The following is a 144,179-nucleotide window of genomic DNA, read 5'->3' on the forward strand; positions in this document are numbered from 1 at the left end:
TGTTCGGCTGGTCTGTTCTTGAACTCTTTTATTGCAGGGGGTGTGGACGTTTTCCAGTGCTTGGCTACAATTGTTTTTGCCATCATTAGAGAGTGACCTATCAAGTATCTGTGCGACGGTGGACATCTATCTAGGCCTATCAAAAGCATAGCCATTTTGGGATCTTTAGGAATATATATAGATGTAACATACGGTTAAGCAGAACATATATTTTGTTCCAAAAACTTTTTATCTTTGAACAGGACCAAAATATGTGCAGTAAAGACCCCTTCTGACCACACTCTCTCCAGCATTTACCATTTCCACTTCTCATTCTGTTAGCGATAAGTTGGGGAGAATAATACCATCTCATTTGTATTTTTAATTGCAATTCTAGAATAGTCATGCCTTGAGTGGACTGCACTGCTAATTTAAATGATTTTTCTCATTCCTCTATAGAGAACTCCTCTCCCAGTTCCCTTTCCCAGTTTAACATATGAGATTTTTTTGACAGCTAGTGATTTCTTGTTAATATATCATAAAGGGTCTGGTAGCAGACTGCTCCAAAATTGGCTGTGTTGTGATCTTGTTAATAATTCTGAGAGACAATTTTATTTTATGAATTGGAAAATTTTGTAAGAAAGACTAGAGATGAGCGAGCGTACTCGTTAAGGTAAATTACTCGAGCGAGTATCGCCATTTTCGAGTACATGCCTGCTTGCCCGAAATGATTCGGGGGGCAGCAGGGGGTAGTGGGGGAGAGCGGGGGGTAAGCAGGCATGTACTCGAAAATGGTGAGACTCGCTCGAGTAATTTGCTTTAACGAGTACGCTCGCTCATCTCTAAGAAAGACCTGATCCTGAAGTGGTTAAAGCTTTTGCTTTGTAGAAGTTTAAACTTTGCCTGTAATGTGTCAAAGGATTTGACTCCTGTAGTGGACACAAGATCATCCACTGAAGTCAGGCCTCCCTCCTTCCATTTAGATATATCCAAATCTGGAATGAGAAGACACAAGGTCTCAATAGGTAATGAGGGTTTCCACATGGTGTTGTCAATTGCCATTTTTTTTGTGAGCTCTTTCCACATTTCTATTGAGACTAGCATGGGAGGCGATAACCCTTGAGTTTGCACTTTCATTACAGGAGTTTCTACGATAGAGATGTCGCGTACAGTAGTGCTTTGCATGAGTCCCCTGGTATGGAACTCTTTTCCATACCTGCCCATTCCATGCTATTTCCTCTATGTACCCATACTCTTGATTGATTTGTGAGGGTATATATATATTGCCATATGTTCTTTATACTTTTATACCTATATGCAAGTTTTATTCAATTCCAAATGAGAAAAAACTTAAATGTCACCTTACATCAGATATCCCAAGGCTTTGCAAGAAGATGTTCTAGAAATTCAGAGAAGATACCGAACCAGACGCAAGGACGCATGTACTTGGCTGTTTTCCCAGAAGCCCATATCAAGATGTTCAACCACGTACATAATTTTCACTGTCTCAGGCCAGAAAACCGGACTGCCCATATATGGTTATAAGCCCATCACCCCTTGGTGGTGAGGGGGGGCAGAATGTATAAGATCTCATGTAATCTGTAATAAAGTGCGCAGTTTTTTCTCCCGTGTGAGGAGCTAGACCAGACTCCTGTGTGTGGTGTCTCTTCTTACGGCCGGCAACGGGGCAAGTGGGGTGGGCCGGATTGGTGCTGCACTTAGAATTTTAACCCTCATAAATGGCGCGACCAACTGGGGCGGTAAAATCGGAGCTTACAGCGCAATTCACCCGGATCCACGCTACTGAGAAACCGTCCTGCTGCAAACCGAGCCTGATCAACTCACAAGAACTCCAGGTAAGACAAACATATATTTATGTTGTGTTTTACACTGCGAGTCTTGCAGCAGGACTGACTATCTGTGGTTTGTGACCGGACGGGTTGGGTTAAGAGTTCTACACGGTAACTCGTGTGGGCTCCGGGTTTGCCGTCATGGACCACTGACCGTGATATGCGCACCAATGGCTCACCCAGAAACTAGTCTGTAGTCTATTTGTTGTTGAAGTCCGTAGCGTTTTAGCGATAGTGGAGATTGTTTGATTGTTTGGTGTATCTGCAGAAGTTTTTTTTCTCTTACTTTTCATTTAATCTCACAAGAGAAGGGACCCTCAGGTTAGTTTAGTTAGTTGTTAATGGTTTAGCAGAGAGAGATGCATTTTGTGAGATAAGGCCTCATAAAAAAGGGACTCTCGGTCGGTTTGCCTTATATATGGGGCTAGCGATTTGATTTCAGAGAGATGCATTTTATGGGGGCTGGTTCCATAAGGAGAAGGGACCCTCGGTTGTTCTGCCGGTATATAAGGGGCTGACAATTTGAAAATTAAGAGGGATGCATGGAGCGTGTTATTTTTATTGTTTTTTTTGTTGTAATATGCGTAAGACCTTATTAAAGAAGACAGAGCCCCTCAAGGGCTGCCGCCGTGTGGATGAATTTGTAAAATGTAAGAAAAATCTAATGAAAATGTGTGACACCGACCCGCACGGTAGATTACAAAATGGTGTCTGGGAGGAGGTCTTTAGGACCGAGAGGTGCCTTGGAAGACCAAGGTTTGCTAGGAGGAGAGAGAGAGACAGTCAGAGAAAGTTACGTATATACACATTATTTGTTTAAGAAAGTATCCGTAAGTGAAATGTTGAAAAGTACAGTAAGTGATCAAGAGGGCGTCAGGAGAGTGTCTATTGAAGGTTATATTGGCAGTTAGGTAGGGGAGAAAAGTGATGAAGTAACAAGAAAGTCGATAAGTAAGTTACAATGCATATGATTTTTTTGGCAAAGAGATGGAAATGTGTATAATACAAGATAGATAATAGATAATATGTATAATCCATACTAGGTGGGTATATGTGTGTATATATATATATATATACTGTAGTGCAAATAGTTAGCTGAGATTGCTTTTAGGGGAGAAGAGTTTTGTTGACATATAGCTGCGAGTCTCTGTGTAGCCTTCCAAGGTCAGGAAGATAACAGCGAGAGAGAAAATACAATAACATCCTTGGTTAATATCTTGGCTTGCTTGCAATGAATTGAAATGAATTTAATTAGTTATACTGTCTTAGTAGGCAGGGAAATATAGTAATTTCTAATGTATATTCTTACTTATACAGGGGTTGAAAATGAATGTTGCAAGGTCCCAGCATATGTGTTAATTATGATTTCAAATGTTTTTTCAATAGTTTAAGCTAAAACTTATTTCAGTATGTGTTTCATAGTCGCGGAGAGATAAGAGATTTGTTTTAAAAAAGTGGGGGCTTTCAGATTCACTCTGAGCTCAGGGTCACAAGGGGGGTTGAAAAATACCCAGAGATTCTAAAACACTTCAGTGTTTAATACAGCATATAATAGCTTCAGTAGATAAGAAATATAGAATATTTCAGTCACTCAGCTAACTTTTTCACATAATTTGTCATAATTTTTTTTTTTTTTTTTTTTTCTGGTCTCAGATTTGATAAGACTGCAGGCAGGAACAGACTAATAATGAATTCACTTAAAGGGATATCACATTTCAAATATTAGTAGAGGTTTTGTAGATTATTCTTCCCCGGTGTAACTCATGTTTCTGTTATTGGTGCTAACATCTTACAGGCCTTATCTGCATCCATCAAATCTTTTTACAATGTTATAATAACTTAAACCCGGCTACTATTGTTCCAATTGCGTACCCTGGTTTAAAGGGGGGGAGGAGAAGGCATAGGTGATCTAGGTATTGCAAGTCAGCCATTTTAGGTATTGCAAGTCAGCCATTTTAGGTATTGCAAGTAAGCCATTTTAGGTATTGCAAATCAGCCATTTTTAATTTTTTTTGCAAGTCATTTTTAAATTTTTAAATTTTTTGCAACAAGATTCTGATCTTTTTGAAATAGAATACCAGCCTGATTGTCTAGCAGTAATGCAACAAGAAAATTTAAGTTTTGAAAAGTTACTGAAAGCCCTTGTTAATAATGCATATTTTGAGTTGTTTTTTATAGATGGTACCCAGGGTGATTGACGACTCCACACTGGATATACGGTGGTTACACAACAAGATGTCCTAAAAAGCAGAATGTCTCCGCATGTCGCAGTACAAGAAGCGAAATTAAAAGCACTCACGGAGGCGTGTGGAATGGCAACAGGTAAGACGGCAAACATTTACACTGACTCCCGGTATGCATTTGGCATAGCTCATGATTACGGCCCAACATGGAAGGCCAGACAGTTTTTTTACCTCAGCAGGACAGCCAATTAAAAATGTTGCAGCGGTGCAGTCTCATGGAGACCCTATTTCTACCTGACAAAGTGGAAAGCTCACACCAATTCCTACACCAAAGAAGCAAGAGGCAACGCCATCACAGGCCACACAGCAAAAGCAGCAGCCCTTAAGCCGTGGAAGAAAGAAGAAAAGAAGAATTTAACAATAATTTTTGACTTTTACTACACTTGGACTTTGATAAAAATCTTGGACTTTGATTATAACTTTGGACTTTGACTAAAACTACAAATGGACTAAAAAGGGACGGCGTATGGTGAACAGTCAACAGAACTTGCTTACCATAGTCCCTGTGCCCAATGATGGCCCAGCTGACGCACGAAAAGACGCACCTCTCAAAGCAGCAATGATGTCGATGCTTGAACAAGGACGGGTGGCTCCTTGGTTTTCTGAAGCTGCTGCATCATTTGTCCAGTTTTGCATGATCTTTGCCGTAAAGCAACAGGGCAGAAGTAAATTTGCCACATCACACTTGCCTAGATCACTCTACCCATTTCAGGGATTGCAAATTGGCTACACTCAGCTCCTACTTGTTGGGAAGCATGAATATGTGCTTGTTGTTGTTAATGTTTTTCAGGTTGGAGACCTACTCTGTTACCAAAGTAAATAAGCAGGTAACCGCACAGAAGCTCATGAATGAGGTAATCCGCAGATATGGGGTACCGGAAGTGATTGAGTCAAACAAAGGTACACACTTCACAGGTGAAATAATGCAACACATCATGTCTGCTTTGGGTATTTTCCAGGCTTTTCACACACCCTACCATCCGCGGAGTAGGGGGAAAGTAGATACAAAAGACGATGGAGGAAATGGACAAATTTTGAATTGAGTGTCTTTTATTAGTTTTTCTTTTTTCCAGGAGGATACATACCACAGTAGCAGAGTTTGGGGAATGATTTTCTTGTTAATTTTGTCATAGGCCTCTCCAAGGAATTGTTAGTAATGTATTCTGTAGTCTCTGCTTTTCTCCCAGGTCCTACAGATGAGTGTCACAATCTGAAACCAGGTGACAGGGTCTATGTAAAAAAGGTTTGAGAGAGAAACTCGGTTTGAATGTCCTTACCAGATGTTGTTCACCATCCCAACTGCAGTCAAGCTCGAAGGAAAACCCACTTGGATCCACACTTCGCACTGAAAGAACTAATGATCCTGCATATCCTTTAAATGCTATAATGTGGTACAATTCCTCTAACACACACCTTTGACTACTGTACACTAGCCCCCTGTTTCAGAACAAATTAATACAATGAAATGTGCAATATGAAGAGTACACTGAGGGTGAGAATCCAACACCGCATTGTGCTAGGAGAGACATTGACACTCCAGGTGGTAACTTTGATCCACATGTACACATAGATACAATAGGAGTGCCAAGGGGGGTGCGAGATGAATTTAATTCTAGAGATCAGGTTAAAGCAGGTTTTGAGTCCTTATTTGCTATTGTCACTGTTAATAATAATGTAGATTGGATGAATTATATCTATTACAATCAGCAGAGGTTTGCAAACTACACCAGAGATGCTTTACAAGGGTTAGCTGACCAGTTAGGGCCCACTGCATCCATGGCGTTCCAAAATAGAGTAGCCCTGGATATGATTTTAGCAGAAAGAGGTTGGGTATGTAATTTCCTGTATGTGTATTTTCCCTTTGATCAAAAAGAGTATGAGTATGAGTAATGTGACACCAATGTTTCCCTTGTTTGAAAAAAGATGAAGAGCCAGTTCCGATAATGCCAACCACGTATGTTACCAGAAGAATGGAGAGATGGACTAGTACTGTGTCTGCCTCAGTCTCATAAGATGGACTGTCAGTGGACTTCCCATTTGCCTAGGGAAAGTGCAGAAGACCTTAGGTTCCGGCGAGGGCACACCCTGTGGGGTGTTAACTTGTACAGATAGAGGGTATGGAGGCCCGGAAATAAGCCCAGGGAATCCATGGCCTCCTTCTGAGGTGAGGTAGGGATCCCCTCCCTTTTAGGAGTAGGGACTTACGGGCAGTGGAGAAACCCTGACGCAAGGGAGAGACGACCGAGGAAGAGTGCAAAGTCTGATGCTTGATCTCCATATTAAGTTTTTTAGGGGGGTTTGTGAGGGTATATATATATATTGCCATATGTTCTTTATACTTTTATACCTATATGCAAGTTTTATTCAATTCCAAATGAGAAAAAACTTAAATGTCACCTTACATCAGATATCCCAAGGCTTTGCAAGAAGATGTTCTAGAAATTCAGAGAAGATACCGAACCAGACGCAAGGACGCATGTACTTGGCTGTTTTCCCAGAAGCCCATATCAAGATGTTCAACCATGTACATAATTTTCACTGTCTCAGGCCAGAAAACCGGACTGCCCATATATGGTTATAAGCCCATCACCCCTTGGTGGTGAGGGGGGCAGAATGTATAAGATCTCATGTAATCTGTAATAAAGTGCGCAGTTTTTTCTCCCGTGTGAGGAGCTAGACCAGACTCCTGTGTGTGGTGTCTCTTCTTACGGCCGGCAACGGGGCAAGTGGGGTGGGCCGGATTGGTGCTGCACTTAGAATTTTAACCCTCATAGATTAAGTATAATGGCTTTGAAATATGCCTCTATATTAGGGATATCAGCCCCTCCGAGTTTGCGATGCATAGCTAAAATTGAAATTTAGCTAGGGTATATCTAGATGTTGGTATTGGAAGGACTCCAAATACATATAATAATTTAGGTAGAATTTTCATTTTATATGACATAATTCTGCCAAACCAAGATAAATTCAGTTTGGATAGGTGGTCAAGATCTTCCTGGATAGATTTTAACAGTGTCGGGTAATTTTCTTTTTCTAAATCAGTTGATAAGGAAGTCAATGTTACTCCCAAGCCCCTTTTTGCCAAATAAAAGGAAATTCTGTTTGAATAGCTATTTTTAGGCTTTTAGATATATTTATTGCCAAAATTTGTGTTTTAGCTACGTTAAGTTTGTAATACGAGATTTTACTATATTGCACTAAAATCAGTTGGACCGCTCTCAAGGATTCCAAGGGAGTGACAATGTCATAATTATGTCATCGGCAAACAATCCGATTTTATGTTATCTTGAATTTAACGGGATATCCCCTATGTATAATGTAGTGCGTATAATTTTTGCCAATGCTTCTACGATGAGGACAAATAGTAGAGGGGAAAATGGGCATCCCTGTCTAGGACCATTGGTTATCACCAGGGCATCAGACAAAGTGCCATCTACCAGCACCTTGCTGTAGGAGATGAATACAGGGCTCGGGTGGCACGAATCACTCCCTCTCCAAATCCAAATGTCTTCAGGGTCCTAAAGGCATACCCCCAATGGACCCTGTCAAAAGCTTGTTCTGCGTCTAGAGCCAACATTATTGTTGACAATTTAGAGGATTACACCAAATGAAGGAGGTTTAAAATCCTTCTCATGCCATCCGAGGCCTGCCTGCCCTTCACAAAGCCCATTTGATCCAAGTGGATTATATCAGGGAGAATTTTTAACAGTCTACCCGCTACGGTTTTTGCATAAATTTTTATGTCTATGTTGAGCAGTGATATCGGTCAGAAATTCGCAGATGTATTAGGTTCCTTTCCTGGTTTAGGAAACACTACTATCGTGGCTTGTAACTAGAGATGAGCGAGCACCAAAATGCTCGGGTGCTCGTTACTCGGGACGAAATTATCGCGATGCTCGAGGGTTCGTTTCGAGTAACGAACCCCATTGAAGTCAATGGGCGACCTGAGCATTTCTGTATATCGCCGATGCTCGCTAAGGTTTTCATTTGTGAAAATCTGGGCAATTCAAGAAAGTGATGGGAACGACACAGCAACGGATAGGGCAGGCGAGGGGCTACATGTTGGGCTGCATCTCAAGTTCCCAGGTACCACTATTAAGCCACAATAGCGGCAAGAGTGGGCCCCCCCCCCTCCCAACAACTTTTACTTCTGAAAAGCCCTCATTATCAATGCATACCTTAGCTAAGCACCACATTACCTCCAACAAAGCACAATCACTGCCTGCATGACACTCCGCTGCCACTTCTCCTGGGTTACATGCTGCCCCCCCCCCCGCAGTGTCCACAGCGCACACCAAAGTGTCCCTGCGCAGCCTTCAGCTGCACTCATGCCACACCACCCTCATGTCTGTTTATAAGTGCGTCTGCCATGAGGAGGAACCGCAGGCACACACTGCAGAGGGTTGGCATGGCTAGGCAGCGACCCTCTTTAAAAGGGGCGGGGCGATAGCCCACAATGCTGTACAGAAGCAATGAGAAATCCAATCCTGTGCCACCTCCATCAGGAGCTGCACACGTGGGCATAGCAATGGGGAACCTATGTGCCACACACTATTCATTCTGTCAAGGTGTCTGCATGCCCCAGTCAGACCGCGGTTTTTTATAAATAGTCACAGGCAGGTACAACCTTTCCTCTTCGGGTATGAGGGTGGAAAGGTTCTCCTTATACCGTGGGTCGAGCAGTGTGTACACCCAGTAATCCGTAGTGACCAGAATGCGTGTAACGCGAAGGTCACGAGAAAGGCATCCTAACATGAAGTCAGCCATGTGTGCCAGGGTACCTGTACGCAACACATGGCTGTCCTCACTAGGAAGATCACTTTCAGGATCCTCCTCCTCCTCCTCAGGCCATACACGCTGAAAGAATGACAGGCAAGCAGCATGGGTACCCTCAGCAGTGGGCCAAGCTGTCTCTTCCCCCTCCTCCTTATCCTCCTCATGCTCCTCCTCCTGAACGCGCTGAGATATAGACAGGAGGGTGCTCTGACTATCCAGCGACATACTGTCTTCCCCCGCCTCTGTTTCCGAGCGCAGAACATCTGCCTTTATGCTTTGCAGGGAACTTCTCAAGAGGCATAGCAGAGGAATGGTGACGCTAATGATTGCAGCATCCCCGCTCACCATCTGGGTAGACTCCTCAAAGTTTCCAAGGACCTGGCAGAAGTCTGCCAACCAGGCCCACTCTTCTGTAAAGAATTGAGGAGGCTGACTCCCACTGCGCCGCCTATGTTGGAGTTGGTGTTCCACTATAGCTCTACGCTGCTCATAGAGCCTGGCCAACATGTGGAGCGTAGAGTTCCACCGTGTGGGCACGTCGCACAGCAGTCGGTGCACTGGCAGATGAAACCGATGTTGCAGGGTGCGCAGGGTGGCAGCGTCCGTGTGGGACTTGCGGAAATGTGCGCAGAGCCGGCGCACCTTTCCGAGCAGCTCTGACAAGCGTGGGTAGCTTTTCAGAAAGCGCTGAACCACCAAATTAAAGACGTGGGTCAGGCATGGCACGTGCGTGAGGCTGCCGAGCTGCAGAGCCGCCACCAGGTTACGGCCATTGTCACACACGACCATGCCCGGTTGGAGGCTCAGCGGCGCAAGCCAGCGGTCGGTCTGCTCTGTCAGACCCTGCAGCAGTTCGTGGGCCGTGTGCCTCTTCTCTCCTAAGCTGAGTAGTTTCAGCACGGCCTGCTGACGCTTGCCCACCGCTGTGCTGCCACGCCGCGCGACACCGACTGCTGGCAACGTGCTGCTGCTGACACATCTTGATTGCGAGACAGAGCTTGCGTTGGAGGAGGAGGAGGAGGGTGGTTTAGTGGAGGAAGCATACACCGCCGCAGATACCACCACCGAGCTGGGACCCGCAATTCTGGGGGTGGGTAGGACGTGAGCGGTCCCAGGCTCTGACTCTGTCCCAGCCTACACTAAATTCACCCAATGTGCCGTCAGGGAGATATAGTGGCCCTGCCCGCCTGTGCTTGTCCACATGTCCGTTGTTAAGTGGACCTTGGCAGTAACCGCGTTGGTGAGGGCGCGTACAATGTTGCGGGAGACATGGTCGTGCAGGGCTGGGACGGCACATCGGGAAAAGTAGTGGCGACTGGGAACTGAGTAGCACGGGGCCGCCGCTGCCATCATACCTTTGAAAGCCTCCGTTTCCACAACCCTATATGGCAGCATCTCAAGGCTGATCAATTTGGCTATGTGCACGTTTAACGCTTGAGCGTGCAGGTGTGTGGCGGCGTACTTGCGCTTGCGCTCCAACACTTGCGCTAGCGACGGCTGAACTGTGCGCTGAGAGACATTAGTGGATGGGGCCGAGCACAGCGGAGGTGAGGGTGTGGGTGCAGGCCAGGAGACGGTAGTGCCTGTGTCCTGAGAGGGGGGTTGGATCTCAGTGGCAGGTTGGGGCACAGGGGGAGAGGCAGCGGTGCAAACCGGAGGCGGTGAACGGCCTTCGTCCCACCTTGTGGGGTGCTTGGCCATCATATGTCTGCGCATGCTGGTGGTGGTGAGGCTGGTGGTGGTGGCTCCCTGGCTGATCTTGGCGCGACAGAGGTTGCACACCACTGTTCGTCGGTCGTCTGCACTCTCAGTGAAAAACTGCCAGACATTTGAGCACCTCGGCCTCTGCAGGGTGGCATGGCGCGAGGGCGCGCTTTGGGAAACAGTTGGTGGATTATTCGGTCTGGCCCTGCCTCTACCCCTGGCCACCGCACTGCCTCTTCCAACCTGCCCTGCTGCTGCACTTGCCTCCCCCTCTGAAGACCTGTCCTCAGTAGGCGTAGCAAACCAGGTGGGGTCAGTCACCTCATCGTCCTGCTGCTCTTCCTCCGAATCCTCTGTGCGCTCCTCCCTCGGACTTACTCCAATTACTACTACCTGAGTGATAGACAACTGTGTCTCATCGTCATCGTCCTCCTCACCCACTGAAAGCTCTTGAGACAGTTGCCTGAAGTCCCCAGCCTCATCCCCCTGACCCCGGGAACTTTCCAAAGGTTGGGCATCGGTCACGACAAACGCCTCCGGTGGGAGAGGAACCATTGCTGGCCATTCTGGGCAGGGGCCCGGGAACAGTTCCTGGGAGTCTGCCTGCTCCTCAGAATGTGTCATTGTAATGGAGTGAGGAGGCTGGGAGGAAGGAGGAGCAGCAGCCAGAGGATTCAGAGTTGCAGCAGTGGACGGCGCAGAACTCTGGGTGGTCGATAGATTGCTGGATGCACTTTCTGCCATCCACGACAGGACCTGCTCACACTGCTCATTTTCTAATAAAGGTCTACCGCGTGGACCCATTAATTGTGATGAATATGGGGACGCCAGAAACGTGCCTCTCTCCTAATCCCGCAGCAGTCGGCTGCGATACACCTGGATCAGGAGCTCGGCCTGTGCCCACACCCTGACTTGGGCCTCCGCGTCCTCAGCCGCGTCCACGTCCTCTAGGCCTACCCCTACCCCTCAGAATGGTGTATTACCAGTAGTGCAGAAACAGAACGCTGGAATTAAATGTGCCGCTTATTGGCCTGTGGTTGGAGGCTGACTTCGCTTACGGAACCCACAGCAGAGGCAGGAAAGAATTTTGCGCAAGCCTGCTGTAACACTTAGCTGGCTGCGTATGAATTAGGACAACTACCCCCAGCAGAGACCCAGTACACTCGTGGACAGGAATACAGCGGTGATGTAAGAGGCAACGCAGAGGCAGGAAAGAATTTTTCGCAAGCCTGCTGTAACACTTAGCTGGCTGCGTATGAATTAGGACAACTACCCCCAGCAGAGACCCAGTACACTTGTGGACAGGAATACAGCGGTGAAGTAAGAGGCAACACAGAGGCAGGAAAGAATTTTGCGCAAGCCTGCTGTAACACTTAGCTGGCTGCGTATGAATTAGGACAACTACCCCCAGCAGAGACCCAGTACACTTGTGGACAAGAATACAGCGGTGATGTAAGAGGCAACACAGAGGCAGGAAAGAATTTTGCGCAAGCCTGCTGTAACACTTAGCTGGCTGCGTATGAATTAGGACAACTACCCCCAGCAGAGACGCAGTACACTGAGGATGGTCACAGGCAGTCCAAATAGATTTTTTTCCCAAATGTTTTTGGAAAGGCCCACTGCCCATATACACTAAATATGTCTTCTGTCCCTGCCTCACCACTACTGGCCCTGGACAATGTAAAATTACTGCAGGACGCAATGCTCTGCACGGCCGATATACAAAAAAAAAAAAAAAGTGCAACACTGCAAAAAGCAGCCTCCACACTACTGCACACGGTTAGATGTGGCCCTAAGAAGGACCGTTGGGGTTCTTGAAGCCTAAAATAACTCCTAACGCTCTCCCTATAGCAGCTCCGGCACCAGCAGCACTGTCCCTGAACTATGTCAAAATGCATCTGTGGCGAGCCGCGGGAGGGGCCGATTTATATACTCGGGTGACACCTGATCTCACCAGCCACTCACTGCAGGGGGGTGGTATAGGGCTTGAACGTCGCAGGGGGAAGTTGTAATGCCTTCCCTGTCTTTCTATTAGCCAGAAAAGCGCGCTAACGTCTCAGAGATGAAAGTGAAAGTAACTCGAACATCGCGTGGTGCTCGTCTCGAGTAACGAGCATCTCGAACATGCTAATACTCGAACGAGTATCAAGCTCGGACGAGTACGTTCGCTCATCTCTACTTGTAACATTTCTGCAGGGAAACTACAGCATGACTGTATTAAAAATATTAACCATGTGAGTGGACAATGTTATTAAGAAAGTCTTGTAGTATTCAGCGGAAAAACCGTCTGGGCCCGGGTCCCTGTGATTTTTTAAGGATGTCACTGTTTCTGACATCTCCGAATATGATAATTGTTGATCTAGTGAGTTGGGTTGAAGTTTTGAAATAGTCGGGAGGTTAGCTTTTTGCAAGAAATTTGCTAAGTCAATCGACTTTATTCATTACTTTATTCAGGAAGTTTAATTGTCTGGAATTGGGGACATAAACATTAACCAATGTAACCTGTGTATTTTTTAGGGAGCGTACTAAGATTATGAAGCGTCTCTTAGGGTCACAAATTTGTGTTTCTATAGAAAAGGTTGCACTATCTCTAAGAGACACAGTGGATCTACAGGATCGATTCAGTAGATCCGAAAGGCCTGAACGAAATGCTTTCCTTCAGTTGTTTTCTATAATATCGCACGTTCAGGATGGCTTTTCATCTCAGTCCCTGTATCTATCCTGACTATCTCGACTTTGCATTTTGTTCGTTTTGTACTAAACATCCAATGGTGTATTATTCCTACTTCTAAACAGTGATCCCAACGATACATTTATCCTTGGATATTGATATTGTTCCACTTTGTACAATTGGAGGTACCAGATGTGTCTACCATGATAACAGTCTCATATTGTTACAGTGTGGTTTCATATACCGCAGTAGTTTCTACTTCAACACACATTATGGCTCTGCATATTCATTACCTTTGTGGCAGTGATCATCCTGGGCGATATACAAGCAACCTGGGTGGCACCACACAAATAACTTTTATCTAAGAGAACGTGGGCTGCGCATTAATACGCCAGGTATTAATTCCAACATGTACTATGTTCCTGTATATACACTACCTTTTCGTGGCAGGGATACCCTGAGTTTCATACATTAGCCTGGGAGACATCACACATGTAATTTATATAAAGAACTTAGGCTGCGCATCATTACGCTAGTAATCAGTACCACTACATCCAAGAATTCATCACCGTTGCAATAGTACCATTACTATACCGGTGGAGTACTATTTCCAATACAATGATTATCTTTTGGGTAGTACTTTTATTTATTTAGCCCTATCTGTCATTTATCCTGCCATTGGTCAAGGTGCCCTTTATGCCATACATAGTATGTATTGAATCTACTTCGTATACCTGGGACCACCTCATTGTTAATTTGCATACTTGTGGGAGGGGGTCTCCAGCCACCTAGCACATTTGTACTATTATCATGATGTGTCTAACGGATTCATGTATTGACGGAGCATCGCCTTCACCGGCACCTCCATTTCCATGACAACCTGTCAGAATGTCCGGACACGGCATACAGCGTTACCCACTCTAGCGGTACCTTCATTTCCATGACAACCAGTTACGTCATTACGCCCGGACACGGCACATCACAATAGCCGGGGTTCCCTGTATCCCAGCAACGAAGGCGGCGTGGTGCCTCAACGCCGACTACAAGGTGCTTTACCACGTCATCATGTCTATCGACTGCACAGGACTACGGCTGGCATCCCTTGTCTCCCAGCAACTAGGGCGGCATTGCGTCACTATGATCGCTACGTGATGACGGCACCAACACAGATGCGACTACGGGACGGTGCAGTAAGCGATTGCGGCCCTGTACACCGTCCGCCTCGATATGACTAGGTAAAGTATTATCCTGGCATTCACCTCATGTATGCTAAAAACGAGTAATTAGTGGATCACTGTACTAGTGGGTCTCACATTGGGTTCCCACCCACTTTTGGGTGGAGCTACATGCCCTGAGGAACGAGGGTTGGTTGCTATACAGCACACCCATTAGGGGCATTGCCAAATTGGCCCCATTTAAGACAGGCACTTCCTATGTATCTTCATTGCTCTCCAGTCTACCATCCGGACTGGAGAGGCTACCACGCTCTCTATCCTCTCTAACCATTATAGGCAGTAATTATTATCTACGCAGGGTCATTATTTCACTTAGGCTTGATCCTACCTAAGTTGCACGCCATGGTCTACCATCCTGGTTGATGGTTAGGGATAGTAAGGAAGATTAGGACCATTGATTCAGTAGTCCAGGTTATTATACCTTAGGGTTATTTATGTCCAGGTCTTCAGAGTATCTGACTACTGTAGGTGTCACAGTATTTGGTGGGACAAGTAGCCTTATCATTAGTGGTTCATCGTTTCTGTACCTAAGGGCAACTCCTAGCGTGGTTTAAGCTACACGGGCTTCTGGTACCTTATTGCTCCAACCCTAAAAGTAGCAATTGGTGTGGTGAATGAAGCATACCGATCACACATTACATACCTACCGCTCTTGGGTGTAATTGTTCTACTATTAATTAACTTGAGCGTTAGATACTTGATTCACAATATTCCGAGTATTTAACAAATAACGTTCCTGATGAGTCGTTCACACGACGGAAACGCGTTTAACGTGCTAAAATAAGTACATTAAACTTCTTATTTCCATTCGAATCAAGTTTCCAAAGGGGGTATATGTAACTCCCGATTTTCGTTATTCGGATCGAGATTTTCTACCTCGTACCCATTCTATTGTGAACCCAGTTGCTTTCATTCTCGTGCAACATTTTAAATATTTTTCACTTCTGATCTATGCTAAATAAGCACACTGAATAAGCTTGATTAGACCATTTATGCCTCAATAAATTTAAATCTTATTGGGGACACTAACCAACCCGTTGAAGCCAGTATATTTAAACAGATTACGAATCATCTTCTAAACAGTCACCTGTTGGCTTGTTTTGGTTTCTTGAGACATATCAAATGTAACTCAACTGGGCACCAGTCTTCTGGTTATCTTTCCCAGGTCTTCTATTAACACATACATCACAAGGACCTGTTTTACGCACCTATACATATTTTTCGCACTGGTGCCCGTACTGGCCCCCATAAATCTCTTGAGCATAATAGTTGTTCATGATATCAGTGGAGTCGATCATTAGTGGTTTGTTATGTTATGTTTTGTTTCTTTGTTAGTGGGGTTTTGGTATATTTTATAAATATCTAATAAAGGTTATATTTTAAGGGGATCTTCTCAGTGATTACACTATCTCTGATTGCCAGCAATACTCCTGCATGTTTCTTGTGTGCACAACCGAATATAACCTGCGAGTAACATTTGTGTGACATTCTCAAACAATCAGTCTCTAACAAATGTGTCTCTTAAATACATACGATGTCAGCTCCACAAGCGGTCGCTTCTTTACATACCGATTGCCTCATATAAGGAGAGTGCAACCTATTAGTGTTCATAGAAAGGATTTTCATAGCCATAACCATTTTAACACAGATCGATTCCAGAGATATGGATGGTGATGAGGTACAAAGATGCCTGCAAAATCAAAATAGTTATAGAAACAAACATAGTTCTCCTCCAACAACGAGTACCAAAATGTAGATTGTTGGAAGCGGGAGCTAAGTCATAGAGGAAAAAGTCAGCAAACAATAAAAGAAAAATGTGAGAAGCTATTTTTGCTTGCATATCTTGTGAGGGTGAAACGTTCAACTGGACTGGACGGGCACTCCTTTTGTAAATTTTTTTGTTATACTAAAGGTGACTTGATGATCCTCATCTTACTTCACGACATTTGTTCTACTAGCTTCGCGGTGGTGTTGGAGTTTAGGCCTGGTGCTTGCCTAGAGCGGGGTGGCTGGTTGGATGTGTATGCCCCATGATTTCAACATTTCTTCTGTCACCTCTGGTTTCTGAAAGATATGATTTATGCTGTCCTTGGTTGCTATTATTTTTGTGAGGAACCCCCATCTATACGGAATACCCGCTTTCCTCAGAGCTGATGTTGCTCATGCAAATCCTCCTCTTGCCTCCATCGTAGCCTGTGAGAGGTCAATAAAGAGGCGTATGTCTGTGTAGGGAATTGGAAGTGCTTGCATCTTCCTTGCTGCATTCATAATAGCTTCTTTAGTGTGAAAATAGTGGATACCTGCAATTATGTCCCTAGGGCTATTTTTACTTAGGATACTTGGCCGAGGCAGCCCGTGGGCTCTGTCAATTTTCAGGTCTTGCTCGGGTATATATGTAAGGATTTTCCGCATCATGCGCGTTATATAATCAGGAATTTCCGCGGTCGACATTTTTTCTGGAACACCGCGAATTTTAATATTGTTACGTCTGTTCCTGTCTTCCAAATCTGTTCATTTGCTTTGTAGTTTAGCTACAACCCCCTCCAGGTCATAGTGAGCATCTATTAACTCATTATGTGATTTTACTATTTCCTCCATTTTATTTTCAGTGTGCTCCATCCTGCTATTAACTTCTGGCACAGATGTATTTACTTTTGAGGATAGTTCCTTGAAATCTGCCTGAATTGTGTCTCCGAGAGCCATAATAGCCTCTTTGATGAAAGACTCAGAAGGTCTGATGAGGAGAGGTTATTCATGCAGCCCCCCCTCTCACATATACAATAGTGTCTTGTGCATTGTTTACACTTGTTAGCCTTGGCCTCTGCTTCTCTGGGCTGTTAGTGGGGTAGCTGCTATCCTGTGACAGTGTGGCTGGGGCTTTGGAAGTGTCATACCTTGCTGAGGCAGCCTCCTGCACCTCCCTCATCTCTCCTGCTGCTGCTGTGCCTAGCCGAGTGCTGGTACTTGCTTTTTCAGGGTTGCCAGGATCTTCTTTTCCCCTCCCTGCTTTAGGCATTGTTTCCGTGCCTCCATGCTGCTTTTTTATCAAGCAACAGGAAGTGGGAGTGTCCTTAGCAGCCATTACTGGAGAGGACCCACTTACTGCAAAGAATTCCTTCAACCTTCTTATATTAGCTTTGGAGGTCCTTCTTTTTTTTTATCCCCGACATCCTGGATGCTTGCTAGAGCCTCTGAACTGTCACTGTCACCTGCAGATCACTGTGAGTAGCTAATGGAGTGCCTGTGCTGAGCAGAGGTCACACTGCTGCTGCCGTCCTGGAGTCACTCCAAGCCACGCTCCGGGTCACTACATTTTTAAACAACTTGAGCTTATATAATAGCCAGTGTGACAATTAGCAAAAATGCTATGTTTTTTTGTTTACCTAAAATTACATTTTTGTGCTGAAGAATCCCTGCTAAAGTGCTTTTGCCCTTCCTTATCTTTGCTGTTCACTGACTGCTAGCTCTTAATTGACAAGGGAATTCTAGAATGTCAGAGCTGGGGGATGAGCCATCCTGCTCCTTGAACTGTATGAAAAAAACAGAGAGGAGAGTGAGAGAAAAACACTCCCAAATGGAGAACTGCAAGTAAAGCTAATGGCGAGATCTTCTGCTCTTTATACACATGTGAATCACTATATCTTTCTGCACACTCTGACATGATGGGGTTATGTCTGTATGTTTATGAGACAGATATAAAGCAAGATATCTGCAGCTCTCTGTGTACAGTCTGTAGAACACAGCACTCTAGCAGAAGCTACTCCCAGTCCTCAGAGGATGTTGAATCAAATATAATATCTGCTATGGGGAAAACTTATTCGTAAATTTTATCTGAATAATCTGGTGCACTTCAAGTAGACGCTTTACAAAGTTTCAAATGTTAATACCTAATTGCCAACCAAGTTTTTATACTTTACAAATGCAACTTTAAGGCCGGCTGCACACGGCTGTGACGGGCTCCGCCGCGAAATTCCGTGGCGGAGCCCGTCACGGCGCCCCACAGGAGACCCCATACTTACCTGCGGATCCGGCGTCCTCGCTCCCGCATGATGCTTCCCCGCCCACCTCCGCCGCGTCATGTGACACGCCCACCGCGTCACATGACGCGGCCGGCCGTGTCATATGACGCGACGGCGGTGGGCGGGGCAGCATTTTCACGCTATCTTCCGCTGTGCTACAGCGGAAGATAGCGTGAACGGATGGCTTCCATTGACTGCAATAGAAGCCATCTGCGCGTACACCCGCGGCAAATAGAGCATGCCACGGGTGAATTCACGGTGCGGAATTCCGCGGTGGAATTCTGCACCATGAGCACTGAGCTATTAGGTTCAATAGAACCTAATAGCTGTGGGCAACACAGCGGATTTCCGCCGCGAATTACGCGGTGGAAATCCATTCGTGGGAAGGAGGCCTAAGGCTGGGTTCACACTGGGCGGATTTGCCGAGGAAATTCGGTCCTGAAATTTAACCGTGGCAAATCCGCCTGCGCCCGCTAATCCCGGGATTAGCCAGCCATGTGAACGAGATTTCACAGAAGCCGGTGCTGAGGTGCGGATTCGCTGGCCGTAGCATGTCCATTTTTTTTCCCCGCTGTGGATGCGCTCTCCTCTATGGGAGCACCATCCGCAAAACAGAAAAGCGTGCGGCCAGGCTGCTTGAAAACCTGCAACTAAGTGCCGCGGGTTTTGAAGCAGTGCTTTCCCAGCGGAAATCTCGCGTTTTTTCGCTGCGGCCAAACCGCAAGATTTCCGCTCGAAATACACCCAGTGGGAACTTAGCCTAAAAACTCACCATTTCCTGTGTTAATTATAGATTCATAATTTCCATTCTATTTATACATTATTTAGAATTTAAAAAAAGTTCTAGAAAATGAACATAACCTACATTTGTTTAAGAGCCCTTCTTGTGAGAAACACACACACACATTCTAGCTCAGTTAGCATGACAAATAGTGGAATATTAAAAAAACTAAATTTATTTCAGGAGAAAAAAAAATTGTCAATTTGATTTCATATCCATTTTTTGTAGATGCACTTTATTTTAACAAAACATTCTTTTAGAGTTATTCTACTGATGCCTTACTGTGTAATAATATTCCATTCTCTGAAGAAATGTGTTTTTAAAGGTCATAACATATCGGTATAATTTATCTCACTAGTTTTCTACAACATTAAAGAACAATGTCTAATACTGTTAACAAAAACATATGTCATTCCAGTTTGGGTGATTCTGTTGCAAAACAGAAAGATCGGCTAATGTCCATGTTTGCCATCAATGGTTTTACTGTAGTTAAGTGATATTGGCTACTAAGTACCTGAACAAGCCTTTAGTAAGACTCCCTCTCATTAAAAGTCACTTATCGATACTTTTTCAGTGGTAATGGTTACTAGCCCGGGAGGAGTGTCAGAGCTTTAGGAAATGGCACATTAAACCTAATTTATACAGCTTCACACAGCAGCAGACACAATGTGTAATGTTATGCACTAGAGCTTGGAAGCACATTTGAAGTTGCATTAGAAAAATGACATTCCACAGAGAACTATAAAGCATCTTCAAATGTAACAGTTCTGCTATGGACAATTTATCATCCTCTGATACAGCAGCTTGCACGACTCTACAATCTTGCCATAGCCAATTATTAATTATAATTACTGGAGCACCTGAAATAATTTTTTATTATGAAGCAGCAGAAAAATGGCACTAAAGAAGTTAATTGAATAAATTAGAAATCAGCAAGTTACTGTACTTACTGTTACTGGTTTATTGTGCACTCCATTTATGCTATTTTGCCATCAGTTTGAGAAATATTTCAGAAAATAGCTTATATGTTACACTTTACTAGAGTTGAGCGAACATACTCTGCCGAGCTTGATGCTCATTCGAATATTAGCATACTCGATGGTGCTCATTACTCGAACGAGCATCAAGCTGTGTTCGACCCCCCCCAGTTTTTGGCTCCTCCCTGCTGTGATGTGCCTATTTTGGCCCCTCCCCGCCGTGACGCAGCGCGCGTCATTGGCAAATTTTTTGTCTGCCAGGCAGGGGAGAGGGAGAGAGAGAGGGGGAGGGAGAGAGGGAGAGGGAGAGAGAGAGAAACAGACACCTAGGGGAAAAAAAAGAAAAAGCTCGTCACCCGACGTCCCACATACAAAATGCTCGAGTCTCCCATTGTAGTCAATGGGGTTCGTTACTCGAGTAGAGCTCTGAAATTTTACAAAAAGCTTGATTCGAATAATGCGGACTCGAGCATTTGGGTGCTCGCTCATCTCTACACTTTACATAATGTTTTTAACAAAAAGTGAAAGGCTTAAAACTATGTAGTCAAAGCTTCCATATGTTTTAAACTGAAAACTAGAGGGCTTTTTAAATGGGATAACTGTCAGGCACGAAGTCCCCTGAAAGAGCAGTCCTAGTGATAATCGCTCCTGTGCTTTCACACAGGAGTGATCCTTATTCAGTGAATGGAGGTGAAGCAGGCCAGAGATCACTTCCACCTGCTCACCTCTATTCACAGTAAACAGGCTATGCTCCAGGTATATTTTGGTGTTTCAAATTATATAAAGCATGAGATGAAGTACTTCAAAGAACTAAGACATGTCACACTCAGCTTGGTGTAATCAAGATAGTTCCTTTTATTAGCCCTGCGTCTCAATTTATAGTGTTAGGTAAACAATCATATTTCTACCATGCACAGTGAGTTTCTTTATCATATATTTAAAAACATGTTCTTGGAAAACTGATGCTGATAATGTCAAGCTCACCAGGCTGAATTTCTTGTCACAAGTTGCTTAATAACCAAGGTTGTTTTCCACCACTTCTGCAAAGCTTAGATAGTATATCTGGGAATGCTCTAGTTATGGAAAATTAGTAAAGTTTTTGGTATGGCAGACTGAAGCATATTAGATGGATACAAGATACAAAATGGATAAATATTTGCTGCCCCAACAAGGACATCGTTCATAGAATAATAACATTTCATATTTCTGCAAATATGTCAATTTAAAGGCAGGGTTTTTTTCTATAGTGCACTTGAAAACGAGGATTTACACCCCCAAATGTATACCCCTATTTGTCATATGTTCAGAAACATACCCATTGTGGCCTTGATCTGTATACACAATGGGGCCCAAACCGAAAGGAGCAACAGATGGCTTTTAGAACACACATTTAGCTTGAAGGTGTTTTAGGCCCCATAGCACACTTGTAGATCCCTTGAGTGTCCAAAACTCTAGAGAACGCCCACAAATGATCCCATTTTGAAAACTAGACCCTTTAGCAAATTCATCTAGGTATGTACTGCATATTTTGACGCCACAGTTTTTGAATAAATCTAAGCAAAGCAGAAGGAAAAAATTACGTTTTTCATTTTTTTGGCTATTCTGTCAATTTAAAAACTGTTTTTTTTTTGTACAGCACACATATGAATCAGGACTTGCACCCCAAAATGGATACCTTTGTTTGTGCTGTGTTCAGAAACATACCCATTGTGGCCCCAATCTACTTACTGGACACATGGCTAGGCTTGTAATGGAGGGAACACCCACTGGATTTCAGGGCACAACTAAATGAGGATTCATGGGGGAGGATTCATAGATCAAACATGACAGTCAAGGTGGTCCCAGAGATGCTGTAAAGTTAAAGTTTGGGGAATTAGGGGGGCAGGGAAGTACTTGGAAGTCTTGGTTATGCACTTCCAACCACTGTTGGACATTTCTAGTCGTGTGACATGTTGCATTGTGTTGCTGAAAAGATCCTATCTACTGCAGGGAAGAAAAACAGTATTCATGAGTGCATGTGATCCACAAAGAGGAATTCATAACCAAAATGGTTCATGGTGCCTTCCACATGGATGAGATGACCACATGGGTGAGTTGGCCACACAAAAACTTCCAAGAACATAATGTTGCCACCATCAGCTTGTGTTCTTCCAACAATAGTTGCAGGGTGTCTGTTCTCTGATGTTTCTCGCCTCACACGCCAACGTCTATTCGTTTGATGAAGTAGAAACAGAGAAGGCAACTCTTTGCCAATCAGTGGTGGTCAATTCTGATATTGTCATGCAATTTGACATTTTTTTTTATGTACTTTGTAAGCATGTGTGCAGTGATCATGTGTCTGCTCTGGAGCCCCATACATAGTAGAGTTTGCTGAACTGTTATTTAGATACATATCTAGTATCCCCATGGTTCATTTATATTGCGAGTCACTCCGCTGTAGCATGTCATTATTCTCAATAGTGCAATTTATTCACTTTCACCACAGCAGCACATGAACAGTTCACAAACTGTGATGTTTGAGAAATACTGTCACCCCTGGCCTGCCCCCCATTTTGATGTACAAAAATGATATATTCTTTGTATGGACAAGATGACTTTAAATAAGCATTACATTCAGGTAATTTTCCATTGTATGTACATTTTGTATGTTTTTTGAGAAAAATGGAGGGTATTCTGTATTTTAAAAAGTTGATGTGATAGAGAAAAACTGGGGTAATTGTTGGATTCAGAAGCCAAAAGTTAATAAAAAAAAGTGTAAGATCTAAATCAATGAAAATTGTGTTACCCAGTGTAATAATCCTTTATTGCAATTCTACAGGCATCCTATCGCACACCTATATACTCACTAAGCTAGCTCACATCACATGATTTGCTTCATGGGCTATATACTGTCAACATCAAAAGTAGGAGGTGGTCATGATAATGTGACTCAACTGTGTAGCAATGTGTAGGCCATTCAGATGAATGGCAGTACAATGAGTGCTTGCATGGGCCAGGCATATCAGAGTGAGAATCTATCTATAGCATTGGCTTTTCATTCTGGAACATAAGCAACCCAGCATGGAGGTTGCCCTTCTGCAACATCAATATGAAGATGGATGTTCAGCGGAAATTATTGCTTTAACACAATCTAACATGATTTCTGTTACTTTATGTTTTATTTTACGCTGTAGGATTTGAAAAAAGCAGAAGATGATGTATTATGAAACTAATTAATACATTTCTAGAAATGAATAGGCTGTTCCATACCATGGCCAGAATCAACGAATGGAAAGACTTACCAATATTAAAAGTTTTCCAGGATTTAATAAAAATTACCAGTCAGCTAGTATGTGTCAAAATAACAAAGATTTACTCACTTTTCAAATCCTGCACCACCCGAACAGTGACCCTACTGTGGTCCCCTTGTTTAAAATGCTGCAGTTATGTGTCATCCCAGCACTTTAGTGTGGCAGCCACATTTGATTTAATTTCTTGTGCATATGTCCATACTAAGAATTTATCCAAACAAAGGAAAGGAGAAGGATTTCCCCATAGCAACTAACCACTAGTCACAGCGTGACATGAGTAAGGTTGAAAAGGTACTACTATGGCTGGTTATTAGTTGCTAATGAGAAGCTTCTCCGTTCTACATTTGCCCTAGTTTTGATAAATCAACACTGTACTTGCAAATCTGCCTGAAAAATTAAATTTAATAGGAATAAATTTTATTACATACTACTGTGACAAAATAGAGTATATAAATGTACCATATATCTTGGGGAAAGGTCCTAAAACTATAAGAATTACTATCAAAGATGGGCTTAGGAGGATTTTTAGATCTTTGGTTCCATAAGCTCCTGCAGCAATCACCTTTCGTTCATCAATCACGTGACCACTGCAGCCAATCAATAACCTCAGCTATGCCGTAAATTGCAGCATCACTGCTGAATTCAGTGATTGGCTGAAATAATTACATGATTGATGAATGGCTCATGACTGCTGCTGAAGATTGCAGGACCAGAGTGGCAGGGACCAGACTGGCTGCACTGGAACTGAACAGGTAGGTACGGGATCTATATAATTTTGTTGCATTCCCTGCTCTCAGGCAGTTTTTATAAAGCTCAAAAAAAAACCCTTAACAGAGATTGACTCATGCAGACAACACCGTTTTCAAAAGAAGCTATCCACTGCAGGGAATATACCAGGGACGTAACTATAGGGGATGCAGAGGATGCGATTGCATCCGGGCCCATGAGCCCTAGGGGGCCATAAGGCTTCTCTTTCTATATAGGGAGCCCAATTCTATGACTAAATTCTTATTATATTTGGGGGCTCCGTTACAGATTTTGCATTGGGGCTCAGAAGCTTCAAGTTACACCCGTGTGTGTGGCTGCCCATCATGTTCCCTGGCTATAACAGCTGATCACTGAAAGCGTAGGCACTAGAGAAGAGCTATTCAGGTTATTTCAAGAGACAAAGGATAAGTGTGATGCGCATCAATGACTGTATTTGCTTTGAAGATGTCAAACTATTTATAAGTGAGGCGTTACATCAACATAGCTTTAGATACTTCATAACACAAAATATGTAAACTATTGAAATCTCTTCCCATACTTCCCTATTTGACACTCAGGAGATATAGATATCCTCCACAGATATGTGAAAATAAACACAGAGAACCATGCTTTTTGGTCAAACTATATACATACAGGAAATAACCATTAATAAATCTCAAGGGGTTAAAATATTCAGGATTATATCAGGAGTTTTTCCTTTTTTTTATACCCTACATCTAATGTCAACCGCATTACATTATAACAGGAAGATAAATATATCTCCAGAATAGCCATGTAGACACAAATCATATTCATGCTAGAGAAATCAATGCAAAACATCTAAATTATGGTTAATAAAATATTCATGGAACCATACTTCTACTCATACAGCTGAATACACATATATGCATGCCAGTATTCCTGTAAGTGCTAACTATCTCTGATATGATACATTATGCAACTAAGTGCAATTACACTTAGCTATAATTAAGAACAATTATAGCTTTTATTTCTCTACTTGTCCTCTTAAAGCACATTTGTAATAAAACTTTTTAAAGGTGAAAAATATAATTACATAGCCACACAATATTATAAATAATTACTTGGGCTTAAGTTTTTCTGACTAGTTTGCATTTCTGCTGTAAGTCTTGTCATTTATAATCAGCAGAATAGCAATATGAATATTCTGTCATTAACCTTTTTGCCCTGATAAATGTGCATTGAAATTAACAAAAAAAACTTATCTTCTTCAGCTTTCTTGCATGTTAACATCACATGGATTTTTTTGTATTTTGCATGACTTAGAAAAGCTGGCTGTAATAATAAAAAGAAATTATACTGAATGAAAAATAAAGGCTACTTGCTTAAGTAAAATGAACGTCCAACCTTGAATACCTTTTGTAACCCCCTAACAGCTACTTTAACATTGGTAACTTTAATGTCGATTTTAAATATAGGTCTCATGTAAATATTTATTAGTGCAGAACTCCGTCAACTAAGTACACTTTTAACCTCTTAGTGACAAAATTAATTTTAGCCTTAAGGACCGGTAAATTATTTTTCCTTTTTGTGTTCCAGTGGTCATAATTTTTCCGTCAATATATGATACTTTGTATTTTGTGAGATGAGTTTTAGTTTTTAAAGAAACAAATTTCAGCTATTTATAATGTATTGAATAACATCTATTGATTTTTTTTGCTGGGGGAAATAAAATAAAAAAACAATTTTTTGGTGCTTATTTGTATAGTGTTCCCCATGTGGTATAATAGTACTCTGTTAAATTTATTCTGCAGGTCATTCCAATTATGACAACACCAAATTTATATTAGTTTTAGGCCGCCTGCAGATGGCCGGGTCGGATCCCGCTGCGAGAATTCTCGCAGCGGGATGCGGACCCATGCCCTTGCCCAGCCCTGCGGCTCACCCGCTCCCGTGGTCTTGACTCTGCACTATGTGCCAGCTGCCGCCTAGCCGGCGCATGTGCAGAGCGGAGCCGTCCCGTCCCTAGTGACGTTTCTGTGCGGGCCTCTGCGAAACTCCCACAGAAATAAGACAGAAATTATCTAATGCAATCCTATGCAAGCAGGTACGGGCAGAAACCCCACCGTGGAATTTCCATACGTGTGCAGGGGGCCTTATTATGTTTTACTACTTTTGCACAATATTGTTCCCTTTAATTACATAGAGTCACATTCCAAGACCATGTAATTTTAATTTTTCCATTGACAGAGCTGTATGAGGCCTTGTTTTTTTGCACCATGCCATTCGTGCCATTTTGTAGTCATATATTGGCCAGGTAGTCAGAATACCAGGGCGGATGTTTTCTCTAGGAGTTTTGTCCCGGTGGTCTCTGATGAACCCCCTGCACCCATTCTGTCTGCGGGGGTGATGGTGTCCGCAGTGTCCCTGGATCTGGAGGAGCAGATTCATAAGGCACCAGATTTGGCGCCTGCTGGCCTGCCAGAGGGGAAGTTATTTGTTACTCTACTTTTAAGGTTTTAGGTACTCTTAGAAATGCATTAACAATACTCGGAAGTTGGTAAATAGAATTTTTTGGTGGTCGTCTTTGAGATGTGATGTTTTTTGTTTTGTTTCCACATGCAAGGTCTGTGCTACAGCCAAATTACCTTGGAATCTCCCAGCTGGGAAGTTGTTGCCCCTACTGGAGAGATCCTGGACTCATCTTTCCATGGATTTCATCACTGACTTACCGTCCTCGGAGGGAAACACTATTATCTGGGTGGTGGTTGATCGTTTCAGCAAGATATGTCATTTTGTTGCTTTGCCTAGTCTACCTATTGCTAAAAACTGGCTAATTTGTTCATAGCTTATGTTGATAGGTTACATGGGGTACCATCTACTATTGTCTCTGACCAGGGTGTTCAGTTTGTATCTAGGTTCTGATGTTTTGTGTGTCATCAGTTAGGTATACAGCTATCCTTTTCTTCTTACCATTCTGAGACAAAAGGTCAGATAGAGAAGTGTAACCAGAGTCTCGAACAGTACCTGCATTGCTTTGTTTCTGATAATCAAGAATGCTAGTCGGGGTATATACCTTTAGCAGAATTTGCTTGGAACAATAGATCTTTAGAGTCTATGGGCACATCTTTTTCTTTGCAATTATGGTTTCCATCTGTGTTGGCTCATTTATTAAACTATTTACTAAAATATTGGAGGTGCTCCAAGAGAATGAATTCTCACCCAGCCTCGAGACAGTCTGGGAGGAAGTCCAGAGAAATCTTAAAATATCAGTAAGAAGCTATAGGAGGGTGGCGGATAACAGTCGGTCAGAGGGGGTTATTTTTCAGGTGGGTGATTTGGTCTGGTTGTTTTTCAAGAACATCAAGCTTAAACAACCATCCTTTAAGCTGGGTCCATGTTTTATTGGTCTGTTTAAGATCACAGAGAGCATTAACCCGATGTCCTTTAGATTAGAGATTCCTAGCTATCTAAAGATCATTAATGTGTTCCACAAGTCCTTACTTAAGAAAATGGCGAGTCTGGTACTTGGGTTAACCCCTCCTTCACTGGTGTTTGCGGATGGAAATCTGCAATTTGATCGCAGCCGCATCATTGACTCTTGTCAAGTCAGAAACTCGTTACAACATGTGGAGTGCTTATCAGAGTGTGCAAATTCCAAAGAATTAAGGCAAAGATCCAGTTCAGTGCCATTGATTAATGAGCACCTCGAGCCCCAGTTAGCAAGTTCTCTCGGAAACCAGAAGGAAAGTTCTTCAGAAACCGGGCAGGACTTTCCACAAATACCCGATCATCATGATCATTTCTCTGGCCACATTGTGAACATCGCCTCCTGTGCCTCAGTCAATACAGCGAAACAAAGGTAGAGAATGAACCCTCCCAAAGGGAAGACCTGATGAAAAGGGAAGTGACCATGACATTTCTGAAACTACATCACCTGCTAATGCAGACATTTTCAACAATATTTCTGTTAAGGTCTCATTCAGACGAGTGTGCTTTTTGCGTGGATTAGGTGCGTAAAAAGATTGCATCTATGCTGCTCTAAAGATCGCATGAATGGGTGATTTCAAGCTCTGTGAAGTAGTCCGTTTACACAATTTGAGGTGCATGGTGCATGTTTTCCAGCTCCCATAGTAGTCTATGGAAAGTCTGCACCAAAGTTAGGTCAGGTCCCATCTTTTCATGCAGCATGGATCTTTATATGCATGTTGTACTCGCATGTCCTATCTTTGGCAGGTGCGAGTATTTTACGCGTCTAAACTCGTTCATGTGAATGCTTCTATAGGAAAGCATTGGTTCTTATAGAAGCAATCTTTTTGTGCACCTATACTGCACTAAAAACACACTCATCTGAACAAGGCCTTATAATGCATCAGTTACAGATACCTCCATGAAAGTGATGCTAAAAGCACTGCAAAGTTCCCTGCAATCAAACTTTGCTCAACTTATCCAACTTCTCAGCTTCGCTAGCAGTGATGCTGAGAAATGAATCCCCCATGTGTAGACTAAAATGGTTGAATTTGCATCATCTCATAATAACCCTATAGACTCACTTTACAACTTGTAATCAGAAATTAAAAAACTTGAAATAAGTGGTGGACTTGCAGGACAGATTCCTTCACAATAACATCAAATTCTGAGGAAGCTTAGAAATAGTCTCTACTTCGAAATTGATGCAATAGTTGCAGAATCTCATGAAATGGCTATTACGAAAAGTGCTATTTCCAGGCTCTTATAACTGATAAGGCACACAGACTCCCCTGTCCTAAACATCCCACACATCACATACCAAGAGATGTTTTGGCTCGCATTCATTTCATCCATATCAAAGAAAAGATGCTAGAGGTGCCCAGGAAAATGGGCCCATTACCTGCACCCTATCAAGTATTGTCCTTATTTACGGATTCATCTGCTGCAATTTTGGAGTAAAGGCAAAAACTGCTCCCTATCAGCTAATCGCTTAGAGACAATAAATTAGCAGAGAAATGGTTTACCTGTGCACGTACCAATAACCCACAGTGACACTACCTTTGTTGTTAAATCATTCTTTCAAATGCAAACAAGTAAAATGACTTATTTGTGATGGTTTCAATGCAGTCTCATTATGTAATCAGGCCCAATTTCTGGGTTACTTTTGGTGGAAGAACTTTTCGATGTTTAGCAAGCAATGCACAGCTCCAAGAGGGATTACTCCTTCCACTCAACTATTCACAACAGCTATTCAAGGATCGGCACTAGAGATGAGCGAACGTACTCGTTTCTAGTATTTACTCGATCGAGCACCGCGATTTTCGAGTACTTCTGTACTCAGGTGAAAAGATTCGGGGGCGCCTGGGGGCGGGGGGAGGCATGGCGGAGCGGTGGGTAGCAGCGGGGAACAGGGGGGAGCCCTCTCTCCCTCCCCCCCCCCACTCCCCACTGCAACCCCCCACTCACCCACGGCGGCCCCCGAATCTTTTCGCCCGAGTACGGAAGTACTCGAAAATCGCGGCGCTCAGGTGAAAAAGGGGCGTTGCCAAGTATGCTCGCTCATCTCTAATCGGCACGCTTATATTACATAGAGATCTACTATTATTTTTCCAAAAGTCAACAATTGATGTGTGTAAAAAAAAATCCAGCGCTCATAATGTAGATGCCAGACAGATGAATTGAAGCAACTTAAAGACAGAAGGGAAGATGTTTAACTTACTTCTGAGGGAGGTCTCATTGTCCTCAAGACCCCACTAAAAGGAATTGTTGATCTAGTATATGGTATAAGCATCATCATTATCAGCATCTCCTGTAGGCAGGCACACACAGATGATGTCATGCAGCGGCTGAGGAGTGACTTTGCTTTTCACCTGCGCTCCGCAGGGCTTCTTACGGACGCCCCCTGCCTTGAAAGGGACGCTCCTAGGTGACGTCATCAAGCATCTGGGGAGCTGCGGTGTGTTCCACCTGTGTTTCAAGGACGCCAAATGCTGACAGAGTGATGTAAACACGAATGGAACCACCAAGTCCTCAATATGTTATTAACTGAGTGATATTCATTAAATAGAATAAATAAATGCATCAAAATATTAGAACTTGAAAGGGCACTTAATAGAGATGAGCGAACGTACTCGTCCGAGCTTGATACTCGTTCGAGTATTAGCGTGTTCGAGATGCTCGTTACTCGTGACGAGTACCACGCGATGTTCGAGTTACTTTCACTTTCATCTCTGAGACGTTAGCGCGCTTTTCTGGCCAATAGAAAGACAGGGAAGGCATTACAACTTCCCCCTGCGACGTTCAAGCCCTATACCACCCCCCTGCAGTGAGTGGCTGGCGAGATCAGGTGTCACCCGAGTATATAAATCGGCCCCTCCCGCGGCTCGCCACAGATGCGTTCTCACAGAGATCAGGGAAAGTGCTGTCTTGCTGGAGTTGCTATAGGGAGAGTGTTAGGAGTATTTTAGGCTTCAAGAACCCCAACGGTCCTTCTTAGGGCCACATCTAACCGTGTGCAGTAGTGTGGAGGCTGCTTTTTGCAGTGTTGCACAATTTTTTTTTTTTGTATATCGGCCGTGCAGAGCATTGCGCCCTGCAGTAATTATACATACTCCAGGGCCAGTAGTGGTGAGGCAGGGACAGAAGACATATTTATTGAATATAGGCAGTGGGCCTTTCCAAAAACATTTGGGAAAAAAAATCTATTTGGACTGCCTGTGACTGTCCTCAGTGTACTGGCTCTGTGCTGGGGGTAGTTGTCCTCCTAATTCATACGCAGCCAGCTAAGTGTTACAGCAGGCTTGCGCAAAATTATTTCCTGGCTCTGTGTTGGCTGTTACATCACCGCTGTATTCCAGTTCACAGTGCAACAGTCTGCAGTTATTTTACATACTCCAGGGCCAGTAGTGGTGAGGCAGGGACAGAAGACATATTTCTTGAATATAGGCAGTGGGCCTTTCCAAAAACATTTGGGAAAAAAAATCTATTTGGGCTGCCTGTGACTGTCCTCAGTGTTCTGGGTCTGTGCTGGGGGTAGTTGTCCTCCTAATTCATACGCAGCCAGCTAAGTGTTACAGCAGGCTTGCGCAAAATTATTTCCTGTCTCTGCTGTGCGTTCCGTAAGCAAAGTCAGCCTCCAACCACAGGCCAATAAGCGGCACATTTAATTACAGCGTTCTGTTTCTGCACTACTGGTAATACACCATGCTGAGGGGTAGGGGTAGGCCTAGAGGACGTGGAACGTGGCCGAGGACGCGGAGGCCCAAGTCAGGGTGTGGGCACAGGCCGAGCTCCTGATCCAGGTGTATCGCAGCCGACTGCTGCGGGATTAGGAGAGAGGCACGTTTCTGGCGTCCCCACATTCATCTCACAATTAATGGGTCCACGCGGTAGACCTTTATTAGAAAATGAGCAGTGTGAGCAGGTCCTGTCGTGGATGGCAGAAAGTGCATCCAGCAATCTATCGACCACCCAGAGTTCTGCGCCGTCCACTGCTGCAACTCTGAATCCTCTGGCTGCTGCTCCTCCTTCCTCCCAGCCTCCTCACTCCATTACAATGACACATTCTGAGGAGCAGGCAGACTCCCAGGAACTGTTCTCGGGCCCCTGCCCAGAATGGGCAGCAAGGGTTCTGAATCCTCTCCCACTGGAGGAGTTTGTCGTGACCGATGCCCAACCTTTGGAAAGTTCCCGGGGTCCGGGGGATGAGGCTGGGGACTTCCGGCAACTGTCTCAAGACCTTTCAGTGGGTGAGGAGGACGATGAGACACAGTTGTCTATCACTCAGGTAGTAGAAATTGGAGTAAGTCCGAGGGAGGAGCGCACAGAGGATTCGGAGGAAGAGCAGCAGGACGATGAGGTGACTGACCCCACCTGGTTTGCTACGCTTACTGGGGACAGGTCTTCAGAGGGGGAGGCAAGGGCAGCAGCAGGGCAGGTTGCAAGAGGCAGTGCGGTGTCCAGGGGTAGAGGCAGGGCCAGACCAAATAATCCACCAACTGTTTCCCAAAGCGCCCCCTCGCGCCATGCCACCCTGCAGAGGCCGAGGTGCTCAAGCGTCTGGCAGTTTTTCACTGAGAGTGCAGACGACCGACGAACAGTGGTGTGCAACCTGTGTCGCGCCAAGATCAGCCGGGGAGCCACCACCACCAGCCTCACAACCACCAGCATGAGCAGACATATGATGGCCAAGCACCCCACAAGGTGGGACGAAGGCCGTTCACCGCCTCCGGTTTGCACCGCTGCCTCTCCCCCTGTGCCCCAATCTGCCACTGAGATCCAACCCCCCTCTCAGGGCACAGGCACTACCGTCTCCTGGCCTGCACCCACACCCTCACCTCCGTTGTGCTCGGCCCCATCCACCAATGTCTGTCAGCGCAGCGTCCAGCCGTCGCTAGCGCAAGTGTTGGAGCGCAAGTGCAAGTACGCCGCCACGCACCCGCACGCTCAAGCGTTAAACGTGCACATAGCCAAATTTATCAGCCTGGAGATGCTGCCGTATAGGGTTGTGGAAACGGAGGCTTTCAAAAGTATGATGGCGGCGGCGGCCCCGCGCTACTCAGTTCCCAGTCGCCACTACTTTTCCCGATGTGCCATCCCAGCCCTGCACGACCACGTCTCCCGCAACATTGTACGCGCCCTCACCAACGCGGTTACTGCCAAGGTCCACTTAACAACAGACACGTGGACAAGCACAGGCGGGCAGGGCCACTATATCTTCCTGACGGTACATTGGGTGAATTTAGTGGAGGCTGGGACAGAGTCAGAGCCTGGGACCGCTCACGTCCTACCCACCCCCAGAATTGCGGGCCCCAGCTCGGTGGTGGTATCTGCGGCGGTGTATGCTTCCTCCACTAAACCACCCTCCCCCTCCTACGCAACCTCTGTCTCGCAATCAAGATGTGTCAGCAGCACGTCGGCAGCAGTCGGTGTCACGCGGCGTGGCAGCACAGCGGTGGGCAAGCGTCAGCAGGCCGTGCTGAAACTACTCAGCTTAGGAGAGAAGAGGCACATGGCCCATGAACTGCTGCAGGGTCTGACAGAGCAGACCGACCGCTGGCTTGCGCCGCTGAGCCTCCAACCGGGCATGGTCGTGTGTGACAACGGCCGTAACCTGGTGGCGGCTCTGCAGCTCGGCAGCCTCACGCACGTGCCATGCCTGGCCCACGTCTTTAATTTGGTGGTTCAGCGCGTTCTGAAAAGCTACCCACGCTTGTCAGACCTGCTCGGAAAGGTGCGCCGGCTCTGCGCACATTTCCGCAAGTCCCACACGGACGCTGCCACCCTGCGCACCCTGCAACATCGGTTTCATCTGCCAGTGCACCGACTACTGTGCGACATGTCCACACGGTGGAACTCTACGTTCCACATGTTGGCCAGGCTCTATGAGCAGCGTAGAGCTATAGTGGAATACCAACTCCAACATGGGCGGCGCAGTGGGAGTCAGCCTCCTCAATTCTTTACAGAAGAGTGGGCCTGGTGGGCAGACATCTGCCAGGTCCTTGGAAACTTTGAGGCGTCTACCCAGATGGTGAGCGGCGATGCTGCAATCATTAGCGTCACCATTCCTCTGCTATGCCTCTTGAGAAGTTCCCTGCAAAGCATAAAGGCAGACGCTTTGCGCTCGGAAACAGAGGCGGGGGAAGACAGTATGTCGCTGGATAGTCAGAGCACCCTCCTGTCTATATCTCAGCGCGTTGAGGATGAGGAGGAGCATGAGGAGGAGGGGGAAGAGACAGCTTGGCCCACTGCTGAGGGTACCGATGCTGCTTGCCTGTCATCCTTTCAGCGTGTGTGGCCTGAGGAGGAGGAGGAGGATCCTGAAAGTGATCTTCCTAGTGAGGACAGCCATGTGTTGCGTACAGGTACCCTGGCACACATGGCTGACTTCATGTTAGGATGCCTTTCTCGTGACCCTCGCGTTACACGCATTCTAGCCACTACGGATTACTGGGTGTACACACTGCTCGACCCACGGTATAAGGAGAACCTTTCCACTCTCATACCCGATGAGGAAAGGGGTTCGAGAGTGATGCTATACCACAGGACCCTGGCGGACAAACTGATGGTAAAATTCCCATCCGACAGCGCTAGTGGCCGAAGGCGCAGTTCCGAGGGCCAGGTAGCAGGGGAGGCGCAGAGATCAGGCAGCATGTAAAGCACAGGCAGGGGAACACTCTCTAAGGCCTTTGGCAGCTCTCTGGCTCCCCAGCAAGACTGTGTCACCGCTCCCCAGTCAAGGCTGAGTCGGCGGGAGCACTGTAAAAGGATGGTGAGGGAGTACGTAGCCGATCGCACGACCGTCCTCCGTGACGCCTCTGCCCCCTACAACTACTGGGTGTCGAAGCTGGACACGTGGCCTGAACTCGCGCTGTATGCCCTGGAGGTGCTTGCTTGTCCTGCGGCTAGCGTCTTGTCAGAGAGGGTGTTTAGTGCGGCTGGGGGAATCATCACAGATAAGCGTATCCGCCTGTCAACCAACAGTGCCGACAGGCTAACACTCATCAAGATGAACAAAGCCTGGATTTCCCCAGACTTCTCTTCTCCACCAGCGGACAGCAGCGATACCTAAACAATATGTAGGCTGCACCCGCGGATGGAAGCATTGTTCTCTATCACCATAAAAAACGTGGACCATTTAGCTTCATCAATCTGTGTATAATATTCATCCTCCTCCTCCTGCTCCTCCTCCTGAAACCTGACGTAATCACGCCGAACGGGCAATTTTTCTTAGGCCCACAAGGCTCAGTCATATAATTTTTGTAAACAATTTTTGTACGTTTCAATGCTCATTAAAGCGTTGAAACTTTCACCTGAACCAATTTTTATTTTAACTGGGCTGCCTCCAGGCCTAGTTACAAATTAAGCCACATTAACCAAAGCGATTAATGGGTTTCACCTGCCCTCTTGGTTGGGCATGGGCAATTTTTCTGACGTACATTAGTACTGTTGGTACACCAATTTTTTAGGGCCCTCGCCTACAGTGTAATCCAATTAATTTTTTGCCCACCTGCATTAAAGCTGACATTACATCAGCTGTGTTGGGCACTGCAATGGGATATATTTATGTACCGCCGGTGGGTTCCTGGCACCCACAGATGCTGTGGGTCCACACAGAGTTGTAACTGCATGTGTCCACTTCTAAAGAACCCCAGTCTGACTGGGGCATGCAGTGTGGGCCGAAGACCACCTGCATTTAAACTGACGTTAGCTCTGCTGTCCAGGGCACTGCAATGGGATACATTTATGTACAGCGGGTGGGTTCCAGGGAGCCACCCATGCTGTGGGTGCACACGGAATTCCCATTGCGGAGTTGGGGATTCCCAGTTGTACCTGCCTGTGACTATTTATAAAAAACCGCGGTCTGACTGGGGCATGCAGACACCTTGACAGAATGAATAGTGTGTGACACATAGGTTCCCCATTGCTATGCCCACGTTTGCAGCTCCTGATGGCGGTGGCACAGGATTATATTTCTCATTGCTTCTGTACAGCATTGTGGGCTATCGCCCCGCCCCTTTTAAAGAGGGTCGCTGCCTAGCCGTGCCAACCCTCTGCAGTGTGTGCCTGCGGTTCCTCCTCATGGCAGACGCAGTTATAAATAGACATGAGTATGGCGTGGCATGAGGGCAGCTGAAGGCTGCGCAGGGACAATTTGGTGTGCGCTGTGGACACTGGGTCATGCAGGGGGGGGGGGTTGGGCAGCATGTAACCCAGGAGAAGTGGCAGCAGAGTGTCATGCAGGCAGTGATTGTGCTTTGTTGGAGGTAGTGTGGTGCTTAGCTAAGGTATGCCATGCTAATGAGGGCTTTTCAGAAGTAAAAATTGTTGGGAGGGGGGGCCCACTCTCGCCGCTATTGTGGCTTAATAGTGGGACCTGGGAACTTGAGATGCAGCCCAACATGTAGCCCCTCGCCTGCCCTATCCGTTGCTGTGTCGTTCCCATCACTTTCTTGAATTGCCCAGATTTTCACAAATGGAAACCTTAGCGAGCATCGGCGATATACAAAAATGCTCGAGTCGCCCATTGACTTCAATGGGGTTGGTTACTCGAAACGAACCCTCGAGCATCGCAATAATTTCGTCCCGAGTAACGAGCACCCGAGCATTTTGGTGCTCGCTCATCTCTAGCACTTAACCTAGACAAAGAAAGGGGTGTGGGCAAGGGGAGAGAAAGGGTAGGAAAAGTGGAAAATCTGGAGAAGCAGAAAAAGTGGAAATAAAGAGTTAAAATACAATAGTTCTTGTTTCTTTCCTATCCAATTCATACAAATTACTGAAAACACACACACACACATATATATATATATGTGTATATATATATATATATATATATATATATATATATATACACATAAATACGAAAATGTCATGTAAATAGCAGGTGTGAGGGTATATATATATATTGCCATATGTTCTTTATACTTTTATACCTATATGCAAGTTTTATTCAATTCCAAATGAGAAAAAACTTATATGTCGCCTTACATCAGATATTCCAAGGCTTTGCAAGGCTGAGAGAGATGTTCTAGAAATTCAGAGATGATACCGAACCAGACATGAAGGCCGCGTGTACTTGGCTGTTTTCCCAGAAGCAAGATATCAAGATGTTCCACTATGTACATAATTTTCACTGTCTTAGGCCGGAAATCCGGACTTCCCATATATGGAGAATGCATGCTTGGCCGTTTTCTTAGAATTGAGTGGGTGATTCTTTGCACTGGAGTTAATTGAATACGTGATTTTCTGTACATAAGCCAGAGGCGCCGTAGCAAGATAGCGGCTGTTTTCACTGTCTCAGGCCGGAAATCCGGACTGCCCATATATGGTTATAAGCCCATCACCCCTTGTTGGTGATGGGACAAAGGGTATAAGATCTCATGTAATCTGTAATAAAGCTCGGCGAAGCGCAGCCATGCCCCGTGTGAGGAATTATACCAGACCTCCCTGTGTGGTGTTTTTTTCTTTACCGCCGGCAACGGGGCAAGTGGGGTGGGCCTGATTGGTGCTGTACTTAGAATTTAATTACCCTGACAAATGGCGCAACCAACTGGGGCGGTAAAACCAGGAGCTTACAGCGCAATTCACCCGGATCCACGCCACGGGGAAGCCGTCCTGCTGCAAACCGAGCCTGATCAACTCACAGAACTCCAGGTAAGGCCAGCATATATTTATGTTGTGTTTTACACTGCGAGTCTTGCAGCGGGACTGACTATCTGTGGTTTGTGACCGGACGGGTTGGGTTAAGAGTTCTACATGGTAACTCGTGTGGGCTCCGGGTTTGCCATCATGGACCACTGACCGTGATATGCGCACCAATCGGTCACCCAGAAACTAGTCTGTAGTCTATTTGTACTTTGAAGTTTTAACGTTTTAATAATAGTGGAGATTGTTGTATCTGCAGAAGTTTTTTTTCTCTCTTTCTTTTCATTTAGTCTCACAAGAGAAGGGACCCTCAGTTTAGTTTAGTTAGTTGTTAATGGTTTAGCAGAGAGGGATGCATTTTGTGAGACAGGCTTCATAAGAGAAGGGACTCTCGGTCGTTTTGCCTTATATATGGGGCTAACGATTTGATTTCAGAGAGATGCATTTTATGGGGCTGGTTCCATAAGGAGAAGGGACCCTCGGTTGTTTTGCCGGTATATTAAGAGGCTGACAATTTGAAAATTAAGAGGGATGTATTCTATGGAGCGTGTTATTATTATTGTTGTTGTTGTTGTTGTTCTAATATGCGTAAGATCTTTTTAAAGAAGACAGAGCCAGTCAAGGGATGCCGCCGTGTGGATGAATCTGTAAAATGTAAGAAAACTCTAATGAAAATGTGTGACACCGACCCGCACGGCAGATTACAAAATGGTGTCTGGGAGGAGGTCTTTAGGACCGAGAGGTGCCTTGGAAGACCAAGGTTTGCTAGAAAATGCTGGAGGAGGAGGAGAGAGAGAGACAGTCAGAGAAAGTTAGGTATATACACATTATTTGTTTAAGAAAGTATCCGTAAGTGAAATGTTGAAAAGTACAGTAAGTGATCAAGAGGGCGTCAGGAGAGTGTCTATTAAAGGTTATATTGACAGCTAGGTAGGGAGAAAGTGCTGAAGGAACAAGCAATTCGATAAGAAAGTTACAATGCATGTGATTTGTTGGCAAAGAGAGATGAAAATGTGTATAATACAAGATAGATAATAGATATGGATATATATATGTGTATATATGTATATACTGTATGTGCAAATAGTGCAAATAGTTAACTGAGCTTGCTTTTAGGGGAGAAGAGTTTTGTTGACATGTAGCTGCGAGCTTGTGTTTAGTCTTCAAGGTCAAGAGATAACGAAGCGAGAGAAAGAATGCAATAATAACCCTGGATAATATCTCTGCTTGCTGTAAAGGAATGAAGGCTTGAAATGAATGTAATTAATTATACTGTCTTAGTAGGCAGGGAAATATAGCAATTTCTAAGTTATATTCTTACTTATACAGGGGTTGAAAATGAATGTTGCAAGGTCAGGCAATAGTTTAAGCTAAAACAATTCAGTCTGTGTTTCATATTCGTAGAGAGATAACAGTTTGTTTTAAAAAGGTGGGGGCTTTCAGACTTGACTCTCAACTCAGGGTCAAATACAGAGGAAGAAAGAAAGGCAGGGGGGTTGAAAAATACCCACGTATTCTAAAATACTTCAGCGTTTAATACAGCATATAATAGCTTCAGTAGATAAGAAATATAGAATGTCTCAGTCACTCAGCAAATTTTTTCACATAATTTGTCAAAGATAGCGCTCATTCACAATCTCATCTCAATAGAATCATGTACTTTATAAGATTAAAAGCACTCACCTCAATGTTTTTCAACTGATGTATGTATGTTTGTCAAACTTTTTTTGTCTGTGCATCTGCATGGACTGGTACACCTTCAATGGGGGGTGACGGAGCAGACTTGAGAGCATGGATGTATGTGAGTTAGTGACCCGTGTTCAAGCTGTGGTGGAATGTGTGATGTGGATAATGACTGGGGATAAAAGTCCTCCCCATGCTTGGGACTTTGCTTGGTTGAGATGTGGACGTGTGGACTGTTACGCTGAAATGGAGCTGGGAAGAAAGACGCACGGAGCCAATATCGAAGGGGTGGAGCTAGATGATGTAATAGTACGTAATGTTTCATCCCTCTTCTCGACAAGGGAGGGGGTGAGGAGCTTGAGCAGCTAGTAAAAGTTTTTGTTTTGTTGTTTTTTGTTTTTTTTTTCTCCCGTCTCAAATTTTGATAAGACATTGCATGCAGGAACAGACTAATAATGAATTTGCTTAAAGGAATATCACATTTCAAATATGAATAGATGTTTTGTAGGTTATTCTTCCCCGGTGTAACTCATGTTTCTGCTATTGGTGCTAACATCTTACAGGCCTTATCTGCATCCATCAAATCTTTTTACAATGTTGTACTACCTTAAACCTGGTACTATTGTTCCAATTGCGTACCCTGGTTTAAAGGGGGGGAGGAGAAGGCATAGGTGATCTAGGTATTGCAAGTCAGCCATTTTTAAATTTTTTCAAATAATCAACCATTTTTAAATTTCTTGCAAGCCATTTTTAAATTTTTTAAAATTTTTTGCAACAAGGTTCTAATCTTTTTGAAATAAAATACCAGCATGATTGTCAGGCAGTGATGCAACAAGAAAATTTAAGTTTTAAAAAGTTACTGAAAGCCCTTGTTAATAATGCATATTTTGAGTTGTTTTTTATAGATGGTACCAGGGTGATTGACGACTCCACACTGGATATACAGTGGTTACACAACAAGATGTCCTAAAAGCAGAATGCCTCCGCATGTCGCAGCACAAGAAGCGGAACTAAAAGGCCCTCGCTGAGGCGTGTAGAGTGGAGGAAGGTAAGACGGCAAACATTTACACTGACTCCCGGTATGCATTTGGCATAGCTCATGATTACGGCCCAAAATGGAAGGCCAGACAGTTTTTTACCGCAGCAGGACAGCCAATTGAGAATGATGCAGCGGTGCAGAGTCTCATGGAGACTCTACTTCTACCTGACAAGGTGGAAAGCTCACACCAATTCCTACACCAGAGAAGCGAGAGGCAACATCATCACAGACCAAACAGCAAAAGCAGCGGCCCTCAAGCCGTGGAAGAAAAGAAGAATTTAACAATAACTTTGGACTTTGACAAAAACTTGGACTTTGATATGAACTTGGACTTTGATAATAATTTTGGACTTTAACCATAAACTTGGACTTTGATAAAAACATTGGACTTTGATATGCTAAAGACTTTACAGTTAAGAAAAGGAAAAATGGACTAAAAAGGGACGGCGTATGGTGAACAGTCAACAGCACTTGCCCACCATAGTCCCTGTGCCCAATGATGGCCCAGCTGACGCACGAAAAGACGCACCTCTCAAAGCAGTAATGATGTCGACGCTTGAACAAGGACGGGTGGCTCCTTGGTTTTCTGTAGCTGCTGCATCATTTGTCCAATTTTGCATGATCTTTGCCGTAAGCAACAGGGCAGAAGTAAAATTTGCCACACCACACTTGCCTAGGCCACTCTACCCATTTCAGGGATTGCAAATTGGCTACACTCAGCTCCTACTTGTTGGGAAGCATGAATATGTGCTTGTTGCTGTTGATGTTTTTCAGGTTGGAGACCTACTCTGTTACCAAAGTAAATAAGCAGGTAGCCGCACAGAAGCTCATGAATGAGGTAATCTGCAGATACGGGGTACTGGAAGTGATTGAGTCAAACAAAGGTACACACTTCACAGGTGAAATAATGCAACACATCATGTCTGTTTTGGGTATATTTCAGGCTTTTCACACACCCTACCGTCCGCAGAGTAGTGGGAAAGTAGATACAAAAGGCAATGAAGAAAATGGGTAAATTTTGAATTGAGTGTCTTCTATTAGTTTTTCTTTTTCTTAGGAGGGTACATGCCTCAGTATCAGAGTTTGGGGAATGATTTTCTTGTTAATTTTGTCATAGGCCTCTCTAAGGAATTGTTAGTAATCCATTCTGCAGTCTCTGCTTTCCTCCCAGGTCCTACAGATGAGTGTCACAATCTGAAACCAGGTGACAGGGTCTATGTGAAAAAGTTTGAGCGAGAAACCCAGTTTAAAGGTCCTTACCAGATGTTGCTTACCACCCCAACTGCAGTCAAGCTCGAAGGAAAGCCCACTTGGATCCACACTTCGCACTGAAAGAACTAATGATCCTGCATATCCTTTACATGCTATAATGTGGTACAATTCCTCTAACACACACCTTTGACTACTGTACACTAGCCCCCTGTTTCAGAACAAATTAATACAATCAAATGTGCAATAAGACTACACTGAGGGTGAGAATCCAACACCGCATCGTGCTAAGAGAGAAGTTGATACTCAAGGTGGTAACTTTGACCCACATGTACACATAGATGCAATAGGAGTGCCAAGGGGGGTGCCAGATGAATTTAATTCTAGAGATCAGGTTAAAGCAGGTTTTGAGTCCTTATTTGCTTTTGTCACTGTTAATAATAATGTAGATTGGATGAATTATATCTATTCCAATCAGCAGAGGTTTGTAAACTACACCAGAGATGCTTTACAAGGGTTAGCTGACCAGTTAGGGCCCACTGCATCCATGGCCCTAGAGTGGCCCTGGATATGATTTTAGCAGAAAGAGGTGGGGTATGTAATTTCCTGTATGTGTATTATCCCTTTGATCAAAAAGAGTATGAGTAAGGGACTGGATAATGTGACCAAAATTTCCCTTGTTTGAAAAAAAAAAAGAAAAAGATGAAGAGCCAGTTCCGATAATGCCAACCAGATACGTTACCAGAAGAATGGAGAAATGTACTAGTACTGCGCCGCCCCGGTCTCATAAGATAGACTGTCAGTGGACTTCCCATTTGCCTAGGGAAAGTGCAGAAGACCTTAGGTTCCGGCGAGGGCACACCCTGCGGGGTGTTAACTCGTACAGATAGAGGGTATGGATGCCCGGAAATAAGCCCAGGGAATCCATGGCCTCCTTCTGAGGTGAGCTAGGGATCCCTCCCTTTTAGGAGTAGGGACTTACGGGCAGTGGAGAAACCCTGACGCAAGGGAGGGGCGACCGAGGAAGAGTGCAAGGTCTGATGCTTGATCTCCATATTAAGTTTTTTAGGGGGGTTTGTGAGGGTATATATATATATTGCCATATGTTCTTTATACTTTTATACCTATATGCAAGTTTTATTCAATTCCAAATGAGAAAAAACTTATATGTCGCCTTACATCAGATATTCCAAGGCTTTGCAAGGCTGAGAGAGATGTTCTAGAAATTCAGAGATGATACCGAACCAGACATGAAGGCCGCGTGTACTTGGCTGTTTTCCCAGAAGCAAGATATCAAGATGTTCCACTATGTACATAATTTTCACTGTCTTAGGCCGGAAATCCGGACTACCCATATATGGAGAATGCATGCTTGGCCGTTTTCTTAGAATTGAGTGGGTGATTCTTTGCACTGGAGTTAATTGAATACGTGATTTTCTGTACATAAGCCAGAGGCGCCGTAGCAAGATAGCGGCTGTTTTCACTGTCTCAGGCCGGAAATCCGGACTGCCCATATATGGTTATAAGCCCATCACCCCTTGTTGGTGATGGGACAAAGGGTATAAGATCTCATGTAATCTGTAATAAAGCTCGGCGAAGCGCAGCCATGCCCCGTGTGAGGAATTATACCAGACCTCCCTGTGTGGTGTTTTTTTCTTTACCGCCGGCAACGGGGCAAGTAGGGTGGGCCTGATTGGTGCTGTACTTAGAATTTAATTACCCTGACACAGGAAATATTAAAAAATATATTAAATGTTTCTAAAAACAGTGCATAATGTATAAAGGGAAGGAAATAATCAATATGTATGTGTTATAATAAATAGAGATAATAAATTAGCAGATGAAATAATGTATTGGAACGTGTTATAAAATGAGTAACATATGAATATATAAATAATTATGAATCCAGTATCAAAAACTCTGATAGTATTAATATACATAAAGGAGTATATGTTAAAAAGAAAATGCATAATGTTATAAAAGTAAGGGAATAACCAATATGTTTATAATATAAACTGCAGTATGTGCAGTATTATACTGAAATATATTATTGTGAAATACATGACATATGATATGTAGATAATTATGAAATGAGTGTCAAAAATTTTGTGAATACAGATGCATATAAAAGTAATAAAAACCACAATAATATTAAAGGGGTTGTCCCGCGACAGCAAGTGGGGTTAAGCACTTCCGTATGGCCATATTAATGCACTTTGTAATATACATTGTGCATTAAATATGAGCCATACAGAAGTTATTCAATTACTTACCTCCGTTCTCGCGCTGTCTCTGTGTCCCCGTCGCCATGGTGCCGACTAATTTCTGCCACAGCATGCCATTTTAGCCGCGCTTGCGCAGTCTTCTATCTTCCCTCTGTGTACGAGCTTCTCCAGCGTGCCCGCGCGATACAGCTCGTCTGCGCATGCGCAGACGAGCTATCACTGTACGGGAGCGCGCAGGGGCGGCTATTCAGCTCCCGGCGTCCCTTTAAACAGGGGTGATTCACCCCGAATCAGCAACAGCCAGCCGGGACCATCCAGGAGCAGCTAGCCGGGACAACCGACCAGCAGCCAGCCGGGACGATCAGCAGCCAGCCGGGACGATCAGCAGCCGGGAGCCACTCGGGATCAGCAGCCGCCAGCCGGGACGAACGCAATACAGCCGCCTGGGTAAGGGTGCATTCACACGAACGTATATCGGCTCGGTTTTCACGCCGAGCCGATATACGTTGTCCTCGTGTGCAGAGGGGGGAGGATGGAAGAGCCAGGGCCAGGAACTGTGCTCCCGCCCCCTCTCTGCCTCCTCCCCGCCCCTCTGCACTATTTGCAATGAGAGGAGGCAGGACGGGGGCGGGGCTAAGGTCCGGGAATTAGCCCCGCCCTCATCCCGGCTCTCCCCATTGCAAATAGTGCAGAGGGGCGGAGAGGAGGCAGAGAGGGGGCGGGAGCACAGTTCCTGGCCCTGGCTCTTCCATCCTCCCCCCTCTGCACACGAGGACAACGTATATCGGCTCGGCGTGAAAACCGAGCCGATATACGTTCGTGTGAATGCACCCTAAGTGAGTTGTCTGTGGGTGCTGTGGGCGCTGTGGGCGCTGTGGGGGGGGGAGGGGTGAGGTGTCTGCGGTGCTGTGGTACTGTGGGTGCTGGGGGGGTGAGGTGTCTGCGGTGCTAATCAATGCATAAAAGAGTACAGAGGAAAGGTGTACTTACCGGAGCTTCTGTGTAGTCAAGAGATGGGAGAAACAGCTGTTTGCTGTTTTCTCCGGTAGACTGCACCTCCCGCTGTGACGCTTTCTGCCGACCAGCCAATCAGGCGGCTGGATCGGCGTTCCATTCATTTACAAGAACACGCCTCCACCGATGACGTCAGTCACCTGCTCACGTGACCGGCGTCTCGGGAGCGCGCATGAGGCATCCAGGAAAAGCGAGCGGTGCACCGTGGAACGCACCCAGGGACTCAGCAGGCGCCATCTTAGAGGGAGAAGTTTTAAAAGTCATTTTTTCTGCGAAAGTGTAAGTACAATGCGGTTTATAACCGCTCACAAGGGCTGCTTAATGACGGGGGGTGACAGGGGGAATGGGCTAATATGAAATTTTGCGTTTCTGCCTCGGGACAACCCCTTTAATGTAAACGAATATAAAAGGAATCATTAATATAAAAATATTTTTTAGATCTTTTCTAAATTCGGAAGCAATTTAAAGGACTTTACTCATAATTAGAGATGAGCGAGCACCAAAGTGCTCGGGTGCTCGTTACTCGGGAACGAAATTTCCGCGATGCTCGAGGGTTCGTTTCGAATAACGAACCCCATTGAAGTCAATGGGCGACCCGAGCATTTTTGTATTTCGCTGATGCTCGTTAAGGTTTCCATGTGTGAAAATCTGGGCAATTCAAGAAAGTGATGGGAACGACAAAGCAACGGATAGGGCAGGCGAGGGGCTACATGTTGGGCTGCATCTCAAGTTCACAGGTCCCACTATTAAGCCACAATACCGGCAAGAGTGGGCCCCCCCCTCCCAACAATTTTTACTTCTGAAAAGCCCTCATTAGCATGGCATACCTTAGCTAAGCACCACACTACCTACAACAAAGCACAATCACTGCCTGCATGACACTCTGCTGCCACTTCTCCTGGGTTACATGCTGCCCAACCCTCCTCCCCCCTGCACGACGCAGTGTCCACAGCGCACACCAAACTGTCCCTGCGCAGCCTTCAGCTGCCCTCATGCCACACCACCCTCATGTCTATTTATAAGTGCGTCTGCCATGAGGAGGAACCGCAGGCACACACTGCAGAGGGTTGGCACGGCTAGGCAGCGACCCTCTTTAAAAGGGGTGGGGCGATAGCCCACAATGCTGTACAGAAGCAATGAAAAATATAATCCTGTGCCACCGCCATCAGGAGCTGCACACGTGGGCATAGCAATGGGAAACCTATGTGCCACACACTATTCATTCTGTCAAGGTGTCTGCATGCCCCAGTCAGACCTGGCTTTTTAATTAATAGACACAGGCAGGTACAACTCCCTATTGTGAAGTCCCTGTGGACCCACAGCATGGGTGGGTGCCAGGAAGCCACCGGCGGTACATAAAAATATCCCATTGCATTGCCCATCACAGCTGAGGTAGTAATGTCGTGCTTAATGCAGGTGGGCTTCGGCCCACACTGCATGCCCCAGTCAGACTGGGGTTCTTTACAAGTGGAAACAGATGCATTTATAATTCCCTGTGGACCCACAGCATGGGTGGCTCCCTGTAAAACCCACCGGCGGTACATAAAAATATCCCATTGCATTGTCCAACACAGCTGAGGTAGTAATGTCGTGCTTAATGCAGGTGGGCTTCGGCCCACACTGCATGCCCCAGTCAGACTGGGGCTCTTTACAAGTGGAAACAGATGCATTTATAATTCCCTGTGGATCCACAGCATGGGTGGGTGCCAGGAAGCCACCAGCGGTACATAAAAATATCCCATTGCATTGCCCAACACAGCTGAGGTAGTAATGTCGTGCTTAATGCAGGTGGGCTTCGGCCCACACTGCATGCCCCAGTCAGACTGGGGTTCTTTACAAGTGGAAACAGATGCATTTATAATTCCCTGTGGACCCACAGCATGGGTGGCTCCCTGGAACCCACCGGCGGTACATAAAAATATCCCATTGCATTACCCAACACAGCTGAGGTAGTAATGTCGTGCTTAATGCAGGTGGGCTTCGGTCCACACTGCATGCCCCAGTCAGACTGGGGTTCTTTACAAGTGGAAACAGATGCATTTATAATTCCCTGTGGACCCACAGCATGGGTGGGTGCCAGGAAGCCACCAGCGGTACATAAAAATATCCCATTACATTGCCCAACACAGCTGAGGTAGTAATGTCGTGCTTAATGCAGGTGGGCTTCGGCCCACACTGCATGCCCCAGTCTGACTGGGGTTCTTTACAAGTGGAAACAGATGCATTTATAATTCCCTGTGGACCCACAGCATGGGTGGGTGCAAGGAAGCCACCAGCGGTACATAAAAATATCCCATTGCATTGCCCAACACAGCTGAGGTAGTAATGTCGTGCTTAATGCAGGTGGACTTCGGCCCACACTGCATGCCCCAGTCAGACTGGTAATATGTACCTTAACAGTAACCGCGTTGGTGGCAATGTGGTGGTGACTGCGGACCTAGTAGCGCGGTTTTATTTTGTTGGTTTTCGGAATGTGGCCAGGATTAGGTGGGCTGTGGCAGGGGATGTTTTTGAGGCACTACATGTCCTCTCCACGTGTCCGTGGTAATATGCACCTTAACAGTAACCGCGTTGGTGGTAATGTGGTGGTGACTGCGGACCTAGTAGCGCGGTTTTATTTTGTTGGTTTTCGGAATGTGGCCAGGATTAAGTGGGCTGTGGCGGGGGATGTTTTTGAGGCACTACGTGTCCTCTCCACGTGTCCGTGGTTATATGCACCTTAACAGTAACAGCGTTGGTGGGAAATGGCCTCGCCGCCATCATGTCTTTGGGAAGCCTCTGTTTCCACACCCCAGAGACATACCATTAGCAGCGGTATAGGCAGAGCCCATAATTAGTAACATTTCAGCCGTAGCATTAGGACAGGCCCCACTAACATATCACTAGCAGCATTATAGGGGGAGCACAGTATTAGTTCCATTTCAGTAATAGTAGCACTCAAGACAGGCCCCAGTAACAATTCCGAAGCAGCAGTATAGTGGGAGCGCAGTCTTCGTTCCATTTCAGTAATAGTAGCACTCAAGACAGGCCCCAGTAACAATTCCGAAGCAGCAGTATAGTGGGAGCGCAGTCTTCGTTCCATTTCAGTAGCTGCAGTATAGACAAGGCCCAAGTTACATTTATGTAGCTAAAGTGTAGGCCAACCCCACACACCTTTCTGTACCACGAGTGCAGGCGAAGAACATAGAAATTGCTATGATTACACTGTAGGTGAGTGCCCAAAAAAATTGGTGTACCAACAGTACTAATGTACCTCAGTAAAAATTGGCCATGCCCAACCAAGATGGCAGGTGAAACCCATTAATCGCTTTGGTTAATGTGGCTTAAGTGGTAACTAGGCCTGGAGGCAGCCCAGTTTAACGAAAAATTGTTTCAAGTTACGCTTTTAAGAGCATTGAAACGTATAAAGATTTTTTAGAAAAATTATATGAGTGAGCCTTGTGGCCCTAAGAAAAATTGCCCGTTCAGCGTGATTACGTGAGGTTTCAGGAGGAGGAGCAGGAGGAGGAGGAGGAATATTATACACAGATTGATGAAGCAGAAATGTCCCCGTTTTGGATGGTGAGAGAGAACGATGCTTCCATCCGCGGGTGCAGCCTACGTATTGCTTAGGTATCGCTGCTGTCCGCTGGTGGAGAAGAGAAGTCTGGGGAAATCCAGGCTTTGTTCATCTTGATGAGTGTTAGCCTGTCGGCACTGTCGGTTGACAGGCGGGTACTCTTATCTGTGATGATTCCCCCAGCCGCACTAAACATCCTCTCCGACAAGACGCTAGCCGCAGGACAAGCAAGCACCTCCAGGGCATACAGTGCTAGTTCAGGCCACGTGTCCAGCTTCAACACCCAGTAGTTATAGGTGGCAGAGGCGTCACAGAGGACGGTCGTGCGTTCGGCTACGTACTCCCTCACCATCCTTTTACACTGCTCCCGCCGACTCAGCCTTGACTGGGGAGCGGTGACACAGTCTTGCTGGGGAGCCATAAAGCTGTCCAGGCCCTTAAAGACTGTTGCACTGCCTGTGCTGTACATGCTGCTCGATCTCCGCACCTCCCCTGCTACCTGGCCCTCGGAACTGCGCCTTCTGCCACTAGCGCTGTCGGGTGGGAATTTTACCATCAGCTTGTCCGCAAGGGTCCTGTGGTATAGCAACACTCTCGAACCCCTTTCCTCTTCGGGAATGAGAATGGGAAGGTTCTCCTTATAGCGTGGGTCGAGCAGTGTGTACACCCAGTAATCCGTAGTGGCCAGAATGCGTGTAACGCGAGGGTCACGAGAAAGGCATCCTAACATGAAGTCAGCCATGTGTGCCAGGGTACCAGTACGCAACACATGGCTGTCCTCACTAGGAAGATCACTTTCAGGATCCTCCTCCTCCTCAGGCCATACACGCTGAAAGGATGACAGGCAAGCAGCATGGGTACCGTCAGCAGTGGGCCAAGCTGTCTCTTCCCCCTCCTCCTCATCCTCCTCATGCTCTTCCTCCTCCTCAACGCGCTGAGATATAGACAGGAGGGTGCTCTGACTATCCAGCGACATACTGTCTTCCCCCGCCTCCGTTTCCGAGCGCAAAGCATGTGCCTTTATGCTTTGCAGGGAACTTCTCAAGAGGCATAGCAGAGGAATGGTGACGCTAATGATTGCAGCATCGCCGCTCACCACCTGGGTAGACTGCTCAAAGTTTCCAAGGACCTGGCAGATGTCTGCCAACCAGGCCCACTCTTCTGTAAAGAATTGAGGAGGCTGACTCCCACTGCGCCGCCCATGTTGGAGTTGGTATTCCACTATAGCTCTACGCTGCTCATAGAGCCTGGCCAACATGTGGAGCGTAGAGTTCCACCGTGTGGGCACGTCGCACAGCAGTCGGTGCACTGGCAGATTAAAGCGATGTTGCAGGGTGCGCAGGGTGGCAGCGTCCGTGTGGGACTTGCGGAAATGTGCGCAGAGCCAGCGCACCTTTACGAGCAGGTCTGACAAGCGTGGGTAGCTTTTCAGAAAGCGCTGAACCACCAAATTAAAGATGTGGGCTAGGCATGGCACGTGCGTGAGGCTGCCGAGCTGCAGAGCCGCCACCAGGTTACGGCCGTTGTCACACACGACCATGCCCGGTTGGAGGCTCAGCGGCGCAAGCCAGCGGTCGGTCTGCTCTGTCAGACCCTGCAGCAGTTTGTGGGCCGTGTGCCTCTTATCTCCTAAGCTGAGTAGTTTCAGCACGGCCTGCTGACGCTTGCCCACCGCTGTGCTGCCACGTCGCGAGACACCGACTGCTGGCGACGTGCTGCTGCTGACACATCTTGATTGCGAGACAGAGGTGGAGGAGGAGGAGGAGGAGGAGGGTGCTTTAGTGGAGGAAGCATACACTGCCGCAGATACCACCACCGAGCTGGGGCCCGCAATTCTGGGGGTGGGTAGGACGTGAGCGGTCCCAGGCTCTGACTCTGTCCCAGCCTCCACTAAATTCACCCAATGTGCCGTCAGGGAGATGTAGTGGCCCTGCCCGCCTGTGCTTGTCCACGAGTCCGTTGTTAAGTGGACCTTGGCAGTAACCGCGTTGGTGAGGGCGCGTACAATGTTGCGGGAGACGTGGTCGTGCAGGGCTGGGACGGCACATCGGGAAAAGTAGTGGCGACTGGGAACTGAGTAGCGCGGGGCCGCCGCCTCCATCATACTTTTGAAGGACTCCGTTTCCAATCTCAAGGCTGATAAATTTGGCTATGTGGACGGTTAACGCTTGAGCGTGCGGGTGCGTGGCGGCGTACTTGCGCTTGCGCTCCAACAGTTGCGCTAGCGATGGCTGGACGCTGCGCTGACAGACATTGGATGGGGCCGAGGACAGCGGAGGTGAGGGTGTGGGTGCAGGCCAGGAGACGGTAGTGCCTGTGTCCTGAGAGGGGGGTTGTATCTCAGTGGCAGGTTGGGGCACAGGGGGAGAGGCAGCGGTGCAAACCGGAGGCGGTGAACGGCCTTCGTCCCACCTTGTGGGGTGCTTGGCCATCATATGTCTGCGCATGCTGGTGGTGGTGAGGCTGTTGGTGGTGGCTCCCCGGCTGATCTTGGCGCGACAAAGGTTGCACACCACTGTTCGTCGGTCGTCAGGCGTCTCTGTGAAAAACTGCCAGACCTTTGAGCACCTTGGCCTCTGCAGGGTGGCATGGCGCGAGGGTGCGCTTTGGGAAACAGTTGGTGGATTATTCAGTCTGGCCCTGCCTCTACCCCTGGCCACCGCACTGCCTCTTGCAACCTGCCCTGCTGCTGCCCTTGCCTCCCCCTCTGAAGACCTGTCCTGAGTAGGCGTTGCAAACCAGGTGGGGTCAGTCACCTCATCGTCCTGCTGCTCTTCCTCCGAATCCTCTGTGCGCTCCTCCCTCGGACTTACTGCCCTCACTACTACCTGACTGCAAGACAACTGTGTCTCATCGTCATCGTCCTCCTCACCCACTGAAAGGTCTTGAGACAGTTGCCGGAAGTCCCCAGCCTCATCCCCCGGACCCCGGGAACTTTGCAATGGTTGTGCATCAGTGACGATAAACTCCTCTGGTGGGAGAGGAACCACTGCTGCCCAATCTGAGCAGGGGCCCGAGAACAGTTCCTGGGAGTCTTCCCGCTGCTGAGCATGTGTCATTGTAGTGGAGTGAGGAGGCTGGGAGGAAGGAGGAGCAGCAGACAGAGGATTCGGATTTGCAGCAGTGGACGGCGCAGAACTGTGGGTGTGATAGGTTGCTCGAAGCACTTTCTGCCATCCACGACAGGACCTGCTCACACTGCTCATTTTCTAATAAAGGTCTCCCGCGTGGACCCATGAATTGTGCGATGAATGTCGGTACTCCAGAAACGTGCCTCTCTCGTAATCGCGCAGCAGTCGGCTGCGATACACCTGGATCAGGAGTTCGGCCTGTGCCCACACCCTCACTTGGCCCTCCGCGTCCTCGGCCGCGTCCACGTCCTCTAGGCCTACCCCTACCCCTCAGCATGCTGTATTACCAGTGATTTGATTTCCCAGGCAGGAAATAAATTGGCGCAAGCCTGCAGGCCAAATATACTTTTTTCCCTTTTTTTTAAAAGGAAAGGCCCACTGCGTCTATTCAATGAATAATAAGTTTAATAACTGTGTTGTGCCCCTGCAAATGTGTCACAGAACTTTAGTGTTGCAGAGTTATTAACTACAGCTGAGCAAGGAATTTCACAGGCAGGAAAGAAAGTGGCGCAAGCCTGCTGTTAAACGTAGCTGGTTGCGTCTGATTTTTTTACGTTCTCCACGCAGCACACACGTACCCAGAGCCCCGAGGACTGTCAGAGGCAGGCCAAATATACTTTTTTCCCTTTTTTTTAAAAGGAAAGGCCCACTGCGTCTATTCAATGAATAATATATGTCTTCTGGCCCTGCCTAATCAATTCTGTCCCTGTAGTATTAATGCAGGGTGCAATGCTCTGCACAGCCGATTTTGAGAAAAAAAAAAAAATATGCAACACAGCTAACAGCAGCCTGCACAGTACTCCACACGGTTAAATGTGGCCCTAGAAAGGACCGTTGGGGTTCTTGAAGCCTACACTCACTCCTAACACTCTCCCTGCCTAACCACCACTTCTGTCCCTAATACAGGGTGCAATGCTCTGCACAGCCGATTTTGAAAAAAAGAAATATATGTATACACTGCTAACAGCAGCCTGCACACGGGTAGATGTGGCCCTAAGAAGGACCGTTGGGGTTCTTGAAGCCTACACTCACTACAAACACTCTCCCTACAGCAACTCCAACACAACTGGACTTTCCCTCAGCTAACTCACAAGGCATCTGAGGCGAGCCGCGGGAGGGGCCGCTTTTTATACTCGGGTGACATCTGATCTCCCCAGTCACTCACAGCAGGGGGGTGGTATAGGGCTGGAACAACACAGGAGGAAGTTGTAATGCCTTCCCTGTCTTTCAATTGGCCAGAAAAGCGCGCTAACGTCTCAGAGATGAAAGTGAAAGTAACCCGAACATCGCGTGGTACTCGTTACGAGTAACGAGCATCCCGAACACGCTAATATTCGCCCGAGCATCAAGCTCGGACGAGTACGTTCGCTCATCTCTACTCATAATGCATCCCCTAACGTGAACCCTTATACATTGTGGAATACTCATAAGAGGTTCTTTTATCAGAATAAGATACCATCTAAAAAAAGAAAGGACTAAAAATTTAAATGATTTACTTAACAAAATAAAGGACCTTGAAGCACAAAATAAACAGAAGCAAACACCCCAACAGGCAGAAGAACTCTTTTAATACAGACATAAACTTCAAAGCCACTTTCTACAAAACTATGAGAGGAAATTAAAAAGGACTAATGCCCAATATTATTCTTAGAATAATAAATCTGGGAAATTATTGGAATCTCCTTTTAAAGCCCAACATCTCAAATCACAATTATGTATCTAGTTGGCCGAAATAACAAAGGAAAACTGACAAACCCCATAGAAATAGGAAATATAATTTTCAGAATTATTATTTGTTCTTATACAATCTTAAAGATGACCCTTTTATGTACTGAAGTGCAACACAACAAATTCAAAAGTTTTTGCAAAAAAAAAAATCTACTTACCTACTGTTTCTGAAACCCAACAGGAAGCTCTTGACTCACATATTACAGTAGCAGAGATGCTAAAACATATTAACTCCCTATCAGTCGGCAAGTCACCTGGCACGGTTGGCCTTATGAATGCTTATTATAAGACCTTTCAAAATCTCTTGTCTCCACACTTGTGTAAGGCCTTTCAAATATAGAAGGTGCTTTATCTAAAGAAAATCAACAAACTTTAATAGTTACTCTTCCTAAACCTGGGAAACAAGCAGATTTCACTAAGAACTTTTGGTCTATATCACTATTAAACACGGATATCAAAATCTATGCTAAAACTTTGGCCTCCAGACCAGCAACTCTCTTGCCCTATTTGATTAAAAAAGATCAGGTTGGTTTCATGAAGGGTTGACAAGCATCAGATAATACTAGAAGGGTCCTAAATCTTGTGCGTTATATCTTTTTTTTTTAAAGGAACGTTTATTGGGCATGTGATATATCACAATACAAAACAACAAGGGAGAGTCATCAGGAATGCTTCACAGAATTAGATCATTACAGTTTCTCACTCCCTTAAGAGTCTATAATACCCCCTATTTATTTTATTTTTTTATTTTAAACAACTTTGGCAGTTATAACAAAGGAATCCAAGACTCCCAACCTGGAGAAATCGCAACAAATAAAACAAACAACTGTAAACTAAACTCACAGTGCCACTACCAATATTGTGTATACCTGCTGTCTATGTGAGTCACAATAACCAATAGAGAAAAGACCTCGGGCTTCCCAGAAAAGAGGAGTTAGTTCGATATGTCCAGCACAGTACTGGGGCAGTCAACCCACTGGCCCCTTATCTTTGTGAATTTGGCATGGCATCCCCTAGCCATATTTGTCAATTTATATAGAGGGCAATACTATTTATCTCACGCAGCCATGCAGCCCTAGTGGTTTTTTAGGGTGTTTCGAATTAAGAAATATTACCTTTCTAGCATAGAAAAAAAGCAATTTGTATAGGGTATGTGCTGTCTCATCGACCAGAATATCTTCCACAAGGCCAGAGAGACAAACCTTAGAGTGTAGGATACGCGGTGCACCCAGATGCGTCTCCATAAAATCAAGAACATCCTTCCAATAATTTTGTAAAACATGACATTCCCAGAACACATACATAATTGTGCCTGTACGCATCAAGCACTTTGGGCAGTCTGAACTAGGAGATAAGTCCATAGCACTTAGGTGACTAGGAGTATAATAGACTCTATGAAAAATCTTGATTTGTATTAGCCTGCCTCTAGTACTTATTAAGGGAGGCCCAGAGCCTGCCAAAAGGCCTCTCCGGTCATCCTAGTCCAGGTCCGATATATCTAAGTCCCATTTTTCAAGAGCACTGTCTGCCAATGAAGCAAGGCTACGTGTCAGCGGTCTATAGAAACAGGAGAGCAGCTTCAGGATATTAGCCATCTTTTGCCAACTCCTCCAGCTGAGTCAAGATGAGGGGATACTCAGGCCCTCAAATGGGGCTCTGAGGGCATGGCAAAGTTTGAAATACCTAAAAAGGGAGCTACTAGGGAGGCAAAAAGTGTCTGTAGTTGTAAAAAGGTACAAAAAATGCCACTGTCGACAACATCTGAGAGGGTAGTGATCCCATGGCATCTCCAGAAGACTATATCAGGCAAATATTGCAAGTGCGGCAGGTTGGGGATACACCATAGAGGGGTATAAAGAGACCATTTGGTTGCCTCATCAGGTATCAAATGAAGGGCGGCATTCCAGATTTTGAAAGTCACCCACATTGGCGCATGTAGGGCATTTACATGTGAGGTCAGACCCCTTAGTAATATGCCTCAAACTTTGTTCTGGGCCCATGACTCTGTGTTCAAATCCCACCACTGGGTTATAATCACTAGATGACAGCCGCCACCCCATGCACACTAATTGACTAGCCAGGTACTAACAGTAGAAGTGGGAAAGGGCCAACCCCCCTCCATCTGTGGACGGGCAGAGAGTTTCCAACTTGATTCTTGGGATGGAGCCTTGCCAAATGTAAAGGAGTATTATATGGAGGGTTATAAAGAATCTTTTAGGGATCTGAATATGGATGTTCTGAAATATGTACGAAAATGTGGGTAATAACTTCATTTTAATTAGGTTTTTATGGCCAATTAGGGTCAAAAGTGGAGCAAGATTATCTGTGTAAAAATGGTCAGTGGATCTCCGCACCACTATTCCCAAATAAGTTACACTAACTGTCCACTCCAGGGGGTAGGGAGGGCTAGTGATGCCGCAGGGGTATCGACCGCCAGCACCCCCGTTTTATGCTAGTTAACCCTTACTTCAGAGTACTCTCCGTAAGTGTTAGAAATTGAGAGCACTTAGGCCAAAGAGGATTCTTGGTCTTGCAGGAACAGAAGAGTATCATACATGTACAACACCACTCACCCTTCATAAGTTCTTGGTTGAAACCCTGTGACCATTGTTGGCGCTCCAATCTGTACTGCAAGCGGATCAATCACAGTAGCAGAGAGGGCTGGAGACAGAGGACAGCCCTGACATGTTCCTCTACCAAGGGAAAACTGTTTAGATATATGGGTTTGTCCGTAATCAGGCCACCGGAAAATGATACAGCACCTGTACCCACTTAATAAAGGTTGTCCTAATCCCAAAACGAGCCATCGCTTTCCATAGATATTTCCATTCCACCGAGTCAAAGGCCTTAGCCTGATCAATAAAGACCAAAGTATACTTTCCTCGGTTGGAATGAGACAACGCAAGGGATAGTGAAAAGTCTTATGACATTCATAGTTGTACTCTTGCCTGGCATAAATCCTGACTGATTAGCGTGTATGCTGTGACTGAGGGCCCTTTTAATACACATTGCCAGTACCTTAGCCAGGATTTTAATATTTTTATTGAGTAGGGAGATAGGCTGATATGAGCCACAGTCCCCTGGGTCCTTCCCAGACTTGGGAATCAAGACTATTGGAGCTTCACGCATAGTCGGTGGCAAAATCTCCTCTTGAAGGATACTGTTGCATAACACAAAGAGTTTCAGGGCTATAAATTCTGCGTTTTTTTGTACTATTCAATGGGGAGCCAGTCGGGGTCTGGGGATTTCCTATTTGGGAAAGATTGGATAACCTCCACAATCTCCTCTTGCTCCCAATCACCATACAGCATTGTCACACTAGTCTGGGGTAATGTTGGGAAAGCAATAGTGTTAAGGTAGGAGTTTAGGGTTTTATTAGGGTAAGTAAGCTTGGAGGTATACAGATTTGTGTAAAAGGCAAAAAAAACATTATTAATGAGCTCAGGGTCAGTGATCATGGCCCCAGATGCATCTCGGATTCCTAAAATTGGGGGAATAACATTGTCCTCGCTGGCAAGATATGCTAATAGTTGATCATTTTTATCCCCTTGATCAAAGACTCTATGCTGGGAGCACAAGAATCTTTATTGGTATAATCAAACTGTAGTAGCTTATATTCTCTCCTCAGACAGTTAAGCGCAGAGTGATTTGCCTTAGTGGGAGTCATAATATAACAGATTTCTGCCTCGGAGAGACAGCAGTCCATGTCCTTCCTTGCCTGCTGCAAGAAATTTCTATAAACAGAGATGGCCACAGCAAAAGAGCCTCTACTGAAGGCTTTAAAGGCCCCCCGACTGTGGACTCGGATGTTGAAGCAGCATTAACTTCCCAGTAAATCTCTGCCTCCTGGTCAGTATAAGTGCAAACCTCCTGTTGGTCAAGCCAAAGGGGATTAAGTCTCCACGGGTGAAAAGTGTTCCTGGCCCCCAAATTGAGGACCAACTGTAGTGGTGAGTGGTCTGAACTACCTTGGGGTAGATAAGAGACGTCACACACCAAAGGAAGACACTCCAGGGACCTGAAGCACAGGTCAATTCTAGAAAAAGAACCACAAGTCCCTGAATGACAGGATTATGTAATATCATGTGGATGTTTCAAGCACCACATCTCTTCCAGCAGATAAGCAGAGGCCCACGCAGGCAACTGGGATCCCACCTGAGTCGTATGCCGAAGACTCTCACATATTGGGTCCATTAGGTGGTTAAAGTCCCCCATCAGTATCAGCGGGGCTGCCATTAGTAATATCACCTTAGCCATAATATCATGTAGCATCTGAATATCAGCTGGAGGTGGCAAATAAACGATGACTATGGTCAGAAGCTGTCCATTAAAGACACACTGTAATATAAAAAAGCGACCATTAGGGTTAATATGCAGGTGTTTAAATGTGAACAGGACTGATTTAGCCACTAGGATTGTCACCCTTTTACCATAGTTAGAGTATGTAGAATGATAGGCCGAGCCAACAAATGCAAGTTTAAGTGCCATCACTTTAGAGCCCTGCAAATGTGTTTCCTGCAGAAGAAGAATGTGGCGAGAATAATTACTAAGAAAATTGAGCACCAGTGCCCTCCTTATCTTGGAATTAAGGCCTCTGATATTCCATGAAATCAGCTTAAGCTTATCAGCTATTGGGAACCCATAAAAAATAATATAAGAAGGTCACATCTGTACAAGTCATTTGTTTAACTGCGCATGCATAGTCACACTGTGGGTCAAACCTAAGATTTAAACTGTTATTATGAATGAACACCAACTTCCCCTCCCACCCTACCCATCCAACCCAACCGAGTATAGCTTTTAATCCCATAACAAATACAATCAAAAGGGGTGCATGGGCCCACCGGGCTACTCTTAAGAATCCAAAAGAAGCAGCAAAAGGTTCAAAAGAAAAAATAAAGAAAAGAAGGAGAACTCCCCTGTCTATGTCCTGAGCATTTTGACATCCATAAACCCATATAGAGGACCGGAGATCACATATTCTGCAACTTACTAAGTAACTCAATGGAGGTGAAGGACATTTTCAGCCATGGAAGAGTTCCCCACTCAAAGCAAGGGGTCACGCTTAACACCGCAGCATAATAAGTTTGGGTCTAAATCTGAACTAAGGGTTGACTAGTCAATAACCTGGGAAAAAAGGAGAGATGTTGTAGGCAATACAAAACAATTACCCGGAATTCATCATTGACTATGCATAGATCAATCTCAACAGTAGCTCGCCATGCAGTGAAGCACATATCTGCTGCTAAAGAGGGTCTATCTCCACCTTGTAGGGGAAAAACAAAAAGCCAGAAGTAGCAGCATCATAGAATAACATAAGTCATTTTAACCGATCAACCCCATTCAAGGACTTTAGGACATTTAGGATCTATGAATGTTCTAGCCAAGTGATTACATCCTCCAGCTTGTCAAAGAATTGAACCTGATTGTCTCTAATCACTTTACATTTAGCCGGGTACAGCATTGCATTGTGCAGCTGCTTAGCACGTATGGATGATTTGCTTCTGTAAACTTCTGACGACGCTTCTGCACCTCTGGGGAGTAGTTGGGAAAAATTTTCACATGCTGTCCTTGCACTTTTAAGGGTTCCATCTTGCAGTTTAATTCCAGCACTTTATTTCTGTCTCTGTAGTTTAGGAGCTTAGTTATAAATGTGCGAGGAGGTGCACCTGAAGGTGGGGCTCTAGTTGGGATACGATGTGCTTACTCCTCATAGAAGAGGATTGAAAAGGGGTTAGAGCCATAGAATTTCTTGAGTAGCAATTCAAGATACTTTCAGGGTTGTCTCCCCTCCACCCCTTCTGGCATCCATTCTAATGTTACATCCGTGTGTGCCATTTTCAAGATCATCGATTTTCAGCTGCTGAGTAGAGGAAGTAGATTTAAGTGTCTTCACTTGGGTCCTGAGCGGCGCAACTTTATCCTCTAGGTCAAAGACTTTGGTTTCTACTGTAGTGGCGCCGTAAATTTTTGGACATCCGCCCACAGCAGGCTAATTTGAACTGCAATGTGTCTATCTTCCCAGTAAGTGCATATTGATACTCCATTATAGCCTTAAGTACATCCACAATAGTTGGAGTAGAAGTGGCAGGTCTGCGGAGAAACAACTGAGCTGCATTGGATTCGCTAGGCTGAGTGACTTCCATGGCACCTGGTTTTGTAAGCTGTTGTACTCTGTTAGTGAACGTGGTTTTCTTAGTTGGGGCTATGTGAACAAAGATTAAGTATGGGGTGCACGAAAGCGCAGTCAGAAGTGAGAGCGTCACATGGCTGGAACTATTATGATATCACAGCAGAGTCCTCAAGCAGAGAATTTTAGGTGATTACCATATCACAGAGTTCTAGCACTTTGTGTAGTGTGAGCTGCAAAAGCTAATAAAGTCTTGGGGTGCATTAAAAGAGGTATAGGGGCGAGGGATGAGAACATTATCCTCCCAGTATATAAGGCACTTGCCAGGCCTCACATGGAATACTGTGCACAGTTCTAGTCACCAGTACTCAGGAAAGATGTTACAGTGCTGGAGGGGGTTCAAAGAAGGGCAACTAAACTAATACATGTAATGGGACTGGAATACCCAGAAAGGCTATCCAAATTGGGATTATTTACCCTGGAAAAAAGACTACCAAGGGGTGATCAAATAACTATGTATAAATACATGAGGGGACAATACAAGGATCTCTCCCATGATCTGTTTACACCCAGGACTGCGACGGTAACAAGAGGGCATCCACTACATCTAGAAGAAAGCAGGTTTCATCGCCAACACAGAAAAAGGTTCTTTACTGTAAGAGCAGTGAGACTGTGGAACTCTCTGCCTGAGGATGTGGTGATGGCAAAATCCATAGAGGAGTTTAAAAGGGGACTTGATGTCTTTCTAGAGCGGAAGGATATTACAGGATATAAATCTTAGGTTAATTGTTAATCCGGGTATACAGGCAGGTAGGAACTATTAGGGGTTGATCTAGGGATTAGTCTGATTGCCATTAGGGAGTCGAGAAAGAATTTTTCCCCCAAAAGGGCTAATTGGCTCCTGCCTCTTGGGGTTTTTTGCCTTCCTCTGGATCAACAACATAGGAGGATAAATTGGACTGGACTAGATGGAAATTGTCTTCATCCGGCCTTACATACTATGTTACTATGTATATCATTATAAGTCCTTCACGTCAATAGCAGTAATAGTTCAGTTCAGTTATATTTCCCAGAACAGGGATCCAGTGCAGTATATACTGTTCTAAGAAAGATCCACTAGGTGGCAACAGAAAACAAGGAAAATCCTGCTCCCCTGCTGTATTCCCCACTATATCACCAAATGTCTTTTCACCTGTGGGCCAGTGTACCCCTCTCTCTCTTCAGTCCCACTGATGCTGCTCTTTTGCAGGCTAGGGGAGCCGAATGAGATCCACTGGGTCTTCCTCACCACCTCAGGTGGTGACTTACAGTGTATGCCACCAATATTTTGCCCAAAGTCATTAGGTCCCAGGCCCTCACCGTTGGTAGCAAGTGGGGTACTTCTTGGGGGAAATATCAGTTGCCTCAGGTGTGTGGAAGAGCAACGGGGCCCCCCTCCGTTCTCAGGGAGCTGTTCTGCAAGCTTTACTAGCAGTGCTCAGGCCTGCGATTTTGAGCACTCCAGCCCACTGGAAAGCCTCCTCACCTCTACGCCAGCCCCAGGGGGTGCTGTGGTAGTCATGCCCAGCTGCTGGCTGGCTCCCATCACTTCCAATTTGTCATGTGATCAGCCGCGGCTCAGGCTGGCCTGAACATTTAGCCCACTGTCTCACAGGCTTCACTAGGCCCAAGGTTCCCGTGGCCTCCGATCAGGCCAAGAAGCCACTTTCTCCACTCCTCCTGATGCCTGGAGGTCAGCGGTGGTGCCAATGGAGGCTCTGGGTGCTGTGGGAGCACAGATGGCCCTGTTTCTTGCTCTAGTTGCAGTGGAGCTCTTCCGCTGTAGGTCTGCTATTGCCGGTGGTTAGCCACACACCCCTCATGCATTATATTTTATCCACAAAAATTAGTTGCAGCTTTTCTTGCTCTGGATGCAGAAAAGGCATTTGATCATATTAACTGCTCATATACCTTCATGGCTCTAGATAAAATGAGCTTTAGCTGTCTTTTTAAATGCCATAACTGCATTGTATTTAAATGCTTTGGCATGAGTATTCACCAATGGTGCCTTAACCCCTTGAGTGGCACGCCCGGAAAATTTCCGGGGACGAGCTCCACTGCTCATAGCAACATAGCCCGGAAGATTTCCGGGCTATGTATCACTATGGGAGCTGCAGAGCACAATGCCACAAGCTGTGACAGTGTGCTCTGCCTGCACAGACCCACACAGAGCAGTGCAAGGGCTTTGAAAAACTAGCAGAAGATATTGCCGACATGTCGGCAATGTCCTGCTTTGTTTACAAGTTGCCATAGAGACCATCGGCTTGTCAGAAGCTAGCCGATGGTCTCTGTGGCAGGGAGAGCTTGGTGCTTGGCTGTCAGAGGACAGCTAGGTACCAGCTCTTACAGCAGAGATCAGAGAAAACCTCCGACCTCTGCTGTGTTAACCCTTTACATGCTGCAGTCTATGTGACTGCAGCATGTAAAGGGCTGTCACTGCAGCATGTAAAGGGCTGTCACCATCGGACCCCCGGAATGTGATCAGGGGTCCTAATGGGTCCCTGTGGAAGTCCCCTAAAGGGACAAAAAAAAAATTTTTTTTAAATGTAAAAAAAAAGGAAAAAAATTATTAAAAAAATAAAAAAACCACTTGTCTCCCTTTACTTTGTAAAAAAATCAAAAATATAATCACACATGTGGTATCCATGCGTCGTAATGACCCAGAGAAGGAAGTTAATACATTATTTAACCCCTTAATGACATGGCCCCTTTTTTTCTTTTTTCCCCATTTCTTTTTTTCCTCCCCCCTGTTTAAAAAATCACAACTTGTCCCGCAAAAAAACAAGCCCTCATATGGCCATGTCAATGGAAAAATGAAAAAGTTAAGGCTCTTGAGACGCAACTGCAAAACTAGTTGAAATTCAATGATTAGACCATTTTAAAAAACCTGCCCTGGTGGGCACGACAGGGTGGTAGGAAACCGCCACTCAAGGGGTTAATAGATATTTTTTAAATTACCAATGGTACTAGACAGGGTTACCCTCTATCCCTACTGATCTTTATATTGTCCCTGGTACCATTAGCTCAAGCTCTTAGAGAAAATTTTACTATCAAAGAAATAAAGATCGGTCTCACCTTATATCATTATATGCTGATGATATTATGCTGAAGCTTTCAGATTCCACACCCTCGCTTGACGACGCCTCGAAGACTAAAATAATTTAGACAGATTTCTTACTACAAAATAAATGCTCAAAAATCCCCAATCTTGCCTATGAATATTCCTAATGACATGCTACACTATCTTCATAATAAACATACTTTGACTGACAAAATGAAGGCATTAAAGACTTGGGCATAACAAAATGCACCTAACATAAAAAAAATTATCAACACAATTTCCATCCTATGCTGAAAATATTACAAGACTGTCTAAATTTCAGATATCATGAATAGGTAGAATTGCCACCATTAAAATGCTTTTATTACAAAACTCTTATATTTATTTCATGCTATTGAAAGACCACAACTATTTTTTTTTAATAATTATGAATAAAATACTTCCTTAATTTATATGGGCTAAACACAAACAATGGGCGACTGGACCATACTTACAAAAGACAGATGGGCAGGAAGCCTAGGCCTCCCAGACATCCAAGACTATATAGCTACACTAGTCTCCCAATTGGCTCCAAGGTGGAGATCTGAGAACCAGAAGCAATGGGTTCATATTGAATATCACTTAGTTTATCTTGTCCCGTTTAAATGTTTACTCATAATTCCTTTATGGCATTTACCTTTGCCTCCCCACCTCTCTCTACTGACTCAAACATCTCTAAAAGTATGAAAAAAAAAATCATGATTTCACAAAACGCCAACACTCTCTCCTGAAATAATATCCTACTTTAGACCTGTTTGAGTACACCTCCCCATATCTGAATTTTTTAAAGTGGAGATCATTTAGTATCCTTCCACTCGTACAGTTATTGAGAGAGGAATCTCTTGTCTCATTCAAGCAACTAAAATCTCTATCATTTGATCTTGTGGAATCAATACAAATACAGCACTTCCTACAAATATATTAATTTGTATTATTTTGGAGCAATTTAAATATAAACCGAAAAACATGGAGGGATCTTGCCTTTAGGGTCGCCAAGGGTTGTGAACAACTAAATGGCTAACAACAACAACAAATATTTCAAATTTTCTCTAACGGAGTTCAAGGATTAAAGCCAATATACACAGTGTTACACGGTCGAGCTTGCTTCAAAAAAACATACTCGCTAAGAAAATGGGAAAAGGAGCAGGGCCAGAAGATTAGCAACAAAGAATGGAAACATGTCTTCTTTCTAGCTCAAGAAGAACTCATATAGAAACATTAATAAAAATTACACTATGGTGGTATTATAGAATTGTTCAGCCAACTGTTGGAGAAACTGTTGCGGCAGGGGATCTTTGTTGCATATGTTATGGAATGGCTTTCCTCTCCATTAGTATTGGGACTCTGTGTTTTGATTATTATCCTCACTGGCTGGTGACACAGTACAGAAATCTATTTAGTTGGCATTGATGAATATCGGTTTCCATGTGATCCTGCTACACTTCCGAATTCTGGCCTGTAAAGTACTAGCAATGTCAAACTTAGTCATACTTAGACACTTGAAAAGTATTGATATCCCCATATAGGAGAAACTGTCATTTTAATCAACCAGAAATTTGTATATGAAAAAAATCCTTGCATGCAGCCCATCTTTATTCTTTGCATTAGTTAACAGATTCTGAATTGGGGGCCCAACAACTATAAATTTAGAATTGGTATATGAAGGTGCTCACCTTAGCAACTAATAACATCCTAACTCTCAGTTTTTTAGGAGGCATATGTAACATAACACTTTTGACCTGATTGTTTGTACTGAGAAATTACTCCATCTCCCAATTGGACTAGTTTAAATTCCAGTTGCCTTACATACTCCACTGTCAAACACTGACAACATATGGCCTTTAACCCCTTCATGACATGGCCTATTTTGGGCTTAAGGACGCAACAATTTTTGGCGGATTTTCTTCTCCGTTTATCAAAAGTCATAACTTTTTTATTTTTCCGTCGACGCGGCCATATGGGGGCTTGTTTTTTGCGTGGTGAACTGTAGTTTTTATCGGTGCCACTTTTGGGTACATTAACTATATTGTAAAACTTTTATTTTTTTTTTAATGATAGCAGGGAGAGAAAACGCATCAATTCTGCCATCGATTTTTTTTTTTTTTTACAGCGTTAATCATGCAGCATGAGGCCTTAGTCAGACGGGCGTTTTTTCGCGCGATTTGCGGATTGCATGACGGATGCGCATCCGCAAATCGCGTGACTGGTGCACGAAAATCGCCCGAAAATCTGCTCCTAGCCGCGTTTCATTAGAAACGGGCCGGAGCTGTCCAGCGCATGGCATTCAATGGAGCGGCAATACAGTCCGCTCCATTGAAAGCAATGCGCTGTGGGCGAGTGTGGGATGAATTGTCGGGAAGGGCTTAAATATATAAGCCCTTCCCTGCAATTCATCCAGAAAAGTGTTAAAATAAAGAATATATATATACTTACCTGCTCCCGGCAGCCGGAGTTCCGCCGGCCGGCCTGCAGTGGGTGTGAAGGGGGTGTGAGTCAGACCTGCCCCCTGATTGGCTCAGCGCTGAGCCAATCAGGGGACAGGTCTGACTCACACCCCCTTCACACCCACTGCAGTACGGCCGCACGGAACTCCGGCTGCCGGGAGCAGGTGAGTATGTATATATTTTTTATTTTAACACTTTTCTGGATGAATTGCAGGGAAGGGCTTATATATTTAAGCCCTTCCCGACAATTCATCCTGCGCTCGCCGGCAGCCCATTGCTTTCAATGGAGGCGGCTGTATTGCCGGCTCCATTGAATTCAATGGGCAAACATCGTTCTTCTCTGTCACAGCTGTTACAGCTGAGGCAGAGAAGAATGATTTGTCTTCTATATGTTCTCAATGGGGTCGGCGCTGCTGCCGCCGGCCCCATTGAGCGCATACACAGAAGAGAACAGGAATCGCAGATAGGTGCGATCTGCGATTTCTGTTCTATAATTTATCGGACGAGCGCATAAAAAGCGCTCATGTGTCCGATACCATTGCAAAGCAATGGTTTTATAAAATCGCCGGACGCATGCGCAAATCGCGGCAAAAAAACGCCCGTCTGACTAAGGCCTAAATGAGACATTCCATTTTTTCTGCGGACCGGTACGGTTACAACGATACCAAAATTCTTACATTTTTTTTAGGTTTTCCCACTTTTCTGCAATAAAAACCCTTTTTCTTGGAAATCTTTTTTTTTTTCTAAATTGCTGCATTCAAAGTCCTGTAACTTTTTTATTTTTTGATGTACAGCACTCTATGAGGGCTTATTTTTTGCGAGACGAGCTGTAGATTTTATTGGTACCATTTTGGGGTACATGCAGCTTTTTTGATCACTTTTATTGCGTTTTTAGTGAGGCAAAATGCTAAAAATTAGCATTTTGCCTCAGTTTTTTAGCGTTTTTTTAGCGCACTAGTCCAGAGTTTGAAAAGTCTGAGAAGAAGAAAAAAAAGACCCGTTCATGTGAATCTACGCTCCGTAACCATAAGCATAGTTGCGCATATGACCATATGAAGAAGCACTCAAAAAGGCATAAGAAGGATGTGAGGATTTCAACAGAGCTATTTCTTTGAATATGTATTACAATATTTACCCTATAGAAAGCTGAATGTGTTTTCGCTCCCAGCTGCCATAGGAATAATACTGTAATGTTACATAAAACATTGGATAGTATTATTCAAAGTATTGACTAAATGTGATTACAAATAGAATATATAAAAATGTACAACTCAATAGCTAGGGCTTGCTGAAAAAGTGTCTACAGTATAGGGAATGATTTCAGTATTATTTTTAATCTGTGGGACATAATCTAATTATCCATCTATTGTGAATTCAAAATTTCAGAAGGGCTATAGCATTGCTAGAAAATTGAATTCTACACTGTTAAAATGAAGAACAACTGGTGAAATATTAGCACTAGGTTTGACAGTTTCCAATAAAACTACTTAAAAGTACAGCAGAGCACACTGCAATATATCACCATAAAAAATATTAAAATGTGGTAGTCTCCTGCTGTTTCTGATCAGCAATAATGACATTACTTTCATAAACTCTTGGGTATATTTATGTCTTTTTTCAAATGTTTAGAGATAATATTGTGAAAATGCCTATATTATTTTTTACTGATATTTTTAACTATAAAATAAAGCATTTTTTCACATTGATGTGTATACAAAACAGATTTATAATAATGTAACCTGTTTCTAGAAGCCCATTTAACACAGATTGGTAAAGTCATATGACCTTACTGTCATGTTTAACATTTAACACAGATTAGTTTCTGATATTATTATCTGGAGGTTGTTTATCATATGCCCTTTAAATACACAAGAGGAAATCTTGTCATAAATTCAACAGGGCAGATGTTCAAGTATTACTCAGAGACCACTGACAAAGCTGCAGTTTTTGGAGGCAGCCTAAATCATGCACTTTCCAGAAGACACATCTGTCATGCTAAATATCTTACTGCAATTGCTTTACAATTGTTCTGTTCAAAGCAAAAGTGAGTGCAATGGAAAAGTTGATTGGCCACATAAGGAATGCTAGTTATGGAAATTATACTTTTGTGAGTTTAGCCATACAGCAAATTATCACACACACCAACTAATTTATTATTAAGGCCTCATGTCCATGGGGACAGATCCGCAGCGGGTGTCCCACACGCGTGATCCGCGCCCCATAGGGATGCATTGGACACCCGCAGGTAGTTAAATACCTGCGGATGTCATTTTCCCCTGAGGCGCGGATTGCGTATGCGGGAAAACACCCGCAGCATGCTCCATTTTAGTACGGGTCTCCCGCAGGCTTTTATGGAAGCCATCCGGATCTGCAGCACACCCACACTTGAATTTCTGCTCTCCGACGCGGGAGAGCAGGAGTAAAAAAAAAATGGAGTGCCCGGCGCATGCGTGCAGCACTCTGCCGGCGTGCTGAGCACATCTGCCGGGCCAAAGAAAGAAGATTGGGCCGTGACAGTGGGAAGATCTGCAGCGTCCGGACTGGTGAGTAAATCGTCTTTTAAGGCCTCATGTCTGCGGGGAAAGAGGGATCCGCTGTGGGATTCTGCATGGAGAATCTGCGGCGGGCCTGATTTTCTCTGTGGGCATGAGGCCTAAAGGGGTTATCTCATGAAGGCAACCCCACTCCATATGCCCATTGTCAGGGAATCTAGTTGCCCATGTATATAGTAATAATTCAAATGAATAGACAGCATGTAATATCATATTTATTTTGCTGTGCTAATGAAGGCAGGAAATGCCTGGTTGGCCATGGCTTTCTGAGCAGAACTAGCTAAACACTGCAGCAACTCTAGATTGCAAGGTGCCATAATGAGACAACCCTTTTAAGTTTGTGACCAGCTTAAGACTTATGAAGTTAAACAACTGTCTGATAAAGGTTAGAATATGTTTTATCAGAGTAAATAGTAGTATGCTGTTAGCAGAGAGTACCATAGTATATTTTTTTAAGATAGGAATTTACCATTCATGAATTAGACAGCAGAGTTGGTTAGATTTTAGCAGATACACAGTCCAACCCTGCACTTTCTCATGCTCAATTAAAAGGTGAGGGCATTCCACCTTTCAGCAATGAGGGCAGGAAGTTCCATAACTAGAAAATAGCACATTAATAGACCCCTTTAAAAGAGAGCATCTGCAAGAAGTAGTTCGGAGCTGCATTTTAGATACAATTTTACCCAATGAAGTACGTTAGCATGAACATCTATATTACAGGAATCTGTTTGGTGACAAATTTCCTTTAATGAAAATGTTATTGGTTCATATCAATGTTTATTTGATGGTATGCTCTGAATACTAATTTGATTACTAAGATAAAAAAAATATCACTATTAAATTGTATTTCACGTTATTATTTCTGTGTTAATATTATAGCTTTCTTGTCCATTTTGATATCCATTTTACCTTAGTTTGTGGCATTAAGATTTACTTAACATTTACTGGATAATACTAATGATACTTTTTGTGCAGTATGAAAAATTAATTTTATTTCACAGTAGTATAGCTAATGTTATTGTGCCATGCGAAAGGTCATTTTATTGCTTGGTGTAAATGATGATTTTAGTTTATGCAAATTACAATATTAGCTTATATTTTGTGGTGTGGTATTAGGATGCACTTCATTGCTAGATTTTAATATTCTTTTTTATTGTGAAGTATAGTAATACTATTTTTTTACCTAGTATTGATATTCATTTCAAATTTATTTTGAAATGTAATGAACTCTGGGAGCAATTAGAAGGGTTCTTGGGTTATAATAGGTATTTGCAGAAGATATAACTTGTGTAACCAGGTGGTCAACATCCAATATTCAGTTGGTTTTCCAAAGCGGCCTGGTCATATAGTCAAGACTATGAAATGATACAGCTATGATGGAAATGTATCATATGTATTAAAAGATAATGCATTAGTGGCATGTTTCATTGGCAATAAGTAAACAAATTTTTTTTACCTTAGATAGGGAGCTTTGGACTCTACTGCAGGGAAGTCCCCAGATTGCAGTTCCTGAATAATCTCTGATAGACGGTAGTTGTGTAGAAACCAGATTGGAAGCAGTAGTTGGAGTAGACTGAATTTGCAGTCAGGATAAAGTTAATTGTCATAGTTGGGAAAGCAATCAGGAACCGGATTGAAAGATCAAGTGGTAACCAGAGTCAGTAAACAAGGTCAAGGAATCAAACACGAAGTTGAAAAGTTAACCATGTATCATAATCAAGAATGAAACAGAGGGGTAAGGCAGTAAAAGTGATTACTGGAAGCAACCAACTGTAAAGTGGAAGTTCCTTGAATGCTAGAGGCAGAGACAAGCTGATAGTATAATTAGCCTTGATGAGGTTAGCAGTGAGGCCACAAGAGGCTGATAGCCAGCAATGCAATGGCATGACAGGATGTGAGGGAGGCATTGCTGCAGAGCAGTGAGATGAGTAACAGTACTCTATCTCTTATTATACCTCACAAGAAAAAAATATTTATTTTTGTTAGATAGTTCAGCACTAAATTTCTTTGGTAAACTAGGAGCATGTAATCTAGCTTGATAATAGTGAATTGATCCTTAAGGGTGAACGCCCACGAACAGATTTCTACCACGTCTCCCACGGCGGAAATGGACGTGTGAATTCCACAGCTATTAGGTTCTAATAGCTTTTCTGCCTGCAGAATTCACTTACGAAATACGGCTGCGGATTGCCGCAGCAGAAAATAAATCGCGGCATGTTCTATTTGCGGTGTATTTATGCCACGAGAGGTCTCCATTAATATAGCATATTAATGGAGACCATGGAATTCCGTGGTCACTCGCAGGCACTATTGCATTTTTAATTGCGGTACTCCCACGGTGTAAATCCACGAGCGTATTCCGCAATGCTCGTGGACATGAGTCCTAATACTATATACCTTCCAGTTGAGGAGATAAACTTTCCTCTAAAATACTTTACATTAAGGACTTGCTTTATCTCATATTCTGAGAACACATGAAAATCAATTAGGCATAAAGTTAGTGTCAAAGGAAAACATGGAAGTCACTGGAAATTCCAAGTAGTAGTCTTGAATGACACACAACTGAGTTGGTTTGTCAAAGCAAAATAGTTTAATTCAGGAGCTCTCTTGAAAGATGGAACTTATAACATGATGTTCTTGGTGGACAGTCAAACCTTGTATACAAGGTGTAAAATTAGGCCGGTCAACAGTGCCTATCAGTAAACTTTTTGGACTTGGGGAACGGCCTCTTAAACTTTGTGATGGACTTCAGGCCACATTTCATTCACATCTTTACAAATCTTGTCAACAGATAGTGAAGAGGAGTCTAGCTTGACAGGTACAGTTAACAGTGGATCTTGACTAAAAACTTTCAAAGAATGGGGTTTTTCCAGAAGATTGTTCTGCCTAATTATCTTGATTTACAGAAGTATATTAAAATTGTTCTAGAGATTTTGTTTAAATTTTGCTCTGTCTGCTCATTAGTCTGAAGGTTGGAGCCAGATGACATATCTACCCTGCATATTAGTCGTGCTAAAAATAACCCCCGGGAAAAATTAAATTTGCCTTCTTAGAGAAGCAGTCACTACCCAAGAGAAAGTATAAGCATTAAAGGAAGACAAATGTGTGACAAAATATATAGATATGTCAATCCAGGGCTTAGTAGAATTAGTGTTGCAGAAGCTCGGCTAATACCAAGTGAGAGGATCTACAAGTGCAAGGGGTGAAAGGCTGCAACAAGCCTCATCACATCCTGTCTCCATCTGGGTCACAAATATTAATGGAATAGTAGTTAGCATGTACATTTGAATCCTTAATAACCTGAGAGTAGTGAAATATGAGCCAAAAGTTAAAAAAAAGACTGGTTTCACAGGGACCTGCTAGGAGATGAATTAGTGCTAAGATGCACTGGGGATCAGTAATGTGATATGTATCTTCTACTTTTTTGTCTGCAGGATCAAAAGAATATGAAACAGTATGCACTTATTCATTCTTGCTTTGCAGGACAACAGTTAATGACAAAAGCAGAAGGTAATAAAAACAAGAACCACCAGGTCTGATGAGCATTAACCCTTTCCAATCCAATTATTTTTTCTCAGCCATTATCCCCAGTTCCAAATAAATTGGAGCTGGTGAGAAAGGATGAGAAAAAAATACATTTCCCTGCACCCTCCTGAACTGACAGAGTTCAGGAGAGTGCAGGTGCTCACTGCACCATGGGGGGCCTGCTTGCCTGTCCGGCGTCTTCTGCATTCTCCCGTCTGCCTCCCGGCTCGGCGATCATGTGACCGCTGGGGTCAGGTGGCACCTCCCACGGTGCAGGCTCCCGACTTGGCGTTCATGTGACACCGGCGATCACATGATCGCCAGCCGGAATCTCGGTGCATTACATAGCGCTAATTGAGCGCTATGTAATGTGTAAAGGAGAAGGCAGAAAGGATTAAAAACCCTTTCTGCCTTCTCCTCGGGGGTCCTCGATGAGGACCAGTGCAGAATTGTATCTGCACCCGATGTGTCTGACGATCGGGTGCAGGTGCACTCCTGCACTGCAGTGTCAGGCCTGCCCCGACATCGGAGCTGTGGAGGGAAATTATGATGTCGGGGCAGGCCCGACATTGGATTGGAGAGGGTTAAGATATCAATATGATGTAAGATATTGTAGGTGCTTATAGACTGTGAAAATGGTGATGGGAAATTTAGCTTCTTATAGATGTCACAATTCTTCTAGAGTAGGTTTGGCATACAAGAGTCCATAGTTGCCAGTTTAATAATTCCACTCTGAGCAGAAGAACTTCCTAGTGAAAGACTGATATTGTATGCTAAAAATTGCGTCAACTTTTTGCCAAAATGTTGGCACAAAATCTGGTGTAAACTAAGGCAACTAAAAGGTGGTGTAAAGTTATACAGGACAGCCCAAAAATGCACCAGATTTATCATTCAGTAGAGTCACTGTGATAAATTTTGTAAACTTTAAGACAGTCTAATCTAAGTTTGCACTGTCTAACTGTTAGACAGGATTAGTAAATCTTCCCCACTAAATTTAATATACAGATATAGTAGACATTCTGTACTATTAATTACATGCAGCCATACATAAATATCATATGTGCACTATGCTAATAGCATAGCACCCCACAGGATTTTAGATAACACGGTCACAGAAAGAACAGGCAAACATGGGAAACAAAAAAAAATTTAAGTGTACACAGTTATGCTGACAGGAGACTCCTCAGTGAAGCAGCTGAATAGCAGACCTGTCAATAATGGCTGAGTATTCAGGGTATGGCCTAGCTGCAGGACAGGATGGACGCATCTGGGTGAGCTCCGCTCCAAGTCAGCCTTCTAAGCTTCCAAATCTTTTGCTAACAAGCATAAAAACCACATTTGAGAAATCCTGCTCCTACCTGAATCCTTCAAGATGACCAAAAGAAAGCCCGCCAGAACTCAGCTGCAGAGGATGTCTGATTTCTTCGTAGCGCGTGGCGCCTGTAAAGACCAAGCTGTTGGCTCATGTGAGCTCCCTTTCTCCACCAGCTCCTCTACTTCGGAAGACACAGTACCAGCTCTCTCCTGCTCTGCTGAACACACTGACACAGTGGCAGAGATCAATGCACCACTTCAGAGCCCTGCTTTAGGAGTCCTTGCTCATGATAGGGTGAGTGGAGCTGAAGGAGAGATACTTTTCAGCCACATAACACATACCAAAAGGGCGTCAGTCCATGCTTCTCACTCTCGCCCTCCCTCCTCCCCCTCTGCAAGCCCAGAGAAGCAGAGGTCCAAGCTTTCACATCAGGCATCCCCACAGGAAAGCACCTCTACTGGAGAAGATCCCTTAGCTTGCATCCCTTCATCTAGTCATCTAGCAACAGAGGACTTTATTAAAAGTATGGTAGTTGCATTGAGAGGATCCATACAAAAAGACATAAGTCATATCTCATCAATGTTTAATGCTTCCCTGCAGGATCTGGGTAATTGCATGGATTGTGTAGAGAATAAAATAAACGAGCTTACAACCTCCCATTACAACTTGATTAGAAGCACACTATGCCTTGGAGGAGCAGGTAACATCTATGATGGGGCAAGATGGTTGACCTGGAAGATAGGTGTAGGGAGAACAATGTTAAGTTCCGGGGCATACCTGAGAATATTCCCAAAAATGGTCTGAATGACTATCCAACAAAATTAAGGTCTGCACTGCTCTCAAACAGCTCCAAACAAGATTGCATAGTTGATAGAGCCCACAGGTTGTCCAAACCAAGATCTCTCCCAGAAACTATGCCTCGTGACGTGATTGTGAGGATCCATTTCTTTCATATAAAGGAATCCTTAATGTTCGCAGAGCATAAACTTTCTTCACTACACAACTGAGAATAAGGCCGACTACTGCCAGGCGAACTTTCATTGCCCTCTATCTGCCCTCAAAGCCAGAGGCGCTGCTATTTTTGTATTTTTATCTTTTACATGGACACAACCAGTTAGGGGTGGCTCTCTAATACATTAGGAGAGATTCAGTAGAGCCCAGCTTTAGGTGCTGGCCGCATCAATAGATTAGTTTTAGAGATTGTTCCTATAGCCCTCAGCTCCTGTTTTCTGTAACTTAGGAACTGACAGTATATTACTGTATGAGTGCTGGACCTATGATCGTGGTTGCTTTAAGGTGATTTAACTCCTTAACCCTTTCTTTGTTCCCGCTGTTATATCTTTACAGCAGGATTCTCAGACAAAAAAAAACAAAAAAACACAATTTTCTCCACTGTAATACTGCAACAGCGGTGCCCTCAGAATTGGGTTTCCAGGCAAAATACTCTGCTTGGGAAGTTCCACCGTATGTTCTCAACCTTGGCTCTTAGATCTCCTGAGGATCTGCTAGACTGGCAGTGAAACGCATTGAGCTTGAAGGGCTGTAATATATAGTTGACTGATTTTCATTTTCTTTCACTTCTGAACTACCAATGCTATTGCATCTTGTGTCCATATCAGGGACACGTAATATATAGGCGTATTTCCATCCTTAAGCTATCTCTGTTGGGCCCAGTTACGACCTGAACTGAGGTTTAGCTATTCCCCTTTAGTTTGTATGTATGTCTGAGTGATACGCATGGTCTGTCCCGATACTGTGGTGTTTGGGCCCAAAATTCCATCTTGGGGCATTACACCACAGTTGTCCAGCTCTAGTGTATGCATGTTTTTAGGAATACTTTCTAATAAAATTATCTGCATGATTTTTTAGTCTGTGTTCCTTGTAGACAGATGGACTCTGCTCTTAATATCTTTGTCAGAAATAGGCAGGACTACATGGTTCGACCATGCCCCCACATATCTAGAAGTTATCTTGGGGCTTCCTCAGAGCTATGCAAGAATATGGTGGAAAAATATAAATCTACTCAAACCTCCAAAATACCAGATCTTGATAGCTGAAGCCTTGAAGGAATATGTTGAGATAAATGACAGTCCAGACATAAGTTGATTTTCTCATTGTGTTAAAATTATCTTTTTAGCCATGTATAAAGTTGTATTATGTTTAAATGGAATCTGTAACTAGATTTATGCTGCTCCATATGAGTACACAGTCACTGCGTGTGTAAGGGGGAACTTACTATGTTAGATGCAGAGCAAGCACAGCATATCATCTGTATAGTCCACTCTACGCTGTGCTTTAGTTGTATTGACTCAAAGATTAATGCCATGCATTGCAAGCAATGAGATTGCAAACAATGACAATGAGCCCTGACAGCGCTGCCAGGTGATGTATATATTTGTTTTATTTTTCATGGCAGCTAGGGCTTATTTTCAGGGAAGGGCTTCTATTTCAAGGCCTTTCCCTAAAATTCATGTGAGGGGTTGCCTTCATCCAATTGCTTTCAATGGGGCGACAGCAGCGCCGGCCCCATTGAAAGCAATCGGCTGGCCTCGCGGTCCACTGCCACAGCTGTGGGAGGGGATTCTTGTGTCCCTGTAGGGAGTCCCATCATCACTGAACATGTGACATTGCTTTAACAATGTTCAGTGATGAGGGCACTTTTGCAGGAGCGAGTATTTTGCACCTCTAACAGACGGACATGTGAACACTTCATACGGAACCAATGGCTCTAATAGATGTGCTTTTTTTGTGCACATAGGCACACACACAAAAACACTTGTCTGGCTGAACCCTTAGTGTGTCATGCAAACTATGTAGTTGATGGAGTGATATATCAGGCACAGGAGCTGTGCCAGAACCAACACTTATGGTTGCCAACTATATTAAGCAGTTCATACTGTGCTCTAATGGTCAGGATCGGAGCTAACTGTAATCCTTGCCCTTTAACTTCTTGGATGTTGTAGCCAATGATAACTATAATATTTAAGTTGCTTGACAAAAGCAGAAGGGATCTCACTTTGTCTCTCCATCAGCTCTCTGCAATGAAATTGAATAGATTCAGTGGCTTGCCATGGCAGTCTGGAGCCTAAGAATGGCTTCCAAGTCTTCCATGTATGGAAACCAGAGATATGCATAATAGAGAGACATAATAAACTGAAATATAGAAATATTGTAGTGTATTAAATCAGCAACTAGGTGACTAGACACTCAAGTTCCCTAGTGGGACTAAAGTAAAGAATGATGTAGAAAACGTAATCTACAGGATTTGTGGGAAAAGGAGAAAAAAAATTAGAAATAATTGGTATTGTCACATTTGTAGCAATGCATACAATAAAATGGATGCATTATTTATTGCATACAGTGAATATCATAAAAAAAAAAAAATTAAAGATAGTGCCACAAGTGCTAGTTTTTGTTCATCTTGCCTCTCCAAAAACAGAGTAAAAAGTGATTAAAAATTCTATGCACCCCAAAATGCTACCATTGAAAACACACAGAAAACAAGGCCTCACACAGATCCAAACACAGAAAAATTAAAAATGCTAAAGGTCTCCAACTACAGAAGAGTAAATTATCATCTAAAAAAGTGTTTTTATTGTGCAAAAGTAGAAATACATAAAAAGCTATATAAATTTGGTATCTCCATCATAACGTACTGCACAAAAAAGTTATAATGTAATTTATACTGCACAGTGAATACTATTTAAACAAAAACAAAAAGAAAACTGCATTATGATGGAATTGCTATTCTTTCCACACTCCCTCCAAATAAAAAATATTAAACAGTACATGTACCACAAGATGATCCTATTAAAACATACATCTTGTCCCACAAAAAGCAAGCCCTCACACAGCCGCATCAAAAAGTTATGGCTTTCAAAATACAGAGGCGCAAAAAAATCACCATATCGATAAGTATCAAGCAAGGCCCTATCCTTGAAAGGTTAAATATTGTTATGTCCTGGTTTTTGCATCTGATCTTTTATAAATTAAACATAAGTATTCCAAAACGTTTGATTTTCTAGTTTGTCTGTCTGGCTACCTATTTTCTTCTTTCAAGTACCTCATTATAGTAATTGGAAGCATAAACATGTATTCCAGTTTGATGGAGTTATAGGAAACACATAGGCCACAGTTATATTTTTCGATTTATGAATTTCGGTTAAAGGCATTGGATATTCAGGGAACTATATTACATCCAGTACTAATCTTCCTTAATATTGAATTCCTTTTTTTTATCTTTTCAAATTCAGCAGATATGCCTTGAAGTATAGCCTGCCCTTAGGGAATCCTTGCAGCTAGCAAATAGAAGATAATCAAGTCACTGGATTATGTCAATTACACTTAATTAATTAGAAGAATATTTGCCACTGAATTGCTGGAGATTATGGGTTCTCATTATAGCCAATATATCACGTTTAAAAACAGTTGCAAGTTGTAACCAGAAAAATATTATAATACAGAGTTTTCAGGATTCAATCTAAATGAACAGATTTATTGTCTCTCAGATTTTATGAGTCAATGAGTTAGAAAACATTACAGTCTAGTCATAAACTGGAGAAATGATAAATAGGGAATTATAGTTTGCAAAATGCAAGTTTCTCTGTTGTATTCAGTCAATCATGCCATATTTTAATCCACATATATAATCCACATAGCAATAACTAGGTAGGGTTAAGACAACATGTAAAAAAATAAATAGATTTTCTTTGAATGTTATCTTTAGTATAACTATACACATAATTACGTTCTCCATCAGTTATGGATTTAGTTGGGAGTTCAGATATATCAGTAAACCTATATAATATACTGTAGCAATATAAGTATGCACCAATGAGCCATAACATTTATGAGTAGATTTTCATGCAGATTTCCACAACGGAATTCACTAACTACTTTGCAATTAATGAAAGCTAAGATGAAAATGTGTCACTTTTCCGTGAGCAGTGAGCAGCAGAGAATTGTGCAGTTTGAAAACCGTTCCAGTCTGGATTTTTCAGCTGTGAGTGAATGGGGCTTGTTAAAATCTGATCTTTTACATTGTATCATACATTGTTTTAAAATGTTGGTGTACATTCAGCAGAGCTCAGAAGAGTTACTATAGCACAAAAATCCTAGCCGACCTATGTCAAAATATTTGGAGCTCCAAATTTTGGCCCAAAGACTCGACAAGATCTGTCTTAGTCACACTTCCAAAAGAAGGTAATGCTCAAGAATATTCCAACTACTGCACCATCACCCTCATACCTCACACAAGCAGAATTCTTTTAAAGATCATGCAAAAATACATTGTGACAATTGTTGAATAGGAACTGCCGGGCTTCCGCAAAGGACGTAGCACCAGAGACCAAATTGCAAACCTGTGCAGGATCATTGAGAAGACCCGGGAGTATCAAAAGGATGTGTACACGTGTTTCATTGATAACAGCAAAGCATTTCATTGTGTCAAACATGAAAGCTTTGGAAGTGTCTGAAGCAAATGGGCATCCCAGAACATATTGTACAGCTTATAAGGTTGCTTTACAACAACCAAGAAGCAACAGTCAGGACAGCTTATGGAAAAGTTGAACGCTCAGGAAAACAAACTTGATGTGTTCGAACTATGGTGCTGGAGGAGAATGCTATGGATATCTTGAACTGCCATGACCATACCATTTCTTTGACTACTTGATGACACTGTGCATTAGTAGTCTAATACACTACATGAAGCTCTGACTGGTCAGCACTGCTCAGTTAAAGCAGGTGTAGTGTGTTAGTAGTGTGTATACTAATGCACAGTGTGCATCAGGCAGAGAAGCTGATGCAGTATCTTTATTTTTCCAGGCTCAGAAGGTCACTTTAGTGGGTGTATTTTCCAATGAATGTGGCTCAGTTATTAGCACAGTTGCCTTTCAATAGTGAGGTCAAAGCTTCAAATCCCAACAAGGATAACATAGACATTGAAAAACCCCATCTAGATGTTGTCTTGAATGTGGAACTAACAAGTGAGCTATCATATTTGGTCTTCCTTCTCTAGAGGAGACAAAGAAACACAAAGAAAATATACAGATGTTCTCCATGGACAGATTTTAACCTAAAACCTTAGCACTGCAAGCAACAGTGCTAATATCTGAGCTACCACGCTTGACCTTTTTTGTTTTTGTTCTTCCTTTTTCCTTTTTCTTCTTTCTCCTCCTCCTCCACGGGAAAAGGAGGATAAGGCAGTGTAAGAGAAGAAAACGTATAAGGAGAAGGAGGAGGAGGAGGCTAAAGGGGAAACGAAATGTAAGAGAATAAGAAGATCCTCCCATTTTGGCATTTTTTCCTAAAGTACCAGAAAAAAAGCCATACTTACATCATGCTAATTTTTAGATGCGATAAGGTTCTTGTGATATGTGTGGAATATTTCTAACATACGGATTTTAATGCAGAATTGAAAATGGCAGAATTTTACTAGCAATTCTGCATTGAAATCTGCATTTAGGCAAAACTTTGATGTGGAGTTTTACACACTTCGTCACCGAGACAGACAAAAATTCCCTAAAGGAATAAATAGATCACCGAGGGAACCACTAACTAATAAATAAAATATAACCTTTATTAATAAAATTTAAAAATTATTTCCATATGTATAAAAGGGCGTGATTGATTCTTTATAAGTAACGTGCCTGTCACGACCAATCATCAGGATGGTCTATTAGATTGAAATAGCAAGGTAGAACGATTGCATCACCAATTTAGCAAAGTATTGCAGCAGTCATCGATGTATGAGACTACGCTGCAACCATAGCTAGTGTAAACGGGTAGCGAAGTGAACAGCCTGACCGGCTGTATACAAATGAGCAGCATTTAAGCCACCAATTGCATACTATATGAATCTATACCTGGAACAATTGATTTGACGAGATCGTGCAGGTTATATCTATACACGAACTTCTACCAACATTTCACCATAAGGGATATATATCTTGCTTTTGTTGCCACCCTTATTGGGACATATGACATGGTGATATGAGTACTATCATATCCATTAGAACATATACACTGGTGTATACTCCTCAGGTGTATGTAGCCTAATGGTATTATTAAAGTACACTACAAGTGCTCTCATCTAACAAAACTGGTTATCTAACAAAATTGTTTCAAGGTATCAGATCATAAGTGCCGATTGGTCGTGACAGGCACGTTACTTATAAAGAATCAATCACGCCCTTTTAGACATATGGAAATAATTTTTAAATTTTATTAATAAAGGTTATATTTTATTTATTAGTTAGTGGTTCCCTCGGTGATCTGAGTTTTACACACTGCAAATTCTACTGGGTGTTACAGAAATATTCTGCCTACGTGAAAGATTTCTCAAAGAGCAAAATAAAGTGTTGCAAAATGCTATGTGAAAAATCATCCTAGAAAAGGTCTAGATGTACACAATTATGGGACAAAAGTGCTAAGTTCAGCATTCTTTACTAAATAAAAATTAGCACTTAGATATAGTGAATGAGTTTGTATTTCAATTGTTTGTGTCCTAAATACCTGTGTTCTATATTAACATTTATGTAGCCTATTCAATTGTAATATATTGCAATAATTAACATGTGCAAAATAGTAAGAGAATTCAAACCCTTTAAAATACCTCAGTGACCAGTTTAATTAGAGGTAATCACATGCATCTTCATGAGACTTGGTACAAGATTATCTTTTTTTTTGTTTGTTTCATTTTTTCCACTCCAGTAGTAAATTACAAAAGAAACAAAACTAGGTTATTGGATTTGAATTCATCACACATGTCTGTTACAGTCTAAATCAGATAGCACATCCAATAAATTAATCAATAATCACAACAAACCCATTTGTAATGTTTATTAATTGCTCTGTGACAAGTGCAGTCAACATCGGTAGACAACTAAAGCTATTTAGAAAGTTAGATTTCTATTTTTTACACTTTGTCTAGAATTAACTTTTTTAAGTTCAGGGTATTTTGTGTCTTTGGTACAAGACAGTGTTTATTCATTCTTAGTATACATTAATATTCTTTACTCCAACAGGAAGCACAACTCTTCAAGGTAACAGCATAAGATGATTCCAGGTGCAATTTGCTACGGAGATTCTAATGCATACTAAAAATGGCTAAACACTAGAGATGAGCGAGCATACTTGTCAAAGCTGGATGCTCGTTCGAGTATTAGGGTGCTCGAGATGCTCGTTACTCGAGACGAGCACCACGCGGTACTTGTCTCGATTAAACGAGCACTGACCATCGAATTCAATGGAGCCGGCAATACAGCCGACTCCATTGAAAGCAATGGGCTGCCGGCGAGCGCGGGATGAATTTTCGGGAAGGGCTTAAAAATATAAGCCCTTACCTGAAAATCATCCTAAAATGTGTAAAAAGTAAAAAAAAAAAATATCCTTACCTTGTCCCGGCAGAACGATGTTAGCCCATTGAATTCAATGGAGACGGCTATACAGCCAGCTCCATTGAAAGCAATGGCCTGCCGGCGATCGCGGGATGAATTTTCGGGAAGGGCTTAAAAATATAAGCCCTTACCTGAAAATCATCCTAAAATCTGTAAAAAGTAAAAAAAAAATATATACTCACCTTGTCCCGGCAGAACGTTGACTGAGCTGAGCTAATCAGTGGCAGCACTCACTCACCCATTCATGAATTCATGAATGGGTGTGAGTGAGAGCTGCCTCTGATTGGTCAGGCTGGGACCAATCAGAGGCAGCTCATTCAGCAGGCGGGGATTTTAAATCCCCGGCTGCTGAATACTACAGAGAGCAGTTCAAGAGAACTGCCAGCTGGCCGCAGCTGAACTCCGTCTGCCGGGACCAGGTGAGTATATATATTTTTTTATTTTTACACATTTCTGGATGAATTGCAGGGAAGGGCTTATACATTTAAGCCCTTCCTGAAAATTCATCCCGCGATCGCCGGCAGCCCATTGCTTTCAATGGAGCCGGCTGTATTGCCAGCTCCATTGAATTCAATGGGTTAACATCGTTCTGCTGGGACAAGGTGAGTATATTATTTTTTTTTTTTACTTTTTACACATTTTAGGATGATTTTCAGGTAAGGGCTTATATTTTTAAGCCCTTCCCGAAAATTCATCCCGCGCTCGCCGGCAGCCCATTGCTTTCAATGGAGCCGGCTGTATTGCTGGCTCCATTGAATTCAATGGGCCATTTTTAAGCCCTTCCCGAAAATTCATCCCGCGCTAGCCGGCAGCCCATTGCTTTCAATGGAGCCGGCTGTATTGCCAGCTCCATTGAATTCAATGGGTTAACATCGTTCTGCCGGGACAAGGTGAGTATATTTTTTTTTAACTTTTTACACATTTTAGGATGATTTTCAGGTAAGGGCTTATATTTTTAAGCCCTTCCCGAAAATTCATCCCGCGCTCGCCAGCAGCCCATTGCTTTCAATGGAGCCGGCTGTATTGCTGGCTCCATTGAATTCAATGGGCTAACATCGTTCTGCCGAGACAAGGTGAGTATATTTTTTTTTTACTTTTTACACATTTCTGGATGAATTTTAGGTAAGGGCTTATATTTTTAAGCCCTTCCCGAAAATTCATCCCGCGCTAGCCGGCAGCCCATTGCTTTCAATGGAGCCGGCTGTACTGCCGGCTCCATTGAATTCAATGGTCAGTGCTCGTTTAATCGAGACGAGCACCGCGTGGTGCTCGTCTCGAATAATGAGCATCTCGAGCACCCTAATACTCGAACGAGCATCAAGTTCGGACGAGTATGCTCGCTCATCTCTAGTTGTTAGTTAAAAACTAGCATTTAACAAAGAAATTCCTGTAATACCTATGAAGTAAATGTAAATGCAAAAAAAAATACAGTGAGTATTTTGTTTGGTACGACCTGAATTAATTTTCTTATGGTAAAAATAAAAATACAATTGTAGAAATACATTTAAAACTACTATTAATATTGTATGTTTGAAATCGCTAGTTGAGAATGGATTAAATGGGCCATCAACATTTCAAGAACCCTATTAAAAGTCTGGCAATGGTTCTTTAAATTTTGGCTGATCACAATTTGGTAAATAACTTGCACCTCTCTACACTAATCCTCAGTGAAGCATTATTTTGCTGGAACTTAGTGAAAGACATAACACTATGAGCAAGAAGTGGAGCAAATGGATTATAGTTTATGTTTGCAAATTCTAGATTAGAATTGAAATACGTTTAAGGCAAGAGGAGAGTGTTGATATGAAAGAAATGAGGACAATCTTGAAATTGATCTAGGATTTGTCAGAGAGGATTTGTGGATGGCAGTGTAGGTAAACTGAAGCATTTGTAGGATAAAGTAAAGCTGCATCTGTCAATAGTGCTTTGGATAGATTGCAAAGGTTGACTTATACTTTTATAAATCATACTAATCCTATGAGCAAGGTGGTAAACTCTTAGTAACTGTTGATTTATTTGTTGCAGTTTCAACAAAAATATTCATCAAATATTAACCAGTACATTTTATAAAAAACTATTGATAATCAAATGTTAAGTGATAGATTTTTCAGGTCTTTACCGTTAGTAAAAATGATAAAACTAAGCTTCTACATACAGCATGTAAAAAAAAGCAGAGATTATATAATGAAAAACTAGTACCAAATATTGTGCTGCGTGGGTGTATAAAAAATGAACATTTTGAATTAATTTTGGTTTTACACTTTTTATGTATTACTCAAATTGAAAATAAAAGACACACAAGTAACACATACTGGATGATTCAAATGTCAGGGCCACCTGGAATATCTTCTGAGCAGAAAAAAACATATAAGTAGAAAACTTTGTAGAACACTTGCATGGGTGGGGGAAAACATTTTGGCACTATGGTGGTGCCTGTTGGCTATCTTGGTCGCAGCCATCTTGGATTCAGCCCAAGAAACTTCAATGGAAAGGGGGGGGGGTCATATGATACATGATTTAAGAGTAGAATTTCAGAAATTAATAAGTGGAGACATTTTTTTCAGTACCTACAAGCATTTTTAAAGTATGGATTATATGATGTTGCGAGTTGTTAAGTTTTTATATAAAATTATGTGGTATGGAAAACACTAATCTCATGTCTTTTCAGGTGCCAGAAAATTCTGTTAACAATCTAAGACAGAATTGAGATCATCCTTATGGTTGGTAATGAAGTTCCTATAAGATAGCGGAGACTTTTAATCAAAAACACCCAGGAAGACAACCATTGAGTGCATGAACTGTCAGGAATCTGATTTAAGGCCCATTTACACGAGATGATCATCGCTTTAAAAAAAATCGCTAAAAGGCAATCGTTTTAGTGATTATCGTTCCGTCTAAATGTGCGCCCATCGTGCACTTTTCGTGCACTGCTAGCTGATCAATAGCATTTTAAATACCTATTAATGGTATAAGGCATAGTGTGGGGACTAGACCCCTGATGCACATTTCTGACACACCTTCCCACCTCTAAAAAATTCATTGATGGCTATTTCCCTGGACATACTGTATACAGCGGTATACATCTAATAGAATTTGAATTTGTATTATGCTCTCGGGGATCCATATCATTATGTGGGCATTTTTTTGATTTATGACTTTTCTACATTATATTTATATATATATATATATATATATATATATATATTTATTTATTTATTTATTTTTTTTTAAGTTCTGTACTCCAGTTTGCTTTTCTTCCGCTTGATATATTTTCATAGATATGTGATTCTGAGGTCCCTGAGCATCTCACAATGACAGGGGTACCTGTATCTGGTTCGAGGTGATGTGACTAGAGATGAGCAAATGTACTCGTCCAAGCTTGATGCTCGCTCGAGTATTAGGGTACTCGAGATGCTCGTTACTCGAGACGAGCACCACGCGTTACTCGAGTCAATTCCATTTCCTTCCCTGCATGTTTAGCGCCATTTTCGGGCCAATAGACATGCAGGGAAGGCATTACAACTTCCTCCTGTGATGTGCCAGCCCTATTCCACCCCCGTGCAGTGAGTGGCTGGTGAGATCAAGTGACCGCCGAGTATTTAAAGCGGTCCCGCCCGCGGCTCGCCTCAGACACACACTGGGAGAAATTAGGGAAAGTGCTGCTGCTGCTATAGGGAGAGTGTTAGTGTAGGATCCTGTCCTCAAGAACCCTAACGGTCCTTCTTAGGGCCACATCTGACCGTGTGCATTACTGTTGTGGCTGCTGGGAGCAGTTTTGCACAAATTTTTTTTTCATCTTGGGCTGTGCAGGCTATAGCGTTCTCAGTCTGCAGTCAATTGTACAGAGTATAGCGGCAGTACTGGGCACAGGCTGAGTTCCTGGTCCAGGAGAATCGCAGCCGGCTGCTGCGGGATTAGGAGAGAGGCAAGTTTCTGGGGTCCCCAGCTTCATATCACAATTTTTCGGTCCACGTGGTAGACCTTTATTACAAAATGAGCAGTGTGAGCAGGTCCTGTCGTGGATGGCAGAAAATGCATCCAGCAATGTATCGACCACCCAGTCTTCTACGCCGTCCACTTCTGCGACTCTGAACCCTCTCGCTGCTGCTCCTCCTTCCTCCCAGCCTCCTCACTCTATGAAAATGACACATTCTGATGAGCAGACAGACTCCCAGGAACTGTTCTCGGGCCCCTGCCTTGATTGGGAAAAAATGGTTCCTCTCTCAGCTGAGGAGTTTGTCGTGACCGATGCCCAACCTTTGGAAAGTTCCCAGGGTCCGGGTGATGATGCTGGGAACTTCCGGCAACTGTCTCAAGAGCTTTCAGTGGGTGAGGAGGTCAATGATGAGACACAGTTGTCTATCTGTGAGGTAGTAGTAAGGGCAGTAAGTCCGCGGGAGGAGCGCACAGAGGATTCAGAGGAAGAGCAGCTGGACGATGAGGTGACTGACCCCACCTGCTTCGCTAAGCCAACTGAGGAGAGGTCTTCAGAGGGGGAGGCAAGTGCAGCAGCAGGACAGGTTGGAAGAGGCAGTGGGGTGGCCAGGGGTAGAGCAGGACCAGAGCGAAGACTCCCCCAACTGTTTCCCAAAGCACCCCTTGGTGCAAAGGCACCATGCAGAGGCCTAAGTCTTCAAAGGTGTGGATATTTTTCAGTGAGAGCGCGGACGACCGACAAACAGTGGTGTGCAACCTGTGTCACTCCAAGATCAGCTGGGGAGCCACCAGTACCAGCCTCACCACCACCACCAGCATACGCAGGCATATGATGGCCAAGCACCCCACAAGGTGGGACGAAGGCCGTTCCCCGCCTCCAGGTTGCACCACTGCCTCTCCCCCTGTGCCCCAACCTGCCACTGAGATCCAACGCCCCTCTCAGGACACAGGCACGAGCGCCTCCCGGCCTGCACCCACACCCTCACCTCCACTGTCCTCGGCCCCATCCAGCAATGTCTCACAACGCAGCGTCCAGCTGTCGCTAGCGCAAGTGTTGGAGCGAAAGCACAAATACGCCATCACGCACCCACACGCTTAAGCATTAAATGTGCACAATGCCAAATTGATCAGCCTGGAGATGCTGCCATACAGGCTTGTAGAAACTAAGCGGTCCAACGCTACTCGGTCCCCAGTCGCCACTATTTTTCCTGGTGTGCCTTTCCAGCCCTACACCAGCATGTCTCCCGCAACATCAATCGTGCCCCCACCAACGCGGTTACTGGGAAGGTCCACTTAACCACGGACACGTGGACAAGTACTGGCGAGCAGGGCCACTATATCTCCCTGACGGCACATTGGGTGAATTTCGTGGAGGCTGGGACCGAGTCAGAGCCTGGGACCGCACACGTCCTACCCACACCCAGAATTGAGCGTCCGTCCTCGGTTCTGGTATCTACGGCGGTCTATGCCACCTCCTCTAAACCCTCCCCCTTCTCCTACGCAACCTCTACCTCTCAATTAAGAAAAGTGAGCAGCATGTCGCCAGCAGTCGGTGTGGCGCGGCGCGGCAGCACAGCGGTGGGCAAGCGTCAGCAGGCCATGCTGAAACGACTCAGCCTATGTGACAAGAGGCACACGGCCCCCGAGCTGTTGCAGGGTCTGACTGAGCAGACCGACCTCTGGCTTTCGTCGCTGAGCCTCCAACCAGGCATCGTCGTGTGTGACAATGGCCGTAAACTGGTAGCGGCTCGGCAGCCTCACACACGTGCCATGCCTGGCCCACGTCTTCAATCTGGTGGTTCAGCAGTTTCTGAAAAACTACCCGCACTTGTCAGACCTGCTCGGCAAGGTGCGCCGCATCTATGCACATTTCCGCAAGTCCACCACGGACGCTGCCACCCTGCACACCCTGCAGCATCGGTTTAATCTGCCAGAGCACCAACTGCTGTGCGACGTGCCCACACGGTGGAATTCTACGCTGCACATGTTGGCCAGGCTGTATGAGCAGCCTAGAGCAATAGTGGAATTCCAACTCCAACATGGGCGGCATAGTGGTAGTCAGTCTCCCCAATTCTTTACCGAGGAGTGGGCCTGGATGGCAGACATCTGCCAGGTCCTTGGAAACTTTGAGGAGTCTACCCAGATGGTGAGCTGCGATGCTGCAATGATTAGCGTTACGATTCCGCTGATATGCCTGCTGAGAAGTTCGCTGCAAACCATAAAGGCTGACGCTTTGCCGTCAGAACAGGGGAAGAGAGTATGTCGCTTGATAGTCAGAGCACCCTCATGTCTATATCTCAGCGCGTTTTGGAGGAGGAGGAAGAGGGGGAGAAGCAGGAGGAGGAGGGGGAAGAGACAGCTGGGCCCACTGCAGAGGGTACTCATGCTGCTTGCCTCCCATCTGTTCAGCATGTATGGCCTGTGGACGAGGAGGAGGATCGTGAAAGTAATCTTCCTAGTGAGGACAGCGATGTGTTGCATACTGGTACGCTGGCACACATGGCTCACTTCATGTAAGGCTGCCATTCTCGTGCCCCTCGCATTAGACGCATGCTGTCCACTACGGATTACTGGGTGTACACCCTTCTCGACCCACGGTATAAGGAGAACCTTTCCACTCTCATTCCCGAAGAGGAAAGGGGTTCAAGAGTAATGCAATACCACAGGGCCCTGGTGGACAAACTGATGGTAAACTTCCCATCTGACAGCTCTAGCAGCAGAAGGCGCTCTTCCGAGGCCAAGTAGCAGGGGAGGCGCGGAGATCAGGCAGCATGTTCAGCACAGGTAGGGGAACACTCTACAAGGTCTTTGCCAGCTTTATGGCTCCCCAGCAAGACTGCGTCACCACTCCCCAGTCAAGGCAGATTCGGAGGGAGCACTGTAAAAAGATGGTGAGGGAGTACGTAGCTGATCGTACCAACATCCTCTGTGATGCCTCAGCTCCATACAACTATTGGGTGTCAAAGCTGGACACGTGGCACGAACTTGCGCTGCATGCCCTGGAGGTGCTGGCTTGCCCTGCCATTAGCGTCTTGTCAGAGAGGGTGTTTAGTGCAGCTGGGGGAATCATCACGGACAAGCGTACCCGCCTGTCAACAGCCCAATAGGCTGTACATGCATTATTAATTCTGTAGTCATTCCATTCAGCTGAAAGCAACCACACGATTTTCAGTCCATCCGCTTTCATATTGGTACTTTTAAGATTGGTATTTTACTCAGGATTGTCTTCATCCTATTTTAACAGATATTTGTTTTGTATAAATTTCATGTTAATTTACATGTACGGATGCTCATATTCTTTTTTATGTTTTTTGTCTCATATATATTTTATCACTATTCAGATCAATGTTTTCATCATATATTTATTGTTCTTATTGACACATTTGTGAGACTTCATTATGTATATGAATTTTGTTTTTTTCCCCTCTCCCCTCTCCTCCCCTTTCTTTGTTAATCACTCCTCCATTATCTATTTGTACCTATCACACAGTCCTACCCAGCTGAACTGACGAAGGGGTTCTTCCCCGAAACGCGTATTCCATTGCTAGTTTTTAATTTCTGAAAAAAAAAAATAAAAAAGAAGTGCTCTCACCATCACACATTGGACTTTGATCTACATCTTCGAGTAGCTTAGAGTGTTGCGCCTCCATACCAGTTCTTTTCACATCCTTTTCATTTAACTGCCAGTGCCGACATGCTTACACTTATAAAGATGAACATAGCCTGGATTTCCCCAGACTTCTCTTCTCCACCAGCGGAGAGCAGCGGAACCTAAAGATTCTTTTCGCTGAAACCGCAGATAAAAGCACTCTTCTCTATCACCGGGAAAACGGGGCATTTATCTTTGTCAATCTGTCTCTGACATTAGTCCTCCTCCTGCTACTCCTCCTCCAGAAACAACATGCCATCGCGCTGAACAGCCAATTTTTCTGCGGCCCAAAAGGCTCATCTACATCTACCAATGTTTTTACAATTTTGCTAAGTTTCAAAAGTATTGAGACTGTAACATGAACCAATTTTTCAACAGGGCTGCCTCCAGGCTCTGTTACAAATTAAGCAACATTGAGCTGTATCTTTAAAAAAATGTTTATGGGTTTCACCTGCCCCCAGTTGATACATTTTTCAGAGGTACACTTGTACTCTTGGTACACTAATTTTTGGGGCCCACACCTACACTCTTATCCAACAATTTTTTCCGGCCTTCGCCTACGCTCATGGTATCCCAATGTTTCAGAGGTAGGCCTATACTATTACTAGAGAAATTTTACTGGGGTCTGCCTGCCTGCCTATACTTCTGCTACAAGAAAGTTACAGGGGTCTGCCTATACTGCTGCCACAAGGATGTTACTGGGGTTTGCCTAAACTGATACCCTGTTAATTTTCCAGGGGTTTGCCTATACTGCTGCCACAAGGATGTTACTGGGGTCTGCGAATACTGCTGCCACGTTAATGTTACAGGGGTCTGCCTATACTTCTGCTACAGATATGTTACTGGGATCTGTCTATAGTGTTACTACAGAAATGTTACAGGGGTCTGCGTATGCTTCTGCTACATAAATGTTACAGGGGTCTGCTTATACTGCTGCCACGTACATTTTACAGGGGTCTGCCAATACTTCTATTACAGAAGTGGTGCAGGGGTCTGCCTATACTGCTGCTACATAAATGTTACAGGGGTCTGCCTATACTGCTGCTACAAAAATGTTACTGGGGTCTGTCTATACTTCAACAACAGAAATGGTGGTGGGGTCTGCCTATACTGCTGCTACAGAAATGATACTGGGGTCTGCCGATACTGCTGCTACATAACTGTTACTGGGGTCTGCCTATACTTCTGCCACATTAATGTTAAAGGGGCCTGCCTATACTGCTGCTACTTAAATGTTACAGGAGTCTGCCTATACTTCTGCCACATAAATGTTACAGGGGTCTGCCTATACTGCTGCTACAAAAATGTTACTGGGGTCTGTCTATACTTCAACAACAGAAATGCTGGTGGGGTCTGCCTATACTGCTGCTACAGAAATGATACTGGGGTCTGCCGATACTGCTGCTACATAACTGTTACTGGGGTCTGCCTATACTACTGCCACATTAATCGTAAAGGGGTCTGCCTATACTGCTGCTACATAAATGTTACTGGGGTCTGGCTATACTTCTGCCACATAAATGTTACAGGGGTCTGCCTATACTGCTGCTACAGATATGTTACTGGGATCTGTCTATAGTGTTACTACAGAAATGTTACAGGGGTCTGCTTATACTGCTGCCACGTACATTTTACAGGGGTCTGCCAATACTTCTATTACAGAAATGGTGCAGGGGTCTGCCTATACTGCTGCTACAAAAATGTTACTGGGGTCTGTCTATACTTCAACAACAGAAATGGTGGTGGGGTCTGCCTATACTGCTGCTACAGAAATGATACTGTGGTCTGCCTATACTTCTGCCACATTAATGTTAAAGGGGTCTGCCTATACTTCTGCCACGTAAATGTTACAGGGGTCTGCCAATACTTCTGCTACAGAAATGTTACAGGGGTCTGCCTATACTTCTGCTACTGAAATGTTACTGGGGTCTGTCTATACTGTTACTACAGAAATGTTACTGGGGTCTCCCTAGACTTCTGCAACCTAACTGTTACTGGGGTCAGCTTATACCTTTGCTACAGGAATATTACAGGGGTCTGTGTATACTTAAGGTGCACTAAGTCTTCCCATCGCGGTGTTCTACCTATCTGGCCCCCCAAAAAACCTTGACTGACTAGGGCATGGATTGTGGGCCGAGGCCAACATGTATTTCCTGTCACGTAACCTCAGCTATCCGGGGCACTGCAAGGGGATTTCTTTCTGTACCGTCTGTGTGTTCCTGCTAGCCACCCATGCTGTGGGGGCACACAGACTTGCCATAGCGGAGTTGTACCTGCCTGGCACTTAAAAAAAAACAAAACCAGAATGTCTAGGGCATGGAGTGTGGCCGCAGCCAACATGTATTTCCTCTCACGAAACCTCAGCTATCCGGGGCACTGCAATGGGATTTCTTTATGTACCATCTGTGTGTTCCTGCTAGTCACCCATGCTGTGGGTGCACACAGACTTGCCATAGCAGAGTTGTAACTGCCTGTCCCCAAAACACTGACAGATTTGGGTAGGGTGCAGAGTGCAGATGGTTTACCCCTTGCGTTGTCGATGAGGTATCCGACACGCAAACAGAATGAGTAGAGTGGGGACACATGGAGTCCCCATTGCTATGTCACTCGTGTGGGAGATGTCCGATATGTTGACCATTTTGTATGTATTTTCTGTTGTGAATATACTGTATTTTGTCTATGGTCTAATCCTTGGGGGAAGGGAACATCACCCCCCCCCCACCTCCACAAGAATTGGAGGAGCCGTGCTTTGTGTCCAAGAACTGGTCAAACCGGTTCTAACTGGCAGAAACCTATCTAGAAATGTCTTTGTCTTCGACAAGCAGAGAGGAGAAACAGGATGTTCTTCTCATGAGACCAAATTCAAGAATGAACTGAGCGTGCTCACCGAAGTTCCTCCCAGATGGATGACATCACAAGCTACCTTACAAATACCTCCCTCTGAGAATGACCTATCAGCTCACAAAATAATGTAACTATATCCTAAATTACCTAACTTCCTGTGTTGAGATTTTATTTAAACTTTATTTGCGTGAATAAAAATTCAGATTCTTTTGGGGACACATGATGGTCAGACGTGTGATCTTTGAAAGGCTCTCCAGGCCTGTACATATTGTCTAATTTGGAACATACAGTATATCGAATAGCGAAAATTGCGCTAACAAATTTGGAGGCACCGCTGGGATAATGAAGATACAGAGATATGAAGATATTTCATCGTTATCCGGACACAAGGGGACTTCGAAGCAGAGACGGACAGATAATGAGCTCAAGCAAGGTAATGGGTTATTCTTGTACCTGTACCATCTCTCCCTCTCTGCTATGATCCGCCCCAGTCCAGGTGAGTTGAAATATGATAAGTCTGTATCAAAAGAACTATGAAGTAGATATACTGTGTGGTTTTTATGTTGTCTGTGAAGTAATGTCCTGAATGTAAAGAAGGTGTGAGCTATGGGGGGGGGTTTATATTGTCTCTGTAGTAGATAATGGTGTGAACAGACTGTGCAGGTTAGGTTTTAGGAATAAGGAACAAAGAATGTGTAGTATAACTTGTTAAAAGAAAGTAAAAAGGAAAGTTGATGTAAGCAATTTTAGCTGAAGGTTATAGTAGTGATTAAAGTTGCTGGTTAAAAACAGTAGTGTGTCCATGCGGTGAGGGATTCTCCATTGTTCAACATGTGGTTGATGAGGTCTCCCTTTGTTATGTGGGGGGAGGGGTACACATGGAATGCTTGTATTTGCCATGTTGGCATACATCAACTCAAGGGAATTTGGGCTTGGAGTAAAGATGTGGGCTAGCCGGAGAATCTCCTCCGATTATGGCAGGCCAAACGGACTGTTGATGTTCCACAATGTGGTGCCAAAAGTACAGATCTGTGCCATGAGGTGCGGGAGTAGAGAATCTCAATTAATTAAGGATTTTTCCAATTACGACAAGATGTGCAGGGGTGAAATTGTAAGTGCTTATTAGTGAGATAAGCCAGACTTGTGTCGTGAGGTGTGGGAAAAATCCAGTATGACTCGCAAGCAAATTCAATGAGATGATGTTTGTAAATGCAACTGGACACACAAAAAGGGTAAAGGAAAAAGCAAGTCAATGAGTTAAGGAAAGGTAGAGGGTTTAACAATGAACGGTGATAATAGTTGCTATCTGGAGTGGTGAATATAAGTATGTGGGTGGAAATGGGCATAAGTTGTATTGTGTTTGGCATTGGATAGCCTATACTGGACAAAATATGTAAAAACCGTGGTACATAAGAGTTTTTCTTATATATATACTTTGTTCAATATGGGCAGTCCTATGTACAGTAAATACAATCCCAATTTCTACTTCACATGAGATACTTATCAGTCTGTATGTGAGTGAATGAAAACCCCAGTGTGTGTAAATTTGTGTGTAAAAATAAAAGGGCCCGTATGGGAGTTAGATTGTGTTATATGGTGTGTACTGTCCGGTAACCAGAAATGAAATGAGGCAAGAAAGACCAAAAGCTGAGCCAGACCACAGGGGGTGGAGCTAGGTGATGTAAGGAGATGGGAGGGAAGAACAATAGGAAGAGGTTTTGCTCCACCCTCAACACAGACCAGCCTAGGTGAGAAGTGTGTCTCCATTTAAGTGGATGTTGATATATATATATATATATATATATATATATATATATATATATATATATATTGTGGTAATGTATAGAGGGAAGGTCGCTCTTAGGCTCCATGTTAAGTCTCTCACTTGAACAAATGCAGGTGACCAAAGGAGGGGCATCTAATTTTATTCCTGAGACTAGTTGTGTGAGATAATAGTCCAGGATTGCCACAGTGTATATATATATATATATATATATATATACATAGGTTCTTGGAGTATGTGGAGAATTCAAAAATATTGAGTTGTGTTAATTTGAATATCATTGAATTAAGATACTAAAATGAGAAAATTGTGTACTTGAAACACCCGATAAGTATTTAGTAATAAAAGTTCTATTTTAGAGTGTATCTCATTTTCAATTAACAACAGTATTTTACATGAAGATTGTTACATTAAAAAAAAAAAGTTAATTTTTGATGCCAGAAATCAAGTATATCCCGAATGGTATCAGGGATACTAGTCCCTTAGTAAACCAGTAATTAACCATCATTGGTGCAGTTGTTATGGTCGTAGTTTGTAATAACAATATTTCCTCTCCTGTTTGCAGTACATTTTCGTGCAGGTACCAGAGATGGTGTGGGGACCCTTAACATCATGCTCCCTCAAGGGGTCATAAAAATACTGCATAGAGTGCAAATTAAACATCTATCAGCTTCCAGACTAAGTATGAGACTGTCCTGCTAGCACCCTCACATATCGCAATCAAGTGGGGTATAGTTCCAAATGCCGTTTCATGTCTTTTACTGAATTCAGAAGGTTGAGAGGAAGGGGCGGCAGGCGCAGACCATGACATTTAATAGCAGGCACATGATTGTATGATTGTTGGAAGATTAATGAAAACAGAAATTAGGGGTCCTAACAATAATGTTGTAACTGCCATGATTAATGTAAATCTTGAGTTTTACCCATAGATGGTTCCAAATATCGGTGAAATGGACAAGCAAAACAGGCTATGCAGTGGTAACCGACAGAAAGAGGTAATTGTACAAAAACCACTCTTTTCCTCCTGAGAGACTCAGTTACTCAGGAAATAGAGGTAATGGCGCTCATTAAATATGTTAGCTGGCTGCAGGTAAGACTGTTTGTGTCTGCACCGACTTAAGGTATGGGAATCGTACACGATTTCACATCCTTTGTTGCACAGTGGAAGTTTCATGGGGTCCTTGAGTAAGCCAATCCAGAACGCAGAAGCAGTGTTTTTGTTCTACAAGGTTTTAGCTCTTTCCACACAGGTGACATAATCAAAGTCAAGGCTTATGTCAAAGAGACAACTACTGAGGCTGGAAGGAACCAGAGAGCAGGCACCACAGCAGCCTGACTTCCCTTGAATGAGGTAACGGCTAGTAACCTGCTTGCACCTGAAGCAGGTGTAGATATTTCTCTGTTGCTTGAATTGCAGGAACAGACCTCAAAAGAAGAAAAAGGAGGAGTGGAAAAGCGAACGGAATGCTACTGGGGTCTGGCAGAAAGGTAAAAACCTGTGCCTCCCTTGCACGCTTTACTCAATGATGTCACACCTCATCTATGAGCTAACCCATTCATCCAAGGAGGTAACGTGTGGTATAGTGTCTTCTGCTTGGCTTACCCCAGGGTTCAACACTGCTGCAATATGGTTTGTACAGGGATGCATGATATGCGCCCGTTATAATCCAGGCCAATTGGTCAAGGTACCTTCTCGGTGCGAGCCAGACTATCTGTTTCAGTGACTGCAGAATGATAGAATACAGCTACCAAAGGTAGGTGTTTGGGAGTTGTTGGTTTGCATAGACCTCTTTTCATGTTTTATGAAAGTAATTTAGAATATTTGATACACCAGAAGTCATAATAAATAATAGAGGTAAAACATTTTATTAGTCATCTACTCGATTAAAACCACGCCTAATTGTAAGACTAAGTTGAGTCCTTATGAAGGTTTTGTTTCGGAGGACTGCCATAATAGGCCTATGCTTATTCTAGGCCAAAAAGGAGGGCCTCACCTCCCATGTGAGTGCCTTATATCAGGAGTTATATCATCTGTCACCCATAAATGTGTATTCTCCTTGTTTCCAGATCAAGAGTTGCATAGTTTGCTTTCAGGTGGTTGGGTTGTCCTAAAAAGACGCAAGGAAGAACTTGGAATCAAGATACAAAGAACCCTTTCAAGTGCTGTTAACCACTACAACCTCAGTGAAACTTGAAGAAACTAATTTGGGTTCATTATCAAGGGAGGGGACAAATGTGTTCCATATCCTTTGTTATATGGAGGACCCTTGCGGTCATTGGGCTGTCATTTCTCTTCTTCCTCATAAGGGTAATAGGCGACGTAAATCCTGTGAAGAGGGTTATACTGTTTCATATGTAATGTGCAGAAGTGTAACTTGAAGTTCCCGGGCCCCGATGCAAAACTTGGAACAGGGCCCTGATCTATAATGCCTTACTTATAGTACTGGGTTCCCTATATGAAGAAGAGAGGCATTATGGCCCCCCTAAGGCTCCTGAGCCCGGGTGCAACCGCATCCCCTGTATCCTCTAAAGTTACGCCCCTGGTAATGTGTCAGAGATCAGAAAATGTCAACAGATACAATAAGGTAGCAGTAAGACTACCAAGGATTCAGCCATATTGTGTAATCAGACAAATGTTAACATGTAACAAACAATATAACCTGAAATCACACCTTGGTAAGCCGATCACAATAAATATGTTATGGCATCTAAACTATGAACAAGGTGGCTTATGCAGAAAATGTAAAAAAGATAAATCTTTTAGGAGCTATCTACCTAAAATACCGTTGGGAAAATGTAACATGTTGTGAGGTATTTTTCTTATCCTGGATATCACCCAGCAGTAGGAAGGGATAAGGTAGGAGACAGGGAAAGGGGGGTTGTAACCCTTGCAGGAGGCATTTCCCATGGCGGAGGTGACAGCTAGGGTCCCCTGTAGGCTGTAGGGAAAGGCCTGAGAACACAAATAGGAAGGAAAAACTATCCAGGAGAATGAAAATACGCACAATAAAGGAGGGAATTGTGGGAGATGTCCGATATGTTCACCATTTTGTATGTATTTTCTGTTGTTAACTGTGAATATACTGTATTTTGTCTATGGTCTAATCCTCTGGGGGAAGGGACCATCACCCTCCCACCTCCACAAGAATTGGAGGAGCAGTGCTCTGTGTCCAAGAACTGGTCAAACCGGTTCTAACTGGCAGAAACCTATCTAGAAATGTCTTTGTCTTCGACAAGCAGAGAGGAGAAACAGGATGTTCTTCTCATGAGACCAAATTCAAGAATGAGCTGAGCGTGCTCACTGAAGTTCCTCCCAGATGGATGACATCACAAGCTACCTCACAAATACCTCCCTCTGAGAATGACCTATCAGCTCACAAAATAATGTAACTGTATCCTAAATTACCTAACTTCCCGTGTTGAGTTTTATTTAAACTTTACGTGCGTGAATAAAGATTCAGATTCTTTTGGGGACACATGATGGTCAGACGTGTGGTCTTTGAAAGGCTCTCCAGGCCTGTACATATTGTCTAATTTGGAACATACAGTATATCGAATAGCGAAAATTGCGCTAACACTCGCAGCACCTTGGGCCACACAAGGTGTTTGCTGGGACAGAGGCCGACCCAGGGCCCGCTCACATACTGCCCACACCGAGTATTGCTGCATTGTGGAGATGTGTAGAAGTGCTGGGCTGGCAGCGGAGTCCCCTTTTTGCCTACGTTTGCAGCTCCTGATGGAGGTGGCACAGTATTGGAATGAAGATCGAACGTCAATCTATTATCAATTCTCAACAGCATTGTGGGCTATCACCCCCCTTTCAAAGAGGGTCGCTGCCTGGCCCTGCCAACAGCCTGCAGTGTGTGCCTCTGGTTCCTCCTCATGGCAGACGCACTTATAAATAGACATGAGGGTGGTGTGGCTATGAGGCCAGCGTGTGGCATGAGGGCAGCTGAAGGCTGCGCAGGGACACTTTTGTGTGTGCTGTGGACGCAGGGTCGTGTGGGGGGGTTGGGCAGCATGTAACCCAGGAGAAGAGGCAGCGGTGTGTCCCACAGGCAGTGATTGTGCTTTGTTGGAGGTAGTGTGATGCTTAGCTAAGGTGTGCCTTGCTAATGAGGGTTTGTCCAAAGTAAAAATTGTTAGAGGGTGGGTTAGAGGGGCCCCACTCATGACGCTATTTTGGCTTAATAGTGAGACCTGGGAACCTGAGATGCAGCCCTGCATGTTGCCCCTCGCCTGCCCTATCCATTTCTGTGTCGCTTCCATCACTTTCATAGGTTTTGCAGATTTATACAAATGAAAACCTTAGCGAGCATCGATCATATACAAAAATGCTTGAGTCGCCCATTGACTTCAATGGGGTTCGTTACTCAAAACGAACTCTCGAGCATCGCGGAAAGCTCGACTCAAGCAACGAGCACCTGAGCATTTTGGTGCTCGCTCATCTTTAGATGTGACATTTCTCAAAATATCCTTGTTGATGAGCTGCAACGTACAGATCAGTCATAATTTCCAAATTAAATTTTCTTTTTTTTTTTGAGAGAAGGTCCTTTGTAGAGATGAGCGAGCGTACTCGTCCGAGCTTGATACTCGTTCGAGTATTAGGGTGTTCGAGATACTCGTTACTCGAGACGAACACCACGCGATGTTCGAGTTACTTTCACTTTCATCTCTGAAACATTTGCATGCTTTTCTGGCCAATAGAAAGACAGGGAAGGCATTACAACTTCCTCCTGTGATGTTCCAGCCCTATACCACCCCCCTGCAGTGAGTGGCTGGGGAGATCAGGTGTCACCCGAGTATTTAAATCTGCCCCGCCCGCGGCTCGCCACAGATGCATTCTGACATAGATCAGGGACAGTGCTGCTGATGCTGCTGCTATAGGGAGAGCGTTAGGAGTTATATTAGGCTTCAAGAACGCCAACAGTCCTTCTTAGGGCCACATCTGACCGTGTGCAGTACTGTTGAGGCTGCTTTTAGCAGTGTTGCACAATTTTTTTTTGTATATCGGGCGTGCAGACCATTGCGTCCTCAGTCTGCAGTCATTGTACAGAGTATAGGGGCAGTACTGGTGAGGCAGGGACAGTGGTACAGGGAAAGAGATATACAGGCTATATAGGCAGTGGTCTTTTTCCAAAAAATTGGGGAAAAATACTATATTTGGGCTACCTGTGACCGTCTTCAGTGTACTGCGTGTCTGCTAGGGGTAGTAGTCCTAATTAATACGCAGCTAAGCGTTACAGCAGACTTGCACAAAATTGTTTCCTGGCTCTGCTGTCTCCGTTACATCACCGCAGTCATCCCGCCAGAGGGAAACAGTATACATAATATAAGCTGCCTACAGTATCTGTCTGCTGTATCAGCTCAGCATTTAAAAAAATAGAAGCAAAATACTTAAGGCCTACTAGTGGCCTTTGGCCACTTGACTGCTTCTGCGCTGTGAATTCCACTAGCTCAGTCATATGCACCTACGTCACAGTGCAGGCGTACGCAAAATTGTTTCCTGGCTCTGCTGTCTCCGTTACATCACCGCCGTCATCCCGCCAGAGGGAAACAGTATACATAATATACGCTGCCTACAGTATCTGTCTGCTGTATCAGCTCAGCATTTAAAAAAATAGAAGCAAAATACTTAAGGCCTACTAGCGGCCTTTGGCCACTTGACTGCTTCTGCGCTGTGAATTCCACTAGCTCAGTCATACGCACCTACGTCTCAGTGCAGGCGTGCACAAAATTGTTTCCTGGCTCTGCTGTGCGTTCCGTAAGCGAAGTCAGCCTCCAACCACAGGCCAATAAGCGGCACATTTAATTACAGCGTTCTGTTTCTGCTCTACTCGTAATACACCATGCTGAGGGGTAGGGGTAGGCCTAGAGGATGTGGACGCGGGCGAGGACGTGGAGGCCCAAGTCAGGGTGTGGGCACAGGCCGAGCTCCTGATCCAGGTGTATCGCAGCCGACTGCTGCGGGATTAGGAGAGAGGCAAGTTTCAGGGGTCCCCAGATTCATCTCACAATTAATGGGTCCACGTGGTAGACCCTTATTAGAAAATGAGCAGTGTGAGCAGGTCCTGTGGTGGATGGCACAAAGTGCATCCAGCAATCTATCGACCACCCAGACTTCTACGCCGTCCACTGCTGCAACTCTGAATCCTCTGGCTGCTGCTCCTCCTTCCTCCCAGCCTCCTCACTCCATTACAATGATACATTCTGAGGAGCAGGCAGACTCCCAGGAACTGTTCTCGGGCCCCTGCCCAGAATGGGCAGCAATGGTTCCTCTCCCACCTGAGGAGTTTGTCGTGACCGATGCCCAACCTTTGGAAAGTTCCCGGGGTCCGGGGGATGAGGCTGGGGACTTCCGGCAACTGTCTCAAGAGCTTTCAGTGGGTGAGGAGGACGATGACGATGAGACACAGTTATCTATCAGTGAAGTAGTAGTAATTGCAGTAAGTCCGAGGGAGGAGCGCACAGAGGATTCGGAGGAAGAGCAGCTGGACGATGAGGTGACTGACCCCACCTGGTTTGCTAAGCCTACTGAGGACAGGTCTTCAGAGAGGGAGGCAAGGGCAGTGGCAGGGCAGGTTGGAAGAGGCAGTGCGGTGTCCAGGGGTAGAGGCAGGGCCAGACCGAATAATCCACCAACTGTTTCCCAAAGCGCCCCCTCGCGCCATACCACCCTGCAGAGGCCGAGGTGCTCAAAGGTCTGGCAGTTTCTCACTGAGAGTGCAGACGACCGATGAACTGTGGTGTGCAAGGTTTGTCGCGCCAAGATCAGCCGTGGAGCCACCACCACCAGCCTCACCACCACCAGCATGCATAGACATATGATGGCTAAGCACCCCACAAGGTGGGACGAAGGCCGTTCACCGCCTCCGGTTTGCACCACTGCCTCTCCCCCTGTGCCCCAACCTGCCACTGAGATCCAACCCCCCTCTCAGGACACAGGCACGAGCGTCTCCCAGCCTGCACCCACACCCTCACCTCCGCTGTTCTTGGCCCCATCCAGCAATGTCTCTCAGCGCAGCGTCCAGCCGTCGCTAGCGCAACTGTTTGAGCGCAAGCGCAAGTACGCTGCCACGCACCCGCACGCTCAAGCGTTAAACGTGCACATAGCCAAATTGATCAGCCTGGAGATGCTGCCGTATAGGCTTGTGGAAACGGAGGCTTTCAAAAACATGATGGCGGCGGCGGCCCCGCGCTACTCGGTTCCCAGTCGCCACTACTTTTCCCGATGTGCCGTCCCAGCCATGCACGACCACGTCTCCCGCAACATTGTACGCGCCCTCACCAACGCGGTTACTGCCACAGGCGGGCAGGGCCACTATATCTCCCTGATGGCACATTGGATGAATTTAGTGGAGGCTGGGACCGAGTCAGAGCCTGGGACCGCTCACGTCCTACCCACTCCCAGAATTGCGGGTCCCAGCTTGGTGGTGGTATCTGCGACGGTGTATGCTTCCTCCACTAAACCACCCTCCTCCTCCTCCTCCTCCTCCTCCTACGCAACGTCTATCTCGCAATCAAGATGTGTCAGCAGCAGCACGTCGCCAGCAGTCGGTGTCGCGCGGCGTGGCAAACGTCAGCAGGCCGTGCTGAAACTACTCAGCTTAGGAGAGAAGCGGCACATGGCCCATGAACTGCTGCAGGGTCTGAGAGAGCAGACCGACCGCTGGTTTTCGCCGCTGAGCCTTCAACCGGGCATGGTCGTGTGTGACAACGGCCGTAACCTAGTGGCCGCTCTGCAGCTCGGCAGCCTCACGCATGTGCCATGCCTGGCCCACGTCTTTAATTTGGTGGTTCAGCGGTTTCTGAAAAGCTACTCACTAGAGATGAGCGAGCATACTCGTCCGAGCTTGATACTCGTTCGAGTATTAGGGTGTTCGAGATGCTCGTTACTGGAGACGAGTACCACGCGGTGTTCGAGTCACTTTCATTTTCTTCCCTGAGAAATTTGCGCGCTTTTCTGGCCAATAGAAAGACAGGGAAGGCATTACAACTTCCCCCTGCGACGTTCAAGCCCTATACCACCCCCCTGCAGTGAGTGGCTGGCGAGATCAGGTGTCACCCGAGTATTAAAATCTGCCCGCCCGCGGCTCGCCACAGATGCATTCTGAGATAGTTCAGGGAAAGTGCTGTTGATGTCGGAGCTGCTATAGGGAGAGCGTTAGGAGTGATTTTAGGCTTCAAGAACCCCAACGGTCCTTCTTAGGCCATAGAAATCGCAGATCGCACCTATCTGCGATCTGCGATTCCTGTTCTCTTCTCTATATGTGCTCAATGGGGCCGGCGGCAGCAGCACCGACCCCATTGAGAACATATAGAAGACAAATCATTCTTCTCTTCCACAGCTGTAACAGCTGTGGCAGAGAAGAACGATGTTTGCCCATTGAATTCAATGGAGCCGGCAATACAGCAGGTTCCACTGAAAGCAATGGGCTGCCGGCGTGCGCGGGATGAATTGTCTGGAAGGGCTTAAATATATAAGCCCTTCCCTGCAATTCATCCAGAAATGTGTTACAATAAAAAAAATAAATATATATATATATATATATATATATATATATATATACTATTACTTACCTTGTCCCGGCAGACAGAGTTCAGCCGCGGCGGCCGGCAGTGGGTGTGAAGGGGGTGTGAGTCAGACTCAGTGCTGAGCCAATCAGGGGGCAGGTCTGACTCACACCCCCTTCACACCCACTGTAGGCCGGCCGCGCTGAACTCCGTCTGCCGGGACAAGGTAAGTATATACCGTATATACTGGCGTATAAGACGACTTTCGAACCCCAAAAAATCTGTTCTGAAGTCGGGGGTCGTCTTATACGCCGGTAATACAAAAAAAAAGAAAGTGTCAAAAAAAAGTTCATTACTCACCTCCCCCGGCGTTCTGCGGCGCTGCTGCAGGCTGTCGCTCCCTCCTGGTCCCTGGCAGAGCATTGCTTTCTGAACGCAGAGCTTGAAATCCCCGCCTCCAGAAAGCTACTGTGATTAGCTAACACACGCCGTCAGCCAATCACAGCCATTCAATGACATCATTGTCATTGGCTGTGATTGGCTGAAGGCACGTGTGTTTTCTGGAGGCGGGGATTTCAAGCCCTGCGTCCAGAAAGCAATGCTCTGCTGGGGACCAGGAGGGAGCGACATCCTGCAGCAGCGCCGCAGAACGCCGGGGGAAGTGAGTAATGATTTTAATTTTTTGCTCCGCTGTATTCCCGGCATATAAGGTGACAGTTGGGGGGTCGTCTTATACGCCCTGTCGCCTTATACGCCGGTATATACGGTATATTTTTTTTATTTTTACACATTTCTGGATGAATTGCAGGGAAGTGCTTCTATATTTAAGCCCTTCCCGACAATTCATCCCGCGCACGCCGGCAGCCCATTGCTTTTAGTGGAACCTGCTGTATTGCCGGCTCCATTGAATTCAATGGGCTAACATCGTTCTTCTCTGCCACAGCTGTTACTGCTGTGGCAGAGGAGAACGATCTTTATGCTGACAGTGCGGGGGGGGGGGGGCACTCTTGCCGCTATTGTGGCTTAATAGTGGGACCTGGGAACTTCAGATGCAGCCCAACATGTAGCCCCTCGCCTGCCCTATCCGTTGCTGTGTCGTTCCCATCACTTTCTTCAATTGCCCCGATTTTCACAAATGAAAACCTTAGTGAGCATCGGCGATATACAAAAATGCTCGGGTCGCCCATTGACTTCAATGGGGTTCGTTACTCGAAACGAACCCTCGAGCATCGCGAAAATTTCGTCCCGAGTAACGAGCACCCGAGCATTTTGGTGCTCGCTCATCTCTACTACTCACGCTTCTCAGACCTGCTCGGAAAGGTGCGCCGGCCTAGTGCACATTTCCGCAAGTCCAACACGGACGCTGCCACCCTGCGGACCCTGCAACATCGGTTTAATCTGCCAGTGCACCGACTGCTGTGCGACGTGCCCACACGGTGGAACTCTACGCTCCACATGTTGGCCAGGCTCTATGAGCAGCGTAGAGCTATAGTGGAATACCAACTCCAACATGGGCGGCGTAGTGGGAGTCAGCCTCCTCAATTCTTTACAGAAGAGTGGGCCTGGTTGGCAGACATCTGCCAGGTCCTTGGAAACTTTGAGGAGTCTACCCAGATGGTGAGCGGCGATGCTGCAATCATTAGCGTCACCATTCCTCTGCTATGCTTCTTGAGAAGTTCCCTGCAAAGCATAAAGGCAGACGCTTTGTGCTCGGAAACGGAGGCGGGGGAAGACAGTATGTCGCTGGATAGTCAGAGCACCCTCATGTCTATATCTCAGAGCGTTGAGGAGGAGGAGGAGGGGGAGGAGCATGAGGAGGAGGGGGAAGAGACAGCTTGGCCCACTGCTGAGGGTACCCATGCTGCTTGCCTGTCATCCTTTCAGCGTGTATGGCCTGAGGAGGAGGAGGAGGATCCTGAAAGTGATCTTGCTAGTGAGGACAGCCATGTGTTGCGTACAGGTACCCTGGCACACATGGCGGACTTCATGTTAGGATGCCTTTCTCGTGACCCTCGCGTTACATGCATTCTGGCCACTACGGATTACTGGGTGTACACACTGCTCGACCCACGGTATAAGGAGAACCTTTCCACTCTCATACCCGAAGAGGAAAGGTGTTCGAGAGTGATGCTATAGCACAGGACCCTGGCGGACAAACTGATGGTAACATTCCCATCCGACAGCGCTAGCGGCAGAAGGCGCAGTTCCGAGGGCCAGGTAGCAAGGGAGGCGCGGAGATCAGGCAGCATGTCCAGCGCAGGCAGGGGAACACTCTCCAAGGCCTTTGCCAGCTTTATGGCTCCCCAGCAAGACTGTGTCACCGCTCCCCAGTCAAGGCTGAGTCGGCGGGAGCACTGTAAAAGGATGGTGAGGGAGTACGTAGCCGATCGCACGACCGTCCTCGGTGACGCCTCTGCCCCCTACAACTACTGGGTGTCGAAGCTGGACACGTGGCCTGAACTCGTGCTGTATGCCCTGGAGGTGCTTGCTTGTCCTCCGGCTAGCGTCTTGTCAGAGAGGGTGTTTAGTGCGGCTGGGGGAATCATCACGGATAAGCGTACCCGCCTGTCAACCGACAGTGCCGACAGGCTTACACTCATAAAGATGAACAAAGCCTGGATTTCCCCAGACTTCTCTTCTCCACCAGCGGACAGCAGCGGTACCTAAACAATACGTAGGCTGCACCCACGGATGGAAGCATCGTTCTCTATCACCATCAAAAACGGGGACCTTTTAGCTTCATCAATCTGTGTATTGTATTCATCCTCCTCCTCCTGAAACCTCACATAATGACGCAGAACGGGCAATTTTTCTTAGGCCCACAAGGCTCAGTCATATAATTTTTCTAAACAATTTTTATACGTTTCAATGCTCATCAAAGCGTTGAAACTTGCACCTGAACCAATTTTTATTTTAACTGGGCTGCCTACAGGCCTAGTTACAAATTAAGCCACATTAGTCAAAGTGATTATGGGTTTCACCTGCCCTCTTGGTTGGGCATGGGCAATTTTTCTGAGGTACATTAGTACTGTTGGTACACCAATTTTTTGGGGCCCTCGCCTACAGTGTAATCCTAGTAATTTTTATGGGCTTGGCCTACACTTTTGCTACATAAACATATTACCAGTCTGACTGGGGCATGCACTGTGGGCCGAAGCACACCTGTATTGTATGTGACGTTAGCTCTGCTGAGCAGGGCACTGCAATGGGATATATTTATGTACCGCTGGTGGGTTCCAGGGAGCCACCCATGCTGTGGGTCCACAGGGACTTTATATTAGGGAGTTGTACCTGCCAGTGTCTATGTATTAAAAACCCCGGTCAGACAGGGGCATGCAGTGTGGGCCGAAGCCCACCTGCATTAAACCTGACGTCACCTCAGCTGTGATGGGCAATGCAATGGGATATATTTATGTACCACCGGTGGCTTCCTGGGACCCACCCATGCTGTCCGTCCACACGGAGTTGTAACTGCATGTGTCCACTTCTAAAGAACCCCAGTCTGACTGGGGCATGCAGTGTGGGCCGAAGCACACCTGTATTGTATGTGACGTTAGCTCTGCTGAGCAGGGCACTGCAATGGGATACATTTATGTACCGCCGATGGGTTCCAGGGAGCCACCCATGCTGTGGGTCCACAGGGACTTCACATTACGGATTTGTACCTGCTAGTGTCTATGTATTAAAAACCCCGGTCAGACTGGGGCATGCAGTGTGGGCCGAAGCCCATCTGCATTTAATCGGGAGTTACCTCAGCTGTGATGGGCAATGCAATGGGATATATTTATGTACCGCCGGTGGCTTCCTGGGACCCACCCATGCTGTTGGTCCACACGGAGTTGTAACTGCATGTGTCCACTTCTAAAGAACCCCAGTCTGACTGGGGCATGCAGTGTGGGCCGAAGCCCACCTGCATTAAACCTGACGTTACCTCAGCTGTGATGGGCAATGCAATGGGATATATTTATGTACCGCCGATGGGTTCCAGGGAGCCACCCATGCTGTGGGTCCACAGGGACTTCACATTAGGGATTTGTACCTGCCAGTGTCTATGTATTAAAAACCCCGGTCAGACTGGGGCATGCAGTGTGGGCCGAAGCCCATCTGCATTTAATCTGACGTTAGCTCTGCTGTCCAGTGCACTGCAATGGGATACATTTATGTACCGCTAGTGGGTTCCAGGGAGCCACCCATGCTGTTGGTGCACACGGAATTCCCATTGCGGAGTTGTACCTGCCTGTGACTATTTATAAAAAACCCCGGTCTGATTGGGGCATGCAGACACCTTGACAGAATGAATAGTGTGTGGCACATGGGTTCCCCATTGCTATGCCCACATGTGCAGCTCCTGGTGGAGGTGGCACAGGATTGGATTTCTCATTGCTTCTGTATAGCATTGGGGGCTATCGCCCTGCCCCTTTTAAAGAGGGTCGCTGCCTGGCTGTGCCAACCCTCTGCAGTGTGTGCCTGCGGTTCCTCCTCATGGCAGACGCACTTATAAATAGACATGAGGGTGGTGTGGCTATGAGGCCAGCATGTGGCATGAGTGCAGCTGAAGGCTGTGCAGGGACACTTTGGTGTGCGCTGTGGACACTGGGTCGTGCGGGGGGCGGGGGGGGGGGGGGGTTGGGCAGCATGTTACCCAGGAGAAGTGGCAGCGGAGTGTCATGCAGGCAGTGATTGTGTTTTGTTGGAGGTAGTGTGGTGCTTAGCTAAGGTATGTCTTGCTAATGAGGGTTTTTCAGAAATAAAAATTGTTGGGAGGGGGGGGCCCACTCTTGCCGCTATTGTGGCTTAATAGTGGGACCTGGGAACTTGAGATGCAGCCCAACATGTAGCTCCTCGCCTGCCCTATCCGTTTCTGTGTCGTTCCCATCACTTTCTTGAATTGCCCAGATTTTCACAAATGAAAACCTTAGCGAGCATCGGCGATATACAAAAATGCTCGGGTCGCCCATTGACTTCAATGGGGTTCGTTACTCGAAACGAACCCTCGAGCATCGCGAAAAGTTCGTCTCGAGTAACGAGCACCCAAGCATTTTGGTGCTCGCTCATATCTAGTCCTTTGTTAAAATTGGCTCAAAAAAGATGGCAGGTCTGGCCAGTTCCAAAATGGGGAGGAGAAGTCACTGGGTTGTGAAGGGTTGTTCCTTTCCTTATCTCGTATTGTAAATAATTCCTGCTCTGGTTTAGCAAGGCTGTTGTTCTTTACAGTCCCCCTGTTGACGTGTGACAGTCTTTTTAAAATCTGCTTGTCCAGCTGCTTCAAAGCCCTCTTCAGCACTCAAATTCTTTAGATGTTGAAAAGCATTTAACCTTTCCACTTAAAACTACACAGCAGTGTCGCAAAACCACATGAGACTAAGGTAGCCACACCATACTTAGCATGGGTATTTTGTTAAGCGCACTCACTTACAATGGGAAATCCTGGAGAAGGCGAGTATGATCTCAAGGGAAACAGTGCTCCAATGTTTTTCATCTATGACATTTGAGATAGTTTACCCATACTCTTTGTTGTCCGTTTCTGCCTTTTCCCCATAATTTCTCCAATTTATGCAGAGCTTTTTACTTTTTCTAGTACTTTTGGTTTTCTTATGGATGTCTCAGTCTACATCAATCGTAAGATAAAAAGACTTGAATTCTCAATTCTCTAGGTACAAAATCCTTTTAGATTTTAGAGGAAATGCCCTAGTATAGCTTTAGACCCCATTTTCACTTAAAGATAATCGTTCAAAACTCGCTCAAACGATAGATTGAGTGACAGTTTTGAGCAATCATCTTTGCATACTTTATAGTAGCTATGCAGGCAGAGCAGGACACAGCCACAGCCACTAATAGAATAATACAGCTGTTTTGCATAAACAAACAGCTGTATTCTTCTCTGCTCTGACTGCCAATGTCCCCACTGTGAATTCACAGCAGGACAGAGGCACAGAGAATCTTATCAGTGCAGCCGGCTGATAACAGCCTGCTCCCCTGATAACAGCTAGAATTCAGCAATCAAAAACTCGTGCACGAAAAATGCATGATGTCAGTGCATTTACACAGAACGAGAAACGCTCAAAAGACGACTTTGAGCAATTTTTGAGCAGTTCTCTTTGTGTCTAAAAGGGCCTTTATTCCACCACACTTTAGTGTGCTTTTAAGCTATTTCTTTAATGCAGTGGTTTTCTTCACATCAAATCTTACATTGTGAACTAACCATTATTATATATTTATATGTAGATTGAGTTTGTCTGCAATTGTGACTTAAATACCTATCGGACAACATTTTGTTAGTAATCAATGAGAAAATTCTAAAGATCCATCTTCCAAACTTGCATCAAAGTGCTAGAAGGGTCAACCTACACAGTGCTCAACATGTCCACGTCGGGTAAGTTATGTAGTATAATTATTTTGTGTACCTCGTACAGGCGAGTGTTCTCATTTTGGAATATATATCTACAATTATACTAGGGAGACTGACTAGTACAGCATGTTACTAAGATTTAGCTTGATACAAATTTACTTGTGATTTAAAATATAATATTAGCATATGCTAGGTGTTAAACAACTCTAGATTATTATGAGCTACTCTATTGTGCGGATGTTTATGTTTCACTCATTCTTAGTATTTTTTTTCATTGTGGAATTTTGTTATCAGTTATAATGCTTAATATTTAGAGCTTTTGTGTATAAAAATAATAAAGCTCATTGCATTTTGAACACTTATTGAGTGCCTATGCATATAGAAATTTATACATTCACATTTTGTAGGTTTATTATAATATCAATGCTTTATTTTGCACTAGCAATTTTACATTATTATTATTACTATTTTTATTATATGCCACCATGTACTTGCAAATAATATAAAAACAAATAGCATATACAATGGTCAGCCACTGATATAACATGCAAATAAAATCATGCTTCCAGCTATTTCTCTTGCTTTATGCTATTCCCCAACACTCTTTTCTAGACCAGGAAAAGGCAAATTCCTCACCTGTTTATCTTTTAGTGAAAGGAAGTTGGGTTCATGGACTAATACTTACTGCTGTTTTTCGAAGCTGTTTTTTAAATAATATCTACAATACATTCATATAATATATAGCACTACACATATATAATAATTATATTACAAAATTACATTTGATATTTGTGATGTTTTTACATTGAGAAATGTTAGTGTACAATAATTTACTTAGCTTAATCAAAAGAAAACTCTTCTATGCAGATTTTACACTAAATTTTGGAACATACTGTAGCTTTTGTAAAAACAACAAGTATTCTATCATTCCAGATGGAACATAGATATGCAAAACACTTTAATATAACATTCATGGAGTTTAAGCTATATAATCCAAGATCGATAGTCACTACTGTAGCTTTTGTGTCCATTCAAACTCAAAAGCATTAGGCCACCTTCACATAGACTGTATCCGCTGCAAAATTCCAGCTAACTGAATCACAATGGGAATTCTGCAGCATTTGAAATACAAGCCATGTGAAAGAGATATACAAAATGCCCTTCGCATGTTGCGGCAAATTTTCACAAAGCAGAAAAATTATATATACAAGATTTCAAGGCTATTTAATGCTTCTGCAACTGATGAAGGGCCATTAAATAACTTTAAAAGCTTGCATATGTAATTGTTCTGGTTAGCCAATATAGGTATCACCTCTAAAATACTTTTGCCTTTTTTTATACAAGAGTATTTACAATCTGCAGGCTGTGCTATTTTAGCCATCATAAGTACCAGAACTGTTACGGCAAAAATGTATGGCCGTTTAAGGAAAGCTGAGTGTACCATGTGAATGACGTCATATGACCCATGTAACGGTGATAGCTTGCTGAGAGACGGCAGAGTGTACCCTGTGATTGAAGTCCAGATGGCTTGTGCAGTAGGGCTGCTCACACCAAGACTTCAATACATCATATGACGGAGGAATTAAATGACAGCCCACACAGTTATGGATTCATCAAAGAATTCCTACCTGATGGCTATCAGGCATCTTTATTTATAACCCCCTTACATTGGGGTGTCACAACATCATTGGACAATTAACTATGCAAGCTTATTGGTTAGTTACTTATTTCATAGGTTATTTAACACTTCTTCGTTTCAATTGGTTACATCTTATTATTCTTAGTATAGTTTCTAAATTCCAAGAAATATAGTTCATTGGACAGTCTTATCCTTCATTTGCATATCTTCAAGAAACTTTTAAGTCGCAGTGTACAACCCTTTTGACAAAGTTCCAAGTTGTGCAGTAGAAACTTCTTAAAGTTCTTATCTCATCTTAGCATATGTGTCCCTATACATAGCTAAGAACATGATCATGTGGTTTATCTAATATATTCCATGATTATTCTGTGGCGTAGGTAACAATTCAAACATCACTTTTATATACACACACACACACATATATATATATATATATATATATATATATATATATACATATATATATATATATATATATTTACACACATACACGTATATGTATATATATATATATACACATCCAGTTCATGATCACTTTATATTTTATTATTACATTATTCTCTCAGTTAATAAAGGCATCGATGCGGCCTCTTAGTTATATTTAATACTTGATATTCTTAGTACAGCTTCTAAGCCAAATGTGGAAACTTCTTGATATTCTTATCTTATCTTGATATATGTCTCTCAGTATATACATAAATTAGACAAGTTGTTTTCATGCAATATGTATATATCGATTATAGATAATGAAATATTTTCCGTTACAAGAACTCCAACAGAATGGTATCCTTTCCAAGTGTAAACAGAGCCTAAAATTCACAGCTGACTATTCAATTCTGTCAAATCCAAACAGGACGCGTTGGGTCTGCAACCTGAAATAATCACACAAATGCACACGAAACAGTGATAAACAATACAGACAACTGCAACAAGAAAAACACTGTCCCTAAATAACCTAACCCAGGAAAAGGACCTGCTTATATGCAGGTAACCCATGCTAAGATGGGCGAACCTATCCATAAACCTTAGCCACTAGCTGACCCTACATGAGATAAGAGAAAACCACAAGAAACTAGATGAAAATGGAATAACTACTGTACTTAGTATTGAAAAGACTCAGGCACACAGGTCATCCAGCTCCAAGCTCTGATGTCACCCAAAGCCAGGGAAAGACTAAGAGATTAAACAGTTCTGAGCTAAGCACCTGGCCAGGCTATTAGTCCTGACAAATTACTCACAGGGTTGTAGTTGAAAGGGCAGGGGTGGTAAATTGAAGTCATGAGGAAGGTCCTGTTGGCTTGACCATACAGTGTTTTTCAGCTAATGAACAGAGCACTGGTTGAATAAATTAAATATCTGCTGTAGCAGTAACCCAGCACACTTAAAAAACATATTTTGTAGGCACATCTGTCAGGCCAGCACACCTACAAATTGGTGATCTGTAAGTGTTCTAGGCATGTGCTATATAAATCAACTGTTTTATTCAACTAATATAGGCTGTGTGTCAAATGACCAGTGTCCCCATCAATGAAGTACAAATAATATTTCTCCAAAAGGCCCTGCCGCTCCTATTAAAATATGGGACATGTCCCTTTAATGTGTCTCCAATAGATAATTCTATAGTTTGGAGGTTAGAGGGGTAGCACAGGAAGACTGCATGGTGATAAGGACAGGAACAAATTGTGCAGACAACTGTGGAATTTATTTGGAAAAGTGTGAAGAAGTGGTTACGGTTCAAGATCTGAGCATACAGCATAAGAGCAAACTGCACAAGAGTCAATAGTTTTGGATCCTTAGGCCTCCTGCCTGCCATATGTGATATCTTAGGATAAACTCAGAAGCAAACAGAGGTGTAGTATGAGTCCAAATGCAGCCTTGAGGCCAAAGCAAACACAGTGATTTAAAACTGCGTATAGCTCTCATTAAAGGGGTTGTCCCGCGCCGAAACGTTTTTTTTTTTTTAACCCCCCCCCCCGTTCGGCGCGAGACAACCCCGATGCAGGGGTTAAAAAAACAAACCGCACAGTGCTTACCTGAATCCCGGCGGTCCGGCGTCTTCATACTCACCTGCTGAAGATGGCCGCCGGGGTCTGCTCCCTCCGTGGACCGCAGCTCTTCTGTGCGGTCCATTGCCGATTCCAGCCTCCTGATTGGCTGGAATCGGCACGTGACGGGGCAGAGCTACACGGAGCCGGCATCCTGCACGAGCGATCCCATTCATAAAAGAAGAAGACCCGGACTGCGCAAGCGCGGCTAATTTGGCCATCGGAGGCCGAAAATTAGTCGGCACCATGGAGACGAGGACGCCAGCAACGGAGCAGGTAAGTATAAAACTTTTTATAACTTCTGTATGGCTCATAATTAATGCACAATGTACATTACAAAGTGCATTAATATGGCCATACAGAAGTGTATACCCCCACTTGCTGCCGCGGGACAACCCCTTTAATATCTTTATTACACATGATTTTATATTTTCCCACTTGCCTGTATAAGAGATAGGCAGTAGTAAACTTGTCAGGCATCCAATTTTCTTTCCTCTGTTTTCTATAGTAGCATTTACACATTTTGGTAGACACTGCAATGTGCTATGAGGATAAAACATCTTTGACTCAACTTGTCCATGTTTCCAGTTTTCTCTACCAAGTTCCTCTGCCATAGACTCTATGATGAGTATGCCCTGTCTCCTTCTGAGATACGGTAATGTCATATCTGTTAAAGAGAAAAAGTTATGTTGCTTTAGGCCGGTTTCAAACAGGCAACAGAATTGCACGATTATCGCGCAATGTGAGAGTGCTACAAATCGCATGTATGTGAAGCGCATGTTTTCCTATGGGTTCCTTCACATTAGCCATGTTTTGTAGGCTGCTACATTGCAAGAAAAAAATCATGGTATGCTAAATATTGTCGTGATTTGAGAGGTTTTGTAGCGATATCGCTGTTGCCCATGTGAAAGAGGCCTTAATTGGTGGGTTAAAACTAATATAATGAGAGTGAGGGAGAATCTCTTCCAGACAGCTCTATAAAATCCTTCCTTAGTGCGAAATGTTACCAATAACTAGAACAATGGAAAGCATTGGCACAGCCCCTTGCATGCAATTTAGAAAGTAGTAGGAAGCAAGATTTTTTTATTTCTTTTAGGTTTTTAACTTTAGATCAAGGCTTCTGTTCAACTGCACTAATCTTACATATGACACAATTGTAGCAAATATTAACATGACACTTAACACATCAAATGCAGAGCTGCAGAAAAGTTAAAAATTGATTGTTGACATAACAAAAGCATTGGAAACATCTAGTTAAAATTTGCTGCAACAGTGCTTTTAACATATTGTCAAATTAACATTCATTAGATGTACATAAATACCCTCCCAAAGTCCCAATAGGAATGAAAAGAATTTGTTATGGTCTGATCTTGCAACATTATTGCACAAAAAAGATTACAGTCTGTATTACAGTAAATAGTTTCACTTCTGCCCTGCTGCTCACTTCACAGAGCTTGTTCAAGTAATTTGCTTTCTTGGAAGTGTAATCTTTATAACAGACAATGTATAGTAATTTTGATGTAGGAAAAAATAACTTTCCTAATGCATTCTAGTTACTCATTTAAGTTGCTAGGTGTGTGATTGTGGAGTAGCTTGTCAATTGTCTCTAATAGCAACCAACTGAAGCATGACTGCAGCTCTGGGCTGAGATAAAAATGTGTGCACGGACTTAATCCCAATATACCCATTCCTACCCCACTAAATGTAATCTCCTGTGACTAAGGAATTGAAATAGTAGCAGCTCTTTCGTGGATTCTTATACTGACAAGTTTCTTTATTTATTTATGTGACAAGGTGGTCACCTGTGATACAGTGATCTTTTATCTAATAGAGCCATTCTAGTTTACTTCCATTTCACCAAATATGCAAAGATAGGGCAGGACCTATCTTCCTGCTGTCTTTTTCAAACTCGCTCGCTGTGGCATGGAGTTTGAAAAGGCTGAGAAGAAAACATAACCCCATTCATTTGCAACTACACTCCGTAGCGGCGAGCATAGTTGTACATATGGCCATGTGTTTAAGCCCTAAGTCTACCTTTCAAATAAACATTATAAACTGTGCGTTTCAATTATTTTTTTATAATGTCCTGATCCAGTCCTAAGCACAGAACCATTTAATCTTATTTGTTGCATTTTCCCTATTAAAACCTTGCAATGGCAGCCTAATCCTATAGATAACATGAGTTAGTGAAAAGGGATTGAAATTAATTGGACACAGAATGAAATTCTAGAAATGTCAGAATATTAAACTCTATTGCACACATGGGACCCATTCACTGAAAGCTTTGCTTGAATATTTCCCACGAGTTTCTATTCATTTTAATTGTATGTGGAGATATTGAAGAAATGAGTCAGACAAATGGTAACAATAATGAGAATATATATATATATGTGTGTGTGTGTATATATATATATATATATATATATATATATATATATATATATATATATATATATATGTGTGTGTGTGTGTGTGTGTGTGTGTGTGTATATATATATACCCACACATATATATAAACCTGCAATAGCATAAGTGTACTATATTTCACTATTTTACTCACAGGTGAGGATTAATACTACAGCATTTAAAATGCATAGCTCTGACCGCAGGAAAAGATAGTGTAATAAGGGTACATGCACATAGGTGAACAAAAAGTTGTGCCCGAGAATTTTGCCCATGTGCTGTGCAATATGCTGAACACTGCACATTGACATGTGCTATTCTCACCCGAAAATCGGACAAGTATAGGACATCCTGAGTGCTATTTCTGATTAATTAACTTTGCTACATAAGAACATTTATGTTACAAATAACGTATCTTTGGTTAGCACTCAACATTTATCAAGCTGTATATCGGACATAACAAAACTCATCCAACAATTCTAAATATGAAAAATATTTGCAGATTATGAGGTTCTGCATCAGCAGAGGTGTGGTTTAAAATGTTCTTCAGCAGCCAAGGGTTTTTTTTTAATGATTTTCGGTATCAGCTACAGTGGTGAAATGTCCATTCCTTGTCTGGCAGCCGCTGGAATAGGTCCCTGTGCTTCAACACCAATCCTGTTTGTGATACCATGTTGTAAACTCAAGCAGCTAGGGCTGGTGTGAACAGGTTCAGGATCGGTGGGTGGTAAGTCTAGTGGGGCCATGTATTGGCTTGGGGACAGGAGCCTACCTCGTAGATTCAGCTTGCCCTTCAGACTGTCCAGGTCACTCTTCAACTGGTGTTCAACCAGTAGCACTGGTGCACAGTGTAAGGATAGTTGAGCAAGTCTCTAGTGTGGCCTTTCAAAAAAAATCCCATCTCTCCATGATGCTTGCAACACGTGGAAATGTCTTTTGAACAAAGGCACATCTTCTGGTTCTCCTGGTGCTCTGGAGAATTAGATGTTTGTGCAGCCTGTAAAATTCCCATGGTTTCTCTCCTCATTGCGGAATTAATCAACTGTTCTACAACATACAGGCAGTGCCTCACTTCAATATATTCATGCTGCAGTAGCATAGCTTAACTCATCTTGATTTCAACGGTTTCATTTTCACTATCGGGTGAGAAAAGATAGGACTTGTCCTATCTTTCACGCACGTATTATTAACTACGTGCAGGAAAAATAGGGCAGGACCTATCTTCCCGCTGTTTGTTTGAAACTCGCGCACTATGGTCAGAGAAGGGAAAAAAAACTGTTCATGTGCAACTACACTCCGTACCGGCAAGCATAGTTTTGCAAACAGCCATGTAAGACCAGCCTTAGGGCTTATTCACACAGGCGTATATCGGCTGGGTTTTCACAACCTGCCAATATACGCTGCCACTTTGATGCATTGGCTTACAATGCATCAGTGCACAGGCGTGGATTTCCACAGCATGAAAGCACCAGACTGGGTGCTGTCACGTCGATCGCAGCAGCTGCATAGATTCCTTAGGGAGCCTATGCTAGCTGCCGGAGAAGGGAGGTAGGAGCAAATTTAGCAGCGTGGCTGCTAAACGTCCTCCCCCTTCTCTTCTCCTCCCCTCCCCTCCCCTTGCCACTGTTTGCAATGGGACAGGGGAGGTGATGGTGGAGCTAAGCTCTGCCCCCCTCCCATTGCTGGCTGCAGACAAGGGGCGGGAAGGGGAGGAGAGAAGGTGAAGGGGGAATGTCTCTCCATGCCCCATGGCATTGTGGCCTTGGTGTATATTCGCCGGGCCCTTTGCAGTTCAGGCATTTTTATGGTGCCGGCGGGCGCGTGTAAAGCGCTTACATCCGTGTAAATAGGCCCTTAGACAGATGCTTTTTATGTTATGGCTCACCAGTATATATCTCACAATTGTGCATTAATAATGACATTTTACATTGATTGTACAAGTTACAAAATAATTACATGTTCATGTTTTAATCTAGCATTGTAAATGCCTAAGAATTTAGATTTTTTTTATATCGGTTTAACTTAAAATCTACTATTAAAGGAATAGACTAGTGAGAAAATTAAAGTGGAATCCGCTTGTTGCTCAATAAAGACATGCAAACATTAATTAAATCCCCAAAGCTGTTTTTTTTTTTTTTAAAGTGCTGCACTCTTTTTCTTGCTCCAGTGATGACATCCTATCACAGGTACATGTGATGGCTGCAATCAGTTGTCAGCTGATTCTGAGTTACATAGAGCTTGTAATTGGCTGCAGCAGTCACATGTCCCTGTCTTGGAACATTGGCCAATAAAAAAAACCTGCAGACATCATCCAAAAACAGTGCAATAGGATGTTTCCCATTGAAATCAATGGGAAACACTTGTGATCCTCTGAAGCATGTGAAACACACACTTGAGGATCAGAGAAGTGAAACAAGGCATTTTTAAATAAAAAACGCCTTGCATCAGTGTGAATGTTTCTCAGCCAAATATGACACTCATCTGTATGAATATAGCCTAAACACTAGAGATGAGCGAACGTACTCGTCCGAGCTTGATATTCGTGCGAATATTAGGGTGTTCGGGATGCTCGTTACTCTTAACGAGCACCACGCGGTGTTCCGGTTACTTTCAGTTTCCTCTCTGAGACGTTAGCGCACTTTTCTGGCCAATTGAAAGACAGGGTAGGCATTACAACTTCCCCCTGTGACGTTCAAGCCCTATACCACCCCCCTGCTGTGAGTGGCTGGGGCGATCAGATGTCACCCGAGTATAAAAGTCGGCCCCTCCCGCGGCTCGCCTCAGATGTCTTGTGAGTTAGCTGAGGGAAAGTGCTGTTGGTGCCGGAGCTGCTATAGGGAGAGTGTTAGGAGTTAGTGTAGGCTTCAAGAACCCCAACGGTCCTTCTCAGGGCCACATCTATCCGTGTGCAGTACTGTGGAGGGTGCTGTTAACAGTGTTGCACAAATTTTTTTTTTTCAAAATCGGCAGTCTGCAGAGCATTGCGCCTTGCAGTAATAGTCCAGGGATAGAAGTGGTGGTTAGGCAGGGAGAGTGTTAGGAGTGAGTGTAGGCTTCAAGAACCCCAACGGTCCTTCTTAGGGCTACATCTATCCGTGTGCAGTACTGTGCAGGCTGCTGTTAGCAGTGTTGCATATTTTTTTCTTTTCAAAATCGGCTGTCTGCAGAGCATTGCGCCTTGCAGAAATTCTACAGGGAGAGAATTGTGTAGGCAGGGCCAGAAGACATATATTATTGATTGAATATAGTCAGTGGGCCCTCCGTTTCCAAAAAAGGGAAAAATTGTATTTGTCCTGCAGTCTTGCGCCAATTTATTTCCTGCCTGGGAAAAGTAACCGCTGTGCTGCACTTCATATAACTGCATTTCTGTGCAACATATATCTTATCTGATTGAATATAGTCAGTGGGCCCTCCGTTTCCCAAAAAGGGAAACATTCTATTTGTCCTGCAGGCTTGCGCCAATTTATTTCCTGCCTGGGAAAAGTAACCGCTGTGCTGCACTTCATATAACTGCATTTCTGTGCAACACATATCTTATCTGATTGAATATAGTCAGTGGGCCCTCCGTTTCCCAAAAAGGGAAACATTCTATTTGTCCTGCAGGCTTGCGCCAATTTATTTCCTGCCTGGGAAAAGTAACCGCTGTGCTGCACTTCATATAACTGCATTTCTGTGCAACACATATCTTATCTGATTGAATATAGTCAGTGGGCCTTTTCTTTTTAAAAAAAGGGAAACATTCTATGTGCCCTGCCTCTGTCAATCCTCAGCGTTCTGTGTACGTGTGTGGTGGGTGGAGATAGTAAACAAATCATACGCAGCCAGCTACGTTTAACAGCAGGCTTGCACCAATTTATTTCCTGCCTGGGAAATCACATCACTGCTAATACACCATGCTGAGGGGTAGGGGTGGGCCTATAGGACGTGGACGCGGGCGAGGACGCGGAGGCCCAAGTCAGGGTGTGGGCACAGGCCGAGCCAGTGCGGTGGCCAGGTGTAGAGGCAGGGCCAGACCGAATAATCCACCAACTGTTTCCCAAAGCGCCCCCTCGCGCCATGCCACCCTGCACAGGTCAAGGTGCTCTACGGTGTGGCAGTTTTTCACAGAGACGCCTGACGACCGACGAACAGTGGTGTGCAACCTTTGTCGCGCCAAGATCAGCTGGGGAGGCACCACCAACAGCATGCGCAGGCATATGATGGCCAAGCACCCCACAAGGTGGGACGATGCCCGTTCACCGCCTCCGGTTTGCACCACTGCCTCTCCCCCTGTGCCCCAACCTGCCACTGAGTTCCAACCCCCCTCTGAGGACACAGGCACTACCGTCTCCTGGCCTGCACCCACACCCTCACCTCCGCTGTCCTCGGCCCCATCCACCAATGTCTCTCAGCCTAGCGTCCAGACGTCGCTAGCGCCACAGTTTGAGCGCAAGCGCAAGTACGACGCCACGCACCCGCACGCTCAAGCGTTAAACGTGCACATTGCTAAATTGATCAGCCTAGAGATGCTGCCGTATAGGCTTGTGGAAACGGAGGCTTTCAAAAGCATGATGGCGGCGGCGCCCCCGCGCTACTCGGTTCCCAGTCGCCACTACTTTTCCCGATGTGCCGTCCCAGGCCTGCACGACCACGTCTCCCGCAACATTGTACGCGCCCTCACCAAAGCGATTACTGCCAAGGTCCACTTAACAACAGACACGTGGACAAGCACAGGCGGGCAGGGCCACTATATCTCCCTGACGGCACATTGGGTGAATTTAGTGGAGGCTGGGACAGAGTCAGAGCCTGGGACCGCTCACGTCCTACCCACCCCCCGAATTGCGTGCCCCAGCTCGGTGGTGGTATCTGCAGGGGTGTATGCTTCCTCCACTAAACCACCCTCCTCCTCCTCCTACGCAACCTCTGTCTCGCAATCAAGATGTGTCAGCAGCAGCACGTCGCCAGCAGTCGGTGTCACGCGGCGTGGCAGCACAGCGGTGGGCAAGCGTCAGCAGGCCGTGCTGAAACTACTCAGCTTAGGAGAGAAGAGGCACACGGCCCACGAACTGCTGCAGGGTCTGACAGAGCAGACCGACCGCTGGCTTGCGCCGCTGAGCCTCCAACCGGGCATGGTAGTGTGTGACAACGGCCGTAAGCTGGTGGCGGCTCTGCAGCTCGGCAGCCTCACGCACGTGCCATGCCTGGCCCATGTGTTTAATTTGGTGGTTCAGCGCTTTCTGAAAAGCTACCCCCACTTGTCATACCTGCTCGGAAAGGTGCGCCGGATCTGCGCACATTTCCGCAAGTCACACACGCACGCTGCCACCCTGCGGACCCTGCAACATCGGTTTAATCTGCCAGTGCACCGACTGCTGTGCGACGTGCCCGCACAGTGGAACTCTACGCTCCACATGTTGGCCAGACTCTATGAGCAGCGTAGAGCTGTAGTGAAATACCAACTCCAACTTGCGCGGCGCAGTGGGAGTCAGCCTCCTCAATTATTTACAGAAGAGTGGGCCTGGTTGGCAGCCATCTGCCTGGTCCTTGGAAAATTTGAGGAGTCTACCCCGGTGGTGAGCGGCGATGCTGCAATCATTAGCGTCACCATTCCTCTGCTATGCATCTTGAGAAGTTCCCTGCAAAGCATAAAGGCAGACGCTTTGCGCTCGGAAACAGAGCCGGGGGAAGACAGTATGTCGCTGGATAGTCAGAGCACCCTCATGTCTATATCTCACCGCGTTCAGGAGGAGGAGGAGAAGCATGAGGAGGATGAGGAGGAGGGGGAAGAGACAGCTTGGCCCACTGCTGACGGTACCCATTCTGCTTGCCTGTCATCCTTTCAGCGTGTTTGGCCTGAGGAGGAGGAAGAGGAGGAGGAGGAGGAAGAGGAGGAGGAGGAGGATCCTGAAAGTGATCTTCCTAGTGAAGACAGCCATGTGTTGCGTACAGGTACCCTGGCACACATGGCTGACTTCATGTTAGGATGCCTTTCTCGTGACCCTCGCGTTACACGCATTCTGGCCACTACGGATTACTGGGTGTACACACTGCTCGATCCACGGTATAAGGAGAGCCTTTGCACTCTCATTCCCGAAGAGGAAAGGGGTTCGAGAATGATGCAATACCACAGGGAGCTGGTGGACAAACTGATGGTAAACTTCCCATCCGACAGCGCTAGTGGCCGAAGGCGCAGTTCCGAGGGCCAGGTAGCAGGGGAGGCGCAGAGATCAGGCAGCATGTACAGCGCAGGCAGGGGAACATTCTCCAAGGCCTTTGCCAGCTTTATGGCTCCCCAGCAAGACTGTGTCACCGCTCCCCAGTCAAGGCTGAGTCGGCGGGAGCACTGTAAAAGGATGGTGAGGGAGTACGTAGCCGATCGCATGACCGTCCTCCGTGACGCCTCTGCCACCTACAACTACTGGGTGTCGAAGCTGGACACGTGGCCTGAACTCGCGCTGTATGCCCTGGAGGTGCTTGCTTGTCCTGCGACTAGCGTCTTGTCAGAGAGTGTGTTTAGTGTGGCTGGGGGAATCATCACGGATAAGCGTACCCACCTGTCAACCGACAGTGCCGACAGGCTTACACTCATCAAGATGAACAAAGCCTGGATTTCCCCAGACTTCTCTTCTCCACCAGCGGACAGCAGCGATACCTTAGCAATACGTAGGCCGCACCCGCGGATGGAAGCATCGTTCTCTCTCACCATCCAAAACGGGGACATTTCTGCTTCATCAATCTGTGTATAATATTCCTCCTCCTCCTCCTCCTGCTCCTCCTCCTGAAACCTCACGTAATCACGCCGAACGGGCAATTTTTCTTAGGGCCACAAGGCTCACTCATATAATTTTTCTAAACAATTTTTTATACGTTTCAATGCTCTTAAAAGCGTTGAAACTTTAACTTGAACCAATTTTTCGTTAAACTGGGCTGCCTCCAGGCCTAGTTACCACTTAAGCCACATTAACCAAAGCGATTAATGGGTTTCACCTGCCATCTTGGTTGGCCATGGCCAATTTTTTGGATGTACATTAGTACTGTTGATACAGCAATTTTTGTGGGCCCTCGCCTACAGTGTAATCAAATGAATTTTTAGCCCACTTGCATTACAGCTGACGTTACATCCGCTGTGTTGGGCAATGCAATGGGATATATTTATGTACCGCCGGTGGCTTACTGGCAACCACCCATGCTGTGGGTCCACAGAGAATTATAAATGCATCTGTTTCCACATCTAAAGAACCCCAGTCAGACTGGGGCATGCAGTGTGGGCCGAAGCCCACCTGCATTAAGCACGACATTACTACCTCATCTGTGTTGGGCAATGCAATGGGATATTTTTATGTACCGCTGGTGGGTTCCAGGGAGCCACCCATGCTGTGGGTCCACAGGGAATTATAAATGCATCTGTTTCCACTTCTAAAGAACCCCAGTCTGACTGGGGCATGCAGTGTGGGCCGAAGCCCACCTGCATTAAGCACGACATTACTACCTCAGCTGTGTTGGGCAATGCAATGGGATATTTTTATGTACCGCCGGTGGGTTCCAGGGAGCCACCCATGCTGTGGGTCCACAGGGACTTCACAATAGGGAGTTGTACCTGCCTGTGTCTATGAATTAAAAACCGCGGTCTGACTGGGGCATGCAGACACCTTGACAGAATGAATAGTGTGTGGCACATAGGTTCCCCATTGCTATGCCCACGTGTGCAGCTCCTGATGGCGGTGGCACAGGATTATATTTCTCATTGCTTCTGTACAGCATTGTGGGCTATCGCCCCGCCCCTTTTAAAGAGGGTCGCTGCCTAGCCGTGCCAACCCTCTGCAGTGTGTGCCTGCTTTTCCTCTGGCAGACGCACTTATAAATAGACATGAGTGTGGCGTGGCATGAGGGCAGCTGAAGGCTGGGCAGGGACAGTTTGGTGTGCGCTGTGGACACTGGGTCGTGGGGGGGGTGGTTGGTCAGCATGTAACCCAGGAGAAGTGGCAGCGGAGTATCATGCAGGCAGTGATTGTGCTTTGTTGGAGGTAGTGTGGTGCTTAGCTAAGGTATGCATTGCTAATGAGGGCTTTTCAGAAGTAAAAGTTGTTGGGGGGGGGCCCACTCTTGCAGGTATTGTGGCTTAATAGTGGGACCTGTGAACTTGAGATGCAGACCAACATGTAGCCCCTCGCCTGCCCTATCCGTTGCTGTGTCGTTCTCATCACTTTCTTGAATTGCCCAGATTTTCACACATGAAAGCCTTAGCGAGCATCGGCGAAATACAAAAATGCTCGGGTCGCCCATTGACTTCAATGGGGTTCGTTACTCGAAACGAACCCTCGAGCATCGCGAAAATTTCGTCCCGAGTAACGAGCACCCGAGCATTTTGGTGCTCGCTCATCTCTACTAAACACCATAAAAATGGCTATGTCTGTGGGTTCCCTTAGGCAGTTTCTCTGGCTATATCAATTCATCGTGAGAGCTTCAATAAGACTCCACAATCAAGATGACTGTGGGATAACCAGAATATGGAAAAGAATTGTCCATTCTAGTCAACCTAGTGTTGTTTTGCTCAAACAACTCAGTTGTGAACATATTGTACCACATTCAAAACTTAACCTCTTAGTAACGCAGCCTATTTTAGACCCAAGGATGCAATGTTTTTTTTTAGTATTTTAGTATTTTGATGCCTGCCGTTCCCCCCCAAAAATGTAAAAAATGTAAAACATATTTTATGTACCCAAAAATGGTACTCATAAAAAGCTCGCCATGCAAAAAAGAAGCCCTCATATAGCCATGGGATGTGTGGGGGGGAAGCAGCAAAAATGATTTGGGTAGCTGAAGGAAAAAAATAAAGCAGTTAAACCACCACTTGGGTAAAATTCCTAAAAAGTGTCTGGTCCTTAAGGTACAAAACAGCCCGGTCCTTAAGTGGTTAAACAACACAGGGAAAAGTGGACAAAAAACGTTTTTTTTTTACTTTTTTTTTAAACATTTTTTACTATTTTTGTACATTGGTATATTATTGTTTATCATAGAGATCACAAGCTATAGCAGACTTGGACATCATTGACTGGCATCTGGTTGCCATGTCAACCTATCGGCTCTGTATGATTACATGGACCCTCTCTCTTAGTACCATTTACATGCCGCAATGAACATTGATCACAGAATGTAAGGGGTTAAGCAGGAGTCTGGCTGTCAGTCAACTTTGCCTTCCACTGTATATGGCATAGTTTTATAGGCCTGTGCCATCCATAGGATGCATTTTTACACTTATTTATGGGAACTCTTTTCCAGCCAGGGGGTACTTTATTTACAAGGGCAGCAGAAAAAAGATAAAAAGATTTTCCTGCACTTGCATGCATTACCAAACAAGGTCCCTTCAATGTGGACATATCTGTCAGCTTCCGGCTTCATCAGCACAGACAGCACGCCCATAAAGAACTGACTGCTGGGTATCATAAGTGACAGATCACTGCTGATCACCTATTGATGACTTATTTTTAGTACAGTGATCCCTAGTCTATCGCGGGGGCTACGTTCCAGAGATCCCCGCGATACGTGAATATCCACAAAGTAGCGGCATTATATTTACACAAATTAATCTGTCGGGTGAACTGCCAAACAATCGCAAACGTGAATAAACAGACCGATGCTTCGATCAGTGAGCCAATGAGCACCCTGGATACAGAACACATTCAATCAGCCAATAGTGTGTCATGTACAATTTTGCATTTGCAAGCGCTAGTGGCGTACTGTATTTCCTGAATGTACTGCAAAATTCCGCGATATAGCAAAAAACTCAGCGAAAATAGAATTATATATGGTCTATCTAAAATCCGCAATGCACTGAAGCCGCAATCATTGAATCATGATATAGCGATGGATCACTGTATAGGTCCTCAATAGTTAAGTCCCTCAAAAAAACCTTAAGTTGAAAAGTTTCTAACGTAGTAATTCTATTTATTATATTGTTTATATATTTTGCATAAATAAACAAAAAAAAAAAGAATGATTCATTTACACAATTATTGTCAATACTGTTATATGTTCTAATTAGAGATGAGCGAGCGTACTCACTAAGGCAAACTACTCGAGCGCGTAGTGCCTTATGCGAGTACCAGCCCGCTCATCTCTAAAGATTCGGGTGTCGGCGGGGGAGAGCGGTGAGTTGCGGGAGTGAGCAGGGAGGAGCGGGGGGGGGGGGAGTGAGAGATCTCCCCCCCATTCCTCCTTGCTCTCCCCCACCGTTCCCCGCCCCCCGCCGGCCCCCTGAATCTTTAGAGACGAGTGTGCAGGTACTCGCATAACGCACTACTCACTCGAGTAGTTTGCCTTAGCGAGAACGCTCGCTCATCTCTAGTTCTAATTCTTGTTAGTATTATTTGTATAGTTTTTTTCCTGAGTCATAACATTTCAGATAAGATATTATATGAAAAAATAATCTAATTGCTTGCTTCACTAAAACATTTAATACATTTAAAAGAAACTTGAAATACATCCAAACATTTCTACAAATCTTCATATGGATATTGATTTGAAACTGGATGATAGTTCCAAAGCATATCCTATTAAAAATGTGAATGTTCATTGGCATTATTGTTGACAGTTTGCATAATGGATGCATTTGGACTTGAATTATTGGTCTTGGATTATAAAGCAGGCGGAAAGTACAGCACATGGAAATGTAATGATAGCAAAGTCCAGATTTTCGGCTGTATTTTGCAATTGGCAAGATTTTGAAAACTTATCACAAATAAAATGCAGTAAAATAACAATAAAAAAAACATTATGGAAAGAAATAAATATGGGATGCAATCAAATAAGATCAAGACAATAGAATGAGAAATAGCGAGCTTTAATTTTAGCATTCTGGCCTTACATTCAATTAATGACTGTTCCATAAAAACTATATGCTATTATTTTTTTAATAGCCAGATCCAGCTTGTAAACAGGATTGTGTGTAACAATAGAAATGTTTTTCTCAGAGCAGCAGAATTATGTATTGTTAAAAGTAAATCAACAGTATTTTAGTTGAAAAATCTGTATGTGCTTAAAAATAGGTTCACTTTTATTTAGATATCCAGGGTATTCTTTCCCAGACTGAAACTGTGCATTTTTCATTTTTGATCTCTGATTTTCAAGATTCATGACTTTTTTAGTTTTTTGCTGACATACTTATATGATGGCTTGTTTTTGAAGGAAAACTAGTTTTTTTCTATAGTATCATAAAATGTTTTGTATTGTGTAACTTTTTGCATGTTGTGGTAAAAGCACACTTAGGCCTCCTTCCCACGAGCGTGACGGGCTCCGCAGCGTAATATTACGCTGTGAAGCCCGTCACGGCGCCCCCCAGAGCCCCTATACTTACCTGCGGGAGATAGCGTGAAATCGCTTCCCCGCCCACCACCGCCGCGTCACCGCTCGTCACCGCCCACCGCTCTCGCGTCACCAGCCTTGTCACGTGCACGGCCGGCCGTGTCACGTGATGCGGCCGGACCGCGTCATTTGGCGTCATATGACGCTCGGCGGTGGGCGGGAAAGCGTTTTTTCACGCTATCTCCCGCTGGTTACAGCGGGAGATAGCGTGAATGGACGGCTTCCATTGACTGCAATGGAAGCCGTCAGTGCGTACAGCCCGTCCTCACCCGCAGAAAATAGAGCATGCTGCGGGTGAGGACGGGAGAAATCGCGGTGCGTAATTCCGCGGTGGAATTACGCATCGTGAGCATGGAGCTATTAGGTTCAATAGAACCTAATAGCTGCGTGCAACGCAGCGGATTTTCGCCGCGAATTACGCGGCGGAAATCCGTTCGTGGGAAGGAGGCCTTAATCTGTGGATTAGCACAATTATGGTGATACAATTTTTATACTGTTATACTTTTGTTTTATTTTTTATTGGTCAACATGGCACTCATAAAACCACAGTGCAGATTTTATTTTCATGCCATTCACTATGCAGGAGCCTTGAAAGCAAACCGCATCCACCTCGGATCATGTAAACAGGTTACTTCAAATAGCTTGAAGTAGCCTATACATGCGATTTTTACAGCACTATAGCTGCTATCTTTTCTCGCGGCTATAGAGCGTGAAAACAGCGCTCGTCTGAACGAGTCCTTATGGAAATGGTATTCACAAATATGTTTTTTTATTTAAGAAATGGGAAAAGGGAGTCATTTTTGAACATTTTACTTTTCTTTAGTCCTGTAGGAGACTCAAACTTGCAATTGTTTGATCACTTGTCCAATAAACTGGAATACATCTATATTGTAGTATGTTGTACTTTTACAGACAGCCCATTAAAACCTGACTGTGCCTTGTAGCCAATCTTAATAGATTAGTCTATAGTGGTCCCAGGTTGCTATTGGTACTCTACGACTGCGTCACGTGAGGGGGTTGATGATGTGCTGGAAACATGGAGACATCTTGTGTAGGGATAGCTGCTTATACACCATGGTCAACATCATTGCAGCTGGCTGTCAATTGTATGAAACAACTGACATCCACTGGATATGCTGCAAACTCAACTCCCAAGCCGCCTCCAAATGCAGCCCATGCAACCGACAGTCATACCATAGCTCATAAAGGAGCTAATGACTTTCTTTCGTATCAATATTTTTCATATTATTTACATGAAAAAATAATTTTTATATGCTTTTTTAAAGGATATACATTATACCGCCTATATACATTATGATTAGGTAGGCAGACAAATTACCTAAGATTCTTCTGTATACTGTAAAGAACACTTTTTTTTTTTCTTTACAGCAGCCCCATGGATATATGAAACCTTAGTCAGAAAAAATTAGTTGACCTCTATGGAAGAGTCTTATGCACATGCTCTGTAACCTATGCAAAGGCCTTTGTGCAGAGGGGAAGAAGACGATTTGTATCTATAACTCATTATAAATGGTCTTATCCTGCTTGCAATTATAATGAAATAACTAAAAATTGATTTCTACAAAACATTAAGTTAAGAGTATTGTAAGGGCTCAGTGACCGGTGTAAAAACTGCATTATTTCTTAGATCTTCTATATCAGCGAATTAATCTTTCATATTGCTACTGCGTCTTCACTTATTTACCAGAAAATAGAGTTAAATATGAATATGTTGTTCTATAAGCAAGAACTTTGAAATATAGAAAATCTTTCTTATAACACTTCGTTATACTGAATCACATTTATTAACTCAACAGATCAGTTAGTTATCAGTATTAAGATCAAAGAAGCTAAATTTACAAATTCTGCTACATATCGTCGAGAACAATGTAATTGTGAGCAGGCACCAACAATGTTCTCTCTCAACCTGACATATACTTGTCTGGTGATCTTTCCACCCCTCAAATCAATCATCATAGATACCACTTCACAATTCCATCTTTATTTCTTCCCAACTTCTTTTCAAAGCCTTTGTAATCGGCTCCAACTGATCAGATTTGACCTTTTTGTAGCCCATTTTATTCTAAGCACAGCTCTAAGTTAAATCTGACTTTATTAACACTGTCCTCCTTGGCTTTCTTTGGAACAAACACAGATCAAGTTAGAAGCCTCTAGTCTTTTCCAGCAATCATTTACAGATTACAGCAAGCTGCGTATTTCTCCTTCTGGGTATGGCTGATGCCTCTGAGTTTTACTTTCATATTTTTTTCTTTCAAAAGACATTTTAAAATTTGTTTATCTTAATGTTTAGATTTCTTTGTCATTGAAAAAGCTTTAACTTTTTTTTCTACAATTGCAATGCAGCTTCCAAAAAGTTAAATAAGTGAGTGGTTAGTGTGATTTTCATTGATGTTTATTACTAGAGATGAGCGAGCACCGAAATGCTTGGGTGCTCGTTGCTCGAGACAATTTTTTCGTAATGCTAGAGAGCTTGTTTCGAGTAACAAACCGCATTGAAGTCAATGGGCGACTTGAGCATTTTTGTATGGGACCAATGCTCCGCATAGGTGATGAGTTGTCAAACACCAGAAAACATCAGAAATTCATGGAAACAGAAACGGATAGGGAAGGGCAGGGGCAACATGCATGGCTGCATCTGAGGCTCCCAGGTCCCCCACTATTAAGCCAAAATTGGGGCAAGAGTCTGGCGTCACCCCCCTAACAATTTACTTGGGAAAAAACTCTTAATAGCAAGGCGCCACGCACTGGCACATCTTAGCTAAGCACCACACTACCCGCAACCAAGGACAATCACTGCCTGCGGGTGACACCGCTGCCTCTTCTTCTGGTTTACATACTGGCATTGCTGTCCACCCCCCAGCACGACCCTGCGTCAACAGCACACACTAAATTTTCCCTTCACAGTGTTCAGTTGGCCTCATGCCACATGCTCGCTTCATAGCCACACCACCCTCATGTCTATTTATAGGTGCGTAATGGATGAGGAGGAACCGGAGGCACACACTGCAGAGGGTTGGCAGGGCTATGCAGCGACCCTCTTTGAAAGTGTGTGCGATAGCCCACAATGCTGTTGAGAATTGATGATAAATAGATGTACGATCATAATTCCAATCCCGTGCCACCTCTGACACAAAATTGTCAGGAGCAGCAAACGTGGGCATAAAGGGGACTCAGGTGCCAGCACTTCTACACATTTCCACAATAAGCAATACTCTGTGTGGAAAGCATGTGAGCGGGCCTAGGGTCAGGCTCGGTCCCAGCCTCCACCTTGTGTGACCCAAGGTGCCCCAAGTTACATAGCAATGGGAAATCCAAGTGTCCCCACACAATTCATTCTGTGTAGGTGTCAGATAGCTCAGCACCGCAATGGGAAGTCTTTGAGTTCCTTGAGCTCGCCTATGCTGTGGGTGCACAAAGATGGTATGACACAGGAAGAAATCAGAGTGCCCAAGTCAGTCAGTGTATTTGTGCCAGATAGGTAAAACACCGCGATGGGAAGTCTTTGCGCACTCACAGTAACATTTCTATAGCAAGAATATAGGCGGACCTCAGTAACATTTCTATAGCAAGTATATAGGCGAACCCCAGTAACATTTCTGTAGCACGCCTATGCTGTCGGTGCACAAAGATGGTATTCACCCCACCAAGGACCTCCGCCTTGGCCCACATTTCTGCCCAATTCATTCTTTGTATGTGTCAGATAGCTGAACAATGCAATGGGGAAGTCTTTGTGCACCCACAGTATAGGCGAGCCCAAGGAACTCAAACATGGTATTACACATGAGGAAATCAGAATACCCAAACATAGCAGAGTTTCACCCTGCTAAGGGCCTCGGCCTCTGACCACATTTCTGCCCTAGTCAGTCAATGTATTTGTGCCAGACAGGTAAAACAACGTAATAGGAAGTCTTTGTGCACCCACAGCATAGGCGAGCCCATGGAACTCAAACATGGTATTACACATGAGGAAATCAGAGTGCCCAAACATGGCATAGTTTCACCCTGCTAAGGGCCCCGGCCTCGGCCCACATTTCTGCCCTAGTCAGTCAGTGTATTTGTGCCAGACAGGTAGAACAACGCAATGGGAAGTATTTGTGCACCCACAGCATAGGCGAGCCCCGGGAACGCAAGAACAGTATTACACATAAAGAAATCAGTTGCACCCTGCCAAGGACCTCAACTTCGGCTCACGCCCTCAGTAATCGTGGGCATAAAGTGGAATCGGATGCTAGTGCAGCTGTGAATGTCTCATTAATGCAGTAATGCTCCTTTTGTTTGGTCCAAACCAATGTCTCAGATAACTGTGGTAACACGAGAGAAAATACATGTTGCCCAGCGCTTTACCCAGACCCCAAGCAGGAGGAGGAGGTGGCATAATAAGGCCAAGAAACCATGACTGAGGTAGGACCCGCAGTACTCTGTGTGGGAATTATGTGAGCAGGCCCTGGGTCAGGCTCGGTCCCAACCTCCACCTTGTGTGACCCAAGGTTCCGCGAGTTACATAGCAATGGGAAATCCATGTGTCAGTGTATTTGTGCCACATAGGTAAAACACCGCGATGAGAAGTCTTTGTGCACCCACAGCATAGGCAGACCCCAGTAACATTTCAGTAGCAAAAGTATTGGCAGACCCCTGTAACATTTCTGTAGCAAGAGTATAGGCGAACCCCTGTAACATTTCTGTAGCAAGAGTATAGTCGAACCCCTCAAACCATTCAGTAGAAACTATATAGGCAGACCCCAGTAACATTTCTGTAGCAAGAGTATAGGCAGACCCCAGTAACATTTCTGTAGCAAGTGTATAAGCAGACCCCAGTAACATTTCTGTAGCAAAAGTATAGGCAGACCCCATTAACATTTCTGTAGCAAGACTATAGGCGGACCCCAGTAACATTTCTTTAGCAAGTGTATAAGCGGACCCCTGTAACATTTCTGTAGCAAAGGTATAGGCGAACCCCTCAAACCATTCAGTAGAAACTGTATAAGCGGACCCCAGTAACATTTCTGTAGCCAAAGTACAGTCAGAACCCAGTAACATTTCTATAGCAAAAGTATAGGCGAACCCCTATAACATTTCTGTGGCAAGAGTATAGGCGAACCCCTCAAACCATTCAGTAGAAAAGGTATAGGCGGAACCCAGTAACATTTCTGTAGCAAAAGTAAAGGCGAACCCCTGTAACATTTCTGTAGCAAGAGTATAGGCGAAACCCTCAAACCATTCAGTAAAAACTGTATAGGCAGGTCCCAGTAACATTTCTGTAGCAAAAGCATAGGCGAACCCCAGTAACATTTCTGTAGCAATAGTATAGGCGAACCCCAGTAACATTGGTGTACCAAGAGTATAAGCGAGCACCTGTAAAATTAGTTTATCAAGAGTATAGGCGAAGCCTGGAAAAATTAGTTTGCCAACAGTATTGGCAATGGCCTGAAAAATTGGTGTACCAAGAGTACAAGTTTACCCCTGAAAAATTGCTCAACCGCGAGGGCAGGTGAAACCCACACACATTTTTTGAAGATACAGATTGTTATTGGTTAATTTGTAACAGAGCCTGGAGGCAGACCTCCGCAAAAATTGGTTTAAGTTTAAGGTTTAAAACTTTAAAAACTGATAAAGATTTTAAAAGTTTTAAACAGAGCATTTTGGGCCTTTTAGAAATTGGCAGTTCAGCGTGATGACATGCTGTTTTAGGAGGAGGAGTAATAATATCCAAGAAGGATACACAAATTCTCCCCTTTTTTGTGGTGATAGAGGATGCATTTTTTTCCTGTTGCAGCGAAAAGATTCTTTAGGATCCGCTGCTTTCCATCGGTGGAGAAAAGAAGTCTAAGGAAATTTAGCCTTTGTTCATCTTTATGAGGGTAAGCATGTCGGTGCTGTCAGTTGACAAGCGGTTACGCTTATCCGTGATGATTCCCCCAGCTGCACTAAACACCTTCTCTGACAAGACGCTAGCGACAGGGCAGACCAGTACATCCAGGGTGTACAGCGCACGTTCGTGCCACGTGTCCAGCTTTGACACCTAATAGTTGTATGGAGCAGAGGCATCACGGAGGATGTTGGCACGATCGGCTACGTACTCCCTCACCATCTTTTTACAGTGCTCCCTCCGAATCAGCCTTGACTGGGGAGTGGTGACACAGCCTTGCTGGCGAGCCATAAAGCTGGCAAAGGCCTTGGAGAGTGTTCCCCTGCCTGCGCTGGACATGCTGCCTGATCCCCGCACCTCCCCTGTTAGTTAGCCCTCTGAACTGCGTCTTCTGCCACTAGCGCTGTCAAATGGGAACTTTAGCATCCCTTTTTCCACCAGGGCCTAGCTGTATTTCATCACTCTCGTACCCCTTTCCTCTTTGGGAATGAGAGTGGAAAGGTTCCCCTTATACCGTGGGTCTAGAAGGGTGTACACCCAGTAATCCGTGTAGCCAGAATGCATCTAATGCGAGGGTCACGGGAAAGGCAGCCTAACATTAAGTCAGCCATGTGTGCCAGGGTCACAGTACGCAACACATCGCTGTCTTCACTAGGAAGATTACTTTCAGGATCCCCCTCCTCTTCAGCCCATACACGCTGAACAGATGAGAGGCAAGCAGCATGGGTACCCTCTGCAATGTGGCCAGCTGTCTCTTCCTCCTCCTCCTCCAAAACGCACTGAGATATAGACATGAGGGTGGTCTGGCTATCAAGCGACATACTGTCATCCCCCGTCTCCTGTTCCAATCGCAAAGCGTCAGCCTTTATGCAAACTTCTCAGCAGGCAAAGCAGCGGGATGTTAATGCTATTGATTGCTGCATCACCGCTCACCATCTGGGTAGTCTCTTCAAAGTTTTCGAGGACCTGGCAGATATCTGCCATCCATGCCCACTCCTCAGTAAAGAATTGCGGAGGCTGACTACCACTCCACCACCTATGTTGCAGCTGGTATTCCACTATTGCTCTACGCTGCTTGTACAGCCTGGCCAACATGTGCAGCGTAGAATTCCAGTGCGTGGGCACGTCGCACAGCAGTCGGTGCTCTGGCAGCTGAAACCGACGTTGCAGGGTCCTCTGAGTGGCAGCGTCCGTGGTGGACTTGCCGAAATGTGCGCAGACGCGGCCCACCTTGTCTAGTAGGTCAGACAAGTGCGGGTAGTTCTTCAGAAACCGCTGAACCACCAGATTGAAGACTTGGGTCAGGCATGGCACGTGTGTGAGGCTGGCAAGCTGCAGAGCTGACATCAGGTTATGGCCGTTGTCACACACGACCATGCCCGGTTTGAGGCTCAGCGGCGGAAGCCAGAGGTCGGTCTGCTCTGTGAGACACTGCAGCAGCTCGGGGGCCATGTGCCTCTTGTCACCTAAACTGATTAGTTTCAGCACAGCGCTACCAACTGCTGGCGACGTGCTTACACTTCTTAATTGAGAGGTAGAGATGGCAGAGGAGGAGGATGGGGAGGGTTTCGAGGAGGTGGCATAAAACGCCGCAGATAGCAGCATCGAGGTAGGACCCGCTATTCTGGGTGTGGGTAGGATGTGAGCGGTCCCAGGCTCTGACTCAGTCCCAGCCTCCACCAAATTCACCCAATGTGCCGTCAGGGAGATATAGTGGCCCTGTCCGCCAATACTTGTCCACGTGTCCGTGGTTAAGTGGACCTTCCCAGTAACCGCGTTGAGGAGGGCACGATTGATGTTGCAGGAGACGTGCTGGTGTAGGGCTGGGGCGGCACACCAGGAAAAATAGTGGCGACTGGGGACTGAGTAGCGTGGGACCACCGCCGCCATCATGTTTTTGAAAGCCTCCGTTTCCACAAGCCTGTACGGCAGCATCTCCAGGCTGATTAATTTGGCAATGTGCACGTTTAAAGCTTGTGTGTGCGCGTGGGTGGCGGCGTACTTGCGCTTTCGCTCCAACGCTTGTGTTAGCGACAGCTGAACGCTGCGCTGAGAGACATTGCTGGATGGAGGACAGTGGAGGTGAGGGCGTGGGTGCAGGCCGGGCGGCGCTCGTGCCTGTGTCCTGGGAGGGGGATTGGATCTGTGTGACAGGTTGGGGCACAGGGGAAGAGGCAGTGGTGTGCTGTACAGCACTGACAACTGTGGCTTAATTCACCGCACACAGAGACTTGTAGATAGAGGAGGGTCTATGCTGTGACTTGAAAAAATGAACCCGCTGTCTTGCGCTGATACCTAGGGGTATTTTTTCTGCCCAAGCCCCCAGCTTGTCTAGGTCCTTCTGTAGCCACACATTGTCCTCCGTTGTATTAATTGTCTTATATAGTTTTGTATCATCTACAAATGTGTTCGTTTTATTCCCCTGCATCTCATGTGACATTTCATATTCATTCGTGAATACACTTGTAAAGAAACCATTTAATAGATTTGCCTTCCCCCCATTGTCTTCTATGATTTCTCCTGCATGATTCCTTAAAGTGCCAGTGCTCTCAGTGCAAATCCTTTTGCTGTTAATATAGTTGAAGAATAGGTTTGTGTTATTTTTGCTCTCTTTGGCGATCAGTCTTTCTGCCTCCTCCTTAGCAATCTTGATCTTTCCTTTACATATTTTTTTTCCCTGTATAATTTTAGCACTTTTTTACTGCCTTCTTGTTTTAGTATTTGAAACACTTCCTTTTTTTAGTTTATTGCCCCCCTTACAGTCTTGTTGAGCCACATTGGTTTCCTTCTACTTGTGGTTCTTTTTTTTTAAACAGCATGAACTGCTCACATGAGGTGATTAGAATGTTTTTAAACTTTTCCCATTTGTTCTCTGTATTGTCATTTTTGAGGACATTATCCCAATTAATGTTACTAATAGTAGTTCTGAGCTGATCGAATTTTGCTTTACTAAAGTTTATTTTTTTTCTCGTTCCCTGATAAGGCTTCTTATTGAATGACAGCTGGAAATTTATTATATTGTGGTCACTATTTCCCAAGTTCCCCTCAACCTGCACTAGCACTATTCGGTCCAGTTTGTTAGTACTAAGTCCAGAGTGGCCTTCCCTCTAGTTGGCTCCTGCACCAGTTGGGTAAGGTAGTTATCTTTAATTGTTCTCAAGAACTTAACACCCTTGTGAGATTTACAGGTTTTGTTTTCCCATGTTATATCCGGGTAATTAAAGTCCCCCATAATAATTACTTCATTGTTGTTTGACACCTTTTCTATTTGCCTTATTAATAAGATTTCCGTTTTTTTCTGTTGCTTTTGGTGGCCTATAGAAAACCCCTATCAAGATTTTATTATTTTTTCTCCCTGTACTTCTACCCACAGAGATTCCACATGTTCATCTCTTGCCCCTATATCCCCTCATAGCCTTGGCATTAAGTACGATTTAATGCACAGACACACCCCTCCCCCTTTCTGCTCACCACGGTCTCTTCTGCAGAGATTGTAAACCTGTTAATTCACTGCCCAATCGCACTTATTATCAAGCCATGTTTCCCTTATTTCATCAGTCATTCTCACTTCAAGCTCGCCCACTTTGCCGATCAGACTTCTTGCATTCGTAGCCATACAATTTATACGGTTTTTGTTGTTCGTCAAATTCATTTTACTACAAATGGAGCCATTGGCTGTTCTGTCAGTTCTAACTGTACTAAACTCACCCCCAATTTTCATTACGTAGACCCAGGTCGCTATCGACACTGTCTACCCCCCCTATTTATCTTTTTGCCCTACCCCCCAGTCCCTAGTTTAAACACTCCTCCAGCCTTCTCGCCATCTTTTCACCCATCACAGCTGTTCCCTTCCCATTGAGATGCAGCCGGCCCCTACGGTAGAGCCTGTAGCCGACAGCATAGTCAGCCCAGTTCTCAAGGAACCCAAACCCTTCCTTCTTACACCAACTCCAGAGCCACTTGTTTACCTCCTTAAGATGCTGCTGCCTTTCTAGTGTGGCTTTAGGTGCAGGTAGTATTTTCGAGAAAACTACCTTAGAGGTCCTTGCCCTAAGCTTGGATACTAGGTCCCTGAAATTATTTTTGAGGACCCTCCATTGACCTCTAATTTGTTCATTGGTGCCAATGTACGCCATGACCGCTGGATCCTCACTAGCCCCTCGCAGTAATCTGTCAATCCGATCCGCGATGTGTCAAACTTGAGCGCCAGGAAGACAACACACTCTTCGACGATTCAGGTCTTTAGAGCCCTATCTGTCCCCCACCACTAGGATCTATCTAGTCTGCCCTGCGCTCCCCGTCTTCATCTTATTGGAGCAGTCATCTCCCTGGCGTTCAGAGGGCATGTCGTGCTGTAGCAGTGCAGGCTCTGTAACGGCATTCCCCTCATCTGCCAACTTTGCAAACTTGTTGGGTTGTGCCAGTTTAGGACTAGGCTCCCTGTTTCTCTTCCCTCTACTCCTTCTAACTGTTACCCAGCTGGCTGCCTGCTCCTCCTGTTCTTCCGTGCTACCATCTGCCCCCACCTCTACCCCAGCGAGTGCCTGCTCAGTGAGCACCAAAATCCTTTCTATGATGCCAATGGATCTCATTGTTGCCAGTTGCTCATTTAGATCCAGGATTTGGGCTTCCAAATGTGCAACGTGCACGCATCTTGCGCAACAGTATGCACCCTCGATCAGCTGATCAAGAACCGCATACATTGCACAAGTAGCACACTGGATGACATTGCCAGGCATGGAGCTCATTAGAAATGAGCGAGCATACTCGTCCCAGCTTGATGCTCATTCGAGTATTAGGGTGCTCGAGATGCTCGTTACTCGAGACGAGCACCATGCGGTACTCGAGTCAATTCCATTTCCTTCCCTGCATGTTTAGCGCCATTTTATGGCCAATAGACATGCAGGGAAGGCATTACAACTTCCTCCTGTGACGTTTCAGCCCTACCCCACCCCCCTGCAGTGAGTGGCTGGTGAGATCAAGTGAGCGCTGAGCATTTAAAGCGGTCCCGCCCGCAGCTCGCCTCAGACACACGCTGGCAGAGATTAGGGAAGGTGCTGTTTCCCATTCAGGGATAGTGTTAGCATCTTCAAGAACCCCAATGGTCCTTCTTAGGGCCACACCTGACCATGTGCATTACTGTTGTGGCTGCTGGGAGCAGTTTTGCACCAAAAATTTTTTTTTTCATCTCGGGCTCTGCAGGCTATTACAGCTATAGCGTTCTCAGTCTGCAGTCAATTATACAGAGTATAGGGGCAGTACTGGGGAGGCAGGGACAGTGATAGTGTAGAATCCTGTCTACAAGAACCCCAACGGTCCTTCTTAGGGCTACCTGTGACCGTCTGCATTTTACTGCGTGGCTGCTGGGAGTTGTAGTGCTTCACTGTTACACAGCTAGGCCTATTTGCAGCCTTGCGTATAATTTTTTTCTGGCTGCAGTTTGCGTTACATAACCGCTGTCAGCCTCCAACTGTACGCCAATAATTCCCTAATTTTTTACACCGCTCTGTGTCTGCCGTCAGCTTCAGGCACAGCGTACGGCGACAGCCATTAATAGAAGGAAAGTCACATACACGCTATATAGCCTGTATTCTTTTTCCAAAAAATTACAATAAAAGCTCCTTGGTTGGGCTACCCTGACCGTCTGAAATTTACTGTGTGTCTGGTGGGATCTGTAGTGCTTCACTATTACGCAGCTAAACCTTTTTGCAACCTTGCGTATAATTTTTTTCTGGCTGTAGTTTGCGTAACATAACCGCTGTCAGCCTCCAACTGTACGCCAATAATTCCCTAATTTTTTACACCGCTCTGTGTCTGCCGTCAGCTTCAGGCACAGCGTACAGCGACAGCCACTGATAAAGGGAAAGTTATATACAAGCTATATAGCCTGTATTCTTTTTCAAAAAAATTACAATAAAAGCTGCTTGGTTGGGCTACCCCTGACCGTCTGAAATTTACTGTGTCTGGTGGGAGTTGTAGTGAATCACTATTGCGCCGCTAGGCCTGTTTGCAGCCTTCTGTATTCTTTGTTTCTGCCTGGAGTTAGCGTTTCAATACCGCTGTCAGCCTCCAACTGTACGCCAATAATTCCATAATAATTTACATCGCTCTGTGCCTGCCATCAACTTCAGGCACAGCATACGGCGACAGCCCCTGACAGAGGGAAAGTCATATACACGCTATATAGCCTGCATTCTTGTTCAAAAAAATTACAAGAAAAGCTCCTTCGTTGGGCTACCCCTGACCGTCTGAAATTGACCGGGTGTCTGGTGGGAGTTGCAGTGCATCAGTATTGCACAGGTAGGACTCTTTGCAGCCTTCCGTATTCTTTGCTTCTTCCTGGAGTTAGCATTACAATACCGCTGTCAACCTCCAACTGTACGCCAATAATTCCATAATTATTTACACCGCTCTGTGCCTGCTGTCAACTTCACGCACCGCGTACGGCCACAGCCACTGATAGAGAGAAAGTCATATACAGGCTATATAGCCTGTATTCTTTTTCCAAAAAATTACAATAAAAGCTCCTTCGTTGGGCTACCCGTGACCGTCTGAAATTTACTGTGTGTCTGGTGGGAGTTGTAGTGAATCACTATTGCGCCGCTAGGCCTGTTTGCAGCCTTGTGTATTCTTTGTTTCTGCCTTGAGTTAGCATTACAATACCGCTGTCAGCCTCCAACTGTACGCCAAAAATTCCATAATTATTTACACCGCTCTATTCATAATCCACCATGCTGAGGGGTAGGGGTAGGGCTAGAGGATGTGGACGTGGACGCGGGCGAGGAATCGGATGTCTAAGTGAGGGTGTGGGAACAGGCCGAGTTACTGGTCCAGGTGAATCGCAGCCGGCTGCTGCGGGATTAGGAGAGAGGCAAGTTTCCGGGGTCCCCAGCTTCATATCACAATTTTTGGGTCCACGTGGTAGACCTTTATTACAAACAGAGCAGTGTGAGCAGGTCCTGTCGTGGATGGCAGAAAATGCATCCAGCAATGTATCGACCACCATGTCTTCTACGCCGTCCACTGCTGCAACTCTGAATCCTCTCGCTGCTGCTCCTCCTTCCTCCCAGCCTCGTCACTCCATGAAAATGACACATTATGATGAGCAGACAGACTCCCAGGAACTGTTCTCGGGCTCCTGCCATGAGTGGGAAAAAATGGTTCCTTTCTCACCTACGGAGTTTGTCGTGACCGATGCCCAACCTTTGGAAAGTTCCCAGGGTCCGGGTGATGAGGCTGGGGACTTCCGGTAACTGTCTCAAGAGCTTTCAGTGGGTGAGGAGGACGATGACGATGAGACACAGTTGTCTATCAGTGAGGTAGTAGTAAGGGCAGTAATTCCGAGGGAGGAGCACACAGAGGATTCGGAGGAAGAGCCGCTGGACGATGAGGTGACTGACCCCACCTGGTTTGCTAAGCCAACTGAGGACAAGTCTTCAGAGGGGGAGGCAAGTGCAGCAGCAGGACAGGTTGGAAGAGGTAGTGGAGTGGCCAGGGGTAGAGGCAGGGCCAGAGCGAAGAATCCCCCAACTGTTTCCCAAAGCACCCCCTCGCGCCAAGCCATCGTGCAGAGGCCAAGGTGTTCAAAGGTGTGGATGTTCTTCAGTAAGAGCGCGGACGACCGACGAACAGTGGTGTGCAACCTGTGTCGCTCCAAGATCAGCTGGGGAGCCACCACTACCAGCCTCACCACCACCAGCATGCGCAGGCATATGATGGCCAAGGACCCCACAAGGTGGAACGAGGGCGGTTTACCGCCTCTGGGTCGCACAACTGCCTCTGCTCCTGTGCCCCAACCTGCCACTCAGATCCAACCCCCCTCTCAGGACACAGGCACGAGCGCCTCCCGGCCTGCACCCACACCCTCACCTCCGCCCCATCCAGCAATGTCTCTCAGTGCAGCGTCCAGCTGTCGCTAGCGCAAGCGCAAATACGCTGCCATGCACCCGCAGGCTCAAGCTTTAAACGTGCACATTGCCAAATTGATCAACCTGGAGATGCTGCCGTACAGGCTTGTGGAAACGGAGGCTTTCAAAAACATGAAGGCGGCGGTCCCATGCTACTCGGTCCCGAGTCGCCACTATTTTTCCCGGTGTGCCTTCCCAGCCCTACCCCAGCACGTCTCCCGCAACATCAATCGTGCCCTCATGAACACGGTTACTGGTTAGGCCCACTTAACCACGGACACTTGGACAAGTACTGGTGGACAGGGCCACTATATCTCCCTGACGGCACACTGGGTGAATTTAGTGGAGGCTGGGACCGAGTCAGAGCCTGGGACCGCACACGTCCTACCCACACCCAGAATAGCAGGTCCTTCTTCGGTTCGGGTATCTGCAGCGGTCTATGCCTCCTCCTCTAAACCCTCCCCATCCTCCTCCTCCTACGCAACCTCTACCTCTCAATTAAGAAATGTGAGCAGCATGCCGCCAGCAGTTTGTGTGGCGCGGTGCGGCAGCACAGTGGTGGGCAAGCGTCAGCAGGCCGTGCTGCAACTCCTCAGCCTAGGTTTCAAGAGGCACATGGCCCCCGAACTGTTGCAGGGTCTGACAGAGCAAAGCAACCTCTAGCTTTAGCCGCTGAGCCTCCCACCAGGCATGGTCGTGTGTGACAATGGCCGTAACCTGGTGGTGGCTCTGCAGCTCGCCAGCCTCACACACGTGCCATGCCTGGCCCACGTCTTCAATTTGGTGGTTCAGCGGTTTCTGAAAAACTACATGCACTTGTCTGACCTGCTCGGCAAGGTGCGCCGCATCTGCGCACATTTCCGCAAGTCCACCACGGACGCTGTCACCCTAAGGACCCTGCAACATCGGTTTAATCTGCCAAAGCACTGCTGTGCGACGTGCCCACACGGTGGAATTCTACGCTGCACAGGCCAGGCTGTATGAGCAGCGTAGAGCAATAGTGGAATACCAACTCCAACATGGGCGGCGTAGTGGGAGTCAGCCTCCTCAATTCTTTACCGAGGAGTGGGCCTGGATGGCAGATATCTGCCAGGTCCTTGGAAACTTTGAGGAGTCTACCCAGATGGTGAGCCGCCATGCTGCAATCATTAACGTCACCATTCTTCTGCTATGCCTGCTGAGAAGCTCGCTGCAAAGCATAAAGGCAGACGCTTTGCGGTCGGAACAGCGCGTTTTGGAGGAGGAGGGTACCCATGCTGCTTGCCTCTAATCTGTTCAGCGTGTATGGCCTGTGGAGAAGGAGGAGGAGGAGGATCCTTAAAGTTATCTTCCTAGTGAGAACAGCGATGTGTTGCGTACTGGTACATTGGCACACATGGCTGACTTCATGTTTGGCTGCCTTTCTCGTGACCCTCGCGTTAGACGTATTGTGGCCACTACGGGTTACTGGGTGTACACCCTTCTCGACCCACGGTATAAGGAGAACCTTTCCACTCTCATTCCCGAAGAGGAAAGGGGTTTGAGAGTGATGCAATACCACAGGGCCCTGGTGGACAAACTGATGGTAAACTTCCCATCTGAGAGCGCTAGCGGCAGAAGGCACACTTCCGAGGGCCAAGTAGCAGGGGAGGTGCGGAGATCAGGCAGCATGTTCAGCGCAGGCAGGGGAACATTCTCCAAGGCCTTTGCAGTTTTATGGCTCCCCAGCAAAACTGCGTCACCACTCCCCTGTCAAGGCTGAGTCAGAGGGAGCACTGCAAAAAGATGGTGAGGAAGTACGTAGCCGATCATTCCACCGTCCTCCGTGATGCCTCAGCTCCATACAACTATTGGGTGTCAAAGCTGGACACGTGGCACGAACTTGCGCTGTATGCCCTGGAGGTGCTGGCTTGCCCTGCCGCTAACGTTCTGTCAGAGAGGGTGTTTAGTGCAGCTGGGGGAATCATCACGGACAAATGTACCCGCCTGTCAACTGCCAGTGCCGACATGCTTACACTCATAAAGATGAGCAAAGCCTGGATTTCCCCAAACTTCTCTTCTCCACCGGCGGAGAGCAGCGGAACCTAAAGATTCTTTTCGCTGCAACCGCAGATAAAAGCACTCCTCTCTATCACCGGGAAAACGAGGCATTTCTCTTTGTCAATCTGTCTCTGACATTAGTCCTCCTCCTGCTACTCCTCCTCCAGAAACAACATGTCATCGTGCTGAACGCCCAATTTTTCTGTGGCCCAAAAGGCTCATCTACATCTACCAATGTTTTTACAATTTTTCAAAGTTTCAAAAGTATTGTTACTTTAACATGAACCAATTTCTTCAACAGTGCTGCCTACAGGCTCTGTTACAAATTAAGCAACAGTGAGCTGTATCTTTCAAAAAATATTAATGGGTTTCACCTGCCCTCTCGGTTGATAAATTTTACTCTTGGTACACTTATTTTTCAGGCCCATGCCTATACTATTATCCAACCAAATCTTCGCCTACGCTCATGGTACCCCAATGTTTCAGAGGTTGGCCTATACTATTACTACAGAAATTTTACTGGGCTCTGCCTGCCTATACTTCTGCTACAAGAAAGTTACAGGGGTCTGCCTATACTGCTGCCACTTAAATGTTACAGGGGTCTGCCTATACTGCTGCCACTTGAATGTTAAAGGGGTCTGCCTATACTTCTGCGACGTAAATGTTTGAGGGGTTAGCCTATACTGCAATATATATAGGGGTCTGCGTGTACTGCGGCCCCACGGATGTTACTGGGGTGTGCCTATACTGCTGCCACATAAATTTTACAGGCGTTTGCCTATACTGTTGCCACAAGGATGTTACTGGGGTCTGCCTATACTGCTGCTACGTAAATTTTACAGGGGTTTGCCTATACTGCTGCCACAAGGATGTTACTAGGGTCTGCCTATACTGCTGCCACTTAAATGTTTGAGGGGTTTGCCTATACTTCTGCCACGTAAATGTTACAGGGGTCTTCCTATACTGTTGCCACAAGGATGTTACTGGGGTCTGCCTATACTGCTGCCACGTAAATTTTACAGGGGTTTGCCTATACTGCTGCCACAAGGATGTTACTGGGGTCGGCCTTTACTGCTGCCACGTAAATGTTACAGGGGTCTGCCTATACTTTTGCTACAGAAATGTTACTGGGATCTGTCTATACTGTTACTACAGAAATGTTACAGGGGTCTGCGTATACTGCTGCCACAAGGATGTTACAGGGGTCTGCTTATACTGCTGCCACGTAAATTTTACAGCGGTTTGCCTATACTGCTGCCACAAGGATGTTACTGGGTCTGCCTATACTGCTGCCACGTAAATTTTACAGGGGTTTGCCTATACTGATGCCACAAGGATGTTACTGGGGTCTGCCTATACTGCTGCCACTTAAATGTTACAGCTGTCTGCCAATACTTCTGCTACAGAAATGTTACTGGGATCTGTCGATACTGTTACTACAGAAATGTTACAGGGGTCTGCCAATGCTGCTGCTACATAAATGTTACAGGGGTCTGCTTATACTGCTGCTACAGAAATGTTACAGGGGTCTGCTTATACTACTGCTACATAAATGTTACTGGGGTCTGCCTATACTGTTACTACAGAAATGTTACTCGGCTCTGTCTATACTGTTACTACAGAAATGTTACTGGAGTCTGTCTATAGTGTTACTACTGAAATGTTACTAATACTGGGCTCTGCCTGTACTGCTGCTACTGAAATGTTACAGGGGTCTGCCTATACTGCTGCTACATAAATGTTACTGGGGTCTGCCGATACTGTTACTACAGAAATGTTACTCGGCTCTGCCTATACTGTTACTACAGAAATGTTGCTGGGGTCTGTCTATACTGTTACTACTGAAATGTTACTGGGGTCTGTCTATACTGTTACTACTGAAATATTACTGGGGTCAGCTTATACCTTTGCTACAGGAATATTACAGGGGTCTGCGTATACTATGGGTTCACTAAGTCTTCCCATCACGGTGTTCTACCTATCTGGCCCCCAAAAAAAACAGACTGACTAGGGTATGGATTGTGGGCCGAGGCTAACATGTATTTTCTCTCATGTTATCACAGCTATCCGGGCACTGCAATGGGATTTCTTTATGTACCGTCTGTGGGTTCCTGCTAGCCACACAAGCTGTGGGTGCACACAGACTTCCCATAGCAGAGTTGTACCTACCTGGCACTTTAAAAAAAAAAAAACAGACTGACTAGGGCATGGAGTGTGGGCCGAAGCCAACATGTATTTTCTCTCACGTAACTTCAGCTATCTGGGGCACTGCAATGGGATTTCTTTATGTACCATCTGTGGGTTTCTGGGAGCCACCCATGCTGTGGGTGCACACAAACTTCCCATAGCAGAGTTGTACCTGCCTGGCACTTTTGAAAAAACCCAGACTGACTAGGGCATGGCGTGTGGGCCGAAGCCAACATGTATTTTCTCTCACGTAACCTCAGCTATCCGGGGAACTGCAATGGGATTTCTTTATGTACCGTCTGTGGGTTCCTGGGAGCCACCCATGCTGTGGGTGCACACAGACTTCCCATAGCGGTGTTTTACCTGTCTGTCCCCAAAACACTGACAGACTTGGGTAGGGTGCAGATGGTTTACCCCTTGCGTTGTCGATGAGGTATCCGACACCCAAACAGAATGAGTAGTGTGTGGACACATGGAAACCCCATTGCTATGTCATTCGCAGCACCTTGGGCCACACAAGATGTTTGCTGGGACAGAGGCTGACCCAAGGCTTGCTCACATACTTCCCACACCGAGTATTGCTGCATTGTGGAAATGTGTAGAAGTGCTGGGCTGGCAGCTGAGTCCCCTTTATGCCCACATTTGCAGCTCCTGACGGAGGTGGCACAGGATTGGAATGAAGATTGAACGTCAATCTATTATCAATTCTCAACAGCATTGTGGGCTATCTCCCACACTTTCAAAGAGGGTTGCTGCCTGGCCCTGCCAACCCTCTCCAGTGTGTGCCTTTGGTTCCTCCTCATGGCAGACGCACTTATAAATAGACATGAGGGTGGTATGGCTATGAAGCCAGCGTGTGGCATGAGGGACACTTTTGTGTGCGCTCCGGAAGCAGGGGGAGGGGGGGCAGCATGTATCCCAGGAGAAGAGGCAGCGGTGTGTCCCACAGGCAGTGATTGTGCTTGCTTAGAGGTAGTGTGTTGCTTATCTAAGGTGTGCCTTGCTAATGAGGGTTTGTCCGAAGTAAAAATTGTTAGGGGGGGGGGCCCACTCTTGCCGCTATTGTGGCTTAGTAGTGAGACCTGGGAACTTGAGATGCAGCCCTGCATGTTGTCCCTCGCCTGCCCTATCCGTTTCTGTGTTGATTCCATCACTTTCGTAGGTCTTCCAGATTTTCACAAATGAAAACCTTAACGGAGCATGGGTCATATACAAAAATGCTCG

This window comes from Eleutherodactylus coqui, chromosome 2 (assembly GCF_035609145.1).
Source record: "Eleutherodactylus coqui strain aEleCoq1 chromosome 2, aEleCoq1.hap1, whole genome shotgun sequence".
Lineage (NCBI taxonomy): Eukaryota > Metazoa > Chordata > Amphibia > Anura > Eleutherodactylidae > Eleutherodactylus > Eleutherodactylus coqui.